Here is a 144,179-nt window from a genome sequence, read left to right on the forward strand (position 1 = left end):
GCCGTTTTCACACATCATGACACTGTTATTGTGCTGGAGATAATGAAAATGAGGTTGAAAAGTGGTGGAATTGCCCTTTAACTAGTGGCTGAGGAACAACTTTGTCTTGGATTATCATCCCTTCATTTCAGACAATTTAGAAAGGTAGTGGTAAATTTAAGCAATAAGGCCCAAGGGGGTGTGGTTTATGGCCAATATACGGCCAATATACGGCCAAAATACAACGGCTAAGGACTGTTCTTAGGCACGACGTAACACGGAGTGCTAGGACACAGCCCTTAACTGTGGTGTATTAGCCATATATCACAAACCCCTGAGGTGCCTTATTGCTATTATAAACTGGTTACCAATGTAATCAGTCAAAATAAATGTTATGTCATACCCATGGTATATGGTCTGATATACCACGGTTTTCAGCCAATCAGCATTCAGAGCTCGAACCACCCAGTTTATAAAAAGTAATACTACACAGAGGAAAACTTTGTATTGGATTCCTTTTTATGTTCATGTTTATGTGTTACATACAGCTACTTAAAGTCCACTTAGACATGCGAATGTTTAGTATGTCCTCATTTTAGTTATAAACTAGAATAAATATATGGTTTGATTAGATCATGAAAATATCACTGCTGTTTCGCTCACCCCTTTTTGAAGAGGATGGAAATCCCTTCCTCCTCACGCATGCCAAAGCACTAAGGGTTCAATTGTATGGGCAGGGGTCAGTGCACACCTTATCAGAGTAGGGTCAGTGCACACCTTTCCAGAGTATAGAAAAAGCCTGTGAGCAATGATTCTTTGCATTCCACTGAGTGCAGCATTTCAGGGTAACAACTAGAATTTCTCCCCCAACACAAGACAACTGCCTTTGGAGAGATGCAGTGATGCAGTATATGCTGCAGAGGTCCGACAGAAAGTAAAACCACTGTCATGTTGTGAATTACTACCAACCAATGATAGTAAATATTTGTTGACATGCCTATTTAAAAGTGTATAGTCTTCAATGAATAATGCATCACACATATTATATGTAATTCATCTTCTAAATGCCTTTTAAGTTACCTGTGGACATTACCTGTGGACATTTTAAGTTACCTGGGAGAGTCCCCAGAGGTAACTATCTTCTCCACTGCCTTATCGAGAGGACTATTCTGACCTCTCCACAACCAATAGCCTTTTCCCCTGAGCTGTGCTCTGCTGTCTGGTAACAGCCAGCCAGCCAGCCTGGCCTCCAGAGAAAAAGCCCCAGGGAAAGGGCCTGAAACAACCAACACACAGAACTCACTACAGACCCCTCTGGCTCCCAGGTCACTTTCTCTAATTGTTGAATAAATTGAGAGATGATTGTCTTTAGATAGGGGGGATTTTCAGTCCACTCTTTTGTCTGCAAACGAAGAGGCGCTCATTCAAGTGGAGGCTTGATTAGGCTTTCCTGGGGAGGCCAGGTAATTCTCTCTAATGATGCCCTAAGAGAGAGAGAGAAAGATTTGAAGAAGAATGCAGCTGAGAGAGAGAGCATTTTTTAGGTTAAAGTAATCTAAATTATCTGCCAATGATCTAAGATAACTTGTCTTGGTAAGATGTCTTATTAACCCTCATACTACCAACATATTTTACATGCATGGACTACCAGCTGGAGTCATTTTGACCCTAAGAAGAAACTATTGGAAAAAGCAACAATCACACCAAAATATAAACTTAATTCTTATCAAAATATTGTTAGACATGTAAATAATGTTATCTAATATAAAATAAAATACCAAAAGAGACTGTTATTTTAGCAAAATTACAGTTCATTTGCATATTCTGTGAAGTGAAAATATAAATGTTTTCCTTAGATAATGTTCAACTTTTTTCCAAAGGACAATCCACATTAGCACTAAAAACCTGATTTACCATCATTTGATTGTAGTATCATTTAGTTTTTAGAATTTTGAACTAAATATACATTTTGGCATTTATGTGGGAAAACCGTCATTTAAAGGGGTGGTACACCAAAATTTGAAATATACTTAATTTTATTGACAAAAGGTTATTCATCCATTGATCCTGAGAGACAATGACCAAAAATATGGTCTAGTTTTCTTTATTTACTTAACCCACAGCCAGCATTAGCATCACTGCTACTGAAACAAGGGGAGTGGTAGGGCCTATGGCGGGATGCTTCAAAAAGCATGCCCAAATCCTCAATGTCACTTCAAACCAAATGTTATATCAACCTAAATACCATAACAAGTTGCACATATAGAATATTGGAGGATATTATAGGAATTCTGGTATTAATATAACATTTCCTGTAGAATGACTATTTTAGGGAGAATAATCACCAATAGAGCAGTGCGTAGCAGTGCGTAGCAGAGGGTTGCTGGTATCTGCATTACAGTTCTACCAAGTATTCATATGACTGACAGATTTGTATGAGCATTTTTGACTGCAACTAAGCGTATACAGTATGCACTGTAATTAAGATTTTGTACAGTTATAACCATAGGTGAGTCCATAAGGTGCTCCATATCTGCAGGTAATCTGTCTATCTGGTCAAAATCACTGATACAGGTCCCCATCCACCCACTGAGGATATGTATAAATTACTATTATGTCTCCAGATTAACCTGGATTCAAATAATGTTTTTTTTATTTGCTGTAGAATAACTATACAGCTATGTGTAGATTCAGAGTGTATCTGAGGTAAAGGTTCTATCTATCAAATTACTATAGTCGGAATGAGGTGTTTTTGGCTGGGGTCAAAATGACCCCATATTACTTTATTGATACAGAAATACAAAACAATTATTTCGATTTATTAAGAACAAGTTGAATGACAAAGTCATGGAAAATTGAAAGAATTGAATAAACCACTTTTGGGCTAGGATTTTTTTTTAAATGACAAAATGAGCCCAGTTGGTAGTATGAGGGCTAAAATCAAATATCTTGAAATAAGGTAATTTATCTTACCCCCACTTGTATCAAGCATTTTTTTCTTAAAATAAGTAAGAATTTACCTTAGTAAGACGTCAAGTCAATGTATTCTAATGGTAAGAGATACACTATCTAGGTAAGATCAAAACATTTTGCAGTGTGGCTAACTGGCTGGGGTATGGTTCTGGAGGCTGTGGGGATTGTCCAAGTGGTTAAACAATTGAAACATCTACAGTACGTCTATAGCAGTAAATAAGCAAAAGTCAAACAATACTGGCCTAAAGTTGCTGCTGGCACTTTGATGGTGTCTTGAAGACAGCAATATACGTTCACATTTCACAATTTGCCGATTACCAAATTTACAGCATAATGAAGGAAACATATCAAAGATGCTGACCAAGCAAAAGTAAGGGTATAGCAGTGTCATGTCAACAATTTTTTAGGAAAGAACACAATTGCTTTAAAGGACTAGGTCAATTATAACACTAGATAAAATATAGTAAATATTCTGTCTTTATGATTTTCCCAGTATATCCCCCTCAATTGTTTAACCTACATAGCCTCATACTCCGCTGTGCAGCATGCACTTCAGTGATTTCAAGTATCTTCCAGTAGAGGGCATCATGGATAGTTTCTATTTATAGCAATTGACTATTATTTCAAAAGGGAATTAGAGGCTTCTTAAGGATGTCTTCGCCTGTTTTCATGAGAGAGGGCCCATTTTCCCCTTCCCTCCTCTAACAAGAGTCTGAGGCAATCATTCATCAATTTGGAATGTTTGCCAATCAACATACAAGCAATCAACAACATGCAAATAAGTGTATTGTACTATATATACAGTATGTAGCTACAATATATAACGTAAGTGTTTGGTTTGCTAGTTAGCTTAAAGCCAATGTGAAAACGTTACCGTGTAAAAGCTTGTATGAGTCTGTGAGGACCTTTGGTGTGGTATTGTTCAATCTAAACTATATTGCATGACTTTGACATTGTGTCTCACAGGCTTTTTACTTATTTCTTTATGTGGCTCATAAGGCACTTATGGGCCTTTGAATCATTTATGGGCATCTAAGTTTCATTGATTGACAAAATAATGACACATATGCACATATGCATCTAACATATCACACTGCCCCTTTTAAGACTTTTTCCCAAACCATTTTTGGCAGCACTGATATGCACTCAGTTGCTATGGACACAGATCATGTGTTTTCTTTCTCTTTTTTTCATTTTTTTTAAAACAGTGGCCATGACAACAAAGTGTCTGTTAAAGAAAACCTACAATGATATGCATTTTAAGAGGCCATGAGAAGATGAGGAAAAAAACATTATCAATTATGACAGTTTGATTCAATAGTGCTTTTATCCATTTTCCATCATGTGGCCTATATACTGTTCTAAGAAGTAGAATGCATGGCATTGATGAAAACAATCAATATGTTTAGTTACTGATAAAAGATCTGAATTTGAGACAGTTTGCTACAGCAGGAAAATAATCCTGCAGCAACAGGAAATGTTAATTATTATGTTTATTACAATGAATGGACATTTTTGCAGGGGTTGCTTTTTTTAAGGGAAAATGTAGTCTGAGATTTCAAAGTGTAAATTACACTATAAGTTTTACATTTCCTGCATTGCAGCAAAGTTCTCCTGCAAAAGGGTGATCAAATTAATATCCTACATCTGTATAATGGCCCAATCAAAGAAAAGGGACATGGAAATAATGGCGCTCATTACCACTCTTTACTATAACTGTACTGTGTCTGTCAATCCCATGCAAATAATTTCTATTAGGATTACATTCATTAATTATCGGTTCCATTTTGCCAGTGAATTATACTGTATTACCCACAATGCAACATTAGTGCCCCTGCATGTATGGTGTGTAACACGTGCACTGTGTTTTATTGCTTAAGAGAGTGAGTAGAATGTGGTTTGGGTGTGAAGGTAAAATAAAGAGGCTTTAATGATGTATGGAGTACATTTCAGTAGCTATTATCCTCCATTCAGTGACAGAGTAAACACTATTTGGCACACTGGATGAATCCAGTGAAGAATGCTCTGTTTATTACTATCCATTAGTTCTTCTCTCATTGCATATGTGTCATTATTTTGTCAATCAATGAAAGTTAGATGTCTGATTCAAAGGCCCATAAATGTATCACCAACACTGTATTCAAGACCCCAAATTACCCAAATATCAAGAAAAGGGGAGTATGTGCCCCATGGCCCCACGTGTATTAGATGAAAAGGAGAATGTCACAGGCACACAGACAGAGCGGACAGAGAATGCCAGCATCCAGTAGTTCCTTATATTCTTGGTCACAAACCATCAACCTCAAATGACTCATGATGACACAAGCCTCAGGGGGGTGTCCACTGATAACTGTGTTTGGGTGGAGGGGAGAGGAGGGGGGCCACTGATCCTTAGGGCTCTCCCAGGTTAATATCATCGTTACCACATATACACAGTGTGGCTCTTTGACCCCTTCTGGACAAGGTAGTACAGTGGCGCTGATATACTAGAGGTTATAATGAGTCACAATTGCTGCCAGCAGTTATAAGTGGTGTCCATTGAATTCACAGTGAAGTAGTCTGTAGAGCATCACGGGGGGTTGTCTCTCCATAATGTGTAGGACATGTATTTCCCCCTCCTACACCATTCATGTTACTGAATGGACACATTTGCATGATGATGACGTGCACAGTTGAGTAGTGACATTGACACCAGAGGAGGCTGTTGGGAGGAGCTATAGGAGGATGGGATCACTGTAATGGCTGGAATGGAAGAAATGGAACGTATCAAACACATGATACATATGGAAACCACGTTTGACTCCGTTCCATTTATTCCATTCCAGCCATTACAATGAGCCCGCCCTCCTATAGCTCTGCCAACCAGCCTCCTCTGATTGACACGTGTGATTCTAAACACTACATGATTTCACAGCTGGAAAAATTAGGATTTTTTTTCATTTAAGTGTTTTTCCTGTGACTGTGAATATGAATTTCAACCATCTTTACTTTTGGAAAGCTTTGCTCCTCTTCTGTATCCACTAGATGGCAACCTGATGTAAACCATGGCTGAGACTTCTGGCTATGTGGTCATCAGGCTCATTATTAACGCATATGATGAGGCTGCACTTCCTATAAAATGCAGCTGACTTGGCCAGCAACATGACAGACTGCCACAAATGGAGGTTTCCTGGAGGGGTTTTCATACGGTGTGATCTGAGACCCATTGCTGGAGCTAAGACCACATCAGGCTCTGATTGCATGGATTTTAAAACATCCTACTGTATGTGGACTTCATAAACATTATTTGAAGGACATGTTTGCATGTCTTACTATAGCTTTCATTTAGTATTCTTTTGTTGGCTGCTTTGCTGTTCTTTATACTCAGTTCAAGAAAAAAGGTTTGCTCAATCACCTTGGATTGCAGGTGCTTAGAGAAGATTCACAGCAACCTATAGCCCAAGAAATCATTCTACAAAGGCTTACTCGTATTTGTTCAGTTATGAACAGCTTGCCTTCTCAAAGCCTTACATTATCTACTTTCCTAGTGGTATTGTTACTCTCACACAAGGACAGGAAAGCTGGAAAAAAGGCATTGCATTTCCAAGTAACTCTGCAGTAAAAAGGAGAGAAAGAGGGTGTTAAAGATCACAACCTCAAATATCATCTCTGCACAATGTTGCCAAGTCTTGTTGCTATGGAGATTGCATCCTACTGCAGGTGTGAGTAATGACAGAGGAAATCAACTGTGCTTCCCCACTCTGTTTGTCTCTCTTATCATTCTCTTAACTCTCTCTCTCTGTTATCCAAAAAACAAGTCTTAAATTAGGGCTTATCAAAAGCTGCAAAAGACAGGATATTCAAATTAGCACCACAAGCCCTAACTTCACCTATGCACTGAAAAGATTTTCCAGCACACAGGTTTGTGTTTCTCTTACCCAAGCAGCCCAAGAAAAAGACTGTCCTAGTGAAGAGCCATGCAGCTGAGCTAGGCTGACGGCACCACTGTTGTGGGATGAAGATGACGGAGGTTTGAGCATTATCATTGTGTGACATGATGATGGTAATGTCCATTTCTAACTATTCACTACACATGTTATTTTACATACAAGTATGGCAATCATGTCTGAGATGAAGATCAAGATGAAGAGGAGGCTGCTTCCAGATGTCTACCATCCTCAACCTCTAAGCTCAACAAGCTGATTCCGCTCAACCATTGGACAGAGACAGCTTCTCCAAAGGCTACAATAACAGACTCCTGGACAGTGCAAATGTAACACAAACTGAAATAAATAGATGCAAGCTCCCAAATACCGCCCAGATAAGTCCAGTGAACCGGGATGGCTTTTCTTTGCATCACTGCTGTTTGAAGATACCCTAGCTGAAAAGCCAAAGATCTGACCCGGCAATGACTGCAGCCATGAACTGCATTCATCAAATGAACTAACACTGAGCCCTCTATTTACTGTAAGTGTTTTTGAAATGTGAAAACCAGGTTGAAACCTGCAGTAAGGGATGTAAATACTAGGTTTATTTACACGATGAAAAGAATTGTAGCCAGGGATCGTATTGGAAATGGGATTGATGGGCCTTTCTCTCTCTCTCTCTCTCTCTCTCTCTCTCTCTCTCTCTCAATTAGATGTATGCAAAACAATTGCATAGCTAACATCCCAACCACTGTCTGCAATCTTCTCTGGTACATGGCGGCATGTCTGTCTAATTTTGGCCTGCAGTGAGTCACTTTGCATTAAGGAATATTGGCTTCAGCCACTTGTGTCACTCATTCTGGAAGCATGCAGAGTCCCAGGGGTTGCTATTCCTTTTCCATCCTCTATTTTCTTCAGATGCTTTTGCAGTAAAAGCATCCCCTTTAGAAAGCGTTGGTTCTGACTGTACCCTAACACCAGTGGAGGCTGCTGAGGGGAGGACGGCTCATAATAATGGCTGGAACGGCACAAATGGAATGGCATTAAACACATGGAAACCATGTGTTTGATGTATTTGATACTATTCCACTCCAGCCATAGCTCCTGAGTGGCGCAGTGGTCTGAGACACTGCACCTCATTGCAAGAGGCATCACTGCAGTACCTGATTCGAATCCAGGCTGTATCACAACCGGCCATGATTGGGAGTCCCATAGGGTGGCGCACAATTGGCCCAGCGTTGCCTGGGTTTGGCCGGGGTAGGCCATCATTGTAAATAAGAATTTGTTCTTAACTGACTTGCCTAGTTAAATAAAGGTAAAAAAATGTAACATCTTTCAGAGTTGTATGCTCATATTTACAAATGTACAAGATGTTATGAATTCAGCATTTATATAGGAAGGGGGGAGCCATTTTTGAATGCATGCAGAGAAATGTTTGGGACTAGGAAAATGTTGATAGTTTTATGCTGTGTTAATAATCAAGTGGGAAGGTAGTAATTACCAGTTGTGAAGTCGTACATTACATTTTTTATTGAACCTTCATTTAACTAAGCAAGTGAGTTAAGAACAAATTCTTATTTACAATGACAGCCTACACCGACCCAACTCAGATGACGCTGGGCCAATCGTGCCTCGCCCTATGGGACTCCCAATCACGGCCGGTTGCGATACAGTCTGGATTTGAACCAGGTTGTGTGTAGGGATGCCTCTAGCACTGAGATGCAATGTCTTAGACCACCGCGCCACTTGGTTGCCCCAAATACCAGTTGGATGCATTCACGTGCTTTGAACTTGTTGAGAAACACGGATTGGGTAATGCCAACATATAAGGGCACAAGGCGAGACACAAATGCAGTCACAGGAGGCAGATGGTTGAGCTTCGATATTTATCATACCAAAAGGAGTAGGCAAAAGGCAGGTCTAGGACAGGCGAGAGTTCATAAACCAGGTCAGAGTCCAAACAGTACCAGGCGATTGGCAGGCGAGAGGTCAGGACAGGCAGGGGTTCAGTGAACAGGTCCGACTCCAAACAGTACAAGGGGATAGGCAGGCTCGAGGTCAGAACAGGCAGAGTGGTCAGGCGGGCAAGGGTCAAAACCAGGAGGGCTAGGGAAAAACAGAGACTGGGAAAAATAGGCACTAGGAAACCGCTGGTTGACTTGGCAAAACAAGAGAAACTGGTGCAGAAAGACAGGACACAGGGATAAATACACCGGGGACTAATGTGGAAAACAGGAGACACCTGGAGGTGGGTGGTGTCAATCACAAAGACAGGTGAAAAAGATCAGGGTGTGACACAACAAGCTGTGCCAACCATAAACTAAAAGTACAGCTATCATGCTTGTAAACAAACTATAGGTTTGAAAAACAATTGTCGTGGAAATTCTTACACAGGGACACTCGAAGTCAATGTTAAATTAATCATCCTTTATTTGTCAGCGCGCTGGAGAGGTTTCAACCAACTCAATGCACCATAGTACATCTGTCAATCAGGAGCTCTACCTGGGCAGACCCAGCAGTTGTCTTATATACGGCTATACACAGACAAGTTATATTTGCATGATTTAGCATAATTCATTAATCATTACCATTTTGTTTCATTCATGTGACCGACCAATACTGTTTCATAACATGTGACAGACCAACACCTCATGAGGCTTCTTCTCTCTAAGCTGAGACCTTGACACGGAGATATCTTTTGTTCGTTCTCAAAACAAGTACTGAGCGTACTGCCAAATTACAGCTACTGATATTGAGGATTTGTACAGTCAGCCATTTACATGAACACATAAATTGATTTATTGGTTTATAGAACAGCACATGAATACAACACAGAAATTAGTTATAAGAAAAGCACACACATTCAAATTCCATTACAGCATATTAATATATTGCTTTTTATAAATAATGTTTTGTTGTTGCATTTAACGGTCGAAAATTGTGTTATTGAGGTAATTTCCTTAGTAGGTGACATCAGAGGTCAGCATTTGGGAGAAGTTGGAGCTCAGGGATGATAGATGAGTGTCCCTCTAGTAATCACCAGTTGGAGGGGCATTCAAATGGATTTTTCCCAGTTTGGAAGGCTATTTCTAAGACCTACTTACATATTTTAAGGGTTTTGCTCTGTGGACTAATTTCCTTTGGAATATTATACTGAACTGTGCAACTGATCCTTTAAGATCAATCCTATTTTGGAACTGAACTGAATTGAACATTTACTTTCATTGAAGAACAAATATATAGTTGCTTAACTAAAACAGAGACTTGATTTTGCATTTTGCATTTGTGTTTCAGATACTGAGCCCATACATTTGAGCAGATTTTGGTGAATGTTGGTTTATTTCTGTATACCATATGATTTATTTGTGAATGAACATTATTCTTTATATGCCATTTGTGCCCTCAGTTGTATTTCTATTAGGTTTAGTGCTAACTGATCGTTATACTCTGCAAATTGTTTGGAATTGTTCTTTGCACTTAGTTTCACATCTACAGGTGTGTCTGCCTCTACTAATCTTTGCATGATCAGAATCACAGCCCACTGGGTACAAACTGGTAGAATTAGCATTGTTTCAACCTAATTGGTCAAAGTATCGTGACGTGAAATCTACGTGAAAAATACATTAGATATGAAAAAAAAAGTAATCAATGTAAACTGTTTTTCAGAGGGGTGAAATTTCAACTACAGTATTATGTCATCATGGTAACCAAATTTCAACAGACAAACCTTGTATAAAATATGTTGAATTTGTACCTTTAAAACAACATCAGGTCTTCAACATTATATACAATATCAGAAAACAGGCTGGGCAGCACCTCATAATGGAGAATAAATCTATCCACTACAGTGACCCTTTGGTCTCCCATCCAGGGTTTTAACCAAGCCCAGCCCTGCTGAGCTATGATATTGGTTACTCCCATGTCCTCTGTGGACATGGTAAAAACTTCCAGAAGGGCAACCATCTCTGCAGCACTCCACCAATCAGGCCTTTATGGTAGAGTGGCCAGATGGAAGCCACTCCTCAATAAAAGGCACATGACAGCATGCTTTTTCAGCGGCAGGGACTGGGAGACTAGTCAGGATCGAGGGAAAGATTAACTGAGCAAAGTATAGAGAGATCCTTGATGAAAACTTGCACCAGAGCTCTCAGGACCTCAGACTGGGGCGAAGGTTCACCTTCCAACAGGACAACAACCATAAGCACACAGCAAAGACAACGCAGGAGTAGCTTCGGGACAAGTCTCTGAATGTCCTTGAGTGGCTCAACCAGAGCCCAGACTGGAACCCTGGAGAGACCTGAAAATAGCTGTACAGCGACGCTCCCCATCCAACCTGACAGAGCTTGAGAGGATCTGCAGAGAAGAATGGGAGAAACTCCCCAAATAAAGGTGTGCCAAGCTTGTAGTGTCATACCGAAGAAGACTCAATGCTGCAATCGCTGCCAAATGTGCTTCAACAACGTACTAAGTAAAAGGTCTGAATACTTATGTAAATGTTTTTTTTTAGATATATATATATATATATATACACATTTGAAGTCGGAAGTTTACATACACCTTAGCCAAATACATTTAAACTCAGTTTTTCACAATTCCTGACATTTAATCCAAGGACAAATTCCCTGTCTTAGGTCAGTTAGGATCACCACTTTATTTTAAGAATGTGAAATGTCAGTATAATAGTAGAGAGAATGATTTATGTCAGTTTTTATTTCTTTCATCACATTCCCAGTGGGTCAGAAGTTTACATACACTCAATTAGTATTTGGTAACATTGCCTTTAAATTCTTTAACTTGGGTCAAACGTTTCGGATAATCTTCCACAAGCTTCCCACAATAAGTTGGGTGAATTATGGCCCATTCCTCCTGACAGAGCTGGTGTAACTAATTCCTGGTGTAACTAAGTCAGGGTTGTAGGCCTCCTTGCTCGCACACGCTTTTTCAGTTCTGCCCACACATTTTTTATAGGATTGAGGTCAGGGCTTTGTGATGGCCACTCCAATACCTTGATTTGTTGTCCTTAAGCCATTTTGCCACAACTTTGGAAGTATGCTTGGGGTCATTGTCCATTTGGAAGACCCATTTGCGACCAAGCTTTAACTTCCTGACTGATGTCTTGAGATGTTGCTTCAATATATCCACATAATTTTTATTTCTCATGATGCCATCTATTTTGTGAAGTGCACCAGGCCCTCCTGCAGCAAAGCACCCCCACAACATGATGCTGCCACCCCCGTGCTTCACGGTTGGGATGGCGTTTTTTGGCTTGCAAGCCTCCCCCTTTTTCCACCAAATATAACGATGGTCATTATGGCCAAACAGTTCTATTTTTGTCTCATCATACCAGAGGACATTTCTCCAAAAAGTACAATCTTTGTCCCCATGTGCAGTTGCAAAGCGTAGTCTGGCTTTTTTATGGCGGTTTTGGAGCAGTGGCTTCTTCCTTACTGAGCGGCCTTTCAGGTTATGTCGATGTAGGACTCGTTTTACTGTGGATATAGATACTTTTGTACCTGTTTCCTCCAGCATCTTCACAAGGTCTTTTGCTGTTGTTCTGGGATTGATTTGCACTGTTTGCACCAAAGTACGTTAATCTCTAGGAGACAGAACATGTCTCCTTCTTGAGCGGTATGACGGCTGCGTGGTCCCATGGTGTTTATACTTGCGTACTATTGTTTGTACAGATGAAGGTGGTACTTTCAGGCGTTTGGAAATTGCTCCAATGTCACGGTCGTCGTCGGTGAAGGAGGACCAAAACGCAGCAGGTACGTGTATGCTCATCTTGAGAATTTATTAACTTCAAAAAATGAACGTCCAAAATAACAAAACAAAAAAAGAACGAACGAACAACTACAAACAGTCTGGCTAGCATAGGCTCAACACAGAACAATCACCCACAAATACCAAACACAAACACACCCTACTATATGGGACTCTCAATCAAAGGCAGATAGACAACACCTGCCTTCAACTGAGAGTCCCAACCCCAATTAACCAAACATAGACATACACTTACTAGACTCCACATAGAAATACTTAAACATAAACCAAAACCCGGAATTACTAAATCAACCACCCTTTTAACAAAAACACACCACCCTGAACCACATAAAACAAATACCCTCTGCCACGCCCTGACCTAACTACAAAAACAATTAACCTTATACTGGCCAGGACGTGACAGTACCCCCCCCTTAAAGGTGCTACCCCGGAAGCACCTTAACAAAAAATAACCCCAAGCAACACCAAAAGAAAAATTCCCCTTTTCTAAAGGGAGGGAAGGGAGGGTGGCTGCCGTCAACGACGGCACTGTGCTACACCCCCCCTCCCCAACCCACCTATTTCTGGAGGTGGCTCCGGCTCAGGCCGTTCCAGGCTGTCTGGGCAGTCTGGCAGCTCGGGACAGTCTGGGCAGTCTGGCAGCTCGGGACAGTCTGGGAAGTCTGGCAACTCGGGACAGTCTGGGCAGTCTGGCAACTCGGGACAGTCTGGGAAGTCTGGCAACTCGGGACAGTCTGGGCAGTCTGGCAGTTCAGCGCAGTCTGGCCACTCCGGCAGTTCAGCGCAGTCTGGCCACTCCGGCAGTTCAGCGCAGTCTGGCCACTCCGGCAGTTCAGCGCAGTCTGGCCACTCCGGCAGTTCAGCGCAGTCTGACCACTCCGGCAGTTCAGCGCAGTCTGACCACTCCGGCGACTGTTGACTGGCGGGCAGCTCCGACGACTGTTGACTGGCGGGCAGCTCCGACGACTGTTGACTGGCGGGCAGCTCCGACGACTGTTGACTGGCGGGCAGCTCCGACGACTGTTGACTGGCGAGGCTGGGTTTACGCACTTGCAGGCTAGTGCGGGGAGCGGGAACAGGACGAGTCGGACTGGGTTGACGCACTTCCGGGTCCGCACGAGAGACAGGAGCTGGAAACCCAGGGCTATGGAGGCACACAGCCGGTCTAGATCTTACCTCCTGCACAACCCGCCTTGGCTGGATGGAACTAGTAGCCCTGTACGAGCGGGGTGCTCGTACAGGGCAGACTGGGCTGTGCAGGGGCCTAATGGTAGCCGTGCGTAGAGCGGGAGTTGGGTAGCCTGGTCCTCGGAGGCGTACCGGCGACCAGATGCGCTGCGCAGGCATCCTCCTACCAGGCTGGATGCCCGCTCTAGCACGGCACCTGCGAGGGGCTGGAATAACTTGCACCGAACTGTGTGTGCGTATGGGTGAGATAGTGCGCTCCTCAGCGAAACATGGCGCTCCCCACCTCATACGCTCCTCCATATAACCACGGGTAGCTGGCCTCCGGCTCTTCCTAGGCCTAGCCAAACTACCCGTGTGCCCCCCCCAAAAAATGTCTTGGGGGTGCCTCTCGTGCTTCAACGCCAGTCTTGTCCCTCGGAAACGTTCCCGGTCCATACCAGCCTTACTCCTTTCCTCTCTCTCGCGTACCACCTGTTTCCAAGGAAGGCGATCTTTTCCTCCAAGATATCCTCCCAAGTCCATCTCTCTCGTTTGTCCACTTCGAATTTCCTCCGCTCCTTCCTCTGCTGCTTGGTCCTTGAGTGGTGGGTGATTCTGTCACGGTTGTCGTCGGTGAAGGAGGACCAAAACGCAGCAGGTACGTGTATGCTCATCTTGAGAATTTATTAACTTCAAAAAATGAACGTCCAAAATAACAAAACAAAAAAAGAACGAACGAACAACTACAAACAGTCTGGCTAGCATAGGCTCAACACAGAACAATCACCCACAAATACCAAACACAAACACACCCTACTATATGGGACTCTCAATCAAAGGCAGATAGACAACACCTGCCTTCAACTGAGAGTCCCAACCCCAATTAACCAAACATAGACATACACTTACTAGACTCCACATAGAAATACTTAAACATAAACCAAAACCCGGAATTACTAAATCAACTACCCTTTTAACAAAAACACACCACCCTGAACCACATAAAACAAATACCCTCTGCCACGCCCTGACCTAACTACAAAAACAATTAACCTTATACTGGCCAGGACGTGACATCCAAAGGATGAACCAGACTTGTGGAGGTCTACAATTTATTTTCTGAGGTCTTGGCTGATTTCTTTTGATTTTCCCATGATGTCAAGCAAAGAGGCACTGATGCAAAGAGGCAAAGAGGCACCTCCAATTGACTCAAATTATGTAAATTAGCCTATCAGAAGCTTCTAAAGCCATGACATCATTCTCTGGAATTTTCCAAGCTGTTTAAAGGCACAGTCAACTTAGTGTATGTAAACCTCTCATCCACTGGAATTGTGATACAATGAATTGTAAGTGAAATAATCTGTCTGTAAACAATTGTTGGAAAAATGTCTTGTGTTATGCACAAAGTAGATGTCCTAACAGACTTCCAAAAACTATAGTTTATTAACAAGAAATTTGTGGAGTGGTTGAAAAATGAGTTTTAATGACACGAACCTAAGTGTATGTAAACTTCCGACTTCAACTGTATTAGCAATCATTTCTAAAAACCTGTTTTTGCTTTGTCATTATAGGGTATTGTGTGTAGATTCATGAGGGAAAAAAACTAGTTAACACATATTAGAATAAAGTTCTAACATAGCTAAATGTGATAAAAGTCATGGGGTCTGAATATTTTCCGAAGTCACTGTATGTTAGATTCACGTCTCCAACTCAACCAAAAATAAAAGTTGAAGAATGGGATTAAACCAATGGCTCAGATGTAACTATCCAAGTAGCAGATACATCTCCTTTACAATTTCATATTTGGTTGTGTTGTCATCCAAACAATTCAATTTTACTTTGTAATACAGTAAATAGCCTAAAGTTAAGGCTATCTTACAAACTAATGTAACATTCAACCTTAAAATGTATAACACATCCATAGCCACATTTTTTGCAGTATTACTTTAGTGCCTTGTTGCAAACATGATTCATGTTTTGGAATATTTTTATTCCCTACCGGCATTCTTTTTTTCACTCCGTCCTTTAGGTTAGTATTGTGGAGTAACTATCATATTGTTGATCCATCCTCAGTTTTCTCCTATCACAGCCATTGAACTCCGTAACTATTTTAATGTTACCACGGGCCTCATCACTCTGGCACTCAACGAACTGGCCTCATGGTGAGATGAGTGGTTTCCTTCTTCTCCGGGAACTGAACAGGACACCTGTATTTTTTGTAGGTACACCATCCAAAGTGTAATTAATAACATCAGCATGCTCAAAGGGATATTCAATGTCTGCTTTAAAAAAAAAAGTACCTATAGGTGCCCTTCTTTGTGAGGTATTGGAAAACCTACCTGGTCTTTGTGGTTGAATCTGTGTTCGAAATTCACTGCTCGACTGAGGGACCTTACAGATAATTGTATGTGTAGGGTACAAAGATGAGGTAGTCATTCAAAAATCATGTTAAACACTATTATTGCACACAGAGTACGTCCATGCAATTTATGTGACTTGTTAAGCACATTTTTACTCCTGAACTTATTTAGGCTTACCATAACAAACTGGTTGAATACCTATTGACTTAAGACATTTCAGTAAAAAAAAAAAACATTAATTAGAAAAATGTCTAAAAACATAATTTCACTTTGACATTATGGGATAAATGTATTCCATTTTAAATTCAGGCTGTAACACAACATGTGGAAAAAGTAATGGGGTGTGAATACTTTCTGAAGGTACTGTATGTACTCATGGTTATGCAATATCAAGTGGCCTCTAATTTACTGGATATAAGTTAATAATTCCTCCATAATCATAATGCCTTGAATCGCACAAGGGGAAAGCATGGAAAAGTCAAGGACAATCTGGGATTCGAAAAGCAACAAAGCGGTTATCCTGCCACTTTTTGGTGAACAGGGGTGGGATGTGGCTAGACCAATGTAACCACTCACAAATTCATAGACAGAGAATCAATGGATATATACTGCTCAAAAACATAAAGGGAACACTTAAACAACACAATGTAACTCCAAGTCAATCACACTTCTGTGAAATCAAACTGTCCACTTAGGAAGCAACACTGATTGACAATACATTTCACATGCTGTTGTGCAAATGGAATAGACAACAGGTGGAAATTATAGGCAATAAGCAAGACACCCCCAATAAAGGAGTGGTTCTGCAGATGGAGACCACAGACCACTTCTCAGTTCCTATGCTTCCTGGCTGATGTTTTGGTCACTTTTGAATGCTGGCGGTGCTTTCACTCTAGTGGTAGCATGAGACGGAGTCTACAACCCACACAAGTGGCTCAGGTAGTGCAGCTCATCCAGGATGGCACATCAATGTGAGCTGTGGCAAGAAGGTTTGCTGTGTCTGTCAGCGTAGTGTCCAGAGCATGGAGGCGCTACCAGGAGACAGGCCAGTACATCAAGAGACGTGGAGGAAGCCGTAGGAGGGCAACAACCCAGCAGCAGGACCGCTACCTCCGCCTTTATGCAAGGAGGAGCACTGCCAGAGCCCTGCAAAATGACCTCCAGCAGGCCACAAATGTGCATGTGTCTGCTCAAACGGTCAGAAACAGACTCCATGAGGGTGGTATGAGGGCCCGACGTCCACAGGTGGGGGTTGTGCTTACAGCCCAACACCGTGCAGGACGTTTGGCATTTGCCAGAGAACACCAAGATTGGCAAATTCGCCACTGTGCTCTTCACAGATGAAAGCAGGTTCACACTGAGCACATGTGACAGACGTGACAGAGTCTGGAGACGCCGTGGAGAACGTTCTGCTGCCTGCAACATCCTCCAGCATGACCGGTTTGGCGGTGGGTCAGTCATGGTGTGGGGTGGCATTTTTTGGGGGTCCGCACAGCCCTCCATGTGCTCGCCAGAGGTAGCCTGACTGCCATTAGGTACCGAGATGAGATCCTCAGACACCTTGTGAGACCATATGCTGGTGCGGTTGGCCCTGGGTTCCTCCTAATGCAAGACAATGCTAGACCTCATGTGGCTGGAGTGTGTCAGCAGTTCCTGCAAGAGGAAGGCATTGATGCTATGGACTGGCCCGCCCGTTCCCCAGACCTGAATCCAATTGAGCACATCTGGGACATCATGTCTCGCTCTATCCACCAACACCACGTTGCACCACAGACTGTCCAGGAGTTGGCGGATGCTTTAGTCCAGGTCTGGGAGGAGATCCCTCGGGAGACCATCCGCCACCTCATCAGGAGCATGCCCAGGCGTTGTAGGGAGGTCATACAGGCACGTGGAGGCCACACACACTACTGAGCCTCATTTTGACTTGTTTTAAGGACATTACATCAAAGTTGGATCAGCCTGTAGTGTGGTTTTCCACTTTAATTTTGAGTGTGACTCCAAATCCAGACCTCCATGGGTTGATAAATTGGATTTCCATTGATTATTTTTGTGTGATTTTGTTGTCAGCACATTCAACTATGTAAAGAAAAAAGTAGTTAATAAGATTATTTCTTTCATTCAGATCTAGGATGTGTTGTTTAAGTGTTCCCTTTATTTTTTTGAGCAGTGTATATCATTCATTTAAAAGTTTTTTAAAAAATGAATAGATATACCAATCCCAGACTGCCCCTTTAAATGAAAAACAATTCATTTTTTCCGATGACTTGTCCAATTCCATCAGTTTTGGAGCAGTTGTTATGCACTGCAGGCGGCTGCTGTTTGGGTTTCCTGTGGCTTTGAGACTAACCAAGGCAGACTGAGAAAGGCTTATTAAAAATGCCTCCACGGCACCGCAGATCCATTCTCAAGGCCACGACCAGGGAAAATGCATCGAGCCACAAATAGAATCCTACATGTAGATTATCTAAATCAGGTATTCCCAAACTGGGGTGCAATGCCGTTGGCGGTACGCCAAATAAAAATGTGATTCACATTTTGAAAAAAAAAAATAATAATAATTGTTAAAAAAAATATTACAAATCTTCACATTTTCAAACAGTCCATTTATATTTTCCAACGGGGCGATTCATTTGGGTGAGGTTTTTTTCTCGCCTGAGTAGCCTCGTTTCACTGCCAAAGATAAAATGAAACCATCTAGCAGAGGTGTGGACTCGACTCACAAATATGATGACTTGCAACTCGACTTTGACTTCAACACCAATGGTACACGCGTCGTTGTAGATAGACCAAAATGCAGCGGGTACATTTATCATCTTCTTTTATTGAAGGAAAAACAAAACACTTACACAAAACAAACGACGAAAACAGTCCCGTAAGGTGCACAGACTAAACAGGAAACAACCACCCACAAACACAAGTGAAAACACACACAACTAAATATGGCCTCCAATCAGAGATAACAACAAACAGCTGCCTCTGATTGGAGGTCATTGACAAACCTAGCATAGACATAGAAAAACTAGAAAAACCACATAGAAATAGAAAACATACAACATAAACCAAAACCCCCGAAACACACTAAACACCCCCTGCCACGCCCTGACCAAACTACAATAACAAACAACCCCTTTTACTGGTCAGGACGTGACAGTACCCCCCAAAGGTGCAGACCCTGGATACACCGAAACACAAAACACCCCACAAAAATAACCCCAAACTTAAAGGGAGGGAAGGGAGGGTGGCCACCGTCACCGACGGCTCCAGTGCTACACCCCCCCCCCTCCCTAATCCTCCAACTACGGAGGTGGCTCAGGCTCCGGCCTTAGTCCCCATTCTAACCTGCCCACCCCCGCTGAAGGCTCATGGCTGTAGACCACTGCTGAAGGCTCTGGGCTAAGGTGCGTCGCTGGAGACCTCGGGCTGAGGCGCGTCGCTGGAGACCTCGGGCTGAGATGCGTCGCTGGAGACCTCGGGCTGAGGCGCGTCGCTGGAGACCTCGGGCTGAGGCGCGTCCTGGAGACCTTGGGCTGAGGCGCGTCGCTGGAGACCTCGGGCTGAGGCGCGTTGCTGGAGACCTTGGGCTGAGGTGCGTCACTGGACGGGGAACTGTCGCCGGAAGCTCTGGACGGGGAACTGTCGCCGGAAGCTCTGGACGGGGCACTGTCGCCGGAAGTTCTGGACGGGGCACTGTCGCCGGAAGCTCTTGACGGGGACTGCGCACTGAAGGCCTGATGCGTGGGACTGGCTTTGGAGGCGCCAGACTATTGACACGCACCTCAGGGCTAGTGCGAGGAGCAGGAACAGGACGTATTGGACTGGGCAGGCGCACTAAAGGCCTGATGCGTGGGGCTGGCTTTGGAGGCGCCAGACTATGGACACGCACCTCAAGGGTTAGTGCTAGGAGCAGGAACAGAACATACTGGACTGGGCAGGCGCACTAGAGGCCTGATGCGTGGGGCTGGTTTTGGAGGTGCCAGCCTAGTAACACGCACCTCAAGGCTAGTGCGAGGAGCAGGAACAGGATACACTGGACCATGAACCCTCACCGGCAGTCTGATGCTTGCAACTTGCATCACCGGTCCTGGCTCGATGCTGGCTCTAGCATGACACCTGTGAGGAGCTTTCATCAAGCCTGTGAGGAGCTTTCATCGAGACTTACTTGTGACATGTAAAACAATGACTTGGTCCCACCTCTACCATCTAGTGTTCAGCGAAATAACAACACAATGTCAAATACAGGTAGCCTAGTCAAATAATTAACATCCAATCACGTTAACTGTTACTCTCTAGCGGGAATTCCACTAACGGTCCGTTTGTAGCCAAACGTAGCTGCTGCTCATTCCGTTTGCTCGAAAATGTATAAATGGTTGAAAAAAGTAAGGCCGCGTCCATAGAGACACATACCAGCTCTACTGGTAGTATTACTACTACCAGCAGTACTACACCTGTACCTGTCAACGACACAAGTTGTTCTGCTTCCACGAGCACATCCAATGATAGCATCAGTAATTCTACATTTGTTGTTAGCCCAGCTAGCATGGACACTGACAGTTGTGAATCTGATGCAGCCGAAGAGCTACTGCCCCCTTACCCGGGAAAGCACCGAACAACAGACAGGGACGTTGGACCATCGAAGAGGCGCAAATATGATGAGATCTAAATTGATTTGGGGTTCACTTATATTGGGAGTAGTGCCTTTCCTCAGCTTGATGAAACCTTGATGAAACGTTCACTTGATGAAACCTTCACTCGTGCACAGACATTTAGAAACAAAACATGCCAATTTGAAAAATAAGCCACAGGAGTTTTTTGAACGAGAATTAAGACGACTTTCGAGTAGTAAGACATGTATAAAAGCTATACTGCCAATGCCTTCGTCAAACAACACTGTTTCACAATGCATCAGTGACATGGCAGGAGATGTTTTGAAACAATTACTGCTTCGCATACAAGCCAGTCAATTCTATGCACACAGCACCTGGTATACTGTATGTCCGTTATGTTTATTGGGGGTCAATTAAGGAAGACATCCTCTTCTGCAAACCGTTGGAAACCAGAACAACAGGAGAGGATATTTTTTAAGTACTGGACAGCTTTGTGACATCAAATGGACTTTGGTGGTCAAGATGTGTTGGTATCTGTATTGATGGCGCAAAAGCCATGACAGGGAGACATAGTGGAGTGGTAACGCATGTGCAAGCAGTTGGTCCCGACGCCACTTGGGTACACTGCAGCATCCACAAAGAGGCTCTTGCTGCCAAAGGAATGCCTGACAGCTTGAAAGATGTTTTGGAATATACAGTGAAAATGGTTAACTTTGTTTTCTGCACTATGCAATGATATGGGCAGCGACCATGTAACGCTTTTGGAAGTGCGCTGGTTATCAAGGGGCAAGGTATTGACACGTTTTTTTAAAAATTGAGAGACAAGCTTAAAGTTTTCTTTACTGACCATAATTTTCACTTGTCTGACCGCTTGCATGACGATGAGTTTCTCACACAACTGGCCTATCTGGGTGATATGTTTTCCCGCCTGAATGATCTGAATCTAGGATTACAAGGATTCTCCGCTACTATGTTCAATGTGCAAGACAAAACTGAGGCTATGATTAAGAAGTTGGAGCTCTTCTCTGTGTGCATTAACAAGGACAACACACAGGTCTTTCCATCATTGTATGATTTTTTTCGTGTGCAAATTAACTCAAGCTTACGGACAATGTCAAATGTGAAATAGCGAAGCACCTGAGTGAGTTAGGTGCGCAATGACGCAGGTACTTTCCCGAAACGGATGACACAAATAACTGGATTTGTTTTCCCTTTCATGCCCTGCCTCCAGTCCACTTACCGATATCTGAACAAGAGAGCCTCATCGAAATTGCAACAAGCAGTTCTGTGAAAATTTAATTGAATCAGAAGCCACTGCCAGATTTCTGGATTGGGCTGCGCTCAGAGTATCCTGTCTTGGCAAAATCAAAAGACACTGATGCCCTTTGCAACCATGTACCTATGTGAGAGTGGATTCTCGGCCCTCACTAGCATGAACACTAAATACAGGCACAGACTGTGTGTGGAAAATGATTTAAGACTGAGACTCTCCAATACACCCCAACATTGCAGAGTTATATGCATCCTTTCAAGCACACCCTTCTCATTAACCTGTGGTGAGTTATTCACAATTTTTGATGAACAAATAAAGTTTTATATTGTAAGATGGCTAAATAAAGAGCAAAATTATTGATTATTATGATATTATTATTTGTGCCCTGGTCCTATAAGAGCTCTTTGTCACGTCCTACGAGCCGGGTTGTGAAAAAAACTCACACAAATTTTTATGTTTAATAAATATATTGTAAAGTGTGTGTGTGGCAGGCTTACAATGATGGCAAAAAACAACATTTGAGAGTACGCTGACCATGGTGCTAGAGGGGGTACGCAGCTAGAGGTTGAATGTTTGAAGGGGTGCGGGACTATAAAAAGTTTGGGAACCACTGATCTAAATGTACAAAGTGCAGACATAAATATCCACTGCACTATGTTGTTTCCTGAAGGGAAAAGGAATTCAACATTAATGAGAGCTGACATTTTCATAGTTCATTGCTCCATTTCGATATAAGCATGAGAGCAGGCCTGATGTGTTTTTCTTGTGTAATGGACCCAAATTGTGAAGTGTCATACTTTAGACATCTTTGTGTACATCCTGATATAGGAATAATAAAACACAGGGGAAGGATAAGCAAAAACTAAATGTTATACAATGGTATGACAATCTGCTTCCTAGCTACCTCAGAAACAACCTGAATGTAAACGTGTTGAATTGAACATCCAATGGTCTGGAGCCCATTCCCAGTAGCAGGCTAAAATTACATGAACTTGATGAACAAATATGAATCAGTAGGGGAAAGGGAATGACTGAGGGAGAAGCAATTTCAACTTAGTGAATTTTAGTGGCACAAGGTCCTCAGTGTTGCAACTGGCCGCTAAATCACTAAGGCTGGCCGTAACCATGACTCGTCATTTAGGAACAATAGATCCAACATGAAAAATATCCCCAGGATTTATGGTGTAGCACACAAAAGCTGTAAAATGAACAGCATTTGCTCTACAGCCGATCTAAATGTCACACAGACAAGTAAGAAGAGCAATGACTTGGGGAGGCTCATGTTGGGGGGGATTGTTGATGTTCTGCATCAGCTGAGATAATAGCATTTTTATTGAGAGTGGTCGTCAACAGCGGCGTAACCTTGCCTGGGCCTGGCAGGCACTGAGCTGTAGTGTAAGTGATGGGTCTCTGCCAGGATCTGACCATTAAGACTCATTAGTCCCCATTGATAGCCCTGATGCACTGATAGGTACTCTGAAAAGAAGCGGCGCAGGAAAAGGTCAGGGTATGGATCTTGATTTGACCTCACTAACCCATCCCTGATTGGCAGCATCTGTCATCCATAGATTTAATTTAGCGGTGATTGAGTGCTGGAGAGGACAGATGGGTAAAAACCCCTGGAGGCTGTCTCATTGCCCTGCTGGCTCTTCCAGATGGAATCTGTGTCTGCCAACCTTAATGGCAAATTGTCCGCTGTTTTCACTTCATCTATGCTGCAAATACAGGGGGTGTGCAGTGTGGTGCCCAGACAACAACCTCTCCTTCAATGTGGGCAAGACAAAGGAGCTTATCGTGCATTACAGGAAACGGAGGGCCGAACACACCCCCATTCATATCGACGGGGCTGTAGTGGACCGGGTCGAGAGCTTAACGTTTCTCAGTGTCCATATTGAAAGGGCCTATCATGGTCCAAACATACCAACACAGGAGGCTGAAAAGATTTGTCATGGGCCCTCAAATCCTCAAAAAGTTCAACAGCTGCACCATTGAGAGCATTTTGAGCTGCATTATCGCTTGGTTTGGCAACTGCTCGGCATCCGACCACAAGGCGCTACAGAGGGTAGTGTGTACTGCCCAGTACATCACTCCCTGCCATCCAGGACCTCTATACCAGGCGGTGTCGGAGGAAGAAGCTAAAAATTGTCAAAGACTCCAGCCACCCAAGTCATAGACTGTTCTCACTGCTACTGCACGGAAAGCGGTAGCAGAGAGTCTAAGACCAAAAGGCTCCTAAAGAGCGTCTACCCCCAAGCCACAAGACTGCTAAATAGATAACCAAATAGCTATCTGCATTCACCAATTTTCCACTAACTCTTTTTGACTTTATGCACACACACACTGGACTCTGCCCACACACTCACCCATACTTACAACCCACACAATCACACAAACTTACACTGACACTCAAACCATTAGTGTTTTGGGATATCTGTACTTTACTTCACTAATTATATGTTTTACAACTTTTACTGCTAAAGAAAATAATTTACTTTTTACTCCGTACATTTTTCCTGACACCCAAAAGTACTCATGACATTTAGAATGCTTAGCAGGACAGAAAAAGTTGAAATTCACACACTTATCAATAGAACACCCCTGGTCATCCCTACTGCCTCTGATCTGGCAGATTCACTAAACACTAATGGTTTGTTTGTAAGTTATGTGTTAGAGTGCCCCTGGCTATCCGTATCCGTAAATAAAAAATATAAAATAAAATGTTTTCTATGAAGGTATCTTTACTTTTACTAAAGTACGACAATTGCGTACTTTTCCCACCACTGACTCCAACACATACACACACGCTCACTCACACACACATACCATGTACACACAGGCACACATTTGCCACACACACACTTTCACACTTCTGAGCTCATCATATACACTGCTGCTACTGTCTTTTTTCTATCCTGATGCCTAGTCACTTTACCCCTACCTAAAGTATATGTAAATATCTACAGTACCAGTCAAAAGTTTGGACACATCTACTCATTCAAGAGTTTTACATAATTTTTCCTATTTTCTACAATGTAGAATAATAGTGAAGACATCAAAACTATGAAATAACACAAATGGAATCATGTAGTAACACAAAAAGTGTTAAACAAATGAAAATATATTTTAGATTTTAGATTCTTCAAAGTAGCCACCCTTTGCCTTGATGACAGCTTTGCACACTCTTGGCATTCTCTCAACCATCTTCACCTGGATTGCTTTTCCAACAGTCTTGAAGGAGTTCCCACATATGCTGAGCACTTATTGGCTTCTTTTCCTTCACTCTGCAGTCCAACTCATCCCAAACCATCTCAATTGGGTTGAGGTCGGGTGATTGCAGAGACCAGGTCATCTGATGCAGCACTCCATCACTCTCCTTCTTGGTCAAATAGCCCTTACACAGCCTGGAGGTTTGTTGGGTCATTGTCCTGTTGAAAAACAAATGATAGTCCCACTAAGCGCAAACCAGATGGGTTGGCGTATCGCTGCAGTATGTTGTGGTAGCCATGCTGGTTAAGTGTGCCATGAATTCTAAAAAAATCACTGACAATGTTACCTGAAAGCACCCCACACCCTCACACCTCCTCCTCCATGCTTCACAGTGGGAACTACACATGAGAGATCATCCATTCACCTACTCTGCGTCTCACAAATACACGGTGGTTGGAACCAAAAATCTCTAATTTGGACTCATCAGACCAAAGGACAGATTTCCACCAGTCTAATGTCCATTGCTCGTGTTTCTTGCCCCAAGCAAGTCTCTTCTTCTTACTGATGTCCCAGTAGTGGTTTCTTTGCAGCAATTCGACCATGAAGGCCTGATATTCATGCAGTCTCCTCTGAACAGTTTATGTTGAGATGTGTCTGTCCCTTGAACTCTGTGAAGCATTTATTTGGCCTGCAATTTCTGAGGTTGGTAACGCTAATGAACTTATCCTCTGCAGCAGAAGTAACTCTGGGTCTTCCTTTCCTGTGGCGGTCCTCATGAGAACCAGTTTCATCATAGGCTTGATGGTTTTTGCGACAGCACTTGAAGAAACTTTCAAAGTTCTTTACGTTTTCCAGATTGACTGACTTTATGTCTTAAAGTAATTATGGACTGTCATTTCTCTTTGCTTATTTGAGCTGTTCTTGCCATAATATGGACTTGGTCTTTTACCAAATAGGGCTATCTTCTGTATACCACCCCTACCTTGTCACAACACAACTGATTGGCTCAAATACAATAAGAAGGAAAGAAATTTCACAAATGAACTTTTAACAAGGCACGCCTGTTAATTGAAATGCATTCCAGGTGACTACAGTACCTCATGAAGCTGGTTGAGAGAATGCCAAGAATGTGCAAAGCTGTCATCAAGGCAAAGGGTGGCTACTTTGAAGAATCTCAAATATAAAATATTGCTTACTACATGATTCTATATGTGTTATTTCATAGCGTTGATGTCTTCTCTATTATTCTACAATGTCGAAAATTGTAAAAATAAAGAAAAACTCTCGAATGAGTAGGTGTGTCCAAACATGTACAGTTGAAGTCGGAAGTTTACATACACTTAGGTTGCAGTCTGTTACATCTGGAGTATTTCTCTTGTCTTATCCGGTGTCCTGTGTGAATTTAAATATGCTCTCTCTAATTCTCTCTTTCTCTCTTTCTTTCTCTCGGAGGACCTGAGCCCTAGGACCATGCCTCAGGACTACCTGGCATGATGACTCCTTGCTGTCCCCAGTCCACCTGGCCATGCTGCTGCTCCAGTTTCAACTGTTCTGCCTGCGGCTATGGAACCCTGACCTGTTCACCGGACGTGCTTGTTGCACCCTCGACAACTACTATGATTATTATTATTTGACCATGCTGGTCATTTATGAACATTTTAACATCTTGACCATGTTCTGTTATAATATCCACCCGGCACAGCCAGAAGAGGACTGGCCACCCCTCATAGCCTGGTTCCTCTCTAGGTTTCTTCCTAGGTTTTTGGCCTTTCTAGGGAGTTTTTCCTAGGGAGTTTTTCCTAGCCACCGTGCTTCTTTCACATGCATTGCTTGCTGTTTGGGGTTTTAGGCTGGGTTTCTGTACAGCACTTTGAGATATCAGCTGATGTAACGAAGGGCTATATAAATAAATTTGATTTGATTTGATTAAAACTCGTTTTTCAACCACTCCACAAATTTCTTGTTAACAAATTATAGTTTTTGGAAGTCGGTTAGGACATCTACTTTGTGCATGACACAAGACATTTTTCCAACAATTGTTTACAGACAGATTATTTCACTTATCATTTACTGTATCCCAATTCCAGTGGGTGAGAAGTTTACATACACTAAGTTGACTGTGCCTTTAAACAGCTTGGAAAATTCCAAAAAATGATGTCATGGCTTTAGAAGCTTCTGATAGGCTAATTGACATAATTTGAGTCAATTGGAGGTGTACCTGTGGATGTATTTCAAGGCCTATCTTCAAACTCAGTGCCTCTTTGCTTGACATCATGGGAAAATCAAAAGAAATCAGCCAAGACTTCAGAAGAAAAAAGAATTGACCTCCACAAGTCTGGTTCATCCTTCAGAGCAATTTCCAAACACCTGAAAGTACCATGTTCATCTGTACAAACAATAGTACACAAATATAAACACCATGGGACCACGCAGCCGTCAAACCGCTCAGGAAGGAGTCGCGTTCTGTCTCCTAGAGATGAACGTACTTTGGTGAGAAAAGTTCAAATCATTCCCAGAACAACAGCAAAGGACCTTGAGACGATGCTGGAGGAAACTGGTACAAAAGTATCTATATCCACAGTTAAACGAGTCCTATATCGACATAACCTGAAAGGCCGTTCAACAAGGAAGAAGCCACTGCTCCAAAACCGCCATAAAAAAGCCAGACTACGGTTTGCAACTGCAGAGGGGGACAAAGATCATACTTTTTGGAGAAATGTCCTCTGGTCTGATGAAACAAAAATAGAACTGTTTGGCCATAATGACCATTGTTATGTTTGGAGGAAAAAGGGGGAGGCTTGCAAGCCGAAGAACACCATCCCAACCGTGAAGTACGGGGGTGGCAGCATCATGTTGTGGGGGTGCTTTGCTGCAGGAGGGACTGGTGCACTTCACAAAATAGATGGCATCATGAGGAAGGAAAATGATGTGTATATATTGAAGCAACATCTCAAGACATCAGTCAGGAAGTTAAAGCTTGGTCGCAAATGGGTCTTCCAAATGGACAATGACCCCAAGCATACTTCCAAAGTTGTGGCAAAATGGCTTAAGGACAACAAAGTCAAGGTATTGGAGTGGCCATCACAAAGCCCTGACCTCAATCCTATAGATAATTTGTGGGCAGAACTGAAAAAGACTGTGCGAGCAAGGAGGCCTACAAACCTGACTCAGTTGTCAGGAGGAATGGGCCAAAATTCACCCAACTTATTGTGGGAAGCTTGTGGAAGGCTACCCGAAACGTTTGACCCAAGTTAAACAATTTAAAGGCAATGTTACCAAATACTAATTGAGTGTATGTAAACTTCTGACCCTCTGGGAATGTGATGAAATAAATAAAAGCTGAAATAAACCATTCTCTCTACTATTATTCTGACATTTCACTTTAAAAAAATAAATAAAGTGGTGATCCTAACTGACCTAAGACAGGGAATTTTTACTAGGATTAAATGTCAGGAACTGTGAAAAACTGAGTTTAAATGTATTTGGCTAAGCTCTATGTAAACTTCCGACTTCAACTGTATATAGCAATATATCATTGCTCATTGTGTATTTATTCCTTGTGTTACTATTTTTTTCTATTATTTTTATTTATTTATTGTATTCTGCATTCTTGAGAAAAACCTGTAAGCATTTCACTGTTAGTCTACATCTGTTGTTTACGAAACATGTGACTAATTGATTTATGTTGCCAATACCCTATTCAAGACTGGTATTTCCAGTAGATTTTGCTCTCTTTTCCTATATCAATTTTTCCACTTATCATGATGACGATACACTTCCTTTCAGACACCAGATGTAAATAATACTGGAATGTCAAGGTGTGATATATTCCTAGCTATCGAACTTAAAACCAGCCAGCTGTTGTAGTTAAAATGAAGGAAAATGAATACCTAGCACACTTCAAATGTTTAGTTACAGTATAAGCACAGTGACAACCAACACCTGCCTTTAAAGAGCCCAACTCACAAATGTGGAACCCCATCAGCACATCACAACATTGTTTGTGTTCTTGATACTCTAGAATAGATAAAGGAAGACCAGGGACCATTTGTTCTTGAGGGATTGCATAGTTGTTCTTAAGTCGCTGATCAATATCTCATTTTACATTTATGAGATGTCTTGACACTTCAGTGAACAAATGTGCACGGTGGTAGACGGCTATTTTAATGTCCCTGGCCATTATACATTACATTATTCAGCTATGGGATGCACTGGACATATTTTTTGTTGAGCAAAGCAAGATCTGCTGGTGAATCCAATGCCAATTTTGTAGGGAATATGGGAGGAGAAGACTTCCATGTACAATGGAACATGTCCAACTATCACACATTACCAGGAGGGAGGAGAGCAAATGTGAGCCAACCGACATGAAGCATTCCATCTCCTCCCACTCCACTCCTCTCCAGCCATCCTCCAGAGCAGATAGAAGACATAAACAGGGATGTAGAGCATGCAGGGAGGAGGATGGACCTGGTTACATAATGGAGGGACGTGTTTGCATGTCCCCTCTGAGTTCACATTAGCTGATGGAGGAGGGAAGCTTGAAAACACCCTGCCTGTCCTTACTCGGGCTCTGCCACACTGCATTAATGTATCCATTCACAGTTACTGATAATTGGCTTACTTTGAGGTGTTTGTATCTATCTACTGTAGAATTGTGCATCATAAAACTACAGTGTGCAACATGTAGACTGCTTTCTCCAATCCTCAGCCTAGTAAAGGTACAGAAGCAGAGAGAGTGAGAATGCAGTGTAATCAAATTGAAAATGAACAAAATACAGTACATAGCTAAACTGCTACTGGAGGATAGATTATTTCATGCATCAGAAATTGTTCTACATTTGGTCCCCGAATCATGGTGCATATTCTCATTGATAAACCATTGCAGACAATGTTAAATATCTAGAATAAGAATAAAACATTTATACAGTATTCAGATTAAAATTGTTTGCATGGTTGCAATGTGTATTTTATCACTGGATAAGATACGTTTATGCTAAATTACTGTACAAAATAACTGTGGTGTTTCCTTGTGCACCATTGACAATTTAATGTGTTCGTTCTTAACTTTAGCGAACATGGAAGAGGATAAGTGTTCTGGATATCAGATCCTTAAAATTGAACTGTTTAGGCAAAATAAAAGATCAGCCAAAAGAGGCGATGACAATCCTTCCAAATAGCAAACATGTTTCCCTAGAAGCTTGCAGCACACACTGTACTGCATGTCTGGGACGTTGCTTTGAAGGTTTTCTTTCCCACTGTGTGTCGTGCCATCCCAAATAACACACTGTTTCAGCTGCGGGATGACAGAAATGAGACAAATAGTAGAGAATCAAAGGACCTTGACAGCTTGGAAGGAAGGAGCTTTTAATGTTGCATTTCTAGTTAAACTACTTTTGTCTACTTGAGGCTATACGTGTAAAATAAAGGTTGAAAGACTTTTGTAAGCACGTTAATGGATATACAGATATATGTGCTTATGATTCTATGATACAAAATGCCAGCACGATTATTAAACAAACAAACATATTACTATAATTTTGTAATACATCAAAAAGTTACAGTACATTTAGCATTTACCCATTGTAATAACTCATATCACTGAGGATTTTTGCAGTAGAAACCTTGCAGACTGAACAGTTAAGTGGACTGTGTGGCATGTGTGAAATTCAATTACAGACCCGCTGTGGAGGCACTCTGTGCAACACTGGCTGATTGGAGGAATCACCAGCCAGGTGGCGACCCTGCAGGCAGTATCTAGCACACAGCACAATGCCCTGTGCCACGGCCAAGAGCTGGGGCTCTGCCACCTCCCAGCCCACCAAGAAACTCACCACTCCACACTGAAACACTAGGACATGGACATGGTCACTAGTCACAGACATGCAGTCTCCACAGATGGCTCTAGCTGCCTTTCTGCACTCAGGTCACTGGGAAGGGAAAGTACATTGTTGGGCACTTTCCTCTATAATTCATGCCCTGCTCCTGAAATAGCACGTTCTGATAGCGCTCACGATTTCATCGCCACACACTTAAAAAGTATAACCACTTCATATACAGGATTTTAGAGGAAAAACAAGTGTAGGATTGTGTTCGTAGTTAGAAAAACACACAAGTACCGAACATTATGGTGACAAATAGTGTATCCTAAATATCCAGATGTAGGATCTTAATTTGATCACCCTGTTGCAGGATAACTGTTTTATTCCAAAGGGTAGGTTTAACAGAGCAAGTGAAATGTGACCATACTTTATCACTCATATATCATCAATGATGCTGTTTAGGCCTATACAGATGTAAGATCTTAATTTGATCATTCTTTTTTTTGCTGAGAATTTTCCTGTACAGCAGGTAACACAAACTTGTAGTATATTTGAGGTTTTAAAAGGCCTCTGAAGTCCCTTACAAAAATGCATCAACCGCTACAAAAATGTCCATCAATTAGAATCCACATAATAATTCACATTTCCTGTGGCTGCAGGGTTTTCATGCTGCAGCAAACTGACTCAAATTAAGATCCTACACCTGTAATGTAATCCTTTGGAGTTTGAGCTGGTAAAGTGTTTGTTTATGATATTGAATTCGTGGTCACCTCCAAATTAATAAAAAATGTAGATGAGCAAAAAAGACTGTATAAAATAAATAATAGAAATACTGAGATATATTGTATGCTCAAATTTTGTAAAATAATATTTCATACCATTACAATTGCTCAGAGTAATATATTTTGTTTAACAAGTAATACTTTTTTTCTCTAAAATTAGGCACCCTTAAAGCTTCTCATAAATAAAATCAAAATGTAATTCCCATTAACATTCCACTTTTTCAAATGAATCCTAATTTAAGGAACTGCATTGTGGCCTTCCATGGCTTCCTGTTTCACTGTGGTATAACAATGAGGTAACATGCATGTAAAATTCCTTTGTCATCCGTCACAATGTGAAAAGGCAAAGAACTCACAAATTAAATAGACAAATTGTTGTTAACCTTCATAAATCATACAATGGGTACAAAACAATAGCTGTGGTGGATTTGGCATTGAAAGAAGGATGCATATGCAGAAAATAACCTCATACCTACTGTAAAATATGGTGGTGGACCTTTGATGTGATGGGGCTGCTTTGCTTCCACTGGTCCTGGGGCCCTTGTTAAGGTCAACGGCATTATGAACATTTCCAAGTACCAGGACATTTTAGCCAAAAGCCTGGTTGCCTCCACTTGGAGGTGGATCTTCCAGTGGATCATCCAGCAAGAAAAGAAACCCAAGCACACATCAAAATCTTTTTACAAATGAATAAAAAATGTAAAACTGAAATGTCTTGAGTCAATAAGTATTCAACCCCTTTGTTATGGCAAACCTAAATAAGTTGAGGAGTAAAAAAATGTTTCTAAACAAGTCACATAGTAAATTGCATGGACTTACTCTGCGTGCAATAATTGTGTTTATCATGATTTTTGAATGACTACCTCATCTCTGTACCCCACACATATTGTACAAGTATCTGTAAGGTCCATCAGTCGAGCAGTGAATTTCAAATCAAATCAAATTTGATTTATCACATGCGTCGAATACAACTGGTGTAGACTTTACAGTGAACTGCTTGCTTACCAACCTTTCCCAATGATGCAGTTTAAAAACTACTAATACAAAATGTAATGGTAACTAGCACAAGGAATAAAATAAAATACACAAGAATGGAGCTACAGTATATACAGGGAGTACCAGTACTAGATCAATGTGCAGAGGTACAAGGTACTTGAGGCAGATATGTACTGTACATGAAGGCAGGGTATTATCAGATTATCAGTGTAAAAGTGTGTGTGAGTGTGCGCGCGTGTGTGTGTATGTTTGTTTGTGTTGTGTCGGTATGCATGTGTGTGTGTATGTATTGTTTGAATGTGTGAGGGATTTGTGTGTGAGTGAGCGTGTATATGGTGTGTATATAAAGTCTAGTGAGTGTGCATAGGGTCAGTGCAAGATAGTCATTAATTGACTATTTAGCAGTCTGGCTATGTTGGTCCGAGAGCTGATGCTCTGGTACCATTTGCTGGATGGTAGCAGGGTGAACAGTCTATGGCTTAGGTGGCTGGAATCTTTGGCAATTTTTCGGGCCTTCCTCTCACACTGCCTGATATAGAGGTCCTAGATGGCAGCAAGCTTGGCCCCAGTGATGTACTGGGCTGTCCGCACCACCTTTTATAGCGCTTTACAGTCAAGGGCGGTGCAATTGCCATACCAAGCTGTGATACAGCCAGTCAAGATGCTCTCGATGGTGCAGCTATAGAACTTTTTGAGGATCTGAGGGCCCATGCCAAATCTTTTCAAAACTTAAAGCTCTTGACCCACTCCACAACAGCCCTGTCGATGTGGATGGTGGCGTGCTCTCCCCTCTTTCTCCTATAGTCCACGATCAGCTCCTTGGTCTTACTGACATTGAAGGAGAGGTTGTTGTCCTAGCACCACACTGCTAAGTTTCTGACCTCCTCCCTGTAGGCTGACTCATCGCCATCGGTGATCAGGCCTACCACTGTCGTGTCTTCAGCAAACTTGATGATGGTGTTGGAGTCGTGCGAGGCCACGCAGTTGTGGGTGAAAAGGGAGTACGGGAGGGGACTAAGCACAGACCCCTGAGGGGCCACCGTGTTGAGGGTCAGGGGAGGTGTTGTTGCCTACCCTCACCACCGGGGGCTGACCTGTCAGGAAGTCCAGGATCCAGTTGCTGAGGGATGGGTTCAGTCCCAGGGTCCCTAGCTTGGTGATGAGCTTGGAGGGGACTATGCTGTTGAATGCTGAGATGTACTCTATGAATAGCATTCTCACGTAGTTATTTCCCCTCTTGTCCAGGTGGGAGAGGGCAGTCTGAAGTGCAACTTAAATTGCTTCATCTGTGGATCTGTTGGGGCGGTATGCAAATTGAATTGGGTCTAGGGTATCTGGGATGATGGTGTTGATGTGTGTCATGCCCAGCCTTTCAAAGCACTTCATTATTACAGATGTGAGTGCTACAGGGCGATAGTCATTTGGGCAGGTTACCTTGGAACACTTGGGAATAGGGACAATGGTGGTCAGCTTGAAACATGTTGGGATTACAGACTGGGTCAAGGAGAGATTGAAAATGTCTGTGAAGACATCTGCCAGCTGGTCTGTGCATACTTTTAGAACGCGCCGTGGTATTCAGTCTGACCTTGTGATTGTAGACATGTTTAAACGTTTTGCTCAAATCAGTCATAGAGAATGAGATCACACAGTCATTCGGAAAAGCAGGGGCTTTTACGAAAGGCACAGTGGTATATTCCTTGAAGTGACCATTAAAGGCATTTAGCTCGTTTGTGAGTTCTGCGTCGCTGGGCATCTCATGGCTACATTTCCCTTTGTAATTCGTTATCGTCTGCAAGCCCTGCCACATATGACGAGTGTCGTAGCCGGTGCAATATGATTCCACCTTCCTCCTATTGCATGTTTGATATCTTGTCGGAGGTAGTAGAGGGATTCAACCCAGCACGTATGCTGCCTGTAATGCAGGGTTTTTGATTTGGAAACGTTCTTATAGTCACTGTGGGGACAACATTGTCTATGCAGTTATTGATGAAGCCTGTGACTGTTGTGGTAAACTCCTCAATGTTATCTGATGAATCCCAGAAAATATCTCAGGCTGTACTAGCAAAACAGTCTTGTAGCCTTGTGTCTGCTTCATCCACTCACTTCCGTACTGAGCGCATCACTGGTACTTCCTGTTTGAGCTTTTGTTTGTAAACAGGAAGCAGGAGAATGCAGTCATGGTCAGATTTGTCGAAGGGAGGAAGAGAGAGGGCGTTTTTGTGGGTAGAATAAAAGTGGTCTAGAGTTTTAGCGCCCCTAGTGGCACAGGAAATGTGTTGGTAGAAGTGAGGTAGGAAGGTTTTAAGTCACCCTGCGTTAAAGTCTCCGCCCACCAGAAACGCTGCTTCTGGGTGAGCGGTTTCTTGTTTGTTTATGGCCCCATTCAGTTCATTGAGTGCCAGAGTGATGAGGCCCATGGTAACTTTAAAACAGTTACAGAGTTTAATGGCTGTGATAGGAGAAAACTGAGGATGGATCAACAACATTGTAGTTACTCCACAATACTAACCATTTTTTAAAAACCTTTATTTAACTAGGCAATTGCCAGAGTAATTGACAGAGTGAAAAGAAGGAACCCTGTACAGAATACAAATATGACAAAATATGTATCCTGTTTGCAACAAAATATGCATCCTGTTTGTAATACTGCAAAAAATGTGGCATAGCAATTGACCTTTTTACCTGAACACAAAGTGTTATGTCTGAGTACCACTCTCCATAATTTCAAGCATAGTGTTGGCTGCATCATGTTATGGGTATGCTTGTAATCGTTAAGGACTGGGGAGTTTTTCAGGACAAAAACGGAATGGCGCTAAGCACAGCCAAAATGCTAGAGGAAAACCGGTTTCAGTCTGGTTTCCACCAGACACTGCGATATGAATTCACCTTTAAGCAGGACAATAACCTAAAACATAAGGACAAATCTACGATGGAGTTTATTACCAAGAAGACAGTGATTGTTCTTGAGTAGCCAAGTTACAGTCTTGGCTTAAATCTACTTGAAAATCTATGACAAGACCTGAAAATAGTTGTCTAGCAATTATCAACAACCAATTTGACAGAGCTTGGAAATTGTTTAAACAATACTGGACAAATGTTGCACAATCCAGGTGTGGAAAGCTCTTAGAGACTTACCCAGAAAGACACACAGCTGTAATCGCTGCCAAAGGTGCTTCTACAAAGTATTGACTCAATGGTGTGAATACTTACTTGTATATTTAATCAATTTTGAATTCAGGCTGCAGCCTAGTGGGGCGGCAGGTAGCCTAGTGGTTAGAGCGTTGGGCCAGTAACCGAAAGGTTGCTAGAGCTGACAAGGTAAAAATATGTGGTTACGCCCCTGAACAAGGCAGTTAACCCACTGTTCCTAGGCCGTCATTGTAAATAAGAATTTGTTCTTAACTGACTTGCTTAGTTAAATAAAGGTAAAAACAACAACATGTGGAATAAATCAAGGGGTATGAGTACTTTCTGAAGGCACTGTAGCTCAGTAGCTTATTTGTTTAATACATTATTTTTTGCTTATCTTTATACAGGGTGCCAATAATTTTGAAGGTGACTGTATATATTATGTATTGGGTGAATTGAGCAACCTGGTGACTCTGCCTGTCTCTCCCATTGTCAGAGATGGCTAAGGGACAGTACTGTAAGTGCCAGTGGCTGGGCTGATGTGAGATTGAAGTGGAACTAAATCAGAGGTATTTTTGTTTGCAGAGGGCTCACCCAGGCAGATATGACTTCTGCATTTTGTTCCCAGAGCAAGACTCAGTCCCTTCAGGAAATACTGTACTACAGTGGATGTACAATAACTAGTGGTAACAGTAAAATAACATACAATTATTATGAAATCAAGACAGTTTTTTCTTATTGTGTCATGGTCATTGGTACAGTAACAGGCAAGAGTAACAACAAAATCCGGCCAGCATTTTCTGGGTCTCCACACTCCCCCACCCATCAACATCACCTCTGACTGGCAGGCCAACTAATGTGTCCTGACAGAAGAGAATCAGCCTCAGTTGAGAAGGAGCAGCCGTGGGAGCAATGCCTGCCTGCCACATTGTGTTTGGTTACCAGCAAGAACGACCAGACTTCAATCATACAAGATTCCAAATACCATCTCTTACTTTACTATACCATCACCCAACCGTTCCGCTTTTCTTAAGCTGATGATACACTAGCAATGTTTTGAGGCAATAGTGACGAGCAATGTTGCCAGCAATGGTTGCTGCCAGGGCCATAGCCAGGGTCTGAGTTTTAGTGTGGTCTGGGGGGGTGTTAAGAAAATGGAAGCTAATTTACTGCATTTCTATTCAATTTAAAACTCTAAAATGCTATTTGGAGAACAGCAACAAAAAAAGCAGCCATTATCACATTTGTTGCTGTAGCTTCCTATACCTCAGTCGATCTACAAAAACATAGACTATTAGCTATATCTATTAGCCGCTACAGCACATATAAACTCACATTAACTCAGCACCAGGATGAATAACTATAATTGAATACGTATGGAGGGAGAGATCTGTTAGCAGAAAAAATATTTTATTAACAAAAGGTAAATAAATACGTTTGCTTTACACAACTTTTTTGTTGTTGCAGTTTTACAGCTAATTTCCTGCAATTCTACACATTTTGCCATGACTTATACCATGTTAATATGATATCTGAGTGAGCTTGTCCTAACAAAATTAATGGGGGCCGCTGGGGGCCCCTGGGCATGTGCCCTGTGTGCCCGGTCATTAATTCGGCCATTATTACCACAAGTTTAGATATCTGGCTAGACTATCTAGACTAATTAACCAATCCAAAAAAAATAATCACTGACAGGCGAATTGAGTGATTGTCAGTGAGTGACATATAACAAGAGGAAAACTACTGACGCACAACAACGTTTCAAAATTGAACCTTGTGTATTCTACTATTGTTTCTAATTTTTGTATTAAAAACAAATCCTCAATCCGAGCACAGATATTGGTTATGTGAACAATTTGCCATTCAAATATTTTAGGGAAAAATTACGGACCTTTTTCGAGCTGAAGTAAGAGAAAATCAACTCCCGTTTTGGAGTGAAATGTTGGCCATTCACTTCTCAAATGTTTCTTCACTGCAATATTCGATCATGTTACATGAATAAATACACTGAACCAAAATATAAACGCAACATGTAAAGTGTTGGTCCCATGCTGAAATAAAAGATCCCAGAAATGATCCATATGCATAACAATGTCTCTAAAATGTTGTGCACAAATTTGTTTACATCCTTGTTAGTGACCATTTCTCTTTTGCCAAGATAATCTATACACCTGACAGGTGTGTTATATCAAGAAGCTGATTAAACAGCATGATCATTACACAGGTGCACCTTGTGCTGGGCACAAAAGTCCCCTCTAAAATGTGCAGTTTAGTGACAACACAATGCCACAGATGTCTCAAGTTTTGAGGGAGTGTGCAATTGTCATGCTGATTGTCGGAATGTCCACCAGAGCTGTTGCAAAATAATTGATTGTTCATTTGTCTGCTATAAGCCACCCCCAATGGTGTTTTAGAGAATTTGGCTGTATGTCCAGCCGGCCTCACAATCGCAGACCACATGTAACCACGCAAGCCCAGGACCTCCACATTCGGCTTCTTCACCTGTGGGATCGTCTGAGACCAGCCACTCAGAGAGCTGATGAAACTGTGAGTTTGCAAAACCAAAGAATTTCTGCATGTCAGAAACCATCTCAGGGAAGCTCATCTGCATGCACGTCGTCCTCACCAGGGTTTTGACCTGACTGCAGTTTGGCGTCGTAACCGACTTCAGAGGGCAAATTCCCACATTCGATGATCACTGGCATGCTGGAGAAATGTGCTCTTCACAGATTAATCCCGGTTTTAACTGTTCCGGGCAGATGGCAGACAGCGTGTATGGCGTCATGTGGGGGCAAGCGGTTTGCTGATGTCAACGTTGTGAAAAAAGTGCCCCATGGTGACGGTGGGGTTATGGTATGGGCAGGCATAATCTACAGACAATGAACACAATTGCATTTTATTGACGGCAATTTGAATGCACAGAGATACCTTGACGAGATTTTGAGGCCCATTGTCGTGCAATTCACCCACTGCCTTCACCTCATGTTATCAACATGATGATGCACGGGCCCATGTCGAATGGATTTGTACACAATTTCTGGAAGATGAAAATGTCCCAGTTGGCCTACATACTCACCAGACATGTCACCCATTGAGCATGTTTGGGATGCTCTGGATCAACATTTACGACAGTGTGTCCCAGTTCCCGCCTATATCCACTAACTTTGCACAGGGGCGAGGCTGGTTTGACGAGGTCATGGACTGACCCAACGTTCTGCGTCGAGGCTGATGTCCAGTGGGTCTGTTCGGGGAGGGGGACGATCATGGTGAAATGCCTGAATCATCTCTGGGTCGAGGATATCTTGATCGGGGACCCAGATGCCGGTGAGCGGTCTACGCCGAAACCAGTCATCGACAGCTGGGACAGTACCAGACTCCACCTCCCAGGGAAACATGGGGGGGTTGGTAACCAAGGACACACTGAAGCAGAGTAAGGCGGAGGGATGAATACATGAATGAGTTCTGAACGTATTCGGCCCAGGCCATATATCAACTCCAGTCGTGTGGAGAGGCAGAACATTGTTGGGGGAGGTACTTCCCTATTTCTTGGCTCAGGCATTCCGTCTGCCCATTGGTGGTACCCAGAGGAGAGGCTTAGGGCGACCCCCAGTTGGTCACAAAATGCTCGCCACACCCAGGAGACAAACTGGGGCCCGCAGTCAGAGACAATGTCCTCTGAAATCCCATACAGACGGAACACCTGCTGGAACATACACTCAGCCAAGTCCATGGCGTTAGGTAAATGGGGAAGAGGAAACAGATGACACATTTTTTTTAAACAGTCTACTATAACAAGGATGGTGGTGCTGCTAGAGGATTCAGGAAGGTCTGGGATGAAGTCAACAGCTATGTGGTACCAGGGTCTGTGAGGGATTGGCAAAGGTTGAAGCTTACCGGTAGGGAGATGACGAGGGCTTTTGGTTTGGGTGCAGACTGGACAGGAGAGTACGTAGTCCCTTACGTCAGATGTCATTGAGGACCACCTGACCTTACGGGCTAGAATTTCAGTGGTTTGTGTAATGCCCTGACCCCAAGGACGTGTGACACCATTACATCAGTTGAGGTCTAACAGCTGCTGGTACGTAACTCTTCCCAGCTGGTGTCTCAGGAGGAGCCAGGTCTGAGGTTAGGGCTTCCTGTATGGCATAGTGAGCCTCCCACTGTACCAGTCCATTAATGCAAAAGGAAGAATGGGTGTAGGGTCAGAGTTACTGGTCGGAAGGTCAAACTGGCGGGAGAGAGCATCAGCTTTTAAGTTTCTTTCCAGGGATGTAAGTAACATGAAAATGGAAGCGTGTGAACGAGAGCCCAGCGGGCTTGTCTGGAGTTTAACCTCTTGGCCCCTCTGATATATTCCAGATTACAATGATCTGTTAGGGTGAGAAAGGCATGCTGTGCACCCTCCAACCAGTGGCGCCACTCCGAGGGCCAGCTTATATGGCGAGGAGTTCTGTTCTCCACATCGTAATTCCTCTCAGCGGGGATAACTTCCTGGAAAAAAGCCACAGGGATGTGATTTGGGAGATGTTCCCACCCGCTGAGAGAGTATGGCCCCTACTTCGGAGGCATCCACCTCCAGGGTGAAAGGAAGGGTCGGGTCAGGTTGGCGAAGGACAGGAGCTCAGGTGAAGAGGCGTTTCAAGTTGTTGAAAGCAATCAGGGAGGTATCAGTCCATTGAAGGGTCCAGGTCTTTTGGCTGGTAAGGGCAGCGGCAGTAGAACTGAAGTTCCGAATGAACCAGCGATAGTAGTTGGAGAACCCAATGAAACGTTGGAGTTCCTTAACGGTGCTGGGTTTGGGCCATTTACTGACGGCAGTGACTTTATTCTCATCCATGCTGACTCCTCCAGGTGTCCGTACGAAACCGAGGAAGTTTACATGGAAGGTGCTCTTTTCAGTCTTCACAAAAAGGTTATGGTCAAGGAGCCGTTGAAGAACCTTTTGCACATGCTGTATGTGTTCCTTCAGGGAGTAGGAGTAAATCAGGATGTCATCAATGTAGACGATGAGAAAGCGGTTGATCATGTCCTGGAAAACCTCATTCATAAAGGATTGGAAGATGGCGGGGGCGTTCGTAAGGCATGACCAGGTATTCATAGTGCCCTCGTGTGGTGATAAAGGCCGTCTTCCGTTCGTCGTCTTCACGTATACGGACTAGGTTCTATGCACTTCACAGGACAAGTTTAGTATAGATGTTGGCACGGCCCACTTGTTCAAGGGTCACTGGGATCAGAGGAAGAGGGAAACAGTTCTTGACCGTGACGTCATTCATGGAACGATAATCAATACATGGATGGAGACCACCGTCCTTTTTCCCCAATGAAGAAGAAGCTGGACGCAGCCGGGGAAGGACGAATATAACTGTTTGAGTGATTAATCAATGTTGTTATCCATTGCCTCATTTTCCGGGATAGATAGGGGGTAAACACGGCCCGTCGGTGGGGACACTCCAGGGAGTAAGTCAATAGCACAGTCTCCTGGGCGATGTGGTGGCAGAGTGGAGGCCTTGGTTTTGCTGAAAACATTGCTGTACTGGGTGTATTCAGATGGTATGCTGGGTGGCACTGCTGAGGCAGAGTCCTCAATGGTGGTGGCTCTGCAGGGTAGGCTGAGACAACTGGAGAAGCAGGTAGAAGACCAGGACAGAATTTCACCTTGTCGTCACGAGATGGCAGGGTCGTGATGACAAAGCCAGGGGTGTCTGAAGATGAGTGGCTGTTTGGGGGATGAGCGTTAAAAGCGTTATTTACCACTTTTGCGTATTCTGGCATCCGTCGCTGTGAGGGTTGTTTGGTTACAGCTGATTGGTCAGTCAACACCAGTTAAAACCAATCCAAATGACAACTGTGTGGATCGTTACTTTACATTGGTCTTACTGTACTGTCTAGCCTCCAGAAATCATGGGCTAATGTGCTGGCATCGTTGGACTCCCAGTGTGAGCTCTGACATAGACAGAAGACAAAATTCAGACAGATTATGATGCCACATTATCACTGCAATGCAGCTTCCTAAATACCATTTCGTCCTCTGCACCTTAACCAAGCTCTATACCTTCCATTCTCTCTTCCAGATTCTTCATAGGAAAATCCTGTTTCAGTGATTTTAATGTTAATTTGAATGTTTTGCTTACTCAGTTTCAATAAGAGCCTGGGAGTGCTGTCACCCCAGCCACCCTAAGTATGAATATGATGAAGCAGACAATGAGCATGAGGAGGGGCATGATAAAACCGAGCAGGCTGTTTCTAAAAAAAGAACGAGTAATTAGTGAATATCGTTGTAGAGGAGTATGGTGAATTAGAAGCCTGCTGGATCATGTAATTAAGAGTAGCCCTGTCTCATCCACAGCACTGAGAGGAGGGCTCTGTAGGGATCCTGCAAGAGCAGCATCCCTTGGATCACAGTGTGGGAAATGTAGGAACCACAATGGCCATGCCTTCATCTTGACTACTTTAACGCTTGTGGAAAACATGATAAATATATTTCACAAAAATATTAAGATTGTGTATGATCATGACAATAATATGTTTGCCTTTAAATCAATGTGTGCATTTACAGTTCTAAATTTTAATTGAGGGTTAAATCAGACTTCAAAAAGGCATGGCTAGCAAGCTGATCATCCGTTTATTAAATCGACAGACGAGCACATGTGCCATCTCCCCTCTGTAGGAAGTGTGTATGTGGGAGTAGGTTATAGACAGTGGGTTGGTGTATGGGGGAGGGGGGTCTCCAGCAGAGTTGCTGAGCCATTCTTCTGCCTGAGAGCAGCAGTTTAGTCGGCCCCGATTGGAGCTCCAGACATATAGTGGCTTTTCTCTGCTCTATGAATCTGTTGAAGGGAGCAGTCCGTTTAGCATCTCTAAACGGACAAGTGGTACACGTGCTGAGGGCTCAAAGCTCAATGATTCACTGTGTTGTGTATGTTTCATGGAGCCAGAATCCACCCACTGAGCTTGGTTTCACCTGGCCCTGAGCTTGTTTTCACCTGGCCCTGAGCTTGTTTTCACCTGGCCCTGAGCTTGTTTTCACCTGGCCCTGAGCTTGTTTTCACCTGGCCCTGAGCTTGTTTTCACCAGGCCCTGAGCTTGGTTTCACCTGGCCCTGAGCTTGGTTTCACCTGGCCCTGAGCTTGTTTTCACCTGGCCCTGAGCTTGTTTTCACCTGGCCCTGAGCTTGTTTGCACCTGGCCCTGAGCTTGGTTTCACCTGGCCCTGAGCTTGTTTTCACCTGGCCCTGAGCTTGTTTTAACCTGGCCCTGAGCTTGTTTTTTACCTGGCCCTGAGCTTGGTTTCACCTGGCCCTGAGCTTGGTTTCACCTGGCCCTGAGCTTGTTTTCACGTGGCCCTGAGCTTGTTTTCACCTGGCCCTGAACTTTTTTTTACCTGGCCCTGAGCTTGTTTTCACCTGGCCCTGAACTTGGTTTCACCTGGCCCTGAACTTGGCTCCAGGAGAGCATACTAACATTACACCCAAAGTTATCAGCTTCTCACATGTGCGTCTATGCAAATGTTTAAAAAATGGTCCGTAAAGATTGGTTGATGATCGGTGCCTTAAGCTTACGTTGGCTCAATTTATGGCAAAGGGTGTCATCTGCTCTTATTTCTTCAAATCTACTTTTTTTATTTTAAAATTTTACATTGTACGTTTTATATAGCCATTCGATGAATTTGACTTTGGATAAATACCAATCCCCATAAATAGCTAATTGAAAGAATAGAGGAAAAAGGTCTGCTTAAATAGCTACCTTAGAGAAGAGAGGGATTTATAATAGAATGGATCTGAGAGAAAGCAAATAACAACAGATATGAAGTCCTAAATAAAGTATTTAGATGACTTACAGCACCACATTAAAGGCTGGCCTTTTAAACAAATTGGGTGCTCAGAGAGGCATATTGCCTGTGTGCTACAACATGTTTTGTAGCTCAGCTATATAACCACTGTGACAAAGAACTAGCACAAGCCACAGGACATTATGCCAATGACTCCAACAAGCTCAGATAATGGGTTCCCTGATAATAATGAAAACTGTGAGCTATGTAATGCCATTATGTATTGTTGTAAACAGAGTAGTGTACATAAATGAATGAGCAATGCTCAGAATTTATCGTCATGCCAATCTATCTGATGCTGGACTGCAGTTTTTTTGTGCCTCCCTTTTTATGGAGCAATGAAAACAGGGTAAATTAGATCCAGTGTGCAATAATGACCTTTAAAGTACTCATCCAACACCTACCATGTTCTGCAAAAGGGAGCAGAGGGAAAAATATCTCCTGTTCACTGGTTTGAAACATACCCAAATATTTCTCATTCTATTACAGTATATCGCTGGTGTTGATTTCCAACACCTTAATGAACTGTAAATGTCCTATACTTGAGTAATGCCAATGGAATGAAGGTTAGGTCCCACAGTAAAGGATTTACATAGCTAAGGTAATCTAATAATTAAATAGAGTCCTTGTGATGTTGCTCTTTTTATCATCTGGTGCTGGCTTCGAATAATATCATCATTCAGCAACATATTACATTTTATTACATTTACATTAAGAGGCACTATCATATTTATTGTGTCTGAAAATGTTGTCATCAAGCCTCTTATGGAATGGCTGTGAAGAATCTGCTGCCCTGGGACTAATCAAAGCAAAGAATTATAATACAAGAGAAGACAGCTACCAAAGGGCAATGAAGGCTGTTTAAACTACAGTATAGGTTAAAGAGATGCAAGGACCTCCTCATGGCTGTGCCATGGTTGTGAACAGCCTATTATGTTTGCAATAAGTCAGTGGTGGTTCTTGAGCAGCAGAGCGCGAGAGAGAGAGCGAGAGAGAGAGGGGGGGGAGGAGAATGCAGCAGGAATGTGTATGACGCAGACAGAACAGGGCAAAGCAAACAGCCCTCAGTGGTAGTCTCTGCCACCCTGGTACGTGTGGACCTGGCTGGCTGGCTGGCTGGCTGGCTGAGGAGAGCCTTGTTAGGGAAAGATGGACGAGAGTCTATTAGCATAATCTTAATACAGATTCTGAGGGAGGCCCCGGTTTTAGCGTATAAGACAGGAACTCTGCTACCTCCAGCTCTTTGCATTATGTGTGTGAAGTGAAGAGAATGGATTTCCTTTTATTCTGCTAGAATAAATAGAATTTGTGCCTATGCTAACATTCTATACAGTAGGCTAAAGCCAGTTCCATTTACATGTAATAATCTAAATATAAAAGTTGTTGATTACCAATTGCCACTGTTATTGTGCTATGGTAAATTTGTTGAAACAATCAGTTGGGTGTTATTTAAAAAATTGTGCTGATTACTGTGGTGTTATGATAACCACTCTGTAAACATCTAACTCTAATCCCAGAGGGGCAATATGGGACAGTGCTCTCCAACCATATGCCTTCTGTCACTGAACCCTATTTTACTGCAACCAAACCTTTGTTAGGTAGGCTGAGAGTGCAATAGCACTGACAGCAACAAAACAGCACGTTTTTTGCAAGGAAATAAAAGGCACTGAGAATTGCTCAGGTGGGTCCACATGCTGGTTGCCAAGCATGGGTTAAAGAAATTCAAGATTTATGTCCAATCGACATTGTCATTAACCAAATTGATTACATTAATGTAATGGCAAGGCAAACCATGTATTGATGTATGTCAGTGAATAAGACTGACCTTTACAAGTGTGTATTCAAGACGGCCAACTGCTCTATGATTTTTTTATTAAAACAATTAAAATGGTCTATGGTAGGCATTTCTGTGAACCACATGGACTTAGAACCTACCCTTATATAGCCAACCACCTGTCTACTCTAGTCTATCCCATTGGTAATGAGCTTTCACTATCTGACTGCCTTGTGAAATGTATTGTAACGACCCTGGGTTTATAAGCGCATTCTCTGAGTAACAAGGAGTTACAATTCCATCTCATTAGATTCAAAAAGTAGTGTTAATTCACGAATAATACAACTTCCATGTTTGGTTAATGAGAGTAGTCAGGAGGACTAAGGTATCTCTTGAATGAAAACAACAGCTCACGCGACGGCTTCACTTTGACTTGTTTTGAATTCGCTGGCTAAGGTTCTGAAATGTGTTTTCCCGAAGATACGTCACGTGACTTCGCTGTCTCGCTCAGCTCACTGTTTTCGGGAGATTTCACGTGAGAATACGACAAACCACCTCGCGCACGCTATAATTATCTTCCTTTGCCAGTCTCCGTTTAAATTCATAGTCGGTCTGTTTTTTCTTTATTTTTGTGTAGAAATGTGGGAATTGAAGCCCTAAAATCTCCTCAACGAATTTAGGATGATACATCCGTCTTCTTTGTTTTGTTTCTCTCTTTTTGTACTTCATGCCAACATGGTAAATGCAGGGGCAGAGCGGGCTACTGCTTGTCCGCAATCAGAAAGTCCACGTCTGTCTGTGTACCGGGTTTAAGAGGATGTAAGGAACAAGTAGCTTTTTTCAACCAAAGTCTCCTTATAAAAATGCAGAAGGGAATACGACTGAATGATGGTCATGTCACCTACCTGGGTCTTTTGGCAAAGAAGGATGGTACTAGGCGAGGTTGCTTGAGCAAAAGGAGCTCAGACAACACAAAATGGCACACAAAGTGGTTCGCTTTATTACAAAATATGCTGTTTTATTTTGAGAGCGAGTCCAGCTCTCGACCTGCGGGATTATACCTGTTGGAGGGATGTGTGTGTGACAGAGCGCCGTCACCTAAACCCTCACAATCATCCAAAGAGTGTTTAGAAAAGCAGGTAGGAATAACATACAAGTTCACAACGTTGTTTCATTTGTCTTTTTTACGACTGTAAAGTTATAGGTTGTCATTGAATAAACATGAACGATGCACGAGTTACCGGCGTGCAGATATCCTCATGAGGTTGAAAGCAGGTTATCATGTGAATCAGACGGTTCCGTGTTATGAGTACATGTAGCATATATATTTTGGGGAAAAGTACCCCCCCCCCCCCCCCCCATTATTTATGCTATTTATCCTAACCCTCTTTATCCACAGCGAGTATTACATTACAGTCCAGTTAAATTATAACCTACAGTTGGCCTCTATCAGATTCAATAAAGAACTGTTTGCTCAGCGTGCGTGTGTTATGTAATCTGTGCATCGGATTAATGATTCCATTATAAACACCTAATTGAATACCGAGCTGCCTCGCGGTTTTCTTCATTGTTTTTATTGTATTTTATTAACAAGTATTTATTCGGTTTTGCTGCATTGTGCCTATATAGGGTTGATTATTTGAGACCAAAAAAAACAGGAAATGTATTGGCAATGATGTATTTCTACACGGTCTACAGGCCTACATGTTTAAACAAAACATGTGGTTGATATGGAACTATTATTGTCAAACCAACATAATGTTATCTCACAGTGAAGTTTGTTAACACTTTTATTTTTTCAAGAAAATTGCGCTAAAGCTATTGCGTACCACAGTCGCCATCTTGCGGATATTTGACGTAATATCACTGTTTGACGTATTGATATAACTCTCGCACTGTTTTTATTAATAGCATCCTACCTCGGCAACTGAGTCTGCAGCAAATATTGTTTAGTAACAAGACCGTACGCCAAAACAACGGGCATGGGGTCTTCGTCACTATTGTTTTTATGTTTTGGTACACTGTATTTTGCTCTTAGAGAAATGTGATGAGTTATTCCTTCACGTTGGGATCAGAGGATGAGGCTGTTCAAATCTGGAAGAAAAAATAAAACAATCGTTTGTCTTGATTGGCTTCTACTGTGGGCCTATGATGCTGCAACCTGGTCTCAGATCATTTCATATTATTTATGTAAATCCGAGACACTCCATTTAGTATGATATGTTACGTTTAATATAGTATGTATTAATTTGTGGATGTTCATCACCCATTTCCTATAGGCTGCAACCTGGTCTCAGAGCATTTTGTATTATTCTGTTAGTAAATCCGAGGCACTTTAAGGTTAGGGTTAAGTTTAGGAGTTAGGTTAAAGGGTTAAGGTTAGGGTTAAGTTTAGGCGTTAGGTTAAAGGGTTAAGGTTAAGATTAGGAGTTAGGTTAAAGAGTTATGGTTAGCTAACATGCTAAGTAGTTGCAAAGTAGCTAAAAAATATATTTCCTCTCCAGTACTTTTAACTAATGAAACATATGATTTACAATGCTGGAGAAGCCTAAACCTGTAGAAGTAGACACCATAAGATCCTACTTCCTTACTTCAATAAGATGGTTAACTGATACTTTTCATCTTCTTATATGGCTCATCTTGTTTAACGTTCCTTACAAAAAACAGTCATGAAAAACAGAATAATTGATGGTGCTGCAATCTTTGTGTTCTCTATTACTGAAAAGGAAAGTTCATATTGTGCTCATGAAGGATGATGTAATGATTGTGGAATGTTTTGTGTGTAGGATCATTGGATTGAGGCTCTATCTGCTAGTAGTTCTGTTTACTCTGTCTGCAGTCCCTATCCATGACTGCATAGGCTGCAGTCCAAAGTGAGTCCAGGCCTTTCCTGTGAACAGCTGTCCCTGTGCTGACAAAGCAATATGTGGCATATTGGCTAATATTTTGCTCTCCCAGTTCCCCTCATTAGAGAATGAAAACTCCTCATATCATGAACGTGCAAATTGTTTCAGAGGAATTTGTCAGGAATTTCCATCTTTTGATCCATCCTTTTCAACATGATTATTGGATGGCTTACTACAACAAAACACAAGGTTATAATGTTGTTTTGATAGTCTGTATTTGTGAAGGAATGATCCATTCTCATCTGTCTTACTCCATAGCTGCCAGAGTCAACAGGCTCTGTTCACAACTCAATACAATGTTACATAGCTCAGAATATATTTGTCACACCCCATTGCATCCTACTAACATATCCAAGCCAACATACATTACTTCTCATAGCAATTGTTTATTCAAAAACAAGAACACCACCGTATTCTCACATTAGTGAGTGTTCATTGGCCAGTCAATGTGAGCGATGAGCAATAAATAATAAACGATAGGTAATTTCTTTAATATAGAAGAATGAGCAGTATATGTATGCCTTATGAGTATGCATAACCATAGACCATGCACCTTGTTTGCACACCAATAGCAAGTTCATCCTGAATGATAAGATATAGGATGGCACAGAGACAGTCAACCGCCTAAATCTGTGACAACCCTAGGATTTGAGATGTAGACTTTTAAAGTTCAATCGAGTTTAAGGCTTAACTGAATGAACAACGGAGACAAAATACAATATGAAAGTTGATTAAAATAGGTTGGGGGAGTGGACTCGTCTCAGAGGGAAGATCTTTTGATGCCAAGTAGTTCTAAACTAAATATTATCTTCAATAGTCATGGTATGCTGGTTTGTATAAGTTGAGACCCTGATTGACTTCCTTAAAAAAAACATTGAAAGTGTGTGTGTTATGATTCAGCTGTAAACATAAAGCATGAAGCAGGCTGTGTGTTAAATAAGCCACTTTCTGCTTTTAGAGAGAGGATGAAGGAAAACTACAACAACAAGCATGCATCCCTGAAAAAAATAGATCCGATTATCTTTGAAGGAAGGATGAATACCATTCAGCCATGAATAGTGATGAGGTGCAGGTTGATGGGTTCCTGTTGGCCAAAGATTAGGCTGGGCATTCGTTCAACATGGCTGCTGCCAAAGTACACACTAGGAGTCACATTTTTAACCTTGAGTGTGATTCCAATGTGTGAGATGTGATAATGCAGGCTGTTCTTTTGCCAAGCAGCACTGATCTTTTCCTATCTTGCCATGCCAATCATTGTGTGTTTTGGTACATTTGGTGTATATTTTCAAAAGAAAAGTGCACTGAGATTCTTATTTGAGGAAAGAAAAGTTAGCGTATGTTAATGATGTAAATGTACAACAGTTAAGAAATTTACTATATGTACAAAACAGGGTCTGGCAAGGTCTGAAATTAACTTTTAATCCACCAGATAATGTGGATGGTCTATGATCGTTAAGTGACTGTGATGGTTCGTACACAGACCTAGTGGTGCTGGGGAATTCAGCGTAGAGAAGGCCAGCTTAGTTAAAATGGAGTGAGACAAGTAGCGCTAAGAGCCTATCCATTCGCACAGAGTGGAGTTGCTAGGTAACAGGTAGTGCACAGTTATGTAATTGGCAATGCCTCCAGCTTACATGTCTTATGGCTTTTCCTCCTGGGATCCGGAGCCATCCAGGCAGCCAGGCGATCAGACAGCCGGTCAGGCGGTAACGCGGTCAGGTGGCCAGGCGGTTAGGCGGCCAGGCAGCCAGACAGTCAGGAGAGGCTTTATACTAAAATCCCCATTGATCGAGCTGGTGGGTGAGGATGTGGGTTTCCTTTCACCACGCTCACCTGTGCAATGTACTCCCCTAATGTCAACAATGAGAAAGGGTACACACAAGCTTAGATTGTGAGAGGGTTCAAGGTTTCAATGATGTGTGTCTGCAGCACACAGATTTTTTTGGACAGAAATACTCTTCATAATCTTCTGTTAAAATATAATTTTTGTGTAACTATGTTTGTGTTGTAGCTGCTATACTGTGCATTGTCTGACCTTTTCGTTGCATTTTGTGGTTATAATATGATAGCTCATTTAGATTTCTATGGATTGAGAAAATACTTTTTCTCATACATTAAAAAACTAAGAATCCAAATGCCGCTTTACCCATGCAATGTAGTAATGTGTTTTAGAGCTAATTAAGCCTTTGTTTTTTTCTGTGTGTTTCAGTACTACTTCACTGTAAATTTCACCCATGAAAACCAGAAAGCCCTGGAGTTGCGTACAGAGGATGTAAAGGACGGTGATGAATGGGTGGCTGCAATAACACATGCCAGGTACCAGGCCTCTATTGCAACCTGTCTACCCAGTCAACACCTACATTAACACACACGTGCTATTATTGATGTCTACTGTATGGATGGGTGTAATCTCTTAGATAAGGCATGATGTATGATTTGAAATGTACAGCTTGACTCTGTTGAGATGTGATAGAACTGTCATGCAGCATTAAGGCAATGTTTTTGATGTACATTTCTGGGGACAAATGCTGTAGAAAACCTGATAGGGACCTTGAGAAGGATTTTTAAACATTCGTGTCACCTGAGGTAATAGTTTGTATGCAGCTCATGTTAAACCGTATTCCTGATATACTCTGGTTGCAGGTGTTGTTATTGAACTGTTAGTAGTAAATTGGTATTGTGTAATTTCAGTTGAATGAAACCGGGTGACTGGTGACGTAGCTTACTGTATAATAATCATTGTGAAATAAGAAGTGCCGTTGTGATGATTGGTGGTCTATTGTGACTGTGGATTTGGGCACAGCTCTGAGGATATTCTTAACAATATGGCCCTGCTGTATTTTGGTTGGTTATCTGCTGAGACATGTGCAGCAATGTACTGTAGCTACACTTCACTGAGCACAAAAGATATTAATATTTACGCCACTGCATTATGAGGCTGTTCATAGACCTGAGGTCTGTATGGCTGCACATGTGTCTGTAGGGCAGGGGTAGAGTGGTGGATGTATACAGTCTGCATTGGGGAGCATACAGTCTTGCGTGTGTCTATCTGGACCTCTGAAAGTATGGAAACACGTCTGTGGAGAGTTGCTGCAGTGTGTGTGAGTGTGTGTTTCCTGTCCACAGTTACAGGAACCTGGCCACGGAGCACGAGACGCTCATGCAGAAGTATCTCCATCTAATTCAGATCGTGGAGACAGAGAAAACGGTTGCTAAGCAACTTCGACAACAGATAGAGGATGGGGAAATAGAGATTGAACGGCTAAAATCAGAGGTAATATTCATTATGATTCCTTCTGCCTCAGTGGGGGATTGTTATGTTTATTTTTTACTTAACAGGAAAGCGTTTGGAGCTTGTGTGGGATCTAGCGCAACTACAGTACAGTGAAATATCTCTCAGGAGCACCGCTCAAGATTTCTAGGATTTTGTCATCTGAGTAAACAAAAATGGATAATGACTGTACTAGTTGTTTCTTTATGTCTATATTATTGAATAATACGAGAGAGAGAGAGAGATTGGGATAGATTGGGTGTGCCGCTCTGTCACAAAGAGATGTGTGCAGACCCACCACTTTACATCTCCACTCATAAGCAATCCCTCCAATAGAGCTATGCTCCCTGCTGTATTCTTCAGATCAAATAGTCATGTTACTTTAATGTGCAAATGTGGGGCTTGAAATGAAATGGTGTGCTGAATATGCATGAACAAGGCTTTATTATACAGAGTGCTACCCCCCCCCCCGCAAAAAAAGATAACAATAAACTCTTTCAGCCTATACAAAGTAAATGGGGACACTTACCTTCAGACAGTTCTGAGTAGCTCCCAGCTCTTTTGTGCAGCACATTTATGGCTTTTCTATGTACAGCAGCACAGTATCACACAGTGTGAGTCTGCATTTCTAACCAATGGAAATAAGTGCTGATGTAGAGATATCAGCCAAGTGAACAGAGTTGGTATTGCCACCACCACTACCACATGTCAGAGTTGGCAGCTTTGACAGCCTCTAATTTCATTTGACATAGTCACTTTGTTAATACGCTGTCAAGTGAAGAGGAAACATGGAGAGCAGGTTGTGAGTGATGATGACTGGTGGATCCTGTCTGTGGCTGTCCTCTCTGGCAGATTTCCGGGCTGCACAAAGACAACGGGAAGATCCAGTCGAGTCCAACAGCCGAACCCAGTGAAGATGATGACTCTGAACTCAAGAAAATAAAAAAAGTACATATTTACACAAAATATGTTCTACTCTATTTTCAGTGTTTTTGCCAATGATGCAGGAAAAAAACTCACCTTACATTCCCCATGATTCCCATGGTCTGCTAGGTGCAGAGTTTCCTACGAGGTTGGATGTGCAGGAGGAAGTGGAAGACCATCATCCAGGACTACATCCGGTCTCCCCACGCCGAGAGCATGAGGAAGAGGAACCAGGTGGTGTTCAGCATGCTGGACTCTGAGGCTGAGTATGTCCAGCAGCTCCACATCCTGGTCAACAATTTCCTCCGACCGCTCCGTATGGCTGCCAGCTCCAAGAAACCACCCATCACCCACGACGACGTCAGCAGCATCTTCCTCAACAGGTGTGCAGCTGTAGATGATCATGCTAAGCTAACCACTCACACTGCTGTCTCTCACCTCTCAGAGAGACAGTGATATGACTGTCTCAATGCTGTAGGATTTTATGTTCATGCATTACAACTATGGTCGATAATGAAAACATAATAACCCTGAGATGTGATGGCATTATGCTTCGTCAAAGCCTCATTCTAAGATGTTTCTTTTGTATTTTATTTAACCTTTATTTATATAGGTAAGTCAATTAAGAACAGATTCTTATTTGCAATGACGACCTGTCAAGAGGCAAGTGCAGCGGTATAAAATCTTAACACACTTGCACATACAGGCATATTCACTGTTGCATGTTTGAATCCTTTTCACCTAACTATGGCTAGTGTCTATTTTTCTCAGAATGGACACTTAACGTCTTGTTAATTTCCCCTTTACTTTAGTGAGACCATCATGTTTCTGCATCAAATATTCTACCAAGGGTTGAAAGCAAGAATAGCAAGCTGGCCAACATTAGTTTTGGGTAAGCTGACTAAAATGCTTTTTTCAGGGTCATTCAATGGATGGATGAATATGATAATACTATGATAAATGATGTATGAGGTCAATTGGGACAATCTCTCATTCACTTCTTGGTCCTCTCTCTTCACAGCTGACCTGTTTGACATCCTGCTGCCAATGTTGAACATCTACCAGGAGTTTGTGAGGAACCACCAGTACAGTCTGCAGATCCTGGCACACTGTAAACAGAACCGAGACTTTGACAAGCTGCTGAAACAGTATGAGGCCAAGCCAGACTGTGAGGAGAGGACTCTGGAGACCTTCCTCACCTACCCCATGTTCCAGGTAGGCATACAGTACTGTACACTCCACTGTCTTCTCATTGACTGTCCAGTCCCCGTCTCTCAGCTCAAACAGCTCTCTCTCTTCAGACAAAGGCTCCTCCATTGATCACCAACAACAGAGCAGACATTTGTCTCACATGAATATCCCTGTTGTTTTTTTCATAAACACATAAACTGGTTGTTTGTGAAGCTCAGGGTTTCATAATGGCTCTTTTCTGGCAAGGCATGCAATTTCAGTGCAGTCTGCTCCACTGGGGCCTACTTTGGACTCTGCTGTGTTGGTAATACATTTCTGCTGATGACTGTGGATGTGCATAGAGGTCCCTACTGATCTGCTGCAATGAGTTTGATTGTGTCTGTGTCTGTGTGTAGGTGTGTGTCTGTGTGTGTGTGTGTGTGTGTTTGCACGCAATCTTGTATGTAAGTGTGTGTGACTCACCTGCCCCTATTCATTCTCTGTCACTCCAGATTCCCCGCTACATTCTTACTCTCCATGAGCTCCTGGCCCACACACCACATGAGCATGTGGAGAGGACAAGTCTGGACTACGCCAAGTCAAAGCTGGAGGAGCTGTCCAGGTATACCTGCCCTACCACCTTATAGTGCCAAAGCAGCACACAGGACACCTCAGTTTATCATGCTTACTGTACAGAATGCATACACACTGACAAAGTGAATACAATGACATTCCAAATGTGAAAAGACCAACCTCTCTGCCCATAGAATCATGCATGACGAGGTGAGTGAGACAGAGAACATCAGGAAGAACCTGGCCATTGAGCGCATGATCGTAGAGGGCTGCGAGATCCTCCTTGACACCAGCCAGACGTTCGTCAGACAAGGTAAGCTCTGAGAGAAGATACACAAAGGAACCCAAGATCCCACATAAAGACAGAATCATAGAGGTGGATTTTCTACCTCGCAACTGTTTGACTACCAGTGCCTTTGTGTTCTCACAACTTCAAACCTCCATAGGCTTACCTGAGCCTCCATAAGGAAAGACTTAACCAGCGGCTTGGGCAATATAATCCTGTCTGCCTTTATAGCATGTACTGAAAGTGGGCCGACTCTTTCATTTCCAAGGGTAATCAGGCTGTTGGGAGGCAATCCGACAGTGAGTCAGGGACTATAAATGTCATACATCCCCAACGGACTTTGATGGACATATAAAGAAGAGGAAAATCATATAGAGATATGGTTTAACCTCTCTGGGCTATATGGGACACAGCCAGTGAAATAGCAGGGTGGCAAATTCAAAACAGCAAAAATCTCATAATTCAAATTTCTCAAACATACTACTATTTTACACCATTTTAAAGATACACTTCTCCTTAATCCAGCCACGTTGTCCAATTTCAAAAAGGCTTTACAGCGAAAGCAAAACATTAGATTATGTTAGGACAGTGCCTAAAAAATAAAAGCCACAGCCATTTTCAAAGCAAGGACAGGCGTCACAAAAAACAGAAATACAGCTAAAATTAAGCACTAACCTTTGATGATCTTCATCAGATGGCACTCATAGGACATCATATTACACAATACATGTATGTTTTGCTCGATAAAGTTCATATTTATATTCAAAAACCCCATTTTACATTGGCCCGTAATGTTCAGAAATGTTTTTCCTTCAAAAACTTCCGGTGAATGAGCACATCAATTTATAGAAATACTCATCATAAACGTTGATAAAATATTAAACTGTTATTCAAAGAATTATAGATAAACATCTCCTTAATGCAACCGCTGTGACAGATTTCAAAAAAGCTTCACGGGGAAAGCACACTTTGCAATAATCTGAGTACGGCGCTCAGAAAACAACGTCAGGCAATACAGATACCCGCCATTTTGGAGTCATTTAAAATCATAAATAGCATTATAAAGATTCACTTACCTTTGATGATCTTCATCAGAATGCACTCTCAGGAATCCCAGGTCCACAATAAATGTTTTTTTGTTCGATAAAGTCCATAATTTATGTCCAAATACCTCCTTGTTGTTAGCGCGTTCAGTAAGCTACTCCAAATTTAGGAAGCGCACCGAAAATTTCACGACGAAAAGTAAAAAAAGTTCTATTTACGTTTGTAGAAACATGTCAAACGATGTATAGCATCCATCTTTAGGGCCTTTTTAACATAAAACTTCAATAATATTCCAACCGGACGATTCCAATGTCTTGAAAAATGTAATGGAACACAGCTACCTCTCACGTGAACACGCGCCAATGAACTCATGTCCTTTCCTGAGTCAACAACTTCCAACTTCCTTTGTTCGCTCTCTGTTCACCATAGAAGCCTAAAACAACTTTCTAAAGACTGTTGACATCTAGTGGAAGCCTTAGGAAGTGCAAAATGAACTCTTAACCTCTCTAGGACCGGCGGGATGAATTCGTCCCACCTACGTAACAGCCAGTTGAATCCTGTGGCGCGATTTTCAAATACCTTTGAAATGCTATTACTTCAATTTCTCAAACATATGACTATTTTACAGCTATTTAAAGACAAGACTCTCGTTAATCTAACCACACTGTCCGATTTCAAAAAGGCTTTACAACGAAAGCAAAACATTAGATTATGTCAGTAGAGTACCCAGCCAGAAATAATCAGACACCCATTTTTCAAGCTAGCATATAATGTCACAAAAACCCAGAAGACAGCTAAATGCAGCACTAACCTTTGATGATCTTCATCAGATGACACACCTAGGACATTATGTTATACAATACATGCATGTTTTGTTCAATCAAGTTCATATTTATATCAAAAACCAGCTTTTTACATTAGCATGTGACGTTCAGAACTAGCATACCCCCCGCAAACTTCCGGCGAATTTACTAACAATTTACTAAATTACTCACGATAAACGTTCACAAAAAGCAGAACAATTATTTTAAGAATTATAGATACATTACTCCTCTATGCACTCGATATGTCCGATTTTAAAATAGCTTTTCGGTGAAAGCACATTTTGCAATATTCTAAGTAGATAGCCCGGCATCACAGGGCTAGCTATTTAGACACCCACCAAGTTTAGCCTTCACCAAAGTCAGATTTACTATTAGAAAAATTTGATTACCTTTCCTGTTCTTCGTCAGAATGCACTCCCAGGACTTCTACTTCAATAACAAATGTAGGTTTGGTCCAAAATAATCCATAGTTATGTTCCAACAGCGACGTTTTGTTCGTGCGTTCTAGACACTATCCCAATGGTAAATAACGGTCACGCGCACGGCACATTTCGTGACAAAAGATTTCTAAATATTTCATTACCGTACTTCGAAGCATGTCAACCGCTGTTTAAAATCAATTTTTATGCCATTTTTCTCGTAAAAAAGCAATAATATTCCGACCGGGAATCTGCAATTAGGTAAACAGCCGAAAGAAAATATATCACTGGGTCGACTCAGGCACGCGCCTAAGCCCTTTGTCCTCTGATCGGCCACTTGGCAAAGGCGATTATGTGTTTCAGACTGGGGCTGCCTCGACATCGTTCAGGTTTTTCCCGGGCTCTGAGAGCCTATTGGAGCCGTAGGAAGTGTCACGTTACAGCTAAGATCCTGACTCTTCAATAAACAGAAGCAAGAACAACAACACCTTGTCAGACAGGCCACTTCCTGCATGAAACCTTCTCAGGTTTTTGCCTGCCAAATGAGTTCTGTTATACTCACAGACACCATTCAAACAGTTTTAGAAACTTTAGGGTGTTTTCTATCCGAATCAAACAATTATATGCATATTCTAGTTACTGGGCAGGAGTAGTAACCAGATTAAATTGGGTACGTTTTTTATCCGGCTGTGCAAATACTGCCCCCTATCCCCAACAAGTTAATCACTGTATACTGAATAGGCCCAGTCTTGAAAAACTACAAACCACTTCCTGGTTGGATTCTTTCTCAGATTTTTGCCTGCCATATGAGTTCTGTTATACTTACAGACATCATTCAAACAGTTTTAGAAACTTCAGAGTGTTTTCTATCCACATCTACTAATAATATGCATATCCTACGTTCTGAGCACGAGTAGTAGGCAGTTTAATTTGGGCACGTCATTCATCCGAATTTCCGAATACTGCCCTGTCACTAAAAAGTTAACCCTACAGTATGTATATATGCCCCCAGTCTTGCAGTACAGTTGATCTGTGGGCCCTCATCACTAACTGGACTCCCTGCTGTATGTCTCTCCCCCTTCTGCCATACAGGCTCTCTCATCCAGGTGCCAATGAGTGAGAAGGGTAAGATCACCCGTGGGCGACTGGGCTCTCTGACTCTGAAGAAGGAAGGGGAGAGGCAGTGCTTCCTCTTCTCCAAGCATGTCATCATCTGCACCAGGGGCTCTGGAGGGAAGCTGCACCTCACCAAGGTGGGCCTACACTGGGCTGCTGAGCCTGCTATACAATCTCTTAAGATGCATCCTGGACCAAAACAAATTACAATACATAGATGAGGCTTTCGTTAATACCAATACATATAATCATGGTCCTATGATATTGAAGTCAACCCATCCTCTTAAGGAGTCCCTTATTACTTGGGTGCTGATTTACTCTGTTTATTGACCTGTAGGTCTATATGTGTTGCTACATAATAATGTAAGTCATATTGTTATTGATTATTCAGTAGTGGAGGGGATTCTTGGAATGTGGTTGTGAATGTGCTAATGCATATTGTATATTGTATGTTGTTCTCAGAATGGCGTGGTCTCTCTTATTGACTGCACTCTTCTGGAAGACCCCGAGGGGACAGATGATGAGTGTAAGCACCACACTGTTTCATTCCTATCTCACTGAAATATGGAGCACATATGCTTACTGTATGTAGAGTGTAACATATGATAAGTATTTAGTATTACACTTTTATGAAGTATACTAGCTATAGCCTCCCTGCAAGTTTCATCTGTTCACCATCATTTAGAAGTACAATAAACCTCTCATTTATGCCATGGTAATGACCCATTTCTCCTATTCACCTCTGTGTTTGTTTTGCCCAAAGCCAAACCAGACAAGGGTGTACAGGACATGGAGCACCTGGACTTTAAAATCGTGGTGGAGCCTAAAGAAGGCCAGTCGTTCACAGTGATCCTGGTGGCCTCTTCGCGGCAGGAGAAATCTGCCTGGACCAGTGACATCAGCCAGGCACGTCTGCTCTGCTCTCCTCTGCTTTACTCTGAATGCATCACGTCTGTCTGTCTCCAGCAGGGAGACATGGGGCCTGGATGTCTGTCTGCAGAGTGGCTGTACACACACCTTTCCTCTCCCTTAACCTTCCCTTCTTCTCCCTTACAGTGCATAGACAACATCCGCTGCAATGGGCTTATGATGAATGCATTTGAGGAGAACTCTAAAGTCACCGTGCCACAGATGATCAAGTAAGCCCCATTCACAACTACAGCCAAACAGTCAATGGGATTATCATGGTGTCTTTATTTGTGTGTTCTAGTGTTTTCATATGTGTTTGTGGTTTTTTTCTGTGAGCAGGTCTGACGCCAGCCTGTACTGCGATGACGTGGACATCCGTTTCAGTAAGATGATGAACTCATGTAAGGTGCTGCAGATCCGCTATGCCAGCGTGGAAAGACTTCTAGAGAGACTGACCGACCTGCGCTTCCTCTCGATCGACTTCCTCAACACCTTCTTGCATTCCTACCGCGTGTTCACCAGCGCCGATGTGGTGCTGGACAAACTCATCACTATCTACAAAAAGCCCATCAGTGCCATCCCAGCCCGGTAAGGCATAAAAGAGCTGCTAATGCTTTACCATTTAGCCTTGACTTTGACCAACACAGTCAGAAAAATCTCTAAATCTATCTCATGCCTAGTGCTGTTTAAAGATGATACATTGTCAGTGTTTTTGCATGGCCATGGCCCCTACACAGTAAAGAGGGCTGTAGTTAGGGCTGGTGATGATAACATCCCCTGACAGGCCCAGCAGCCTCTGGCCTCCTCTGGCTGGCTCTCTCTCCTCTAGCCCACCACTGATCTCCTCACAGCTCTTTTTCCACAGCCCACAGTATTACTTCTTTACCGTGTGTGTTTGTGCGTGTGTGTGTGGGTGGGTGCATGTGCGTGGGCGCGTGTTTGTGTGTCTGCGTGCCTGCACGTGTGTGTGATGGAAGGTGAGGTGAGGAGAGCTGGGTAGAGGTCATGTCTGTGTGTGTGATGTGAGGTGAGGAGAGCTGGGTAGAGGTCATGTCTGTGTGTGTGATGGAAGGTGAGGTGAGGAGAGCTGGGTAGAGGTCATGTCTGTGTGTGTGATGGAAGGTGAGGTGAGGAGAGCTGGGTAGAGGTCATGTCTGTGTGTGATAGTGTGGTTGGTGTGTGTTCTGTGTGAGAAGGCAGTAATTGGGCCCAGCCTCTTCTTCTGCCTGCCTAAGAGCGTCTCAGCAGGGCTTTGTTGCTGTCACCTTAGCAACTGGCCTCTCTGCTGCAGGACCCCACCCTCTCTGTTCTGCAGAGGATCTATAGTATGAAATATTTATGGTGCATGTTGTCGACCAGAGCAGACCCTCTCTCCTGCCCAGGAGAGTGAGCCTAGCTCCCAGGCTCAGATCAGGGGGAGCTCCCTCCCCATGCCCACACCATGCAGCATGTTTTCATGTGGAGCCTGTCATGTCTCTGTGAGCCACCGCCACTCTGATGCTTGTGTCAGCAGCATGGCTATTTGCTCTGTCACTCGCTGCGCTATTTATGGGAACCCGTGAGGTCGCAAGGAGGGTGGCAGTGAGTGGGAGAGGTTTTCAGCAACATTGTATCAGATTCAAAAAAGACAAACAGGACTGCAGAAGCACCATCTTGCCTTGTTGACAATGTATTGATTTATTTACATTTTAGTCATTTAGCAGACACTCTTATCCAGAGCGACTTAGTAGTGAGTGCATACATTTTTATTCATACTGGTCCCCCGTGGGAATCGAACCCACAAGCCTGGCGCTGCAAGTGCCACGCTCTATCAACTGAGCTACACAGGACTATCAATACAACACAAAAATACATGGATAATTCTGATCTCCTTGTTATTTGCAACACACTGACGTGCTAAAGTACATAGCTACAGTACATCCTTCTGACTACAATAAAATGTGTTGTTTTTTTACTGATGCAGATCCCTGGAGTTGTTCTTCGCCAGCAGTCAGAACAATAAACTCCTATATGGGGAGCCTCCCAAATCCCCCAGGGCCAGCCGTAAGTTCTCCTCCCCCCCTCCCCTGGCCATCACCAAGACATCGTCCCCCAACCGCCGCCGTAAACTCTCCCTCAACATCCCCATCATCACTGGGGGCAAGGCTCTGGACCTGGCCGCCCTCAGCTGCTCCTCCAACGGCTATGCAAGCATGTACTCCTCCATGTCCCCCTTCAGCAAGACCACCCTGGACATCAATAAGCTTTATGTCACCAGCCCCATCACCAGTAAGATCCCTGACGAGGGAGAGGGCAAGACAGACAAGGCAGAGGAGACCATTGTGTCTAAACAAGGTAATCCAGCTAAGGGGCGGGGGGGTTGTTATGTCCTTATTGGTCCTTCTTAAAAGGAATATTGGGCTATTTATTTGAATATAGCGCACAATTTGAATCATGACATGTGTTTAGAATGTGTTATGTACTGACCTGTTTTGCGCTTGGTGTACTGTAGATATTTCAGAGGAAAGTGACATTGACCAAAACCAGAGCGATGACGCAGACCCAGAAACGTCTCCTATCAAGTCGCCAACCACCCCCAAAAACATGAAATGCAAAAACTCTTCAGGTACATTGTGTCCCAGACTGCACAGTGGTGTCATTATCACTCAGTGCCATGATACCAGAGCACCTGGATCACATGCTGGCATGCCACCTGCGTCCTCCCCTCAGCCAAAATGCCATATTTATCAAGAACTCAAATATGCTCTCCTGTTTGACAAGGGAAACAGAGTCAGAATTAAGAAATCAAAGCACCCATTTTCATTGTTACTTTTATATGCATTTTCCCTATTTATGTTATATCCTCTATCTCTGTCTTTATTAGAAATAGTCAAACATGATAGAGAAAAAGTATTTTCTACGCCTGTTCAATTGTCAATGTGCATACACTCAAAGAATGCTAAAACTTTGTGTTCAATGAACTCCGCCACACAAGATAAAATTCATGCAGACTGTAATTTCGTGGAGAGAATAAGAACATGCTGGGAAAGCCAGCGCTAGGAATGAGTAGGTGTTGGGGATACTTGTGTCATAGCAACTACAGTATGAGTGTGTTTCCCAGCCTGCCGCCCCCGGTAACGAGGTTGTTTTAGTACAAAACAGTCAGTGAAGAAAGCTTTTGTTGTCTGTCCCAGCTCCAGGCACGTACACAGATCAAATCAAATAAAATGTTTTATTTGTCACATGCGCCGAATACAACAAGTGTAGACCTTATGGTGAAATGCTTACTTACAAGCCCATAACTAACAATGCAGACCAGGAAAATATTTGCTAAATAAACTAAAGTAAAAAAATAACACAATAAAATAACAACAACGAGGCTATATATGGGGGGGGTACCGGTACCGAGTCAATGCGCCGGGATATGGGTTAGTCAAAGTAATTGAGGTCATATGTACGTGTAGGTAGGGGTAAAGGGACTATGCATAGATAATAAACAGCGAATAGCAGCAGCGTAAAAAAGGTGGTCAATGCAAATATTCCGGGTAGCCATTTGATGAACTGTTCAGCAGTCTTATGGCTTGGAAGTAGAAGCTTTTAAGGAGCATTTTGGTCCAAGACTTGGCGCTCCGGTACCGTTTGCCATGCGGTAGCAGAGAGAACAGTCTATGACTTGGGTGGATGGAGTCTTGGACAATTTTTAGCGCCTTCCTCTGACAACACCTGGTATAGAGGTCTTGGATGGCAGAAAGCTTAGCCCCAGTGATGTACTGGGCCATACGCACTACCCTCTGTAACGCCTTGCGGTCGGATGCCGAGCAGTTGCCATACCAGGCAGTGATGCAAACAATAAGGATGTTCTCGATGGTGCAGCTTTAGAACGTTTTGAGGATCTGAGGACCCATGGCAAATATTTTTATTCTCCTGAAGGGGATTTAGGTGTTGTCGTGCCCACTTCACGACTGTCTTGATATGTTTGGACCATGATAGTTTGTTGGTGATGTGGACACCAAGGAACTTGAAGCCCTCAACCTGCTCGATGCCCTCAATTTGAGGGAGAGGTTGTTGTCCTGGCACCACACTGACAGGTCTCTGACCTCCTCCTTATAGGCTGTCTCATCGTTGTTGGTGATCAGGCCTACCATTGTTGTGTCGTCGGCAAACTTAATGATGGTGTTGGAGTCATGCTTGGCCATGCAGTCGTGGGTAAACAGGGAGTACATGAGGGGACTAAGCATGCACCCCTGAGGGGCCCCCGTGTTGAGGATCAGCGTGGCAGATGTATTGTTGCCTACCCTTACCACCTGGGGGCAGCCTGTCAGGAAGTCCAGGATCCAGTTGCAGAGGGAGGTGTTTAGTCCCAGGGTCCTTAGCTTAGTGATGAGCTTTGAGGGCACTATGTTGATGAACGTATTATAGTCAATGAACAGCATTCTCACGTAGGTGTTCCTTTTGTTCAGGTGGGAAAGGGCAGTGTGGAGTGCAATACAGATTGCGTCATCTGTGGATCTGTTGGGGCAGTATGCGAATTGGAGTGGGTTAGGCTTTCTGGGATGATGGTGTTGATGTGAGACATGACCAGCCTTTCAGTGCTATGGTTTGGTAGTCATTTAGGCAGGTTACCTTGGCGTTCTTGGGCACAGGGACTATGGTGGTCTGCTTGGAAAATATAGGTATTATAGACTCGGTCAGGGAGAGGTTGAAAATGTCAGTGAAGACACTTTCCAGTTGGTCAGCACATGCTCTGAGTACACATCCTGGTAATCCGTCAGGTCCTGCGGCCTGTGAATGTTGACCTGTTTTAAAAGGTCTTACTCACATTGGAGACAGAGAGCTTGATCACGCAGTCGTCCGGAACAACTTGTGCTCTCATGCACGCTTCAGTGTTGCTTGCCTCGAACCACGCATAGAAGTAATTTAGCTTGTCTGGTAGGCTTGTGTCACTGGGCAGCTCGCAGCTGGGCTTCCCTTTGTAATCCGTAAGAGTTTGCAAGCCCTGCCATATCCGACAAGCGTCAGAGCCGGTGTAGTAAGATTCAATCTTCATCCTGTATTAACGCTTTGCCTGTTAGATGGTTCATCAGAGGGCATAGTGAGATTTCTTATAAACGTCCAGATTAGTGTCCCGCTGCTTGAAAGAGGCAGCTCTAGCCTTTAGCTCAGTGCAGATGTTGCCTGTAATCCATGACTTCTGGTACGTATGAACACTGTGGGGACGATGTCATCGATGTATTTATTGATGAAGCCGATTACTCATGTGGAATACTCCTCAATGCCATCGGATGAATCCCGGAACATATTCCAGTCTGTGCTAGCAAAATGGTCCTGTAGCTTAGTATCTGCGTCATCTGACCAATTCCATATTGAGCGAGTCACTGGTACTTCCTGCTCTAGTTTTTGCTTGTAAGCAGGAATCAGGAGGATAGAGTTATGGTCAGATTTGCCAAATGGAGGGCGAGGGAGAGCTTTATACAGATCTCTGTGTGTAGAGTAATGGTGGTCTAGAGTTTTTTTTCCTCTGGTTGCGCATGTGACATGCTGATAGATATTAGGTCAAACGGATTAAAATTTTACTGCATTAAAGTCCCCCGGCCACTAGGAGCGCCACTTCAGGATGAGCATTTTCTTGTTTGCTTATGGCCTTATACAGCTCGTTGAGTGCGGTCTTAGTGCCAGCATTGGTTTGTAGTGGGAAATAGACAGATGCAAAAAAAGATGAAAACTCTCTTGTTAAAAAGTGACGTCTACAGCTTATCATGAGGTACTCTACCTCAGGCGAGGAAAAACTTGAGGCTTCCTTAATATTAGAGATCGCGCACCAGCTGTTATTGACAAATAGACACAAACCACCACACCTCGTCTTACCGGAGGTAGCTTTTCTGTCTTGCCGATGCATGGAAAACCCAGCCAACTGTATATTATCCATGTCGTCGTTCAGCCACGACTCGGTGAAACATTAGATATTCGTTTTTAATGTCCCGTTGGTAGGATAGACTCGAACGGAGCTCATCTAGTTTATTTTTCCAATGATTGCACGTTGGCCAATAGGATGGATGGTAGAGGCAGGTTACCCACTCGCTGACGAATTCTCAAGGCACCCAGATCTGCGGCCCCTGTATCAGGGTCTCCTCTTCATGTGAATGACGGGGATTTGGGCCTGTTCTGGGAGCATCTGACTCAAAGAAATGTGTCCTCTTCAAGGTGAATAATCACTGTTCTGATATCCAGAAGCTCTTTTCAGTCATAAGATAATGGCAGAAACATTATGTACAAAATAAGTTACAAACATGAAAAAACTAAAATAGCACAATTGGTATGGAGCCCATAAATCTTCAGCCATCCCCTCCGGTCTAAGGCTCTACCTGTGCAGAGCACATGCCCCTTCCATTTGCCAAAGTGCTTATTTTGGGTTGTGGTATAATTCCCCCACAAAAGTTTTTTTGTATACCTTTGTTGTTCAGAACCTACTGCCCTCAAGTTCACCGCCACCCACCCCGTCCGTTGGTTGAGTCTTGAACCAGAATCTGTCTTTTCAGGAGATGTTGAATATGACAATTCTCTTTCAAGCCCAGGAAGCCATTCACCAACTTTTCCAGCTTAATGTCAAAATACAGTCGGTACTTACCAAATTATGTAGTTTCTGTAACTAGCTTGCTTACAATTTGTGATGAATGAGCGTGTCGTTGCAGAAATAAATAGGCCTATACCCTATGCTCAATATTTTTTTAATGTTCGCTATAGAGCACCTGCCTCTTGCAGGTCTGTGCACGGCCAGAATTCTTAGGACAGAATGTGTACCAAGTCAAAGGTGAACAGAAACCTGACATCATTTACATTAACAGTACTCAGATCAGGTTTATGTTACTCACCATAAAGCTCAACTGATTTGATTTGTTTGTTAATCACACAGTAATGTCTGTATATTGTCAGTCAGTGTGCAGACAGTGTGATGAGAAACCAGTCAATTTCTCCATTATGCTGATATTGGTGGCTATATTTAGCTACACCCATCTTGAATATCAAAGCCTCATGTAAGGTCTCTACGCTCTACTGGGATAGAATGTGGTGTTCTTGGGTTGCTGCCCTCTACTGGAGACAAAAGAAATGAACAAATCTGTCCTGTTACACAATATGAATTACACAGCCAAAATAGATAATGCGTTTTGGGGTAAGATCCATTAAGTTGCTAAGCATTGTCAACAACCTCTTAAATCTCAGTGAGCAGGTTAAAGTTTCATCTATTTCCCTCCGGTTTCTATTGAAGTAGTAGTGAGAGACCAATTAAGAGCATTTGATGCAGCTGACACTTTCATGGATCATTTTTGTGGCTGTCCTAGTGCAGTCATAATGTCAGCAATTCTGTTTTATGGTCTCCATTTTTATACCTACATTACTTTATTGAAAAGGTATCGCACTGCATCAATCAAGTTCACTAAAATGAATCTCATGGAATTTTACAGCCAGTATAACTGTCTCCATATTGTATCTCCCTGTAGAATTCTCCCTGTTTTCCTACAATAATGGCACGGTGATGTCATCGTGCCGCCCTGAGATGGACAACAACAATCGCAGTGCCCTCTCTGCAGCCTCCGCCTTCGCCATCGCCACGGCAGGAGCCAATGAGGGCACACCCACCAAGGAGAAGTACCGCCGCATGTCCCTGGCTAGCACAGGTACACAGCGTATTAAACATCAGTTTTGTCCACAATGGAACAATTTGCGTACACCACATTTTCAAACGCATGAGATCTTCAATGTCGTTTTTGTTCTCCTCAGGAGAATAAAAATCTATATGTCATTAAAAATGTAGGTGTGATATTTACATGGCATATTTGATCCATTTTCCCCAGGGTTCCCAACAGACCAGAGGAATGGGGACAAAGAGTTTGTAATCCGAAGGGCTGCAACCAACAGAGTCCTGAATGTTCTGAGGCACTGGGTGTCAAAACACTCTCAGGTAAGTCTTCCAGATACATAGTCATTACTTCTAAGGTCAAATAGTGTCAAGGTTTCCAAACAGTTAACTCTTGTGTGTGTGTGTGTGTGTGTGTGTGTGTGTGTGTGTGTGTGTGTGTGTGTGTGTGTGTGTGTGTGTTTGTGTTGACCTCCAGGACTTTGAGAGTACCACTGAGCTGAAGCTGAAGGTGATAGCCTTCCTGGAGGAAGTGATGCATGACCCAGAGCTGCTGACCCAGGAGAGGAAAGCAGCCGCCAACATCATCAGGTACCTACCGGCACTACAGCCACCTCAGCTTATGAGGCGAAATCTGGACCCTTCAAATCAGCCGGGCTAGACAGTCTGGACCCTCTCTTTCTAAAATTATCTGCCGAAATTGTTGCAACCCCTATTACTAGCCTGTTCAACCTCTTTCGTATCGTCTGAGATTCCCATAGATTGGAAAGCGGCTGCGTTCATCCCCCTCTTCAAAGGGGGAGACACTCTAGACCCAAACTGCTACAGACCTATATCTATTCTACCCTGCCTTTCTAAGGTCTTTGAAAGCCAAGTTAACAAACAGATTACCGACCATTTCGAATCTCACCGTACCTTCTCCGCTATGCAATCTGGTTTGAGAGCTGGTCATGGGTGCACCTCAGCCACGCTCAAGGTCCTAAACGATATCATAACCGCCATCGATAAGAGACATTACTGTGCAGCCGTATTCATCGACCTGGCAAAGGCTTTCGACTCTGTCAATCACAACATTCTTATTGGCAGACTCAACAGCCTGGGTTTCTCAATTGATTGCTTCACTTGGTTCACCAACTACTTCTCCAATAGAGTTCAGTATGTCAAATCGGAGGGCCTGTTGTCCGGACCTCTGGCAGTCTCTATGGGGGTACCACAGGGTTCAATTCTCGGGCCGACTCTCTTCTCTGTATACATCAATGATGTCGCTCTTGCTGCTGGTGATTCTTTGATCCACCTCTACGCAGACGACACCATTCTGTATACTTCTGGCCCTTCGTTGGACACTGTGTTAACAAACCTCCAGACGAGCTTCAATGCCATAAAACTCTTTCTGTGGCCTCCAACTGCTCTTAAATGCAAGTAAAACTAAATGCATGCTCTTCAACCAATCGCTGCCCGCACCTGCCTGCCCGTCCAGCATCACTACTCTGGACACTTCTGACTTAGAATATGTGGACAACTACAAATACCTAGGTGTCTGGTTAGACTGTAAACTCTCCTTCCAGACTCACATTAAGCATCTCCAATCCAAAATTAAATCTAGAATCGGCTTCCTATTTCGCAACAAAGCATCCTTCACTCATGCTGCCAAACATACCCTCGTAAAACTGACCATCCTACCGATCCTCGACTTTGGCGATGTCATTTACAAAATAGCCTCCAACACTCTACTCAACAAATTGGATGCAGTCTATCACAGTGCCATCCGTTTTGTCACCAAAGCCCCATATACTACCAACCACTGCGACCTGTATGCTCTCGTTGGCTGGCCCTCGCTTCATACTCGTCGCCAAACCCACTGGCTCCAGGTCATCTACAAGTCTCTGCTAGGTAAAGCCCCGCCTTATCTCAGCTCACTGGTCACCATAGCAGCACCCACCCGTAGCATGCGCTCCAGCAGGTATATCTCACTGGTCACCCCCAAAGCCAATTCTTCCTTTGGCCGCCTCTCCTTCCAGTTCTCTGCTGCCAATGACTGGAACGAACTGCAAAAATCTCTTAAGCTGGAGACTCTTACCTCCCACACTAGCTTTAAGCACCAACTGTCAGAGCAGCTCATAGATCACTGCACCTGTACATAGCTCATCTGTAAGTAGCCATCTGTAAGTACCTCATCCCCATACTGTATTTATTTATTTATCTTGCTCCTTTGCACCCCAGTATCTCTACTCGCACATTCATCTTCTGCATATCCTACCATTCCAGTGTTTAGTTGCTATATTGTAATTACTTTGCCACCATGGCCTATTTATTGCCTTACCTCTCTTATCCTACCTCATTTGCACATGCTGTATATAGATTTTTCTACTGCATTATTGATTGTATGTTTGTTTATTCCATGTGTAACTCTGTGTTGTTGTATGTGTCGAACTGCTTTGCTTTATCTTGGCCAGGTCACAGTTGCAAATGAGAACTTGTTCTCAACTAGCCTACTTGGTTAAATAAAGGTGAAATAAAAAATAAAATAAATTATGGACACATGTATTATTGAATACATGGGCTATCGCTTCTATAGGGCTTCTATGTACAGAGTAAAGAGAAACACACACACACATTATAAATACATACTTGACTCTGTTGTATGGTCTATTAGGACCCTGACACAGGAGGACCCAGGTGACAATCAGATCAGCCTGGAGGAGGTGATACAGCTGGTGAGTGGGATGACTGCACGTGTAAATGGCAATTGAGTCAAAGGAGAACAATCTCTCCTTGACATACATTATGTATGTTAAGTATGTGTCTCAGGAATGTTTGAATATAGTGAAGTAGTTGTCATACCTGGCGTCTTGGGAATGGTTACCGGTGATGCTCTGTGTGTGTGCTAGGCGTCAGTAGGGAAGGCGGAAGCGTTTGAGAGCCATTCTGCCCTGGAGATAGCAGAGCAGCTCACCCTACTGGACCACCTGGTCTTTAAGGTCATCCCATATGAGTGAGTGACACTGAGTGACACAGCTGATGATACATACACACACACAGTGCATTCGGAAAGTATTCAGACCCCTTGACTTTTTCCACATTTTGTTATGTTACAGCCTTATTCTAAAATTGATTAAATTGTTTTTTTGTCTTCAGTCTACAGATAATACCCCATAATGACAAAGCAAAAACAGGTTTTTAGAAAATTTAGCAAATTATTGAAATATTACATTTACATAAATATTCAGAGCCTTTACTCAGTACTTTGTTGAAGCACCTTTGGTAGTGATTACAGCCTCAAGTCTTCTTGGGTATGACGCTACAAGCTTGGCACACCTGTATTTGGGGAGTTTCTCCCATTCTTCTCTGCAGATCCACTCAAGCTCTGTCAGGTTGGATGGGGAGCATCGCTGCACAGCTGTTTTCAGGTCTCTCCAGAGATGTTCGATCAGGTTCAAGTCCGGGCTCTGGCTGTGCCAATTAAGGACATTCAGAGACTTTTCCTGAAGCCACTCCAGCGTTGTCTTGGCTGTGTGTGCTTAGGGTCATTGTCCTGTTCTAAGGTGACCATTGCCCCAGCCTGAAGTCCTGAGCGCTCTGGAGCAGGTTTTCATCAAGGATCTCTCTGTACTTTGCTCTGTTCATCTTTCCCTTGATCCTGACCAGTCTCCCAGTCCCTGCCGCTGAAAAACATCCCCACAGCATGATGCTGCCACCACCATGCTTTACCATAGGGATGGTGCCAGGTTTCCTCTAGATGTGACGCTTGACATTCAGGCCAATCGTGGTGGCTTCCCGAGTGGCGCAGTGGTCTAAGGCACTGCATCACAGTGCTAGCTGTGCCACTAGAGATTCTGGGTTCGAGTCCAGGCTCTGTCGCAGCCGAGAGACCCATGGGGCAGCGCACAATTGGCCCAGCGTCGTCCGAGTTAGGGGAGAGTTTGGCCGGCAGGGATGTCCTTGTCCAATCGTGCACTAGTGACTCCTGTGGCGGGCCGGGCGCAGTGCACGCTGACACGGTCGCTAGGTGTACGGTGTTTCCTCTGACACATTGGTGCGGCTGGCTTCCGGGTTAAGTGAGTGTTGTGTCAAGAAGCAGTGCGGCTTGGTTGGGTTGTGTTTTAGAGGACGCACGGCTCTCGACCTTCGCCTCTCCCGAGTCCGTACGGGAGTTGCAGCGATGAGACAAGACTGTAACTACCAATTGGATACCACAAAATTGGGGAGGAAAAAGGGGTAAAAAAATAAATAAATAAAAAATCTTATTTCTCATGGTCTGAGAGTCTTTAGGTGCTTTTTTGGCAACACTCGTGCCTTTTACTGGCTTCCATCTGGCCATTCTACCATAAAGGCCTGATTTGTGGAGTGCTGCAGAGATTGGATGTCCTTCTGGAAGGTTCTCCCATCTCCATAGAGGAACTCTGGAGCTATATCAGTGTGACCATCGGGTTCTTGATCACCTCCCTGACCAAGGCCCTTCTCCCCCGGTTGCTCCTTTTTGGCCTGGCGGACAGCTCTAGGAAGAGTCTTGGTGGTACCAAACTTCTTCCATTTAAGAATGATAGAGGCCACTGTGTTCTTGGGGACCTTCAATGCTGCAGAATATTTTTGGTACCATTCCCCAGATCTGTGCCTCAGCACAATCCTGTCTCGGAGCTCTACGGGCAGTTCCTTTGAACTCATGGCTTAGTTTTTGCTCTGACATGCACTGTCAACTGTGGGACCTTATATAGACAGATGCGTGCCTTTCCAAATAATGTCCAATCAATTGAATTTACAATTTACATCTCAAAAAATGGAACAGGATGCACCGGATCTCAATTTTGAGTCTCATAGCAAAGGGTCTGAATACTTTTGTAAATAAAGTATTTGTTTTTGTTATTTGTAATACATTTGCAAAACATTCTTAACCTGGTTTGCTTTGTCATTATGAGGTATTGTGTGTCGATTGATGAGGAACATGTTTTATTTAATTAAATGTAGAATAAGGCTGTAACGTAACAAAAAGTCAAGGGGTCTGCATACTTTCCGAATGCACTGTACAATATGGGAGACATAGTGATTTTTAAACAACAACTATGCTGTATTAATGAGAATAAATTATGTTTTTCTACTTGATCTTCCAATATTGTTTTACAGAGAGTTCTTTGGTCAAGGCTGGATGAAGAATGACAAGAATGAAAGGACACCATATATCATGAAAACAACAAAGCATTTCAATGATGTATGCAGCCGACAACACCCATCTCCCAACATATTACCACTACATTTTCACTTATTACAGTGTGTGGCTTTGGTTGTTATGCATTAGGAACATGGCTATTCCTTGTCTGTCTTGCCTCTTTTAGATCAGTAACCTGATTGCCACTGAGATCCTGCGTTGTGACGACGTGACCACACGGGTGGCGGTGATGGAGAAGTGGGTGGCTGTGGCGGACATCTGCCGCTGTCTCCATAACTACAACGCTGTGCTGGAGATCACCTCCTCCCTCAACCGCAGCTCTGTGTTCCGTCTCAAGAAGACCTGGCTCAAAGTGTCCAAGCAGGTGGCCACATTTCCCACTACACACACCCAGCTCACTGAGGGCTCGTAGCGTGGTCCTAGTAATATTACTACACGTTTTATCATTGCACTAGGACCTCAATACACTATTATAAACAGCTTGTTATGACACCTCAGACCTCTATGAATTGTTATTGCTTATTACAGATTACACATCACTTTAACTATGTTGATTATACTGTACCTGGGTGTTTTCCAAAATAATATTCTTTTAAACAATATTTTATTTTATCCCTCAGACTAAAACCGTAATTGACAAGCTGCAGAAGTTGGTTTCGTCAGAGGGGAGGTTCAAAAACCTAAGAGAGGCTTTAAAGAAGTGAGTGTTTCTTCTAATAACTACAAAAGCCAATGTGTATCAGACAATGATGCTGGCCATTCAGGCAGTGGATCGATCAAAATATTGTCAAATTGGTGACATCCTACTCTTCTGTTTTTCCTTCTAGCTGTGACCCTCCCTGTGTACCATACCTCGGGATGTACCTCACTGATCTGGCTTTCATTGAGGAGGGGACACCCAATTACACTGAGGACAAATTAGTCAACTTCTCAAAGATGAGGATGGTCAGCGGTCTCTGCTATGTGTAATGTTACAGGGATATTAAAATGTATTCTATGGCTTTGTATTGTATACATTGCTTCTGTTCTCTCTCTACAGATTTCTCATATCATCAGAGAAATTAGACAATTCCAGCAAACAGCATACAAGATTGATCATCAGCCAATGGTAAACTTTTAAAGCTTTTTCATGCTAACTTGTTTTATATTGTACATATAGAGAAACAAAAGAAAATGGCAATGGCCATGAGGGAAATCCTGAGTGTCCGTATTTGTCACATCGTATAGATTATCGTAGTAGTAGCCAACCTGCTGAAACTGTATATTTGTCCTGGTCTAGGCAGCACAGTATTTGCTGGACAACAGCTCTGTTCTGGATGAAGAAAGCCTGTATGAAGCCTCTCTCAGAATTGAGCCAAAAGTCAACAACTGAAGAGGATGACAGTTTCCCAAAGTGTACTCTCTGTTAAAGAACTATGTCATACACAGTAGACATAAATAATAACTGATGTTAAGTCATGTTTAACATGTTTGTTCTGATACGTGTATTGTTTTTAGAAGTCTTATGTACAAATGTTAATTTAATTGTCACGTTGTTGAAATATTTCATTTTCCTCTGCAACAAGGACCATTTCACTGGGCTTATTAGGGTGATAACTAAAGTCACAATGATCTTGTATAATGGTATGTTCTTTGTAACCAATTAAATTGATTGACATCTTTTCATACTGTGGACTTTGCACTTCCTGTAAGCACACATGCTGCCAGGATCATATTGTACATAGGAAAGATTGTTCTCTTTACTCAAATAGAAATGTGTTTATCTGCAACTGATGTAGCATTGTAAAAATCAAACCAGGTAAAACATTGACATTTTCTTACCCAAAATTGATGTGGCTAAACCAATGAGTGTTCCTTGAATTGTTCTATCAATACCGCCTCAGCTCTGCTTTGTTTATTTGCTTCCGCTTGTTGTATCTATCAACATTTGAGTCATCCTGTCACAGTTGTGACCAAGATGTGAAAGCCACTAGCACCACAGAGCTTTGTATTGTCATCATGAATGATTCTTACATAACAAGATAATACACTTGCCTGATACAAGAAACACATGCTCTTAGAAGTTACTGATTTGCAGCACAGTACTGGATCTGCTCTGAAAATAAATAACTCATAAGGGCATGTTCACACCACAAGCTTTAATCTAAGAACCAGCAAAGTCTGGTTTGTTTTGAAAACAATTTTAAGTCCTGTGTGAATACAACCTACTGTAACCTAGAAGATGATTAACAATATTTGTAGCTTTATTTCATTACTGTTGCATGTTTCATTGTAACAGGCAGTTAAAATCAAACTTCATGCTATATATTTTCAAAAGTAATTCAAGTCAAGGAGCCATGAATTCAATTTTGTTTTGCAGAATAAGCTCTATTAATCCATGTAATTTGAAGGGACAGTAATAAGCCAGTGTGCGTTATATCTCCAATACAAGTGTACTTCCATTTTGACAATGATTAGTTGGTGGTGACATCTTGTTTCACTATGACTCACTGGGCACAGTCGTCAATTCAATGTCTATTCCACACTGGTTCAACAGAATTTCATTGAAATTAAATGGAAACAACGTGGATTCAAGCAGTATGTGCCCAGTGGGGAGTTTGGGGAGGAATATGTTAACCATTTTGCTGCTATTCTTGGAGCATGCCATTGTATAATGATATGTAGCCGTTTCCCTTTTTTAAACCACATGTTCGTTTGCTTTCAATTTAATCTAAACGGAGCACACATTTTAAAGAAAAATAAAACAAAACCCTTGAAATTGTGGTATTTTTAGGCTTTGTGATATTTGTGTACAGTGCAAGGTTGTTCCGCTATTATACTGTATAATTCAAAGACAATCTATGTCCTTTTGCTGTTCCAGTGAATGTGGAACGTGACCGTATATCACTCTGTTAAATGCATTGTTAAGAGTATGATAAAAGTAAGTGAATGAGTTACTCCGCCTGCAGCATTCAAAAGGTATTTTTGTAGTATTAGTATAAGGGAAGGGGATACATAAACACAGGGAAGTATTTTGTACTTTGTTGTTAATTCACCTTGCTGAAATGTATTCTGTACAGTTTGTATATGCAGCCCTGCATATTATATTGTATCCCAAGCTTTAACACAAAATGCTACAACAATTGTGATTTTAAAACCATGACTTAGAGGTAGAAGACAACTTCAAAGTGTTTTGCATATACTGTAATCCTGTCTATAATCATTCTCTTAGCAGGAATATAGTAATGTAGTGCTTATTCTGTGAATATTTGTATGTATTTTTACCATGTACAGTCTAGAAACATTTAAAGCTCATGTGGCAGGCATGCAACACTGTATCAGACAACATTAAAACAATATATATACTTATATATACTGTATACACTTATACGTGCACATACTCTTATAAATGAAATATTAACAAACGTTTTGCTGTTAGCAATACCCAGTGGTATGAGAATTATATTTCAACCCTTATGTTTATTTCCACGGCTTGAGAAATATTTCCAGTTTTATAAAAATATAAAAAATATGTATGTTTCCTGATTACCTCTTGCTAATAAATCTATTCTATCTCAGGGGCATTGTTGTCTCAAGTGTGTTTGTGGAGAAAACAATGATATTTCTCTCTCTGCTACCTCTATCACACACAAACACACACACACTGCAGCAACTTTACTTGAATTTATATATAATAAAAGTTCAGCGTCTACTTCGTCACCTTTTGCAGTGTCACGGGGATGTCCGGAAGTGATCAAACCTCGTGACTTTCGGTTAGTTCATTCACTGCTCTCACTGTTTGTTGCAGGAAGACAACAGCTTTACAAAACTTTGAAGTATGAAGATCTTAGTTTTGTTGATATTTGCCGTATACTCTGTTACTTCTTTATATCCGTTTTCCGAGGAGGGTAAGTTGCAATTGAATCTGTTTTAGGCTATGTTGAATCGAAATTATACCTAATTTGCGCTTTCAAATGAATAATGTCGATTGATTTATCAACATCACATTTGTGATAAGAAAGACTGACAGAAGAATGTCTTTTAGCCTATTGATCTTTACAATCTCAAATCAAATGTCCCTTGTCTGTTTTCTTTACAGGCGAATATCACTTTAAGTTATGGATGTCACAGGTAAGTTCGATTTGGCACGAAACCAGGTACTTTCCTACAATACAAGGAAGTTGTTTTCTGTTTTTTCTTCATATCTGTGTGCAAAAAGTATTATTTGAAAATAATAAATATTGTAGAATATTCTCATCATACTAAGCCCTATAGATAGAATACATTTTATTTTAAACTGCAATAGTGTGTATGGAATTACTGATAAACTAGGCAACTAGACAGATAGAAGAGTGTCTTATCATTGTAAATAAGAATTTGTTCTTAACTGAGTTGCCTAGTTAAATAAAGGTTAAATACAAAATATCTAATGCATATTGAAATGCACTGTATCTACATTAAAAAAAAAAGTTAAATCACAATGACCTGAATTTTGAGATGTTACTGTGTCATCCATGCAGTACAACAAGGTGTATGACATGGAGGAGTACTACCACAGACTTCAGATCTTCATTGAGAACAAGAGGAGGATTGACTATCACAATGAAGGAAATCACAAGTTCACAAGTATGAATAACTGCATGATGCTTGGTTTTTTTCAGATGTTAGAAGTGTCCACATCCTTTGAGTATGATCAGTGGAAGCTGCTGAGGGTAGGACAGCTCATAATAATAGCTAGAACGGAATGGTATAAAACACATGGACGCCGTTACCACGAGCCCATTCTCCCCAATTAAGGTGCCACCAACCTCCTGTGTGGCATATTAATTCTGTCTTCTGACATTTTACCTTTTTACCTAGTGGGACTGAATCAGTTCTCTGACCTGACATTTGCTGAATTCAGAAAATCTTTCCTCTTGACTGAGCCCCAGGTATTTATGTTCCTGTTATGTATACTTCTCTTGATTTTTTTTTACTTGAAAAACACATTTTAATCTTTCTTTCTGTCATTCTTAGAACTGTTCTGCCACTAAAGGGAGTCATGTGAGCAGCAATGGACCATATCCAGAGTCGGTCGACTGGAGAAAGAAGGGGAACTATGTCACAGCCGTGAAGAATCAGGTATCCTAACACATACAGTATAGGATGCACTTTCTAATGATATAAATCATGCATTATCTGGCAAGGTAAAGATGCTTATGTGGAAGACTGTATGTGCTGAAGATAGATGTTGATTTGTGGTGTTGAGGGGTCCTGTGGTAGCTGCTGGACCTTTTCCACTACAGGCTGTTTGGAGTCAGTCACAGCAATCGCAACAGGGAAACTCCTACAACTGGTGAGAGACTTATCTACTTCTCTATTCTAAAAAATGACGTGGGAAGGAAAGTTGGCCTCCTTTTGCTGAGGCAATACCATTTTTACAATTGTGTTTAAGGCTAGTAGTCGCAATACATTTTGGAATTAATTGAAATTCTTGTACTATTTCTGATCTTGAATAATGAAAAGTATATTTTATCCAACTGCTCCTGCCTTTATATTGTTCAGTCAGAGCAGCAACTAGTGGACTGTGCTCAGGCCTTCAACAACCACGGCTGTAATGGGTGAGTGTCACCACTGGAAAACACATTTCTTTGTAATATATATATATTCACACAATTTCTTGGTCTTACTGGACACTTAGATTCTTACTGAGGCTAAAATTCTTTTAGCGGGCTCCCCAGTCAAGCATTTGAGTACATCAAGTATAACAAGGGAATCATGACAGAGGATGACTATCCATACACTGCACATGTATGTAAACAGCAATTCCATCTTTATAACTACAGTACTAGCACTTCAAATGGTGACAATATATTAACATCATTCATGTTGGAATCATTTTGAAGGATGACACTTGCAAGTTCAAGACTGATTTGGCTGCTGCTTTTGTTAAGGATGTGGTCAACATAACAAAGGTAAGTAAATGCAAATTACTCTGGATTATTTGGTGCATTGACTACCCAGGCAGTCAGCTAATTGTGTATTTATTACATTGCAGTATGATGAAATGGGTATGGTGGATGCAGTGGCCAGATTCAACCCTGTCAGCCTTGCCTATGAGGTGACCTCTGACTTCATGCATTATGATGGTGGTGTGTACACCAGGTGAGAATGAGTCTCTGCTATTTTGTTAAACCTAGAATAAGGATCATATCTGTGCCTTAAGAGCTATGTTGCATATTTTCCAATAAGCACAGTCAAAAACAGGACTCACAGCTGTAGCCTACCTACCATACTGCCAGCATCAGAAAGCAATACAAATAGATATGTAGATTTTGCATGACTTCTTCTTTCTATAAAATAGGAATCATGGCCTTGCATTCTGCATATTCACTTCTCTTATTGTAGCATGGAGTGTCACAACACCACAGACACAGTGAATCATGCAGTGCTGGCTGTGGGGTATGGTGAGGAGAAGGGCACACCCTACTGGATAGTGAAGAACTCCTGGGGAAGCAGCTGGGGAATGAAAGGGTAAGACTTCAATGACAAAAGTAGAATAACATTGTGAACAGTATGGGCCCAATGTTATGTAACAGAACAGTGTTATGATACAGTATGTTGTGCTGTTTTCACAGCTATTTCTTCATTGAGCGTGGGAAAAACATGTGTGGACTGGCTGCCTGCTCATCTTATCCCCTTCCTGTGCTGTGAACGTTGAATTCTGCACGCCATGGGGACAAGAGTACTGAAAAAAGGGACACGGAGACAAAGATTTCATTATCAGTTCAAATTTTAAATCAATGATATGGTTTGATTTTTATGTTTGCTCACCACCTCAGGGAGTCTGATTATATACTGGGAGAAACACTCCCCACTGCACATCTGTTTTTAATCAGGATTTGATTGATTCGATTATTGTGCTGACATGAAGATTATGATTTTAATAATGTGAAATTGTTTTTTAAAACTGATTTTATGTTTGTGAATAAAGTTTCTTGATTTCTCTGTCACAATTTGATGAGCGACACATTTTGAATTCAGATAAGACTGCGATGATGCCGTTTATATAGTCCAGAGTTTTTTTTTAATGAACCGGGTAGTTTGGCTTCTGGATGCTGATTGGCTAATAGCCGTGGTATATCAGACCATATACTACTGGTATGCCAAAACATTTATTTGTACGTTGCTAACCAGTTTGTAATAGCAATAAGGCACCTCTGGGGTTTGTGGTATATGGCCAATATACCACAGCTGAGGGCTGTATGCAGGCACTCCGCATTGTGTCGTGCAGAAGAACAGCCCTTAGCTGTGGTATATTGGCAATATACCACACCCCCTAAGGCCTTATTGCCAGTGCTTGAACTGAAATAAGTGCTGATGCTGATTTTGGGTAATGGTAATGTTTACATTTAGGTGCAGGAGCCCCACAATACATGAGCTAACATTCTATAAGAGGATCAGGAGTTGAAGCATTAGAAAATGCAAGGTGCCGGTACTCAGCTTCGGTGACCTGCCCAAGTCAAGCACTGCTTAAATATATGGGTATGATGCAAAACTACTTGTTTACTGTTCTAATTACGCCGTTAATTAGGTTATAATAGCAGTAAGGCACTTTGGGGGTTTGTGGTATAAGGCCAAAATACTATGGCTAAGGGGCTGTAACCAGGGACTCCGCATTGCGTCATGCATAAGAACAATAAATCAAATGTATTTATAAAGCCCTTTTTACATCAGCCGATGTCACAATGTGCTATACAGAGACTCAGCCTAAAACCACAAACTACAAGCAATGCAGATTAGAAGCACGGTGGCTAGTAAACACTCCCTAGAAAGGCCAGAACCTAGGAAGAAACCAAGAGAGGAACCAGGGTCTGAGGGGTGGCCAGTCCTCTTCTGTCTGTATTGGCCATATACCACACACCCTCGGGCCTTATTGCTTAAATACTGTATGTTCCTTTCTGCATGTAGCTTTTCTATGTTTGACTACATTTCCCATGATGACCAGACCCGTAATAGGAAATTAGTTTCTGAGCCAATGGAAAGCATTTAGTCAAAACGGCGCTAAAACACGTTAACAGACAGCCTCTTTGCCTTTGGTTGCTGAATTTATTTATTTTTGTAAATTAGCTATAGCTAGGTAAACAACGTGTTATTTTATAGACCACGACAATAATACAGCCACAGACTGCACAAGTGGTGTCTCGCGAAATAACAAGACTAGCCAGTTATTATGAATGCTAATGTTGAGATGCTAGCCTAGCTGATGATGTCCAGTCTTCCTCAAAATAATTTGAAGGAACAACTCGAGAGACATAGCAATGCTGCTCAGAGAAAACTGTCGTTGTCTAAGCCTAAACCAGGGTAAGTATCTTGATTGTCCAGCTGGAGTTGTATGACGTTAGCTAGCTAGCTAGCTGTTAGTTCTGGTCCTGGGAGAACCGGGCGGCCTTCTTCAAGGCTCTGTTGGACCGATTTGGTTCTGTGACCGGCTTCATACGTTACTCACCAAAAAATATGTATGTATGTTATAATGCTGATGGACTATCCTATTTATGCGCAAGCTGTCGTTATATGCCGAGTTCACGTGCTCGTCGCAACCAGGAAACTCGTACATTTTCGAGAAACTACAGTAAAGTTAACTAGTTGTATATGAGGACATTAACGAGTTTCCTAGTTTCGACCAGTACGTGAAAGCGGAAATAGTTCCAAAATACTATAACTATTTTGTACGGTCAAATGAACTCTGGTCCATGCGCATGCGTCGGTTCTAACGTTAGACTGCCTAAATATTTCTAACTAAGAGCATTTTATTTGGAACAAGTCATTTACCTAAACCTCAACTAAATCTTGTAATGAATCATGTGGAAATGGAGCAAGTTGAGGAGACTAAACTGCTTGGTGTAACCCTGGATGGTAAGCTGTCGTGGTCAAACCCTATTGATGCAACGGTAGCTAAGACAGGGAGAGGTCTATCTATAATAAGGCGCTGCTTTCTTGAAATTTCTATCAACAAAACAAGTACTACAAGCCCTAGTTTTGTCTCACCTAGACTACTGTCATATTTGAATATGTTTTAGTTTGCCACAAAGAGGGACATGGGCAAATTACAGTTGGCCAATAACAGCAGCACGGCTGGCCCATAAATGTACAAGGAGAGCCAACATTTAATAAAATGCATGTAGAGGGAAGATTGACTGCATCACTTTGTGCGAGGTATTGATTGACATGTTGAAATCACAGAGCTGTCTGTTTTAAGGGTCTAGCGCACAGCTCAGACACCCATACATACCCCAAAAGACATACCACCAGAAGCCACTTCACACCCCTCAAGTACAGAACAGACTATGTGAAACGCACAGTACTACATAGAGCCATGACTGCATAGAACTCTATTCTACATTTTAGTCATTTATCCACTCTTATCCAGAGTGACTTACAGCAGTGAATGCATAATTTTTTTTTCTTCTGTACTGGTCCCCCATGGGAATCGAACCCACAACCCTGGCGTTGCAAACACCATGCTCTACCAACTGAGCCACACGGGACCACCATGCAATGCACCCTGGACTAAAGAGGCAGACAAATAGGAAAAATGTGCTAGACCCTATGTTAAATTAAATTAAATTCTACATCATGTAACTCAGTCAAGGAGTAAAATCAGATTAAAAAAACCCCAGATAAGACTGTAAAGGCACACACACATGATAACACGCACTCTAAACACACACATACATTTTAAAGGGACGGTTCACTCATTTTGAATGTTATATTGTTTGTGTGCATCTAAGTGATGTTCTATCGATTCCCTTGGTCATTTCATGTTCATCTCAGTTATTGGCGTTAAAGCAGGCAGAAATCCAGCCAGTGTGACATAGCGCTGTGATAGTCGCTCTCACTACACTGGAAGTTAATAGGAATACAACTTTTAGATTGCGAAAACATTGTCAGATTTCAATACTGGCCGATGTCATAACTCGGAAGGATGTCTTCTTTCAAATGAGCCATTGATCATATTTTTGCGATATTTCTACCTCAATAAATTTAATTTTAACATAAGGTCTAGCACATTTTTCCTATTTGTCTGCCTCTTTAGTCCAGGGTGCATTGCATGGTGCCGTTTCCAGAGATATTATAGAAAGGAGAATCCAATGAATGAAGGAACAACTCTCCACCCAGCAGACTGTCAACCAATCGCATTCAGGTTGTCATGCTGCGTCACGCGGTTGCTTAGCTAATCGTCAGGCAATGCAAATAGTCTGGGTAGCCATTTGATTAGCTATTCAGGAGTCTTATGGCTTGGGGGTAGAAGCTGTTAGGAAGCCTTTTGGACCTAGACTTGGCCCTCCGGTATCGCTTGCCGTGCAGTAGCAGAGAGAACAGTCTGTGACTAGGGTGGCTGGAGTTTTTGACAATCTTTAGGGCCTTCATCTAACACCACCTGGTATAGAGGTCCTGGGTGGTAGGAAGCTTGGCTCCAGTGATGTACTGGGCCCTATGCACTACCCTCTGGAGTGCCTTGCGATCGGAGGCCGAGCATTTGCCATACCAGGCAGTGATGCAATCAGTCAGAATGCTCTCGATGGTGCAGTTGTAGATCTTTTTGAGGATCTGAGGACACATGCCAAAAATATTTTCATTATCCTGAGAGGGAATAGGCTTTGTCATGGCCTCTTCACGACTGTCGGGTGTGTTTGGACAATGATAATTTGTTGATGATGTAGACTCCAAGGAACTTGAAGCCCTCAACCTGCTCTACTACAGCCCCGTCGATGAGAATGGGGGTGTGCTCGGTCCTCCTTTTCCTGTAGTCCACAGTCATATCCTTTGTCTTGATCACGTTGAGGGAGAGGTTGTTGTCCTGGCACCACACGGCCAGGTCTCTGACCACCTCCCTATAGGCTGTCTCAACGTTGTCGGTGATCAGGCCTACCACTGTTGTGTCATCGGCAAACTTAATGATGGTGTTGGAGTCGTGCCTGGCCATGCAGTCATGAGTGAACAGGGAGTACAGAAGGGGACTGAGCACGCACCCCTGAGGGGCCCCTGTGTTGAGGATCAGCGTGGCGGATGTGTTACCTACCCTCACCACCTGGGGGTGGCTTGTCAGGAAGTCCAGGATGCAGTTGCAGAGGGAGGTGTTTAGTCCCAGGGTCCTTAGCTTAGTGATGAGCTTTGAGGGCACTATGGTGTTGAACGCTGAGCTGTAGTCAATGAATAGCATTCTCACACAGGTGTTCCTTTTGTCCAAGTGGGAAAGAGCAGTGTGGAGTGCAATAGAGATTGCATTATCTGTGGATTTGTTGGTCAGCGCATGTAGGAATACACGTCCTGGTAATCCGTCTGGCCCTGCGACCTTGTGACTGTTGACCTGTTTAAAGGTCTTACTCACATCGGCTACGGAGAGCGTGATCACACAGTCGTCTGGAACAGCTGATGCTCTCATGCACGTTTCAGTGTTACTTGCCTCGAAAAAAATTCTGTGTATATGTCGAAAAGTGCCTATTTTTCTCGAAAGTACATAATCTCACGATTCCAAAGCTATACTATATTACAGATAGCAAGTTATCTCACATCTCTGAAAAGATTTGTAATTTTGTACTTGTTGACAAAATTGGTGCTACTGTTGGATTTTTGAGGTGGCGCCCAATAGACCCCCGTTTACTCCTTGAAGGAGAGCGCTCCTTGTCCCAGAATTGCCCAGAATGCACCGCGTGGCCTTTGACGTGGCATCTCCTCAAAGTATATCTGCCGTTGAGAATGTCAGACTCCACTCTGTGAGGCACATTGATCTGCAGGTTGAACATGGTGAGATTGTAGACTCCTAAATTGATAGTGCAGTTTGTTTATGTGATTTTTACAGCTAACTTTACATGCTGATATTGTCTTTGGTATTATTTTGTGTAGCTACTTTTGCTTGCTAGCTTGCCAGCCAGCGCATTGCATTGTGGATTTTGTAGTCGACTTGCGCTGCAACAGATTTCCACAACGATTTTCAATGTTGCTACCCACCTACCAAAATTAAACATTTGTTCACAATAAATATTGTTCTCACATATTAATGTTATTTAACACTGTAAATTAAAGGAAAGGTTTGGTGTGGATTTTTCCTTTAATATTGTTGTATTGATTTTGTATAGTTGATATGTTATGGTAGATTAGTGTGTAATAATGTGTTATGTACTGTTTTATTTTATGTATCTGCGTAATTGTGATTGGACCCCAGGAAGAGTAGCTGCTGCCTTAAATATACACAATAAAAATTCTAATACGTATCCAACGCATGCACATGGACCAGAGCTAGCTAGAAGTCAGTGGCCAGCAGAGATCTATGCACAATATACTGACTAAAGTAGGTAGCTTTCCAGATAAGAATTTTCTGGATAAAAGCGTCTGTTAAATTACTAAAATGTAAGAATTTTGAGGACATTGGAGCTACAAGTTTTCCGTGTAAAAGGTTAGCTATAAAGACTTTTCTTTGCAGGACATTTTGTTTCAAAAAGAAGTCCACATCAGGTGTCACCAAGGTGGAAGTTCCCACTAAGGTAAACAGCTCAAATGGTTTAACAAACAGGAGTGTCAATGTTCCTCATGATAATGCAGTAATTAAACCTCCTTTGACGTTTTCAACCAAGCCCGAAAGACCTCTCGCCAAAATCAACTTCTCCTCAGTCAATCCCAAAAGCAAGTATGAAGCCATCAGTCCTTTATTAAACCCCTTTTCAGTGAGGAAACCGATCCCAGCTGTGTCTGCTTTAAAGATCTCCCCTGCTTTGACCAAATCTGATAGCTTGATCACAGGTAGCAATGGCAGCAAACCCACAGGACTTGATAGCTCTTTTGGTATTTCCCTGGATGGATGGGATGATTTTGATGACTTTGAAACCCCTGTCAAGGGCAAAAGTACTTTACCAAGCCCAGGGATCTCAGGTAGGAGTGCCAAGGTGACACCTGTTTCCAGTGTTGAACAATTGGATACTAACACACACAGATCAGACAAAGATGTCCCTCTACAAGCGCTGAACACAAAGACCAACAGCCGTCATAGAAATAAGTGTAGTCTTGATGGGACAGAACAATGTACTCTCACAATGGAGGACTCACAAGATGCTTCAGAGTCTGCCAGTTCTGCTCCAAGAAACAATCCCATCCAGGATCCAGCAGAGTGGAAGCACTGGGAGGTGGAGGATTCTCCCATTAAAATGGTTAGAAGACGACCTTCTGCTTCTCAAGCCAAGTCTGTGCTGAGTGACAGTGAAGATGAGAGCATCGCTGCACCCGGTCCAGTTGAAAAGACAGGTGAGTAATACTCTTAAAATATAGCCTTGCTCAGGTCCAATTATCAGTGTCTCAGGTCCAAGTATTTTCCCTTTTCACATGTATTGTAAGCTGGAGGTCACCTACTTAAAGGAAAACTCCAGCCCAAAACTGTTTCATGAGTGAATTGTTGATTTAGTCCCACAATGTTTTGCATATCAGCAATCACGTTTTCAAGATGTATAGCTTTCAACATACAGAAATACAGCTGGTATGCTGCATTTTGCATCATATGGTGCTGTGTTTTGCGTCATATCGGCTGTATCTTGAAAACTTGATTGCTGACATGCAAAACATTTTGGGACCATATTAACAATGGACGAATGAAACAGATACCAAAAGATAGTTTTGGGGTGGAGTTTAACTTTAAGGATGAACATCTTGGCAGGGTGTTGATAAATAATTATATCAGCATTGAAAAGACATCAACTCATCTCCCAAAATGTTTCCGCAGATCATCAAAGTAAATGGAATGAGACAGATGTCATAGACCTTGATGACAAGTCCGAGCTAGATGGAGACCTAGATTTCATCTCCCCTTCCCCAAGTCCAGAGGATTTCAGTCATTCTACTTCTACAAAGGAAGCAAGGTAAGTTTCTGCTGTACATGTGTACATTCATCTGTTGCATTTTAGTCTATTATTATGTTTTACATTTCTTTCTAATGGATGTATGACTTGAGGACTGATGGTGTGAATGCAATTGTCTTTATGTTGTTCAGCAAGCTATATAGTGCCTTCAGAAAGTATTCATACCCCTTGACTTATTCCACATTTTATTGTTACAGCCTGAATTCAAAATGGATGAAATAGATTTTTCTTCTCATCGATCTACACACAATACCCCATAATGGTAATCAGGGAGGCAAACTAGTCACCTTTCAGGGGAAATTCGCAGTTTTGAATCCAAAATAGGTGACCGACATGATTTGTGTAGATCCGATTAGAAAAGTTTGGGGGAGGGGCTTTGGATGACTACTGGTTGTATGCGAATGAGTGATGCGCATTTGGAGCAATACTGGCTGTATCCAAGGCTCTGCCAATCGTTCACTTAACAACAGAATGCAGCACGTGGCTGAAGAGAGAAGAGACAACCAATGTGCTACTTACAGCATCAGCACCCGTGCGTGCTGGAAAGACAGCGGGAGAGTGGAAAGGCAGTTTGTATCCATACGTTTGCCAGTTAACTTACAGCAGCGCGTCCCCTAAACGATAGTGAAGAGGTAGGTGAGAAGCCTGACCATGGAGACGGGGGTGAGAAGGTGATGAAGCATACTTCATGAGCTGTAACCGAAAAACAACTGGCATTTGAAAAGTTTGAGGTGAGGGAGAAAGTGTGGTTGAACAAGTATTGTTAGCATTGTTAATTCGATCTAGCTAGCAAGATACCTATCTGTTAGCTAGCCAGAGAAATGTTGACTAACATTAGCCAACTTAACTGAACAAATAATTGAGGCTATGGTGTGAAAATTAGCTGGCTAATAAAGTCAGACAGCTACAACATCAGATGAGCTAATGTTAGTAACCGAACCAATTTGCTATAGTATTAACTGGTAACGTTATACGACTCCTTGCCGTTCCTCAAGATATATTATCTGTTAGTTGCTTAAAGGACCCTGGCAATCTGAAATGTTAACTAGCTAACGAACTAACTACTATCTGTGAACTCATGTTTTCCCTCTACAGTATGTGGTTAATCAGAATGAGAGAATTAGGTGAAAATGAGTCGCTGCTTGTTAAACAAGTGTACAGTCGTGGCCAAAAGTTTTGAGAATGACACAAATATTAATTTCCACAAAGTTTGCTGCATCAGTGTCTTTAGATATTTTTGTCAGATGTTACTATGGAATACTGAAGTGTAATTACAAGCATTTCATAACGCTTCGAACACACCGACTGCGTTATTGCGTTTCGATACACCAGAAGTACATTCATTTCCAATGGAACGCTGCGTTTGCCTTGCAGCATTGCGTTGCAGAGGCAGTTGCAGTGCGTTCTGTGTGGTGCATACGTTCGATTTATTGAACATATGCATCAAATTTTAAGTGTGGACTTGACAGAAAGTAGCAAAATGTGAATGTTGAATTTTTGTTGCACACATATCCAGTAAAAAAAATGTGGGATTACATAATAAAAACAGTTTGACTGGAGAATTTCTTTAAAAATTTTATTCATTTATTTGCCAAGTGTATTATTTATTCGATGACATCCACAAATTAATTGTGAGAGCCTATAATATAATTTCCCTCAAATGCAGTTTTGGAGCGAAATGCAATAATAAATAGTCAAGATAGCAGCGTGTAGGCTCTTTCAACAATGAGACCAACATTGGTCCTGATCGCGCTATTAGGCCGGGATCAGCCCCGCCGAAAGCGCAGGTCTGTGTGGGTGTAGAGATGGTTAAAGTCCCGAAAGCAGAAAGGGGAGTTCCACTGTCTCATTCAAGAGCTTTGAATGTTTGGAGAGGAATTCCGAAGTTACTTTCGTCTGGACCGAAGCCAGTTCGATCACCTGCTCCAGATGGTTGGAGCCAGGATCGCCCGGATGGATCTCAACTACCGGGAGTCCATCAGCCCAGTTGAACGCCTGGCGATTTGTCTCCGGTAAGCTACATTCTAGTACATTTTTAAAGCCTTTAATACCATAATTGATTGATACATTGTTTTTATGTGCAAACATTGTCTTTATGTGCAACCTAGCTAGCTAAAGGGCTCTCTAGTTAATAGTCCTTATTTGATATCAGATGTACTTTTACAGAATGTTCATTAGGACTATAACTTTTCCCAAAGTTGGTTTATAATCCTTTTTCAATTATGCAATGTTACCAAATGAAAAGAAAGTTGAGGTGCCTTCTGCCCTGATGAAGGTAGGCTAGTCTTCTCCAGGACCCATTGTTGTTCAAGACAGTTAGTCATTCATTACGTTCTTATTGGACTCGCATACACTCTTAGAGAAAAAGGTTCCAAAAGTGTCCTGCTTTCCCCATAGGATAACCATTTTTGGTTCCAGGTATAACCCTTTGGGGAAAATGTTATACATGGAACCCAATAGGGTTCTACTTGGAACCAAAAGGGGTACTACCTGGAACCAAAAAGGGATCTCCTATGGGGACAGCCGGAGAACCCTTTTAAGTAGATAGAAAGAATGGTACTAAGAGAAGAGTTAGCCTGGGCTTCAGTTTAATGATATAGATATAGTCAAGGCATTGTTAATGATGGTTGATGAATATTACAATATAATTAGTAGAGCATAATAAACAGTAATGAGGTAGCTATATGAGTAGATGGAATTCAAGTTACACACAATATTGATAATTATTTGGAATTATATTATAGATTCTTGGCGACAGGGGACTCCTACAGGACCATTGGATTCAGCTTCCGAGTTGGACAGTCCACAGTGGCATTGTCCCCTCAGTGGCACAAGCCATTTGGGACTGTCTGGTTGGTGAATACATGCCTGTCCCCAAGGAGGACGACTGGAGGGCCATCGCTGCTGAGTTCCTGGAGAGGTGGAATTTCCCCAACTGTCTTGGCTCCATTGACAGGAAACATGTAGTAATCCAGGCTCCACCGTGCTCAGGTTCGCAATTCAACAACAAGGTTACATATTAAGTTGTACTCTTGGCTGTTGTAGATGCCATCTACTATTTCTTTGTTGTCAATGTTGGTGCTTATGGCAAGAGAAGTGATGGCGGGACCCTCCGGGACTCTGCCTTCGGCCAGGCACTTCAGGATGGCACCCTGGAGATTCCACCACCTGCATCACTCCCTGGAGCTGAAGACCTGGGACCTGTTCCCCACGTCTTTGTCGGTGACGAGGCCTTCCCTTTAAGACCCAACCTCATGAGGCCCTACGCTGGACGCCAGCTGCCATTGCTAAAGCCTGTAAGGATCTTTAACAAACGATTGTCCAGGGCAAGGTTAGTTGTTGAATGCGCCTTTGGGATTCTGGCAGCCCGGTGGAGAATGTATTGGAGAGTGCTTGGTCTCAGCCCCTCAAATGTTGATGCCTGCATGAAGGCCATGTGTTCTCTATAACTACCTGCGGCGGTCATTCCAGGAGCCGCTCCGGATGGAGATGGGCACGCCAAATGGTCACCTACCTGATAACACCAGGGCAGGTGCCAACAACGCCCCCAGACAGGCACTCCAGGTGAGGGAGAAGCTGACCACCTACTTCTCATCGCCAGCAGGTGAAGTTCCGTGGCAATATGCCGTGGAGTGAAACTGCTCTTTTAAAAGCCCCCAACACAAAGTTTATTTTAAGAACCATCCACCGTTGTCCATAAAGTTGCATTTTTTCCCCAGATTACTTTATGTATCATTGTCTCTCTTCATTTGGAAGTTACATTTAAGTGAAATTTGGGAGTAAAGACCACACCTTAACCCCTTCCCTCTCCCATTAACGTCAGTATTATACACACCTGGCATGGCACATCAGGTGAGCAGGAGCACTAATTAAGGTTATACGACATACAGTTAGTATGATAACAAAGGGAAAGGGTAACCTAGGGTCCATACAAATAGTAAAGTTTACCACCATGTTCACTGGCCTGACAAAATACAGGTGGGAAAAAAACGAATTAGGAAGAGAATGTGTTTTTACTTTCATCTTGTCTTAGATCTGCAAAGGTGTAGGGAAGAAACAAGCAGATTAAGTCTAAATGAGATATTAATAAACAACTGAAACAACTGACTATGAAAACATAATTTAATAAGTATTCAAGTACAGGAAAGAACATGACAGGTATGTGTGTTGTAAAAATGTTTAAAAAAATAAAACAACTGAAAGAGGTGTGTGCGTATAAAAAAAATATTTAAAAAAATGAATGTGTAGCCTGTAATCTGTAAGAGAACAACAAGAGCATGTTAATTTGGCACAACTGCAGACCGATACAGGGACTACTCAAAGCCTAGACGTAGTAGGGGAACTTCAGACATGGCCATAAAGAGAGAGAGGGCAGGGCACTGGAGATCTGAGGGACAGAGAGGAGTGGAGAAGAGGTGTGTGTGTGTGTGTCTGTCTCTGAAAAAAATAAAAATAATGTGTAGCCATAACACAGCTAAACAAACAAATGGCCCCTGGACGTCATGGACCAGTCAATGGAACATAACTTCACAAACAGTTTCAACACCCTGTTTTTCAAGTGGTTTTAAATGAAAGAAATATAATGACCTTTATTCTTGTAAGAGACCAACAAGAGCATCTGAATTCTCTGGTGTATGAGTTTCAATTCTGTCAATTCAGAAATCTATGTAACACTAATAATGAATGCTATCCTAAGACTTTATAAACAAATTACTTTGTGAATTGACTGAATTTAAACGGAACTGATGTGTGTGAAAAGAAAGGTACAATGAGGGAGGTCAAAATAACAACCAGACATCTCTCCTCTTCCTGTCCTTCCTGTGAGCTGATCGGCTAAATTGATTCCATTTCTGAAAGGGAAGAGAAAAACAACATACACAAGCTTAACGTGATATGACACCATAAAAGGTGAGATTTATGTTAACTAAATACTGCTTGTGTAGTTAGAGGCATAAATATAGGAACAGTGTGGTAAAGTTGGTAATACTTGCTGTTTACTCACTTATGACACTACCTGTGATGTGGAGAAGAAAAAAACGTACCCTTGAACTCGGCTTCGAAAAGCAGCTGATACATTTTAACCTTGACTGCTGCTTTTCTTTGCTGAGGCAGCCTCTTCAGTTTTGGCACCAGGCTCATGGCAAAGAGGGTCTCTTCATCCTCCTTCCTGTGAGCATCCCTCTCGACGGCTTGGAGGAGCCTCTGCTGAAATGAGTTGAGTGGATCTGGGGGCTGGTACCTCCGATGACGCCTGGTGTGACGTGGTTCCTCTTCGTTTCTCTCTCTGTTTGTCTCCACGGCCACATCCTGTTCAACGAGGTCCTCAGTGGTCACTTCTGTGAGGTTCATAATAATCTCAGGTGGCCCTAGATCCAGAGGTGCTTCCTCCATTTCATCGTCTTCCATGGCTGCACCGGTGGTGGTCATACTCGTGGATAATGTAGACATTGTAGAGGGTCTCGCTGCACCGGTGGAGGCGATGGTCGCACTTGTAGGTGACATTGAGGGTATTGATGCACCGGTGGCGACAACACTTGTGGATGACGTAGTAGAGGGTCTGGCTGTAAAATTGCCACTTTTTGCCCTAGGCACAATAAATGGATCCAGAAAAGAAAGGATGTGGCAGAAGTGCCAAGGCTGCTGGCCTGAAGCTGCTAACCCAGCCTCTTGTCTTTCTCTGCCCTTTTCTCTCTCTGAAACCTGTCCCTGAGTCCTCTCCACTTCCTCCTACAGTCTTCTTCTACATAGACATGAACATGATAAGCCAAACCATCACCTAGCATACCTATAGTTATTAGATAGCTATCATGGACATGTCACCTACTGTACACAGACACACACACACACACGGTTATCTGACCAAATTATCAGGGGTACAGTAGTATACCATTTCTACTACTATTTATGACATACACACTCACACTCTTTCAAACATGATTATTTGGTAAAGTTATCAGGGGTAGTAACTAGCATAATTTATTTGACTTTCTTTCACACACACACACACACCTCATTGGCTAGGTTAGCAAGCAAGGTTAGCTAACTAGCCACATCTAGCACATGCTCACTACTAAACTGACCTGGCAATCCTACTATTGTGGACACTTGTCTCCAAGCAGCATTTTTTTGTGTTTATGTCCCTGTAGCTGTCAGCAGTTGTGTCAAAAAGACACGGTTTTGAGGATACTGCGAAAATGATTCTCTCCTCCATGTGTCCAACCGCATGCGACCATCTGCAAAAGGTACCTGCATCAGTATAGTTGCTTTGCTGCGCAAAATGTTATGTAGCAGTGATGCAATGACGCAGTCGGTGTGTTCGAAGCGTAAGTGTCAAAGGCTTTTATTGACAATTACATGAAGTTGATGCAAAGAGTCATTATTTGCAGTGTTGACCATTCTTTTTCAAGAACACTGCAATCTGCCCTGGCATGCTGTCGATTAACTTCTGGGCCACATCCTGACTGATGGCAGCCCATTCTTGCATAATCAATGCTTGGAGTTTGTCAGAATTTGTGGGTTTTTGTTTGTCCACCCGCCTCTTGAGGATTAACCACAAGTTCCCAATGGGATTAAGGTCTGGGGAGTTTCCTGGCCATGGACCCAAAATATTGATGTTTTGTTCCCCGAGCCACTTAGTTATCACTTTTGCCTTATGTCATGGTGCTCCATCATGCTGGAAAAGGCATTGTTCGTCACCAAACTGTTCCAGGATGGTTGGGAGAAGTGTTGGTACCATTCTTTATTCATGGCTGTGTTCTTAGGCAAAATTGTGAGTGAGCCCACTCCCTTGGCTGAGAAGCAACCCCACACATGAATGGTCTCAGGATGCTTTACTGTTGGCATGACACAGGACTGATGGTAGCGCTCACCTTGTCTTCTCCGGACAAGCTTGTTTCCGGATGCCCCAAACAATCGGAAAGGGGATTCATCAGAGAAAATGACTTTACCCCAGTCCTCAGCAGTCCAATCCCTGTACCTTTTGTAGAATATCAGTCTGTCCCTAATGTTTTTCCTGGAGAGAAGTGGCTTCTTTGCTGCCCTTCTTGACACCAGGCCATCCTCAAAGTCTTCGCCTCACTGTGCGTGCAGATGATCTCGCCTGCTGCCATTCCTGAGCAAGCTCTGTACTGGTGGTGCCCCGATTCCACAGCTCAATCAACTTTAGGAGACGGTTATGGTGCTTACTGGACTTTCTTGGGCGCCCTGAAGCCTTCTTCACAACAATTGAACCGCTCTTCTTGATGATCCGATAAATGGTTGATTTAGGTGCAATCTTACTGGCAGCAATATCCTTGCCTGTGAAGCCCTTTTTGTGCAAAGCAATGATGACGGCACGTGTTTCCTTGCAGGAAACCATGGTTGACAGGGGAAGAACAATGATTCCAAGCATCACCCTCCTTTTGAAGCTTCCAGTCTGTTATTCGAACTCAATCAGCATGACAGAGTGATCTCCAGCCTTGTCCTCGTCAACACTCACCTGTGTTAATGAGAGAATCACTGACATGATGTCAGCTGGTCCTTAGGTGGCAGGGCTGAAATGCAGTGGAAATGTTTTTGGCGATTCAGTTCATTTGCATGGCAAAGAGGGACTTTGAAATTAATCTGCTCACTCTTCATAACATTATGGAGTATATGCAAATTGCCATCATACAAACTGAGGCAGCAGACTTTGTGAAAATTAATATTTGTGTCATTCTCAACTTTTGGCCACGACTGTAGCTGGAGCTGGCTTAAGCCTGATGCCACTAGAGGTGAAAGGAACACCACACACTTTCTCTCTTTATCACTTTTTCAGTACAGTGGATAAAAAGGGGTATGCGAGGTGTACTCTCTGCCTGAATGAGATCAATTATGCCAACAAAAGGTATCATGCTCTGCTGGCACATTGTAGAACAGATGTCCACAGGCAGAAAGTGTACAATGTTATAATGTGGAGTGTAGCCCAAAGATGTTGCTTTTCTTGTGTTGAACTTGACAGTAACACTTGTGTGTGAGTGAGGGGGGGGTTATAGAATGTTTTTACTTGGTGAATGTTGTTTTTGCACACATGTAGCCTTGTGCACTTGATCGATGTCTTATAGTGGCCTCTATTATAGCGCAAACAGAATGCCTGTTTCATTTGATTTCTACTTTAGACAATTTTTTCCCCCAAGTGCAATATTTAGATTTGTGGGGGGTGGGGGGGGGGGCTCACAAGCATTCTATTATAAAGGCTGTCATGGCTAACTGCAATATTAGTGTGTTGTTTTTTCTCAAGACTTGTGTCATTTGCAGTAAAGTCTAGGCAACCAATAACATTGGATTGCTTTCTTTAAATTTTTTAGCTGTGAGTTAGGTTCACATTAGCCACTTTTTTTTTTATTTTACACACAGACTGATCATGTTCTTTGTTGTTTAATTAGTTAACCCTTGTGTAGTCTTAACATTCTGTATACTCCCCTTGTCCAAAGGGTAAAAAATGACCCGCCTTCGCTAAACCCCTAAAATAAAGCAGCTTAATTGAATTTTAAATCTGAAATCTATTTTGCATGAAGAAGCAACCTGTCATTCCTCACAAACTTTGAATATCAGGATTTTCCCTCTTCACAATGCAGAAAGACTGCATTTAATCAGTGGACACCACTAATGTTTATTACAACACAGCTGTCATAATTGTTTTCTTTACTAAAGTAGAGGTTTATTATTGTTTAAGGTACTGCATAGGTCCAAACATATATATATATATTTTTTAGGAAGAGCTAGCACTTGTGTAGCAGAAATGTGCAGAAAGTAGTTTTGAATGCATTTTATTGAAGGGAAACAATAAGTCTTGAACGTTTTTGGCAACATAGTGATATTTTCTTATACTGTATAATGAGGAATTCAACTACAAAATACTAGGCTTCTCACATTTTTTTTAACCATTGCTCCCACCCACAAGGTGTATAAACAACAACAATAAATAAGAATAAAATAAGATAATAGATACAAAACAAGAACAACATAACTCAATCAACTCTAATTAGCACATGTAGGACAGTATGCAAGTGTGTGTGCATGGACTTTACAGATGTATTTCTCACGTGCAGGAAATAGTATTCATTTTACAGTCCTTCTTTGGGGGGCAGAATTTGCATCTCCTCCTCTTGCCTGCCCCAGCTGCAGCAGCCTCAGGTGGATCAGGACAAGATTCAGCCCCCTGAACAGCTTTCACAAGCGCTGCAGAGGCTGCTGTGTGGGGGAGGTGCTCCCTTCTTTGAATGTGTGGGGTTACAAGTGCCTTTCCTAGCTGCTCCAGGAACACCCACCTCTTGTTCCGCTTATCAGACATCCAGGTAAGGTTGATCTTGTTCCATATCACGAAGGCATTGTATGATGTCACATCAATGGTGTTTGGAAGATGACCAGGGGCCAGCGGGCAGTCATCCTCCTGCAGCTGTAAGTTCCAATCATCTTGTCCAGGTTGTCCACGCCTCCTTTGTTGTTGTTGTAATCCAGGATGATGGCTGGCTTCCTCTCCTCACAATCACTGATCTCAGCCGTTTTGTGCAGTGTGCTCAGGAGAACCACATATTTGTTCCTCTTTGGGAGGTAAGAAACTAGAGTGGTGGTGGGGAGTGAAGGCAAACTTTGATGAGAAAGCCTCTCTCCCCCTTGTTGCGAGGAGTGCAGGGGGGAGCTCAGGTTTGTTCTTTCTAACTGTGCCAACCATGGTGATCTTTTACTTCAGCACCTGCTGGCTGAGTTAACTCAGTAGCATAATCTCAATTTCTTATTGTGTGTGTTTTTGTGGTGTGTAAATGATTTTAGAACTACTGGGTCAAAAATGACCCTAGACAATCTTTGTACCGTGGTGGTGTACAGCTTTCATGGAAATATGAACAAAGGCGATGTTTTACTTTTTCTAATGTTGGGGTCACTCTAAGAAACGTCATCAAATTTCAAGTTGAAAAAAAAAGATCACTTAGGGGGTTTTCTCTGCTGTTAAACATAGTGGCGGGTCATTTTTGACACTTAAAACAAGAGGTCGACCGCTTATGATTTTTCAACGCCGATACCGATTATTGGAGGACCAAAAAAGCCGATACCGATTAATCGGCCAATTTTTAAAATGTATTTATTTGTAATAATGACAATTACAACAATAGTGAATGAACACTTATTTTAACTTAATATATCAATAAAATCAATTTAGCCTCAAATAAATAATGAAACATGTTCAATTTGGTTTAAATAATGCAAAAACAAAGTGTTGGAGAAGAAAGTAAAAGTGCAATATGTGCCATGTAAGAAAGCTAACGTTTAAGTTCCTTGCTCAGAACATGAGAACATATAAAAGCTGGTGGTTCCTTTTAACATGAGTCTTCAATATTCCCAGGTAAGAAGTTTTAGGTTGTAGTTATTATAGAACTGTTTCTCTCTATACGATTTGTATTTCATATACCTTTGACTATTGGATGTTCTTATAGGTACTTTAGTATTGCCAGTGTAACAGTATAACTTCCATCCCTCTCCTCGCTCCTACCTGGGCTCGAACCAGGAACACATCGACAACAGCCACCCTCAAAGCAGCGTTACCCATGTAGAGCAAGGGGAACAACCACTCCCAAGTCTCAGAGCGAGTGACGTTTGAAACGCTATTAGCGCTCACCCGGCTAACTAGCTAGCCATTTCACATCAGTTACACCAGCCTAATCTTGGGAGTTGACAGGCTTGAAGTCATAAACAGCGCAATGCATTGCGAAGGGCTGCTGGCAAACGCACGAAAGTGCTGTTTGTTTGAACGCTTACGAGCCTGCTGCTGCCTACCATCGCTCAGTCAAGACTGCTCTATCAAATCATAGACTTAATTATAATAACACACATAAATACGAGCCTTAGGTCATTAATATGGTCGAATCTGGAAACTATCATCTCGAAAACAAAACGTTTTTCCTGTCAGTGAAATACGGAACCATTCCGTAGTTTATCTAACGGATGGCATCCCTAAGTCTAAATATTCCTGTTACATTGCACAACCTTCAATGTTATGTCATAATTATGTAAAATTCTGGCAAATTAGTTCGCAACGAGCCAGGCGGCCCAAACTGTTGCATATACCCTGACTCTGCGTGCAATGAATGCAAAATGACACAATTTCACCTGGTTAATATTGCCTGCTAACCTGGATTTCTTTTAGCTAAATATGCAGGTTTAAAAATATACACTTCTGTGTATTGATTTTAAGAAAGGCATTGATGTTTATGGTTGGGTACAGTCGTGCAACGATATTGCTTTTTTCGCAAATGCGCTTTTGTTAAATCATCCCCCGTTTGGCGAAGTCGGCTGTCTTTGTTAGGAAGAAATAGTCTTCACAGTTCGCAACGAGCCAGGCGGCCCAAACTGCTGCATATACCCTGACTCTGTTGCAAGAGAAGTGACACATTTTCCCTAGTTAAAAGAAATTCATGTTAGCAGGCAATATTAACTAAATATGCAGGTTTAAAAATATATACTTGTGTATTGATTTTAATGAAGGCATTGATATTTATGGTTGGAGCAACGTGTACCTAAGCGTTTATATGCAACGCAGGACAGGCTAGATAAACTAGTAATATCATCAACCATGTGTAGTTAACTAGTGATTATGATTGATTGATTGATTGATTGTTTTTTATAAGATACGTTTTTTATGCTAGCTAGCAACTTACCATGGCTTCTTACTGCATTCGTGTAACAGGCAGGCTCCTCGTGGAGTGCAATGTAAAGCAGGTGGTTAGAGCGTTGGACTAGTTAACCATAAGTTTGCAAGATTGAATCCCCGAGCTGACAAGGTAAAAATCTGTCGTTCTGCCCCTGAACAAGGCAGTTAACCCACCGTTCCTAGGCCGTCATTGAGAATAAGAATGTGTTCTTAACTGACTTGCCTAGTTAAATAAAGGTTTAAAAAATACAGATTTCCGATTGTTATGAAAACTTGAAATCGTCCCTAACTAATCGGCCATTCCGATTAATCGGTCGACCTCTACTTAAAACAACACAAGGGTTAACCTGCAATTCCCCCTAGCAGGGATTTTTTTTGCATGTTTTAGTGGTCAAAAAAAGTGTCACCTTTTTGAGCCCTCACCATTGTGCATCCCTGGGCAATGTGAAAACAACATGTTTTATACATTTTTGTAAATGTATTGAACATGAAATACAGATATCTCATTTATATAAGTATTCACACCCCTGAGTCAATACTTTGTAGAAGGAGTCATCTTGGATATGTCTATCAGCTTTGCACATCTGGATTTGGAGATCTTCTCCCATTCTTCCTTGCATATTTTCTCAAGCGCTGTTAAGTTAGATGGGGAGTGGCGGTGAACAGCAATCTTCAAGTCTTTCCACAGATTTTCAGTGAGATTCAAGTCTTGGCTTTGGCTGTGCCACTCAAGAACTTTCATATCCTTGTTCTGAAGCCATTCCAGCATTGGTTTGGATGTATGCTTGGGGTCATTGTCCTGTTTGAATGTAAATCTTCACCCCAGTCTGAGGTGGCTTGTACTCTGAAGCAGGTTCTCATCAAGGATTTGCCTGTATTTGGCTCCATTCATTGCTCTATCCTTACAAGTCTCCCAGTTCCTGCCGCTGAAAAGCATCCACAACTCCAGGTGTGCTGTCATTTGCTTTTTTCTCAGGAGTGGCTTCCGTCTGGTCACTCTCCCATAAAGCCCAGATTGGTTAAGTGCTGTAGAGACTGTTGTGCTTCTGGCAGATTCTCCCATCTCAGCCAAGTAACTCTGACAGAATTACAGTGTGGTCATTGGGTTCTTGGTCACCTCCCTGACTAAGGTCCTTCTTGCCCAGTTGCTCATTTTGGTCAGACAGCCAGCTCTAGGCAGAGTCTGGGTACTTCCATATTAAATTTCCCAATGATGGAGACCACTGTGCTCTTGGAAACTTTCACACTTTAGAAATAGTTTTATACCCTTCCTCAGGTATATGCCTCATCACAATTCTATCTTGGAGAGCTACGGACAGTTCCTTGGACTTCATGGTATAGTTTCTGCTCTGAGATACTGTGGGACCTTATATAGACAGGTGTGTTTCTTTCTAAATAATGTCCAAACAATTGAATTGGCCACAGGTGGACCCAATCAAGTTGTAGTGACATCAAGGATGATCAAAGGTAATTGGATGCAACTGAGCTCAATTTGTAGTCATAGTAAAGGGGTGTGAATACTTATGTAAATTATTTTCTGTATTTCATTTTTATATTAATTAGCAAACATTTCTAAAAACATGTTTTCACTTTGTCATGGGGTATTGTGTGTAGATGATGGGTGAGAAAATAAAATCTATTTAATCCATTTTGAATTCAGGCTGTAACGCAGCAAAATGTGCAGTAAGTCGAGGGGTATGAATACTTTCTGAAGGCACTGTATCTACTTAGCAAGCGTTGTTTATGATCACAACAGATTGAAGTCAGCTGGCTCTGCAATCCGTAAAGACATCAGCCCTGTATCAACAAGAGGGTCGGTGTCAAGCCTGCAAAGAGTGTCTGATGGTCCTCTTAAAGAAAGAAAAGGTGAATAACATGGGTTATGTTTAAGCCAGATGTTTTGGTCTGTTTTTATAATTCCAGTGAACATTGCATATAATTCTCTTGTATTGACTCCTCATTTTATTTGTCCCTTTAGTCACCAATCCAACGTCTGAAGATCAGCTCTTGAGTATCATGGAGTCCATCTGTGCTCTGGTGGATTCCATCCCTGATCATGAACTATTAGGCCTGTCCTGTGGGACAGAGCTCTTACTGCAGCGGGCTCATAGGTAATTCATTTAATCTGAACTATTTTATATGGGACAACTGCTGTAGATTAAGTTTCAGCTGTAGTTTTACTGTGACATCTATTAATCTGTTAGTCATATCACCCTTTTTACCACCAGGAAAAGGATAATTGCTACTGGCAGCAGTGACACATATTTCAGGACACAACAGCCAGACAGCACTGTCTTGGAATCCAGATTCAGTGAAAAGACTACTTTTTCCTTTGCTACTCCAAGTGTCATGTCTTCCACCACTTGCCTGCCCAAGGGTAAAGGAGATTCTTCCATGAAAGCCCTTCCCTTCAGGAGGTCCTCAGTCATATCTGTGGACTACGACAGTAGTGTTTTTGAGGACTCTGACTGTATGATTAATGTTCAGACTCCAGGCATCTCTTGGAGACCCAGCACTCAGGAAAATCCTATTTTCACCGGAGACAAGAAGAATGCATCCACTACAGGCCGAAGTAATTGTGACTCTCCATCGAATTACGGTATCTTCAAAAAACAAATTGGTAATGTGGCTCAGTCAAATCTCTTCTTCTCACCGAAGAGCCCGGCAGCTGCTGTACAAATGACTGGGGAGAGCAGTACCCAAGCCTCTGTGGCACAAGCCCCGGCAGTCACGGAGCCAGACGATTTCTTCATTGATGACTTTGACATAGATGACTTCAATGATTCAGATATCCCTGATTACTTTGAACCCCCAAGCTCCTCAGTGTCAAGGCAGGACTCCAGTTCTGTCTCTAAAGCGGTGCGTGAGGGAGGACCAAGTACATCAACATGGCAGAAGAAACCAGCTACACCAGCTCCTGTGGCCACGCCTCCTAAAATCACCTCTCCTGGCAAGTACATTCATTATAGGGCAGCCTTGAGATTGGATTATTCCTTCTACTAAACAAATGTTTTTTAGTTTTTCTTACATGGATTACTTGGTCTGTAGCTCAGACAGACTCATGTTTATCTCATAATTTGCAGAGCCCACATACAGAAACCCTGCCCACGATCGCTTCAGAGGCTTCAACTTCCCCCACTGTCCAGAGATGATGAAGATTTTCTACAAGCGCTTTGGTCTCCATCAGTTCCGATTCAATCAGTTGGAAGCCATTAATGCTACGTTGTTAGGTGAAGACACATTTGTCCTGATGCCAACAGGTGAGTGTGGAATCAATGCCGATTGTAGTATACAACAAATGCCTTTTAATGCATTGATTCAAATAACTCAAACTGACTTTGCAGATTTGTAATATTTAGTAGGTATGAACAGAAAATGTTGATTAAATAATGTAATGTGCTCGATGTGTTTTGTTGTTATTTCCTGTTTTTCAGGAGGGGGTAAAAGTCTTTGCTACCAGCTGCCGGCCTGTGTGTGTACAGGAGTCACTGTGGTCATCTCACCACTGAAATCACTCATTGTAGACCAGGTCCAGAAACTCACTACTCTGGATGTAAGTTTTCTACATACTGCTCACAGTGCAAAGTATGAAATGTACACATTCTTGCCACCCTATGCTTGGAATGTGTTTTAAATGTCCTTGCATGTTTTTAGATTCCCGCCACAAGTTTGTCTGGTGAGAAGACTGACAGTGAAGCAGCCAGGATCTACTTGCAGCTGTCCAAGAAGGACCCCATAATTAAATTGCTCTATGCAACTCCTGAAAAGGTGAGAACTAAATCATTTAACCAGTAATGCTGTTATCAACTTCTTCTAATGGGAAATGCTATATTCAGACCTGTGTTTTTCAATCTGTTTTCCTCCAGGTGTGTGCGAGTGGCAGGATGATCAGTGCCCTTCAGAACCTGTATGAGAGAGGTCTTTTAGCACGCTTTGTCATTGATGAGGCTCACTGTGTCAGTCAGGTAGGTTCCTATATGTGATGCCTTATCTGGTCTAATGTTAGGTGTTAGAGGGAGACTATGAACCTCATGCCCTGTTGTTTCTCTCAGTGGGGCCATGACTTCCGGCCAGACTACAAGCGGATGTACGAGCTGCGGCAGAAGTTCCCCAAAGTGCCGATCATGGCCCTGACCGCCACTGCCACCCCCCGCGTCCAGAAGGACATCCTCAACCAGCTGCAGATGACCCAGCCTCAGGTGTATGTGCTCTAAGACGTGCCTTACCTGGTGAAAAAACACCAGGTAAGGCACGTAGTATTGTCGTATGCAAACATACAGCAGCTGTTTGTATGAATATTCATCATGGTGTCATTTCTCTCTCAGGTTTACCATGAGCTTCAACAGAAACAACCTCAAATACGCTGTGTTACCCAAGAAACCCAAGAAGGTAGATGAGGACTGCATTGACTGGATCAAGAAGAATTATCCACGTTAGTAGTGTTCTCCCTCACTTGGTCAGAGGTTTTTAATGCTAGTGGAATTAAGTGTTTTGAGGACTGGGACCATGACTGGTTTTTACTCCTTGTGTGTAGGTGATTCTGGCATTGTGTACTGCCTGTCCCGTAATGACTGTGACAACATGGCTGACAGTCTTCAGAGAGCTGGTATACTAGCGCTAGCCTACCATGCAGGCATCAATGACAAAGACAGAGAATATGTGCAGACCAAATGGATCAATCAGGATGGCTGCCAGGTGAGGTGATCTTAACAGATGTTTACACGTTAACGTCACTAACCACCTTCATACTACTTGAGCTATCATTAACCCAGGGTTAATGTTGTATCCCTGTTCTCCAGGTCATGTGTGCCACCATAGCCTTCGGCATGGGCATCGACAAGCCTGATGTGCGCTATGTGATCCACGCCAGTCTCCCCAAGTCAGTAGAGGGCTACTACCAGGAGTCAGGCAGAGCAGGCAGGGACGGAGAGATCTCTCACTGCATCCTCTTCTACTCCTACTCTGACGTCATCCGCATCAAGAGGATCCTCACCAGTACAGATCTGAATTTTGACTATATAGACTTACAAATAATAGTCTTCAATTTTGTATGTGTTATATATCACGTATTGGAACATTTCCATGGAGGTATGGAAAGCTCCGTAGACGATGTCTAAAATCCTCTATGTCAAAGTGTGAAAGTGATATTGAGAACATGTCCACTCTGTTTTGATCACAGTGGACAAAGATGGAAACCACCATACCAAAGCCACTCACTTGAACAATCTGCACAGTATGGTACATTTCTGTGAGAACGTGATGGACTGCCGAAGGATACAGCTGCTGGCTTACTTTGGAGAGCACAAGTTCAACCCAGGCTTCTGCAAGGAACACCCTGATGTCATCTGTGACAACTGTGCCAGACCCAATGTAAGAGTTAACCCTTGATAATAAACCCATTATTACTATAAACCTTTTCCTGACTCAGTTAGCACTTGTTCTATTTCACTGAGTATTTTTACAGCTATGTGGTTATAATGTTTCATGTTTGAATTTGAAATGTTTCTATTTAATCAAACTGGTGATGTTGTTTTTCGCTTTCAGCAATATAAAGCAAGAAACGTGACTGAAGATGTGAAGAAGATTGTGAGATTTGTCCAGGAGAATTGTGAAAAAGTTGGCTCCAGATACAACAAATCTGCGAACCAAAACCGATTGACTCTGAACATGCTGGTGGACATTTTCTTGGGTAACCAGTAAATTAGAGAACCACTTAATTGAATGATTAAAAATGACTGTATGTTTAGTGTTTCTGAGAGAAACTCAACAATGCTTTCTGACAGGTGCTAAAACCGCCCGTGTCCAGTCAGGGATGTTTGCGATAGGAAAGGCTTACTCCAAACACAATGCTGACCGTCTGTTCAAGAAGCTGGTGCTGGATCACCTCCTGGTAGAGGACCTGTACATCACAGTCAACAGCCAGGCAGTGGCCTACATCTCTGCTGGACCCAAAGCCATCAATGTCCTCGGGGGACACATGCAGGTGAGCTTACACACATCATACTGGTCCATAAACTTAGTTCTCATTCGATACGTCAACAACTGTTGTGAACGTGTTCTGTCATTCGTTATTAGTATCACATATTTAGTTATGTTTGAGATCCCTGCAGTAGAAATGGGAACATAGTTATTGTTCCTTGTCCTAGGTGGAGTTCTATGAGACCGAGAGTGCCTCCAGCATCAGGAAGCACAAAACTGCTGTTGCCAAGGATGTCTCCAAGAGCGAGGAGATGGTCCAGAAGTGTCTGCAGGAGCTCACTGATCTGTGCAAGAGGCTGGGCAAGGTCTTTGGCATTCACTATTACAACATCTTCTCCACTGCCACCCTGAAGATGATAGCCGGTGAGTGCTGAGCGCATACACTACTATTTAGACTTATTGTATTTCATTCCTGTTCATATTCCTTTTCTAGACCAAGCAAGTGTTTACCTAGCATTTTACTGGTAGACTTCCAATAACCAGGCGTTGTTGTAAAACTGTTTCCTTCTCCCAGAGACTCTGTCGGCCGACCCAGATGTGCTGCTGACGATTGATGGTGTGACGGAGGACAAACTGGAGAAGTATGGAGCAGATGTCATCGCGCTTCTGCAGAAATACTCTGAGTGGAAGCTACCTGGTGAGTGACCATACTGGGGAAAGCATGTCCTACACAACTCGATAAAACTGGATTTCATATGTTCATGTTCCTACTCAGTGATATCTGTGCCCTGCTGTGTTGGACCTGTAGTGTGGTTGGTTTGCATTAACATGTGTGTCTGTCTGACTTAACCCCTCTGCAGTGGAGGAGCAGTCTGACACCACTGAACGAAGCTCCACTATGGCATGGATAGACCCAAGGCGAGGCCGCGGAGACGACGAGGAGGACTGTTATGACGACGCTGGATCATCCAGTTATTTCAACAATAGCAACGGCAGAGGAGCGAAGAGGAAAAAGGCCCCCGCCTTCAAGAAATCCAAAAAGAGAAAAGGATATACAAACTCCAACTCTAAAGGGTTAGTGTTATGTCTCAAATGTCAAATCTTATATGCAGTCATAAACAGTGTCGAGTGAAAGTCTACACACCTGCTATGAGCACAGTCTTCACATTTTGCTGCCTTAAAATTACATCTAAAAAGGATTACATTTTATATATACAGTATCAGTCAAAAGTTTGGACACACCTACTCAATTCAAGGGTTTTTCTTTATTTTACTATTTTCTTTATTTTACTATTTTCTGTAGAATAATATAGATGACGTCAAAACTATGAAATAACACACATGAAATCATCTAGTAACCAAAAAAGTTTTAAACAAATCAAAATAGATTTTAGATTCTTCAAAGTAGCCACCCTTTGCCTTGATGATAGCTTTGCGCACTCTCAGCAGAATGCTGTGCTAGCCATGCTGGTTAAGTGTGCCTTGAATTCTAAATAAATCAGACAGCGTCACCAGCAAAGCACAATCACACCTCCTCCTCCATGCTTCATGGTGGGAACCACACATGCGTAGATCATCCATTCACCTACTGGTGTTAACTTAAAATGACACAACAACTAGGTTCCAGTTTAACAATGTTTACTAAACCGTATTTCCACAATACATGGCATACTAATAAGAGTGATGGCGCCGTGATAGGGATACTTAATACATGTACTTAACAGTTGTAACCAAAAATCTCACATTTGGACTCATCAGACCAAAGGACAGTATTCCACCAGTCTAATGTCCATTGCTCGTGTTTCTTGGCCCAAGCAAGTCTCTTCTTTTATTGGTGTCCTTTTGTAGGGGCTTCTTTGCAGCAAAGACCATGAAGGCCTGATTTAACGCAGCCTCCTCCGAACAGTTGATGTTGAGATGTGTCTTTTACTTCAACTCTGTGAAGCATTTATTTGGCCTGCAATTTCTGAGGCTGGTAACTCTAATGAACTTATCCTCTGCAGCAGAAGTAACTCTTGGTCTTCCTTTCCCGTGGCGGTCCTCATGAGAATGCCAAGAGTGTGCAAAGCTGTCATCAAGGCAAAGGGTGGCTACTAAAATATATGTTGATTTGTTTAACACGTTTTTTGGTTACTACATGATTCCATGTGTTATTTCATAGTTTTGATGTCTTCACTATTATTCTACAATGTAGAAAATAGTAAAAATAAAGAAAACCCTTGAATGAGTAGGTGTGTCCAAACGAAATTTACATACACTTAGGTTGGAGTCATTAAAACTGGTTTTTGAACCACTCCACAAATTTCTTGTTAACAAACTATAGTTTTGGCAAGTCGGTTAGGACATCTACTTTGTGCAAGTCATTTTTCCAACAATTGTTTTCAGACAGATTATTTAACTTATAATTCACTGTATCACAATTCCAGTGGGTCAGAAGTTTACATACATTAAGTTGACTGTGCCTTTAAACAGCTTGGAAAATTCCAGAAAATGATGTCATGGCTTTAGAAGCTTCTGACAGGCTAATTGGCATAATTTGAGTCAATTGGAGATGTACCTGTGGATGTATTTCAAGGCCTACCTTCAAACTCCGTGCCTCTTTGCTTGACATCATGGGAAAATCAAAAGAAATCAGCCATGATCTCAAAAGAAATTGTAGACCTCCACAAGTCTGGTTCATCCTTGGGAGCAATTTCCAAACGCCTGAAGGTACCACGTTCATCTGTACAAACAATAGTACGCAAGTATAAACACCATGGGACCACGCAGCCGTCATACCGCTCAGGAAGGAGACGCGTTCTGTCTCCTAGAGATTAACATACTTTGGTGCGAAAAGTGCAAATCATTCCCAGAACAGCAGCAAAGGACCTAGTGACAATGCTGGAGGAAACAGGTACAAAAGTATCTATATCCACAGTAAAACGATTCCTATATCGACATAACCTGAAAGGCCAGTCAGCAAGGAAGAAGCCACTGCTCCAAAACCACCATAAAAAAGCCAGACTATAGTTTGCAACTGCACATGGGGAACAAAGATAGTACTTTTTGGAGAAATGTCCTCTTGTCTGATGAAACAAAAATAGAACTGTTTGGCCATAATGACCAGTGTTATGTTTGGAGGAAAAGGGGGGAGGCTTGCAAGCCGAAGAACACCATCCCAAACGTGATGCACGGGGGTGGCAGAATCATGTTGTGGGGTGTGCTTTCCTGCAGGAGGGACTGGTGCACTTCACAAAATAGATGGCGTCATGAGGAAGAAAATGTATGTGGATATATTGAAGCAACATCTCAAGACATCAGTCAGGAAGTTAAAGCTTGGTCGCAAATGGGTCTTCCAAATGTACAATGACCCCAAGCATACTTCCAAAGTTGTGGCAAAATGGCTTAAGGACAACAAAGTCAAGGTATTGGAGTATCCATCACAAAACCTTGACCTCAATCCTATAGAACATTTTTGGGCAGAACTGAAAAGGCGTGTGTGAGCAAGGAGGCCTACAAACCTGACTCAGTTACACCAGCTCTGTCAGGAGGAATGGGCCAAAATTCACCCAACTTGTTGTGGGAAGCTTGTGGAAGACTACTTGAAACATTTGACCCAAGTTAAACAATTTAAAGGCAATGCTAACAAATACTAATTGAGTGTATGTAAACTTCTGACCCTCTGGGAATGTGATGAAATAAATCACTCTCTCTATTATTCTGACATTTCACATTCTTAAAATAAAGTGGTGATCCTAACTGACCTAAAACAGGGAATTTTTACTTGGATTAAATGTCAGGAATTGTTAAACTGAATTTAAATGTATTTGGCTAAGGTTTATGTAAACTGCCGACTTCAACTATGTGTGTGTGTGTGTGTGTGTGTGTGTGTGTATGTATGTATGTGTATATATATGTATGTATATGTGTGTATATATATATATATATATATATATATATATATATATATATATATATATATATATATATATATATATATATATATATTATATGTGTGTTTTTTGTATTTTTTCCCAAATGAATACTAGCTATATACTTGCAATTGTATATTTGAGTTATTTCATGTCAGACTTTGATTCAGAATACTATCTGGCATCTACATTTACCCGTTTTATTCTCTTCACTCCTGTCTCTTGGTGTAGGGGGTACAGCAACAATGGGTCATGGACAGGGTCCAACTCCAGAGGTGGATCTAAAGGGCGGGGGTCAGCAGCAGGACGTGGGTCAGCAGCAGGGCGTGGGTCAGCAGCAGGGCGGGGCTCAAGGCCTTCAGCAGCAGGCCCAGTGGGGAGGAGGCCCGGCTTTATGGCCCTCCCCACACCACAAACAAACAGCCGGCCATTCCTCAAACCAGCCTTCTCTGTACTGTAGGAGTATAACTCCTGGCCATACCTGGAGTCTAACAGAGGGACTTTGGAGTAGCAAGGAAACTCCTAGTTAGTAGAGGATTTGAGAACTTTGGTTCAATTTGATTACAATTTACTTTTCATTTTAACCGTTGCACCAATGTGTGTTTCTGTACAGTGTCTTCAATAGTCTTAGTTTTTTTTACTGGATTGTCACTGTTTGTTTGCTTCTTTAGCAGTATTTCTTATCCATTCTGACGTGAAGTTTTCCACTTTTAATAAAGGCTCATAAATGATTCTTAAGTGATACTGTTTTCATCTGGAAAAGGTAAATATGGGAGATTGTGTCAATTTGTTTTGAACCACGTACTTAATACTGTACTTCCATTTCCCCCAAAAGCATGGAATGTGTAGATGTTCCCTGTAGATGGCACTATATAATGAGCTTTCAAAAAAATTGTGTGAATTTGCATTGAAGAGCCATAAACCACAAGAAGCCCATTTTTAAATGTTTATTCAATGTTTATTTCAAATTTGAATAGTTTAATGGCACCAGTTACAAGGGACTATCAGAGAGAAACAATATTGTATACTGTTTTGTACAGAAGGTTTTCTACAGTATAAACATGGGATTCGGAATGGATCTGAACAAGAACTGGATTTGGCACATATTTGTATATTACGTAAATAAACAGCAACCTTTATTCGAGAGAGAAGGATACATAAGACACATCTACAGACACTTATGCATATACACTTATTTACATGTATATGCACAGCTGTGTGAGTGTTTGCTTGAGAGCTGGCGAAGGGGCGGAAGCATATTACGTGGTGACATTAAAATGACTGGTTCTATTAACTCCCTCAGCTCTATAGCAGTAGCTCTGTCTGCCCTGTACTTGTTAAGTAGTATTACTGTGGGAGTAAAGGGGACCTTCAGGAAAAGACAGCTCAATGCCATTTACATTTTGCATTCAAACTAGCTCATCTGCTGGCATGCTATTTTCAAGCTGTACTTTTCACTTTTCTATTTAATCTTCATGTCATTGGCAAACTGTCATATGTAGAATATCTAGTACCTCCTTTAATCAGAGTAATGGCCAATAAATGTTATTTATTAGTCTGTGGTTTCCATAATGATTGCCAACATACTATATGTAAACCAGGGCAGTTGTCCAAAGATAACAGAAATCCCCTGCTGTTTTACACACTACCAGCAAGAGTCTGAAACATCTACCAGACAAACAAGTACATAAGCCAGTTCCCAGGAGAGATCAAAGAAACGAATGTAAACATGACATCACCAGACCAAATGTACTGTACAGATTCAAGGTTTTTCAGAGGCAACGTACCTGTACAGATAGATTCAGACGGATACAGAACTACATAACTTTCCCTCAGATACACAAAGTGCCGACCATACAGCATCACATGGGATCAGTAACCACCACCCTACATTAACAGCTACATAGCAAACAGTGTTTCCCTTTAAGCCTGTGAGATTAAAGGGTAGTCCATACATTATTAGGAGGGTACTCTGCATCTGTCTTTGTCCATTCACTCATTTGCCCCTTTGTTAAAAATGCAGAGCTGTTAGGGACTAAAGATTCCAGGCACGGGAAAGACCCTTCAGTCACAATGAAGTACTGTTGAACAAAATGCTGAAGACCAACATCCCAATAAGAGCTTTAACAATGTAAGGAAAAAAACATTGATAAAATATGGTACATACTAAGAATAATGATAACTTCATTTTACATTATTACTGTTTTTTATCAAAAAAGGAAAAGGTGCGTACCATGAGCTCTAATTTGTTGGTAATGTAAATACACTACATGGCAAAAGTATGTGAACATCTCATTCCAAAATCATGAGGATTAATATGGAGTTGGTCCCCTCTTTGCTGCTATAACAGCCTACAGTCTTCTGGGAATGCTTTCCACTAGATGTTGGAACATTGCTGCAGGGACTTGCTTCCATTCAGCCACAAGAGCATTAGTGAAGTCGGGCACTGATGTTGGGCGATTAGGCATGGCTCGCAGTCGCCGTTCCAATTCATCCCAAAGGTGTTCGATGGGGTTGAGGTTAGGACTCTGTACAGGCCAGTCAAGTTGTTCCACACAGATCTCGACTAACCGTTTCTGTATGGACCTCGCTTTGTGCACGGGGGCATTGTCATGCTGAAACAGGAAAGGACCTTCCCCAATCTGTTGCCACAAAGTTGAAAGCACAGAATCGTCTAGAACATCATTGTATGCCATAGCGTTAAGATTTCCCTTCACTGGAACTAAGGGGCCTACCCCGAACCATGAAAAACAGCCCCAGACCATTATTTCTCCTCCACCAAACTTTACAGTTGGCATTATGCATTGGGGCAGGTAGCGTTCTCCTGGCATCTGCTAAATCCAGATTAGTCCATCGGACTGCCAGATGGTGAAGTGTGATTCATCACTCCAGAGAATGCATTTCCACTGCTCCAGAGTCCAATGGCGCCGAACTCGGTAGTGAGTGTTGCAACCGAGGACAAACGATTTTAAGGTGCTACACGCTTCAGCACTCGGCTGTCCTGTTCTGTGAGCTTGCCTTCCACTTCGCGGCTGAGCCGTTGTTGCTCCTAGACGTTTCCACTTCACAGTAAATTGCATGGCTGTGTGCTCAATGTTATACACCTGTCAGCAACGGGTGTGGCTGAAATAGCCAAATCCACTAATTTGAAGAGATGTCCACATACTTTTGACCATGTAGTATACAATGACAGTCAACTGATTTTTGACACTGCAAAAAACAGCACAATGTCCAGTGTAAGACTTCTGTTTACATTTCTATGTCCATTTGCTCTTACAATTTGACTGATTATTGCTTATTGAATGATGCTGCCTTAATTGTTGCATGCTTGGAAAGAACATTAAAGCTGCATAATGCTGATAATGAGTACGAACATAAACCATCAATTGACCTTTTTGCTCTTCCAGTTCCCTGACCTTTAAGAAGTAACACTAACAGACTGTCTGGAACTGTCTTGTTGACCTTTACAGTATTTAGCATTAGGCAAGTTATAAATAGGAAATATGAATGTATAAAATAACAAAGAAGTACAGTTATCTTGCATACTGGATCAACACTCCCCATCTAGGTACAGACAAATTCAACCTTTCAAGTCATCCTCTATCTTTGTGTGCTGTTCATTGGAAGTGCATGCATAATACACTAGCATAAGGAGCATGCATATTTGACTCGGGAATTTCTGCCTTTCTATGGTATGTAACTGTTACTGCACCAGATTTGCTACTAAGGGCTGCTTTTAGCACACCTCTGCCATAAACATGGGTATTTCACACCGCAGATGTCTGGGCTCCACACTGTTGATGGAGGGTTAAGAACTGAAATGTCTAGGACCACAGTAGACACCCAGCCGTAGCACTGACTGGTATAATTTCAATAAGCCTTTCTCTACGGCTGGCCATGCTTTCCACCTGGCTACCCCTACCCCGGTCAACTGCCCGGCACCCTCCACAGCAACCCGCCAAAGCCCCCACCATTTCTCCTTCGCCCAAATCCAGATAGCTGATATTCTGAAAGAGCTGCAAAATCTGGACCCATACAAATTAGCCGGGCTAGACAATCTGGACCCTCTCTTTTTAAAATGATCTGCCGAAATTGTTGCAACCCCTATTACTAGCCTGTTCAACCTCTCTTTTGTATCGTCTGAGATTCCCAAAGATTGGAAAGCGGCCGCGGTCATCCCCCTCTTCAAAGGGGGTGACACTCTAGACCCAAACTGCTACAGACCCATATCTATCCTACCCTGTCTTTCTAAGGTCTTCGAAAGCCAAGTTAACAAACAGATTACTGACCATTTCGAATCCCACCGTACCTTCTCCGCTATGCAATCTGGTTTCAAAGCTGGTCATGGGTGCACCTCAGCCACGCTCAAGGTCCTAAACGACATCATAACCGCCATCGATAAGAGACATTACTGTGCAGCCGTATTCATCGACCTGGCCAAGGCTTTCGACTCTGTCTATCACCACATTCTTATTGGCAGACTCGACAGCCTTGGTTTCTCAAATGATTGCCTTGCCTGGTTTCTCTGATAGAGTTTAGTGTGTCAAATCGGAGGGCCTGTTGTCCGGACCTCTGGCAGTCTCTATGGGTGTGCCACAGGGTTCAATTCTCGGACCGACTCTCTTCTCTGTATACATCAATGATGTTGCTCTTGCTGCTGGTGATTCTCTGATCCACCTCTACGCAGACGACACCATTCTGTATACTTCTGGCCCCTCTTTGGACACTGTGTTAACTAACCTCTAGACAAGCTTCAATGCCATACAACTCTCCTTCCGTGGCCTCCAACTGCTCTTAAACGCAGGTAAAACTAAATGCATGCTATTCAATCTATCACTGCCCGCACCTGCTCGCCGTCCAGCATCACTACTCTGGACGGCTCTGACTTAGAATACGTGGACAACCACAAATACCTGGGTGTCTGGTTAGACTGTAAACTCTCCTTCCAGACTCACATTAAGCATCTCCAATCCAAAATTAAATCTAGAATCGGCTTCCTATATCGCAACAAAGCATCCTTCACTCATGCTGCCAAACACACCCTCGTAAAACTACCCATCCTACCGATCCTCGACTTCGGTGATGTCATCTATAAAATAGCCTCCCACAACACTCTACTCAACAAACTGGATGCAGTCTATCCCAGTGCCATTCGTTTTGTCACCAAAGCCCCATACATTACCCACCATTGCGACCTGTACGCTCTCGTTGGTTGGCCCTTGCTTCAAACTCGTCACCAAACCCACTGGCTACAGGTTATCTACAAGTCTCTGCTAGGTAAAGCCCCGCCTTATCTCAGCTCATTGGTCACCATAGCAGCACCCACTCGTAGCATGAACTCCAGCAGGTATATCTCACTGGTCACCCCCAAAGCCAACTCCTGCTTTGGCCGCCTTTCCTTCCAGTTCTCTGCTGCTAATGACGGGAACGAACTGCAAAAATCTCTTAAGCTGGAGACTCATATCTCCCTCACTAGCTTTAAGCACCAGCTGTCAGAGCAGCTCACAGATCACTGCACCTGTACATAGCCCATCTCTAAACAGCCCATCTATCTACCTACCTCATCCCCATACTGTATTTATTTATTTATCTTGCTCCTTTGCACCCCAGTATCTCTACTTGCACATTCATCTTCTGCACATCTACCATTCCAGTGTTTAATTGCTGTATTGTAATTACTTCGCCACCATGGCCTATTAATTGCCTTAACTTACCTCATTTGCACTCACTGTATATAGACTTTTTGTTTTCTTTTGTTCTACTGTATTATTGACTGTATGTTTTGTTTATTCCATGTGTAACTCTGTGTTGTTTTATGTGTCGAATTGCTACGCTTTATCTTGGCCAGGTCGCAGTTGCAAATGAGAACTTGTTCTCAACTAGCCTACCTGGTTAAATAAAGGTGAAATAAAAATTAAAAATATGCTGCAGTGTCTTCCTTGCTGGGGACAGACTACACTCAGGGCCAGGGGATGCAGTGCTCTGGTTACATGGGCCCAGGCTGGGCTCAACAGGGCAGAGCAGGCAACAGCACCGCTGGGGGATCAGAGCATGGAGCAGCTGTGTGGAGGACATGGTGTTTAATAACAGGCCAAAACAAGAATGGCTGCAGCCAATAGTCACGAGCACCAAGTGGTCACATATGCATTCCCCTTTGATTATACTCGTACCGGCCTCTTGCATGTGAGGCTGGTCGACTCATCAGTGCTCATTTATTTTGACGTCCATTGAACCTCTACCTCTTTCTCATTCAATCTCTTTCTTTCAATCTCTCTTATCTTATTGTTATCTCCCTCTTTTTCTCTCACTTTTAAAAAATAAGACCATATTTTTTATCTGTCAACACTTCACATTATCAGCTTGAAGTGTGTTACATTCCTACATACAGACACACAACACACACTCATACCTGGACCAGGTACAGCAGAGGAGGTAGAGACGAAACCCCACAAAAACAGATTTGACCCAATATCAGCCATGACAGCAGAATTACTGCTCCCTTGAGCTATGAGACAGAATAGTCTGCACAGTCACCTCTCAAACTGTGGAAAACGACTAACCAATCTGCATTTATTGTGATTTTTACAGGCATGAAAACATGTCTTTGGAGTACTATGTTTTCTGTTGGTATTGTAGTCCAGTCTACCTTTGACAATATGTGTTGTTCCTCCACCATCTGTTGTGCCTTCCTGGCCCACAGTGGGCATTTGAAATAGTTGTCTTGACAACTAAAAAGTGTGCATGCTGGTGGAGTGAGAGAGGTGTGATCTATACGGAGAGGAGGATCTGGATAAAAGCCCTGTTTTTGAGTCAACCCCCTCTCATATATGTCCATAAATGCCAGACCTCACTTGAAACACAGCTAAAAAAAAATTATAATTTCATCTTCAATAACAAAATATCATTTCAGTTCTGTTAAAAATATACATGGAAAAACTGTCAATATAATAGGAAACAAACTACTTTGTACAAAAAGTACATCATTGTTATTCTTATACTAACAATTAATTATAGTATAATATACGCAAACTTAAGAGCAAGGTTGATATGGAACTGAAAGAAATCATACATTTCAACAGATCTTCAATTTCATCAGATCTTAACATAATCAAGAAATGTACATAAAACAAAATTAAGAAATATGACAAAACAAATGCACACATTCAAAAGTACTGAAGTATTTAACCTAAAGAGTATTGCAAATCTACCTAGACTGGTCCTATTGTTGCTAGTGAGTGTTTCCAAGAAGTTGATCATCAGCACTTCTAACAGTTACTGACACTATGGGGTCACATAACACCATGGTCACTGGTTTATTTAACTGTATCCTTTAGAAAAACTTCAAACGGATTTCAACTTCACAGCTTCTACTTTATACACCTATTGTATTTCCACTAAAGTATAACTTTAAAACAATCCGACAAATTCAAAACGTTCTTCATATCATCTACTTTTTTCTTCATAAAAGGCATTTGGTAATCATCTCGACTTACTCAATTTCAATCACTTGCACTTTGACAGACTCAATGCACATCGCTCTAGCTTCCCTCATTTAAGGTGTTCTGATCAATGAAAACCATTATAGATGTATGGCTTGGGATGGATGTTACTTCATCTTAAAAGGCATGACTGTCTACTTCACTGAACACTTTTCAAAGCTGTATTTATCTCACTTCATTCTCAACCATTTCGATGACTTGGTGGCTTCCCTGATATCCTTGCATCACATTCTTCCCCTATGCAAATGCAATTTATTTTCCAAACAATACATAGTAAATGTAGGCAACTTTCATTCGTTGCAACAAAATGTCTCGTTCCTGTTAAAAAATACTTCAGTTCTTTAATTTCAGTTTCTTATTTTTTCGTTTATATTTTTTGAAAAAATAAAATACCTGAAATGACCTGAAATTAAAAAAAAAAAAATCTTCTGGGTTTGTAAAATACAAACGAACGGTAAAGGGGAAAAAAGGGGGAGTAACTCAAAATGGAGGGAGAGAGAGAAACTCCTGGCACAGTGATTCCAGGAGTGGTCCGACATGTATGTCAGCGGGAGTATCATGAGAGAAGCTGGGTTCATGGTTGGAACGGGGCTGCCCTCCATCTCTCCGGAGCTTTAATCGTCTTCTCTAACCCCGAATGGGCTTACGCACTCTACGGCCTCATGCTCTCTCTCATTTGTTAATGAGCAAACTGCCCGCCCAGCGGAGCTTGCAGGCAAACCACCGCCTGAGGGGACAAAAGTATTCGTAATGGAACTGCTCAAATTCGGGGGTCTGGCGGATATCACGTAAAAATGCAACGTCAAGGTCAGATTCAGTGAGGACGATGAGGAGGAAGAGCAAGACAAAGAGGAGTCCAATGGTCACAAGAAGCAAACGGAGGACACTTAAAACAAACGTATTCACCTGTTCCACTTCACTGAGCGGCGAGGCTCCCTCTGCACCCTCTACCGTCGCTCTACTGTCTGACAAGTCGCCTGCATCCCCCACCGAGGGGGTGCCTGCCTCCGACTCCTTCTCCTCCTTGATGCTGCAGGGGGCTCCGTTGACCTGGCGTGCCACGGCCAACTCCAGGCTGTGCTCTGCCACAGGGGTGGGCAGCACGCTGTCAGAGGGGCTGTAGGCCTCATCAGAGATCACCGCCGAGCCCTCGCTGGCGTCCGTGGCCAGGCTGCGGGAACGTGGCATGAAGGAGTCCCCATGGGACACAGAGCGCACAGGTGTAGAGTGGGCACTGTCACGCAACGACTCCAGACCTGTCCAGGGCAGTGGAGAAAGAGAGAGAAACAGACTCAGAGGGGGTTTCCAGTACACAACACTACAGTGCTAACACCTATTAAGAGATTAAGTTTCAACCATGTGAGTGGATATCAACGTGTTTATACAGTAACATAATGCCATCCATTTGCTTAATGATGGATCATATGAACATCACTCTGGACTGGACCATTGATCTATTATAGATGAAGGTCTGATGAGTGGGGATTGTCCAGCTTGTTCATTAGTCCCACAGCACGCTGAGCCCTCCCAGGTATAAACCTTGAAGATCACCGTGGGTAGATTTAACTTTCAGACAATAATAACACTCACTAAGTATTGCTAATTTCAACCTACATGCAGGGAGTTATAATTCCCACAAAATGTGAGGTCCATACAATAGCAGGGGGAGAATATCATAATCCACAACATAGAAATAAATATAAATAAGATACGTGTAATTATAAATAAACACCCCACATAAAGCATTTGGTCATTCTCAAGAGTTTTTAAAAATGTTTTCCTAATAATTATTGACACTGTATTGGTCTCTGGGGTAGCCTAGAGTTAGTTTTAGGATGCATTTAAGGTTGCTAGCTATCAGGTGTGCTCCCTCTTCGGCCTCTAGTTCACCAGGCTGCTCGTTATGGCGCACACCTGTCACCATCGTTACGCGCACCTGTGTGTCATCAGACTCACCTGGACTCCATCACTTCCCTGATTACCTTCCCTATATATGTCACTCCCTTTTTGTTCCTTCCCCAGGTGTTAGTATTTATGTTTCAGTTTCATGTCTGTGTGCTGTTAGTGTTTCTTGTTTTGTATTATGTTCTGTTTATTTATTAAAACACTCCCTGAACGTGCTTCCCGCCTCTCAGCACACATCGTTACACTAGCTCATCAGTGACCGCATGCTTACTCTACAAAAAGCAAATGCAGCATTTTTCATTATACCTAAAGGATATGCAAATGTATCTATACTGAACAAATTATATAAATGCAACAATTTAAAAGATTCTACTGAGTTCCAGTTCTTAGAAGGAAATCAGTCAATTGAAATAAATTCACAAGGCCCTAATCTATGGATTTCACATGACTGGGCAGGGGTGCAGCCATGGATTGGTCTTGGATGGCATAGGCCCACCCACACACCCACACCCAACTGGCTTTATTACAGACAAAAATACTCCTCATTTGAGAGAAATAAGGTTTTTGTGCATATGGAACATTTCTGGGATTTTTTGTTTCAGCTCATGAAACATGGGACCAACACTTTACATGTTGAGTTTATATTTTTGTTCAGTGTATATATTCTCTTTTTACGAGCTACAGGACAGACGTCACTGCGGATGAGAAAGAGCTTGCGCTGACTGTTCCATTCCTCAGACAGCCACCGCAGAAATATTACACCTTCATAGAGGCAGAGGGATATCATCTCCTGATGATGAGGCATATTTTAAATGAAAGAATCTCCCATTCTGAGTGATGTTCTATCGATTGGCATAGGAGTTTCAAACATTCCAGCTGTATTTCTGCCTTCTTGAATGGCCAATAGCTCAGATAGACATGAAAACATGAAATGACCCCGGGAATCGATAGAACATCACTCAGAGATGCGCAAAAACCATATAACATTCAAAATTAGGCCAGCTCTGTTAAGCCATGCTGACTGCTGAGATCCTGTCCAAAGCAAAAGCAGGATGCCTCTGTAGTAGGTGGCAGTGAGAGGCCATCTTTACTCATTGGTAATCTCCTTCAGTACATCCTAGGATATGCTTGGTTGCAGGGCAGATTGCAAAATGCAACCTATAGACATTTCATTACACAATATATCTTCCAGAGGACATTGCGTAAAGCTAGTCAAAATCCTCCAAAGGTCAAAATATCGTAAAAAATATAAACCTGAATATTTACCTGAAATAAAAATCAAATCATATTCACAAATCAACAACAAAGCAGTATCACCTCACTAGTCTGTGCCTCAACCATTACAACCAGAATAAGAAGACCCATAAACTCAGACTTCTTCTAAACCAGCAGAAGGATAAATGAACCGATGAAACTCAAAGAGGTCAAGAAATAGATCCAAAGACTCCATTCACAAAGGGCCTCCAAGGAACATATGATTTAGAGGATCAGACATCAACAGCATCAAAGGCATGGCATCATTTCCATTCTGTTAACGTTGATGAGGTGGGAGTGAATTAACACACAGGGAGCTGGTCACTGTGTAACACACTACAGGAGGGCGATGATGATGAGGTTACCTGTCGGGGTGCTGGACTGGGGCCAGCCGTCGGGCAGAGGGGTGCCAGGCAAGATGGGGGGAGGCAGGGGGGAGAGGCTGCCAGGCTCCTGCCCAGTCAGGGCAGGGTAGAGGGGCAGGACGCCCAGGGCCTTGCCAAGCATCCGGGGTCCCAGGCTCAGCACGCGTACCTTCACATCTCGGTAGCAGTGGTTGATCATCCGCAGGTGGACGTTCACCCGTGTGGTGATGCGGATCAGACACTTCACCATGGTGGTGTCTTCTAGAGCTCAAAGCATGCACGTCTGTGTACTGTCCTGGTGGACCCTGTCCCAGAGCCCCAGCGGTACGCTGGTCTCTCTTTATGTGTTAGGCCAATGGCTGCAGTCTTGGCTGGCAGTATGAGGGCTATCGAGAGCGACTGTCCTGCTGTAGCAGTGTTCAGACGACCAGCACTGGCCATGTCCAGGCCCCACCCAGGGCAGTGACATACATGGAGAGGAAGGCCTTGGCTATTTTCAGCAGGGGTATTAATACTACTGTAAGACAGCCAGTCAGCACAGGCAGGGGGTAACGGTTGACAGGTGAGAGCTTGTCATAACTCTCTGATACATACAGCACCAGACCCTTTCACTCACACTCTCCACTATACTGCAGCAGTCTAGAGTGTATAGCCAGGTGTACATACTGTACTGTGTATTTAGGAGACAGGCAGGGACTCAGCTGTGACAAGGACAGGTCTTCAGTCCTGCTGCTCCTGTTCACCTGAGCCCATGCTGCAGTGTCAGCCTGCAAGGTTAGCCTCAGAGATAGAGGACAGAGGCAGGTCAGAACAAGTATGAGAGAGGAGGAGCAGAGCAGGCCCACCTGCAGGCCCCAGGCCCCTGGATTCAGGGCAAGTGGACTGACTGATGGCTGCACCAGCTGCCCTTGTACTGGCACTGTACCCCTCACTCTCACACACACCCCTAGTGCTGATAGCTCACACTGAAATAGACCAGCCTGAGTGACACACACACCTGTGACTTAGCCCTCCACTCCCACAAGCAGGGGCATGGCTAAGCTCAGGTTACAGTGTGTATATATGTGTGTGCTGTGGGGGGAGGGGCATTAAATACTTCCAAATAGGAGCAAGGACCTGATCCGTTTAAAAACGGTTGGATTTAACACCCTCCATTGAAATATCCACAGATTACCTTTAAAACCTCAGACCCAAACTAAAGCATGGCGACCCATTTCCACAACTATCCAGATTACCGTACATGTGTTCATTTGGATACAGACAACAATATAGAGCTGTGTCACTCCTGTCCACATTCCTGAAGGCTCTTATGGGACAATAATTCACCTTTGCCCATAACATGACCGGGGGGATTGCTATGGAGTGCCAGTGTTGACTGAGGAGAGTAGTGGGTCAGGGGTCAGGTCAAACACTTACCCTCCATGATGGAAATGTGGACGGCTCTCCGGCGTGTGCGTGGAACACTGGTGAGGCGCGGCCCGTGAGTGATGGACGGACAGCTTCTACTGGGAACCAGGCCAGCCCTGTGGAGACACACACATGTACACACACACACAAACATCCCATATTTGTCATCTGAGATGGATGATACACTGCCCACATTGACATGTAGTGAATAGCATTGATCTTACCTGTGTATTTCTGGAGGCTCTCGTTTGATTTTGGCACTCTGCTCCATCACTTCTTTCGCCACTCGTCCACTACAATAAAGCAAAATAATAGAGCTCAGGCTCACACCAGACCACAGACTCCCTGGTGCCACACACTACTCAGAGCAGTTCAGTGAGAAGCACTGCACAGTACAGTACACAAGAACTGAGATTAGATTAACCTGGTGAACCCAACTCTCTCTAACCCAATCACCGTCTCCAGACAACACTGCAATATCATTTCTTTTTACAAAAGATTGAAACACAAACTCAACCTTTCATCATAACATACTGGACTCAACTGTAGCTATTTTAAACCATTAGAAAGTTCAGATTTACAGTAACTAAAACCAGTAATTTTAAAGGTTTCACAGACCAAGTTATTTCCCTGCTCCTAGCACTTCAGCATTCACAGATGTGAAAGGAAGGAAATGAAATGAATGCTGGAACATTGTTCTGAATGCAACACTGTCCCCCTCCCTGTCCCCTCTGTGTCCTCTAGTCTAGTGTGTGAGGTGTATGGCTCAGGTAAAGTAGACTGACGTTACAGCAGGGTCCTGAGGTCCCCTACTTAGGGAGAAGCTCTCCAGCTGTGGGCTATCCGCAGTACCCTCTACTTACTGTCATCATTTACAGTACCTGTAGCGGAAACGACTCCCCTTGAAGAACAGGTTGCTGCTCGACACTGTCCGCACCTGACTCGACTTCTCCAGCCTGATGGAAGGAAGAGAGGCGGAGAAGAAGAATGGAAAGAAAAGAGAAGAGGGGTGAACTCTGGGAGCTGTTTTGGGGTGACATCATACTTTTTACGTTATAGCCTGTTGCTGCAGTCAAATGACTAGTGGCCTCACGGGTGGAATGTTTTTCATATTTTTCAGAATTTCAGAATTAATCATCTTTGGTGTTTCTATGTCAAACGGTTTTGTTATATTTCAGTCTTCTGTGTATAGATGTATATAAAGTGTAATATTGGGATGCAAATGCAAAATTGAATACATTTAAACTCTCTATATATTTGTTGAAGCCCATAACAATGTGTGTGAGCTGTAGTTTGGTTTCACAGTAGATGTGTTTAAGACTACCAAGAATCACTCTGTGTGACCCTGATTTAGCCCACTGCAGTAAAAGGTTAAGGGAGTCTGCTGACTGGACCTCTTCTCCCTCCTACAGCATCACAACCAGTTCTCACTTTGCTGTTCTCACTTTCAGTACATACAGGCTACTTTATTCAAGCCTCTTATATGGTATCCACAGTGTATGGTTCTCTAAGCCCAGCTCGGTCTGAAAACCAACCACCTACCTCTCAATTATGTATTACTTAGTGCCTAGATCCTTGGAGAGGTGTGCATGCATTATGTAAGTAAGTAGCCTTGCACGAGCAGTAGCCTATCTCCTGTTTCTGTAGCGGGCGAGGCAGCTTGATGTACAAGTTCACCGTATGCAGTATGTACTGTCTGTAAAGACATAATAGCTTACTTCTTATTACGGGATAATGCAAAAGATGGTGCTAAATTATATATTATATAACATTAAAATCAAATGTGTGTGGTGTTTGTTTGGTGTTTATTTATCCATCAGTCGGTTTCTGTGGGATTTAGCACACACAGACAGATGTCTTTCATTAAAGCAGTATGAAGCTCGGTGCCAACCAGCCAGGCCTCCCTGAAGATCTACCAGTCCCCACTAAGATCTACAGCCCTATAGCCGGATATCTCATCATACTAATTCCATCTTCCCTGTGTTTGCCCCCCCCCCTCCCTCTATCTCCTATCACCTGAGCACTCGCTCAACCCACATGCTCCTCAGCAACCTTCCCTGTCACCCTCATCCATTACTAGACTTTCTCTGGTCATTGTGTTGATGTGTTGCAGGGGGAGGTGACCTCCCAGAGGTGGGGGGAGAGGACACACAATCAGTCATGGCTGAGACGGAAGGAGCACTCATTTCTCTGGAGGAGCCGTGGAGGGTTCACTGGCATGTCCCAGTGCACACTAACTCACAAAAGCTCCCCGTTGCCTCACGTCTCGTTCCCTATCTCATAAACAGCCTGACAATGCTGCTCTCAGGACACTTCAAGGTCAGAGGAGAGGAGAGCCCTCTTTAGATAGCTCTCACAGATGCTCTGGAGTAAAGTGTATAGCTATGACTCAGAGGAAGAACAACACTTACTTGTAGAAGGCTTGGTTCTCCACTCCACATTTCCACAGGTGCTTGCAGGCCTCAGGTGTTGGTGCAAAGTACGTCAAGATGATCTTTTTGTCCTGCACATTAGAAATAAATGTGCAGGAAAATAAAACAACCTGACAGTTTCTCAGTTTCAATAGTCATTACTATTACTACTGCTGTTTGTTGAACACATGGTATGTGGTATGTGGTATGACTAGAACATGCTATCTCCAGGACCTGTTTTCAGAGAGTATTGGCCATAGAACAGTCACAGTCGCTGCGCTGCTCTCTATACTTGACTCCCCCAACACATCAATAATTCATGCTCTCACCTCCTTCTGATTTGCATATATATGGAATATCTTTCCCTCGAACTTCAGTTTGGTCACCTCGTTCCTGCCCACAAGGAAGGGGATAGTTACACACACAACCAACTGCACTGAGAGCCACAAGCTCTTAAACAATGTATCACAACCACTAGCAGACCACACAAACAGCAATGGAGCTCCATGTTTGGCTAACAGAACACATATCTAATAATACCCCAGGTAAACTGGAGATATGGGATGGAAGAATGTGCAGAAGGTAAAAAAATCTAACAAAGCAGCTGTAAATGCTGTAACATATTGTAACATTAACATTGTCTACTTGGCCAGAATTTGTAAGTATTACAGACATATTGTACTGAATTAGGTGGTGGGATTTCTATATCAGCGGTGAATATCTAACTCAAATTTAACTATTACAGACCCAATATAGTGGGCTACTGGCTTAATGAGAGGGGCTGTATGGAATAGTATGTTACAGCAGCACTGATCCATGTATGTCTTTAAGGATTCTTACAGTCACTGCTGCATGCATGATCAATTCTTTGTTGTGGTTGAGAACATGTATTTTTCTTGTGCATTTATAAACAAGTTCATTTCTACCAGACAGGCCTGTGAAATCATATGCCCAAATTAGTAGCGACTAACTAAGATAATGGGACACCTGTATGCATGCTGGCCCTCTGGTCAGGAGAGAAGCAGCTGGACACACTCCACTGATTGTGAATGTAGAACCAGCAGTGGTATGTGATTTAGGATTATTTATTTTATTTAACTAGACAAGCCAGTTAAGAACTAATTCTTATTTACAATGGAACAGTGGATTAACTGCCTTGTTCAGGGGCAGAACAACAGATTTGCACCTTGTCAGCTCGGGGATTCAATCTAGCAACCTTTCGGTTACTGGCCCAACGCTCAAACCACTAAGCTACCTGCCACGCCAGAACTCAGCATTAGAGCAGAAATCATTCTACTCACCACTTGAGAAAATGAACCCTCTTGTTTCCCTGAAGCACAACAAATCCAAATGGGGTGAAGGCAAGAAAGGCTGGATTTCCAGACACATCCTGTCATACACAAAAAACAGTGTCTCACATTGTTATGGCACAACACAGTACCTGTGTCAAATACACACATACATACTGTATGACTGTATAGATGCATGTGTGCTGCCATTTTCTTTAGTAATGCATTATACATTCTACCAAGAGAGACCTCAAAGCTCAAGTAGAGGAAACAGGGTGTTTTAATACAAATGTCTTAAACTGAAGCAGCAGTGTGAGAGAATTGGCCACCCAACCTTGCATGGATGAGGATCCACACCATATGTCTCCAGCATCTGGGCTTTCTGGAGAAAGTTCAGCTCTGATGTTTCAGGTGTCTGGCCACTGAGAGAGAGCATCAATGTCTGATTAAGAAACTTAACATCAATACAGGTCTACGAAAAGAAAGAAGCAAAGGTAAAATGCATAAATGATATTAACTATGACAGAACTACAGCGCCTTGCAAAAGTATTCATCCCCCTGGCGTTTTTCCTATTTTGTTGCATTACAACCTGATTTTTAATTGGATTTTTATTTGGATTTCATGTAATGGACATACACAAAATAGTCCAAATTGGTGAAGTGAAATGAAAAAAATTACTTGTTGTTTTGAAACATCTTGGAATGGCCTAGTCAAAGCCCAGACCTCAATCCAATTGAGAATCTGTGGTATGACTTAAAGATTGTTGTACACCAGCGGAACCCATCCAACTTAAGCAGTTTTGGAGCAGGAGCAGTTGTGCCTTGCAGAATGGGAAAAATCCCAGTGGCTAGATGTGCCAAGCTTATAGAGACATACCCCAAGAGACTTGCAGCTGTAATTGCTGCAAAAGATGGCTCTACATAGTATTGACTTTGGGGGGTGAATAGTTATGCACACTCATGTTTTCAGTTTCTTTTGTAATATTTCTTGTTTGTTTCACAATAAAAAATATTTGTAATCTTCAAAGTGGTAGGCATGTTGTGTAAATCAAATGATACAAACCCCCCCCCAAAAATTCATTTTAATTCCAGGTTGTAAAGCAACAAAATAGGAAAAATGCCAAGGGGGTGAATACTTCCGCAGCCACTGTATTTCCCTTACACAAAGGCGTGATCACCAGAGTGAGCTGGCAGGATGCTGAATAGACCCGAGAGCTCTGAATAGATGGCCAGACAGACAGATAGTGTATCAACCATCCTAGATGCAGTACCTCTACCAATTAACATTTAATCAAGCACCAACCATTCAACAGCAATGGAGTAACGCGAGCATCAGCCTGACCTTCATCACAATCAATGGAAAAAACATGAAGTGATGCCAGTGACCCTATAGGCTTGAATTACTGGTGCATTCAAAAGATCCAAATAGGCACCTGTCCCAGCATTCCAAGGATATTTTCTATGATCACAGAGTCAGGCATGTTGACAGGTGTTTTGTTGGTGGTGAGACATGAATAACCCACTAGAGAGCAGCAGAGGATCTTATCCATAATTATAATTTTAAAGATCCTTTATCTATGAACCTCTGACTACACTCCTTTGGTCAGTCACATCCTCCATGCTGTCCACAGTATGTCCCATGGCCATGAACAGTTCACTGAGCTGGGTCACTAGACAAAGCACTCAGTAATGGGAACCAACATTAAAGAACCTTCAAATCGACTCTGAGCTAGTGTGAAAATGGCTGATCCATGTTTCAATGTCTTTCATTTCTGTAGAGCACATTATCTCACACTAATTATGGTTTAAATAAAGGAGAAGTGCCTTGTGGGAGAATAAATAGCTCAGACATTATGGCTAAACCATTATCCATGTGGCCTCAATCACATGAACTTTAGAAGCCTGAGGGTGAGTGTAAAGGATCAATGTTGGGAAATGTCTGTCGCAGCCTGTCCCACTGGGAACACCATGTCCTTACAATGTGGAGAATTGGGTAATATTTGGTAGATACGTTGATCAATGAGATTCCAACCTATTTGTTCCCACGAAAAAATAGTCAAAGGTCTGTTGAATTCTGTTATCACTGCAATTTCAACCATTTAAAAGCACACCAATGTTCAAATGGGAATGCAATGTCAGATATTTTATTTATACAACAACTTAATGTGCTATCACTGTGCGAACCTAAGCACACAGCCAAGACAATGCAAGACTGGCTTCGGGACAAGACTCTGAATGTCTTTGAGTGGCCCAGCCAGAGACCAGACTTGAACCCGATCGAAGAGATCGGGTTCTGGAGAGATCTGAAAATAGCTGTGCTGCATCGTTCCCCATCCAACCTGACAGAACTTGAGAGGATCTGCAGAGAAAAATTGGAGAAACTCCTCAAATACAGGTGTGCCAAGCTTGTAGCGTCATAACCAAGAAGACTCAAGTCTATAATCGCTGCCAAAGGTGCTTCAACAAAGTACTGAGTAAAGGGTCTGAATACTTATGTAAAATGTGACATTTCAGTTTACTAAATTAGCAGAAATGTTTAAAAACCTGTTTTTGCTTTGTTGTGTAAATTGTTCAAGAAACATTTGTTTAATCAATTTTAGAATAAGGCTGTAACCTAACTAAATGTGGAAAAAGTCAAGGGGTCTGAATACTTTCCGAAGGCACCCTTTGTATTAGCCCTAGGACTACCTGGCATGATGACTCCTTGCTGTCCCCAGTCCACCTGGCCATGCTGCTGCTCCAGTTTCAACTGTTCTGCCTGCGGCTACGGAACCCTGACCTGTTCACCGGACGTGCTTGTTGCACCCTCGACAATTACTATGATTATTATTATTTGACCATGCTGGTCATTTACGAACATTTTAACATCTTGACCATGTTCTGTTATAATATCCACCCGGCACAGCCAGAAGAGGACTGGCCACCCCTCATAGCCTGGTTCCTCTCTAGGTTTCTTCCTAGGTTTTTGGCCTTTCTCAGGAGTTTTTCCTAGGGAGTTTTTCCCAGCCACCGTGCTTCTTTCACATGCATTGCTTGCTGTTTGGGGTTTTAGGCTGGGTTTCTGTACAGCACTTTGAGATTTCAGCTGATGTACGAAGGGCTATATAAATAAATTTGATTTGATTTGATTTGATTTGATATTATCTATTTTTAGTTGAATCCTGGGCTGAACTTAAACAATAGCTGTTGATGACTTCCCAAATGCTATATACTGTAGGCTTAAATAGCATCATTGATGATATACTGTATGATTGATAAAGTATGGTTACATTTCATTTGCTCTATTGAACATACCCTTTGGAATGACTTTGATAGCAATAGTTCATCTATTAAGTCGAGATTTCTCAACAATCATTCTCATGATAGCACATTGGCAGTAGTCAGTGACGAATATCAAAGCTAAGCAAGGGCTGGGCTAAAACCCTGGATGAGCCCAAAGGGATAGCTGTAGATAGATCAACTCTCCAGTAGGAGGTGCTGCCCAGCCTTTTATTTTATTCTGTTAATGGATCTTATATTGATCTGACGTTTCAAAAGCAAAAATTCTAATTCAATATATTTTCCACATAGATTCCATGTCACAATATGTTGACAAATTATGTTGAAACAACAATTGATTTAACCAGTTTGTGTCCAGTGGAGTGTATCATCATAAAGAAACCCTCAGTGATGCTTCATCAGCTAACCTGCTGGTAGAGAAAGTAGTGTGTGTGTGTGCGTGTATGCCTTTGTGTGTTTGTATGTGCACAAACTACCCTATCTCACTTCATTAGGTGTATTGCACTGCACTCCCTGACAGGTCTTGGGCCACGACCCTCATAATAATGACTGTATTAATGAAAGGTCGTTTTTGTGCTCAAGAAAATCCCACCATCTTGTCTCTGCAACACCCTGAAATGACAGCGGGCCATTAGCCAGCCTACCTGGCTGTTTCTGCTAGTTGCAGGTATTGGAAGGTTTTCCAATTGATTAAACAAATGTTTGAGAAGAGGGTGAAGGAACTAGTTTCCAAGACAATAAGCATTCCCACAATGGTAGTCAGTGCTTTCTCCGTCAAATGGATTCATCTTATAGGTGCAGTGTGTGTGTGAACGTGCATGCACGTGTGAGAGAGGTTAAAGAGAAACAGTAGATTGGTCCTTACATCAGTTCTGTCTTGTGTATGTCTGAGATTCGTCGCTCCAGCTTCTCTGAATGTTTTGGGAAGAACTGGAATTTAGAACTGTATCCTTCAGGATGCTTCCCAGGGTCATAGTCTCCAATCTCAGCTGGAACACAGTTAATAAAAATGATCTACCATTTCACAGTACCACAGTCTAACCGTACATGGTTACATACAGTACATACAGTAGTATAACTAACATCCACAGCATCATTCCATTCAATAAATCATTTAAAAAAAGTGAATACAGAATATGTCTTCAGTAATAACTTCAGATGAAGTGTGAACTCTTAAACAAGAATTATTAGGGCTAAGGTGAGTATTTACACAGTTCTACACACACATTACTGGCACCCTTGCCGAGGTGTTGTTAGTTCACAGGCAGCCTGAGCTGGATGTCAGCAGAGCTCTTAATGACAACAAGTTAAACTGGCCCAGGGTTGCTGTTGTTTATTTGTGACACTGAGCTCCCTCAGGCGGCTCTGACAATTCTTTCCTCCAGCGAGCGAGGACGAGGAGGTGACCAGGCAGCACCTCCTCATGAACAGAGCCAGTGTGCCTGCCAAAGGACCTGCCTTCTCTTTCTCCTAACACTGCACTTTCTGCGGCCTTCGGCTTGCTCGCTGTGCCCGTCAAACATACAGCCTGCCTGCCTCTCGAGGGTCTACTGCATGTGAGATCCATGCTTATACAGCTAACGATACTGCTGAGAGCAAGATGCCTGATAATCATGCAGAGGGCTTACAATCTAGCATGAAATTCACATGTTTAGCATTCAAAGCATTGATCTTACTTATCAGCTGTCCCATCTTTCTTTGTCAGCTATGGTTTTACAGTGTAAATTAGTATGGAGGGGCACGTGTTGTCTGCATTAGCATTTTAATTTGATGCTTTTTAGTATACAGTAGAGATCAGTCAATACAGAGGTAAGAATCCCTCAGGGCATATCATTTACAAAGTGATAACTACATCCTTATGAGAAATCCAGGTGTTTTTTCCCCGGCTGGTATTCATCTCTATGGTGGAGTGACTGGCAGAGAAGTCATGTGAAAGTGCAGTGCAGAGAGTGGGGCAGACAAATCCAGCCTGTCAGGTCCTGTCACTGTACCTTGCAGGATGAAGGCAGCCAGCATGGCAGCATCCGTCGTCTTACACAGGAGGCGGCCATGATACAGATCTCTCTTGATCTGCAGGAAGACTAAATATCTGGGACCAGAACAGAGTGGGCGAAGAAGGTCAGAGGTCATGGATCTCAGTCCCCCGTCTACTTTAATGAGATTCATCAACATTACAGACTACACTTATTTTTAGATCTATTGCAACAACAAGACATCACCACAGATAAATCTCAAAAGGATGTAAAAAAAAATTGTGTGTTGGGGACAGGGTTTGGTAGGGGATGCCCTGAGGCAAACTGCTGCTATTGTCGACTGACTGTGTTTCTGTTCAAGCCTCCAGATTAGAATCCAGACAAGACCAGAGCATCTCAGAACACAGCAGCACTGTCCTGACAGATACAGCACCTACACTGGCTGCAGACTGAGACTAACACCTGGAACAATGCAGGTGTTACCAATGGTTACAGTACAGGATTGCCCATTTATTGATTCTGAAGTGAATGTAACACGTGATAGAAACCGTGGGAGAAACGACCCAACGGACCCCAGATTCCCCTGATACCAACTTCCCACGACCAACACCAAAATGAGCCCTGGAGAACCCATGCATGTGAATGCGAAGAATATACACTACCGTTCAAAAGTTTGGGGTCAAATGTCCTTGTTTTTGAAAGAAAAGTCCTTTAAAATAACATCAAATTGATCAGAAATACAGTGTAGACATTGTTAATGTTGTAAATGACTATTGTAGCTGGAAATGGCAGATTTTTTATGGAATATAGAAAGAGGAGTGGGAGGACCCGGTGCATAACTGAGCAAGAGGACAAGTACATTAGAGTGTCTAGTTTGAGAAACAGATGCCTCACAAGTCCTCAACTGTCAGCTTCATTAAATAGTACCCGCAAAACACCAGTCTCAACGTCAACAGTGAAGAGGCGACTCCGGGATGCTGGCCTTCTAGGCAGAGTTGCAAAGAAAAAGCCATATCTCAGACTGGCCAATAAAAAGAAAAGATTAGGATGGGCAAAAGAACACAGACACAGGACAGAGGAACTCTGCCTAGAAGGCCAGTATCCTGGAGTCGCCGACGTTGAGATTGAGACTGGTGTTTTGTGGGTACTATTTAATGAAGCCTCCCACTCCTCTTTCTATTCTGGTTAGACCCAGTTTGCGCGGTTCTGTGAAGGGAGTAGTACACAGCGTTGTACGAGATCTTCAGTTTCTTGGCAATTTCTCACATGGAATAGCCTTCATTTCTCAGAACAAGAATAGACTGACAAGTTTCAGAAGAAAGTTCTTTGTTTCTGGACATTTTCAGCCTGTAATTGAACCCACAAATGCTGATGCTCCAGATACTCAACTAGTCTAAAGAAGGCCAGTTTTATTGCTTTTTTAATCAGAACAACATTTTTCAGCTGTGCTAACATAATTGCAAAATAGTTTTCTAATGATCCATTTGCCTTTCACATCTCTGCTGTCGGTAGATTTGGTGAAGGACAGCTGTGAATTTAAATGAATATTTGACCCATCTCTATCCTCTTCCCTCATTGTGTGGTCTAACCTTTGTGCCATATATTGTCCAGTATCCCTTCAGTATTTGATTAATGAGGAAACTATATTGAAGAAAACTTCAGTGTCATTGATTATTTCCTCTCTTTTCACCCTTCCTCTCTCTAGTATGAGGTGGTCTATCCTGCCCTACCACTCTCATCATATCTCTTCCTCTCTCTAGTATGAGGTGGTCTATCCTGCCCTACCACTCTCATCATATCTCTTCCTCTCTCTAGTATGAGGTGGTCTATCCTGCCCTACCACTCTCATCATATCTCTTCCTCTCTCTGGTATGAGGTGGTTTATCCTGCCCTACCACTCTCATCATATCTATTGCTCTCTCTGGTATGAGGTGGTCTATCTTGCCCTACCACTCTCATCATATCTCTTCCTCTCTCTGGTATGAGGTGGTCTATCCTGCCCTACCACTCTCATCATATCTCTTCCTCTCTCTGGTATGAGGTGGTCTATCCTGCCCTACCACTCTCATCATATCTCTTCCTCTCTCTGGTATGAGGTGGTCTATCCTGCCCTACCACTCTCATCATATCTCTTCCTCTCTCTGGTATGAGGTGGTCTATCCTGCCCTACCACTCTCATCATATCCCTTCCTCTCTCTGGTATGAGGTGGTCTATCCTGCCCTACCACTCTCATCATATCTCTTCCTCTCTCTGGTATGAGGTGGTCTATCCTGCCCTACCACTCTCATCATATCTCTTCCTCTCTCTGGTATGAGGTGGTCTATCCTGCCCTACCACTCTCATCATATCTCTTCCTCTCTCTGGTATGAGGTGGTCTATCCTGCCCTACCACTCTCATCATATCTCTTCCTCTCTCTGGTATGAGGTGGTCTATCCTGCCCTACCACTCTCATCATATCCCTTCCTCTCTCTGGTATGAGGTGGTCTATCCTGCCCTACCACTCTCATCATATCCCTTCCTCTCTCTGGTATGAGGTGGTCTATCCTGCCCTACCACTCTCATCATATCTCTTCCTCTCTCTGGTATGAGGTGGTCTATCCTGCCCTACCACTCTCATCATATCTCTTCCTCTCTCTGGTATGAGGTGGTCTATCCTGCCCTACCACTCTCATCATATCTCTTCCTCTCTCTGGTATGAGGTGGTCTATCCTGCCCTACCACTCTCATCATATCTCTTCCTCTCTCTGGTATGAGGTGGTCTATCCTGCCCTACCACTCTCATCATATCTCTTCCTCTCTCTGGTATGAGGTGGTCTATCCTGCCCTACCACTCTCATCATATCTCTTCCTCTCTCTGGTATGAGGTGGTCTATCCTGCCCTACCACTCTCATCATATCTGTCGCTAACTATATTTCTCTTTTCCTCAGCCTTCACTCTCCTTCTCCCCTCCTCCCCTCTCTCCATCCATTCATAATTCACATAATTCATTATCTGCACTCTGCATTCTGTGTTCATTTCATCACACCTAAGTGTAGACTCCCTGGACGGTAATGAATATGAGATCGGTAACCACCTGATACAAACAGGCTAGGTTGGTGTGCCTCCTTTCAACACATACACACATTGTAATAGACATTAGCAAACACACATGTACTAATGCACAGACACAAGAAACACACTCATACTCAATTGCACACGTACTTGCTTCTTTAATGTCATCATCAAGTGGTTGAAATCAGAAAGTATCAGAGGGCGTTTAAAGGCCCTATTGAGGGCACAGAGAGCCTTTTCTGGGTGACCTCATTGCAGACTGCACAGGGGAGGAGAGTCAGGAAAAGAAATGCATAAGTGATTCTAATCTGAGCTAGCTGGGAGCTAATCATGTATCATTTAGAGGAGTCTGCTAGCCGTAATTGACCCTCAGTCTTCCTCCTTCCCTCAGCAGTCAGCCAGCCAGAGAGACCAACGCAGAGCACAGCTACACAACCTCGCAATTTAGCAGCCATTCTACTTCAGAGAGCAGGCTCACTCACAAGCTTACTTAGGAAGGCTTTTTACATACATCTCAACTTCAAACAGCACTGTCTTTTTTTAATATTTATCGAACTGTTTTTAGACGAAGTGCTCTTTTATTATAGAGGCCCTTCAATAATGTCTGGGAAAAAATACTGTCTGTGCATTCAGAACACAAACATTGCTGGGGAAAATGAAAAGTGTGAGAGAAGGTGATAAACAACAGACGCTGCTTTGAAACTGCTTTAGAAAAGGCAAAAGTTATTGAAGATTTTTATACACAAAGCTTTCATGTCTGCTTTCCCTGACTTTCTCTTCATACTAGAGGCTGGGGGAGTGGTTGTTGGCATTTCTCTACTTTGCTGAGATTCACACAAAGTCCTACCTGGTGATTTCCTCTTTGAGAGCAGCGGGGTCAGGGGGGTAAAACTTGACTCTGAGACACATGGTGAACGGAGGCTGGGCTGGGGAACAAGGAAATGGAGACCCAAATAGTCAGGAACATTTCATGATCACAGTTCAAATGAAAATTAGCTTGGATCTTTACTTCATATCATCACAAGGTAAACAGTAGAATAGGCTAAGGGAATCTCACTTAAAGGGAAAATAATTCTGCATCATCATAATGATGTGGCCGGTGACAATTTGCTTCTTGAAAGTCCAATATCTTGAAAACTTGACTGCTGACATGAAAAACATTTTGGGACTGTATCAACAGTGGACTAATGACAAAAAATACCAAAAGATAGATGTTGACTGGATTTTCCCTTTAAAGCTCTGTATCCACAATTAGGGAGACACAGTTCATGATGATTTGCAAGAGAGTGGGTGAGAGACCTTTTGTGTGGATTATCTTCTGCTAGGATTTATGTGAGTTCTCATAAGGGACAATTCATACAGTTCTGTCATTCCAGTCAAATGGAGAATCTTGAAATCCTAATACAGTAACTTCCTACCATTTGAATTCAAATGCACATTCATTAGTCAAATTAGATGATGCGTCATTAAAGATGCCATGGTGATGATAACTATAATTGCTCAATTAGCAGAATGATCATAGCGTGAAGAGGAAGACACTAAAGACTTACATTTCATCTGCTTGGCAATACACTTTGTGACCTCCAACCAATGCTGCATCAACAACAAAAAGACATATGATCAAAGTGTGACAAAAGTGAAACATGTCTAAAAATCCTGCAATGACACTGACACCACGCTCATATCACTCTGCATCGCTCTATGAAGCAGGTTAAATGCAATAGACAGGAATGACAGTTCGTCAAAAGACGTGTGAAAACCTGTGTTATGTCATGTCAGCTTCATGCCTAAAACACACTGACGTATGTCTCTGTTCATATCCAACATCCATCTCTAATCTGACAAGAATCATATAATTAATGCTATCAGTTCCTGATTTGTATAATTAAATCATCATCATACTGAAGCAAATTGAACAGTAAGGGCGTACAGAGATAACAGCTCTCTCTATAAATGACAGTAATGGATGGTCTTTCAAATGATAATACTATACCATCAGCATGCCTGGGCCTGCCTAGACAGACAGACAGGCAGGCAGACACTGTGCAGTGGCAGTGCTCTCTAGGGTCAGTTCAGAAGGTAACTCTGGTTTTGCCAGTATATCAGGCACTGATTCATCCCCCATCCTTCTGGCAACATTCACTCCATCAATTCCCTCTCTCCGCCAACCCCTCACCCCAACAATAACCATTGAATTAGCCCTGAGTGGCAGCATAGGAAATGCAGGATGGGCAGGACCGGTCTTGTCTCTGATGCTAAAACACATAATGTGAGCACATGTTAATTCTTCATGAATCAAGCAGTGCAGCTACAAGCCATCTCTGAGTAATAACCCTCTGTACTCTGTTGCTGCTGCTGATGATGATGATGATTGTATGAGTGTCTCTCTAAACGCGTGTATTATGAAAGTGTCACTCCCTGATCTGTTTCACCTGTTCCTGTGATCGTCTCCACTCCCTCCAGGTGTCGCTTATTTTCCCCAGTGTATTTATCCCTGTGTTTCCTGTCTCTTTGTGCCAGTTCGTCTTGTATGTTTAGTCAAGTCAAACAGCGTGTTTTTCCCCGTACTCCTTTTCTATTCTCTTTTCATAGTCCTCCGGGTTCTGAGCCCTGCCTGACTCTGGGCTACTTTCCTGCCTACCTGATCATCCTGCCTGCCCTGACCTTGATTCTGCCTGCCCTTCGGTACCTATTGGACTCTGATATGGTTTTGACCTTTTTGCCTGTCCACGACCATTCTCTTGCCTACCCCTTTGGATTAATAAACATTGTAAGACTCCAACCAACTGCCTCCTGTGTCTACATCTGGGTCTCGCCTTGTGCCTTGATAGAAATAAATAAAATAACGTATTTTCAATCTGGCCCTGTATCTCTTTGAACGGTCACCTCTACTGCAGTATGCTTCATCCAACACAGACACAGACACAGACACACACACACACACACACACACACAGACACAGACACACACACACACACACACACACAGACACTCACCCGCTGCTTGTCTGGGTCTACATATCTGATGCCGAAGTAGTCCTTCTCCAGCAGATTCAGGTGGTGGCAGATGAGGTCGAACAGATACTGTCCTTTAGCATCCCGCTGCAAGAGAAGGGAAAAACAATAGCATGAGAAACTCACAGCGAACACAAGAAAAGACCACAACTAACAACTTAAAAGGACATTTTGAAGAAATATCCCCACTTATAGGGAACAAGTGGTCCGGCCCAGCCCAGGAACTCAACAACTTCATGAGGACATGAGGGAGAATGTGAGATTGAGGGAAAGAGGGAGGTAATTACTGATAGCAGAATGTGCTTCATATTTTCCAGACCCTGTGGAGATATCCAGGATTCATCCAATATTAATGACAGCCACTACAGCCATCTGCAGAGTCTAGGCCAGAAACCCTTCATAGCTAAAGCACAATGAGAGAACGGATTAAGTGCGCTGACAACTGGCTGGGTTAGACTGACATTTGTTCAGGGACAGGAATGGGAGATGACGGGGAGGGTGATATGATGGGGGATGATACTGGGTCTTGAAGACTTTATGATAACCAAACAATGCCCATGAAGTATCACACAGTATGAAGATTTAAAGGCATTAATGATGTATGAATGGAATTAAAGGCATTAATAGGAGATCAAAGAGAAGTCAACTCACTTGGCACAAATTGGTGAATCAACATTGTTTCCACATCATTGCGATCCCCCAAATTCTATGTGATGACGTTGAATCAATGTGAAAAACGGAGTTGATTTGAAAAAAGTCCATGACATGGTGACATTTTTGGCTGATTTCACTTTGAATTCACGTTAGTTGACAACTCAACCATATGGAAATCAAAACTAGACATTGAACTGATGTCTGTGCCCAGTGGGAAGACATTGAAGGAGAGGATAGAAGAGGACAGCAGACTGCCCACCTTCACAAGCCTTTCCCCTCCCTCTCTGATACATCGCTGAAAGACTTATCCAGCTCCCAGCACTGATTACCATTTAAAATGGCACTCAGACCAACATGTAATAGCCACACTCTCTGAATTATTCCAGAAAGATAAGTTATTTGAGTTTCCAACAAACATTGCACACCACCATTACAAGTTGTTTTCCCTCAGGCATTTGTGAGGGCTGCTGGTATTAGCAAAAGGACACACCTGGGATGATTACAGCTCATTGGAACAGGGTGGTGATCAATTCAGTGGGCAGGCAACTAATACATCTCTCTACCTAGCCTACAACCTAGGAGTTTTACACTGCAGGCTCAGCCAGGCTGTCAGCTTAACACTGTGTCAGTCATCTAACTATAGTCTAGAGGAATGGCACTGGTCCTGTGATGAGCATGTGTACTGGGACTGGGTGGACTAGAATTCTGACACACTGGCACTGTGTTTCAATACCCTGTTCTTATACAGTAACAAATCACATTTTATTTGTCACTTGCGCTGAATACAACAGGTGTAGACCATACAGTGAAATGCTTACTTACAAGCACTTTACCAACAATGCAGTTTTAAGAAAATACATGAAAAAAGTAGAGATAAGAATAACAAATAATTAAAGAGCAGCAGTAAATAACAATAGCGGGGTTATATACAGGGGGTACCGGTACAGAGTCAATGTGCGGGGGCACCACTGTTGAGGTAATTGAGGTAATATGTATATGTAGGTAGTTATTAAAGTGACTATAAATAGATAATAACAGAAAGTAGTAGCAGCGTAGAAGGGGGGGGTGCAAATAGTCTGGGTAGCCATTTGATTAGATGTTCAGGAGTCTTATGGCTTGAGAGGAGAAGCTGTTTAGAAGCAGAGAGAACAGTCTATGACTAGGGTGGCTGGAGTCTTTGACAATTTTTAAGGCCTTCCTCTGACAACGCCTGGTATAGAGGTCCTGGATGGCAGGTAGCTTGGCCCCGGTGATGTACTGGGCCATACGCACTACCCTCTGTAGTGCCTTGCAGTCGGGGGTGGGGCACATGGGGGTGGGGCACATGGGGAGTGTGGCTAGGTCAGGCAATAGACCTGAGCAAACTCCCCGTGCTTATTATGGGGAGAGTTTGGCGGGGAGAAGAGCGCCGGTCTATGCGGAAGTGCGCACGATCTCGCCCATGCGCACGCACAGTCCGGTGCGAGCGATACCAGCCCCCCGTAAGTGCCGTGCTAGAGTGGGCATCCAGCCTGGGAGAAGTGTGCCGGCACAATACATCTGGCCACCAGTGCGTCTCCTAGGCCCAGGCTACCCTACGCCTGCTCTACGCACGGCAGCCATCAGGCCTCTGCACAGCCCAGTTCGCCCTGTGCCAGCACTCCGCTCGTGCAGGGCTACTGTTACCACCCAGCCAGGACGGGTTGTGCAGGCTGTGCGCTCCAGACCTCCAGTGCTTGTTCATGGCCCGGTGTATCCAGTTCCTGCTCCTCGCACTAGCCTTGAGGTGCGTGTCTCCAGTCTGGTGCCTCCAAAGCCAGCACCACGCACTAGGCTTCCAGTGCGTCAGCCCAGTCCAGTACGTCCTGTTCCCGCTCCTCGCACTAGCCTTGGGGTGCGTGTCTCCAGTCGGGTACCTCCAGTACCAGCCCCACGCACCAGGCCTCCAGTGCGTCAGCCCAGTCCAGTACGTCCTGCTCCTGCTCCTCGCACTGGCCTTGAGGTGCATGTTACCAGTCTGGCGCCTCCAAAGCCAGCCCCACGCACCAGGCCTGTAGTGCGCCTGTCCAGTCCAGAGCTTCCGGCAACAGTTCCCCGTCCAGAGCTTCCGACGACAGTTCCCCGTCCAGAGCTTCCGGTGATAGTTCCCCGTCTAGAGCTTCCGACGACAGTTCCCCATCTAGAGCTTCCGGCGACAGTTCCCCGTCTAGAGCTTCCGGCGACAGTTCCCCGTCTAGAGCTTCCGGCAACAGTTCCCCATCCAGTGCTTCCGGCGACCTCCTACAGTCCGGAGCCTGCAAAGACGGCCCACAGTCCGGAACCGACAGAGACGGCCCACAGTCCGGAGCCTGCAGAGACGGCTCACAGTCCGGAGCCTGCAGAGACGGCCCATAGTCCGGAGCCTGCAGAGACGGCCCACAGTCCGGAGCCTGCAGAGACGGCCCACAGTCCGGAGCTCCCAGAGTCGCCCTCCAGTCCGAAGCTCCCAGAGTCGCCCTCCAGTCCAGAGCTCCCAGAGTTGCCCTCCAGTCCGAGGTCTCCAGCGACGCGCATCAGCCCAAGGTCTCCGGCGACGCGCCTCAGCCCGAGGTCTCCAGCGACGCGCTTTAGCCCTGAGCCTTCAGCGGGGGTGGACAGGTTAGGTTGGGGACTAAGGCCAGAGCCTGAGCCACCTCCATAGTAGGAGGATTGGGGAGGGGGGTGTAGCACAAGAACCGTCAGTGACGGTGGCCACCCTCCCTTTAGTTTGGGATTATTTTTGTTTTGGGGTTGGGGGGGGGTACTGTCACGTCCTGACCAGTAAAAGGGGTTGTTTGTTATTGTAGTTTGGTCAGGGCGGGGCAGGGGGTGTTTGTTCTATGTGTTTCGGGGTTTTTTGGTTAATGTTCTATGTTGGTAATTTTCTATGTTCATTCTAGTCTTTCTATTTCTATGTTTAGGTTATTGGGTTGACCTTCAATTGGAGGCAGCTGTTCCTCGTTGACTCTAATTGAAGGTCCTATTGGGGACGACGTCATCGATGCACTTACTGATGAAGCCAGTGACTGATGTGGTGTACTCCTCAATACCATCAGAAGAATCCCGGAACATATTCCAGTCTGTGCTAGCAAAACAATCCTGTAGTTTAGCATTCTACTTCAAATGACCACTTTTTCATAGACCGGGTCACTGTGCTTCCTGCTTTAATTTTTGCTTGTAAGCAGGAATCAGGAGGATAGAATTATGGTCAGATTTGCCAAATGAAAGGTGAGGGAGAGCATTGTTCGCGTCTCTGTGTGTGGAGTAAAGGTGGTCTATAGTTTTTTTCCCCTCAAGTTGCACATTTAACATTCTGATAGAAATTAGGTAAAACTAATTTAAGTTTCTCTGCATTAAAGTCCCCGGCCACTAGGATGGCCGCCTCTGGATGAGTGTTTTCCTGTTTGCTTATGGCGGTATACACCTCATTGGGTGCGGTCTTAGTGCCAGTGTCGGTCTGTGGTGATATGTAGACAGCTATGAAAAATACAGATGAAAACTCTCTAGGTAGATAGTGTGGTGTACAGCTTATCATGATATACTCAACCTCAGGCGAGCAAAAACCTTGAGACTTCCTTAGATATCGTGCACCAGCTGTTGTTTACAAATATACATAGGCTCCCGCCCCGTGTCTTACCAGAGGCTGCTGTTCAATCCTGCCGACAGAGTGTATAACCCGCCAGCTGTATGTTATTAATGTCGTCGTTCAGCCACGACTCGGTGAAAGATAAGATATTACAGTTTTTATTGTCCCGTTGGTAGGATATACAGTTGAAGTCGGAAGTTAACATACACTTAGCTTGGAGTCATTTAAACTCGTTTTTAAACTACTCCACAAATTTCTTGTTAACAACTATAGTTTCGGCAAGTCAGTTAGGATATCTACTTTGTGCATGACGCAAGTAATTTCCCAAAAAATTGTTTAGACAGATTATTTCACACATAATTCACTGTATCATAATTCCAGTATATTGACTGTGCCTTTAAACAGCTTGGAAAATTCCAGAAAATGTCATGGCTTTAGAAGCTTCTGATAGGCTAATTGACATAATTTAAGTCAATTGGAGGTGTACCCGTGGATGTATTTCAAGGCCTATCTTCAAACTCAGTGCCTCTTTGCTTGACATCATGGAAAATCTAAAGAAATCAGCCAAGACCTCAGAAAAAACAATATAGACCTCCACATGTCTGGTTCATCCCTGGGAGCAATTTCCAAATGCCTGAAGGTACCACGTTCATCTGTACAAACAATAGTATGCAAGTTAACACCATGGGACCATGCAGCCGTCATACCACTCAGGAAGGAGACGCGTTCTGTCTCCTAGAGATGAACGTACTTTGGTGCGAACAATGCAAATAAATCCCAGAACAACAGCAAAGGACCTTGTGAAGATGCTGGAGGAAACAGGTACAAAAATATATATATCCACAGTAAAACGAGTCCTATATCGACATAACCTGAAAGGCCACTCAGCAAGGAAGAAGCCACTGCTCCAAAACCGCCATAAAAATGCCAGACTACGGTTTGCAACTGCACATGGGGAACAAAGATCGTACTTTTTGGAGAAATGTCCTCTGGTCTGATGAAACAAAAATAGAACAGTTTGGCCATAATGACCATCGTTATATTTGGAGGAAAAATGGGGAGGCTTGCAAGCCGAAGAACACCATCCCAATCGTGAAGCACGGGGGTGGCAGCATCATGTTGTGGGGGTGCTTTGCTGCAGGAGGGACTGGTGCACTTCACAAAATAGATGGCATCATGATGAAGGGAAATTATGTGGATATATTGAAGCAACATCTCAAGACATCAGTCAGGAAGTTTAAGCTTGGTCGCAAATGGGTCTTCCAAATGGACAATGACCCCAAGCATATTTCCAAAGATGTGGCAAAATGGCTTAAGGACAAAAAAGTCAAGATATTGGAGTGGCCATCACAAAGCCCTGACCTCAATCTGTCACTCAATCTGTCACATTTTATTTCTCTATTTTGTTAGGTCAGGGTGTGGGGTGGGCATTCTATGTGTTATATTTCTATGTTATTTTTTTCCTTTGATTGGCTTAGTATGGTTTCCAATCAGAGGCAGCTGTCTATTGTTGTTTCTGATTGGGAATCATACTTAGGCAGCCCTTTTTCTCTCCTTCAGTGTGGGATCTTGTTTTTGTCAAGGTATTGGAAAGGCCATCACAAAGCCCTGACCTCAATCTGTCACTCAATCTGTCACGTTTTATTTCTCTATTTTGTTAGGTCAGGGTGTGGGGTGGGCATTCTATGTGTTATATTTCTTTGTTATTTTTTTACTTTGATTGGCCTAGTATGGTTTCCAATCAGAGGCAGCTGTCTATTGTTGTTTCTGATTGGGAATCATACTTAGGCAGCCCTTTTTCTCTCCTTCAGTGTGGGATCTTGTTTTTGTACAGCTCAGTAAACCTGCAGAACGTGACGTTTGTTTTTCGTTGTTTATTATTTTGATTTAGTGTTCTGAGTGAAATAAAATAGAAATATGAACACTTACCACGCTGCACCTTGATCTTCTCCTTACGACGATTGTCACACAATCCTATAGAAAATTTGTGGGCAGAACAGATAAAGTGTGTGCGAGCAAGGAGGCCTACAAACCTGACTCAGTTACACCAGCTCTGTCAGGAGGAATGGGCCAAAATTCACCCAACTTATTGTGGGAAGCTTGTGGAAGGCTACCCGACACGTTTGACCCAAGTTAAACAATTTAAAGGCAATGCTACCAAATACTAATTGAGTGTATGTAAACTTCTGACCCTCTGGGAATGTGATGAAAGAAATAAAAGCTGAAATAAATCATTCTCTCTACTATTATTCTGACATTTCACATTCTTAAAATAAAGTGGTGATCCTAACTGACCTAAGACAGGGAATTGTTACTTCGATTAAATGTCAGGAATTGTGAAAAACTGAGTTTAAATGTATTTGGCTTAGGTGTATGTGAACTTCCGACTTCAACTGTACGTGCTTTCATCTCATCCCATTTATTTTCCAGCGATTGAAAGTTAGCTAGCAGTACGGATGGCAAAGGCAGATTAGCCACTCGTCGCCTGATCCTCACAAGGCACTCCGATCTCTTTCTGCGAAATCTCTGTTTCTTTCTCCAGCGAATGACGGGGATGAGGGCCTGTTCGGGTGTTTGGAGTATATCCTTCCCATCCGACTCATTAAAGAAAAATTATTTGCCCAATTCGAGGTGAGTAATTGCTGTTCTGATGTCCAGAAACTCTTTTCGGTCATAAGAGACGGTAGCAGTAACATTATGTACAAAATAAGTTACAAACAATGCGGGGAAAAAAAATAGCACGGTTGGTTAAGAGCCAATAAAACAGCAGCCATTCTCTCCTGCGCCATCTTCACTACTGTCACAGCTTTCTGTGATCGACCAAAACACAGCTTGTTCGTAGTTCCACATCTTTTTATTAATCGTGAAACTAAACGCAATACACCAACCACTTTAAATAACAAAACAACAAAAGCCGTAACACAGAGCAGGCAAACACTACTCAAAAATTAACAACCAACAAAATACAAAAGGAAAACCCCCTACATAAATATGATCTCCAATTAGACACAACTAGAACCGGCTGCCTCTAATTGGAGATCATCCCAATAATCCCCAACATAGAAATAGAAATCTAGAAAACCCACATAGAAACAGAAAGCAAGAAAACCACCCCAAACCCCCCCTGTCACACCCTGACCACTCTACTATAGAAAATGACCCCTTACCAGGGTCAGGACGTGACAACTACATCTTTTTAGTGTAGTTGTAACCTCACAGATTACTATACAAAATCAGACAAACTACAGTCTAAATCATTAGAATATCATGAATAACTAACAATGTAATAAAATTAATCTCCAAATCAATCTTCTGTATACCACCCCTACTTTGTCACAGCACAACTATTTGGCTCAAACCCATTAAGGAAAGAAATTCCACAAATTAATTTTTAACAAGCCACACCTGTTAATTGAAATGCATTCCAGGTGACTACCTCATGAAGCTGGTTGAGAGAATGCCAAGAGTGTGCAAAGCTGTCATCAAGGCAAAAGGTGGCTACTTTGAAGAATCTCTAATATAAAATATATTTTGATTTGTTTAACCTCCCTAGGGTAGGGGGCAGTATTTTCACATCCGGATAAAAAACGTACCCGATTTAATCTGGTTATTACTACTGCCCAGAAACTAGAATATGCATATAATTGTTTGATTTGGATAGAAAACACCCTAAAGTTTCTAAAACTGTTTGAATGGTGTCTGTGAGTATAACAGAACTCATATGGCAGGCAAAAACCTGAGAAGATTCTGTACAGGAAGTGCCCTCTCTGACCATTTCTTGGCCTTCTACACTCTCTTTATTGAAAACTGAGGATCTCTGCTGTAATGTGACACTTCCTACGGCTCCCATAGGCTCTCAGAGGGCGCCAGAACGTTGAATGATGACTTTGCAGCCCATGGCTGAAAAACAGTAGCGCATTTGGTAAGTGGTCGACCTGAGAACAATGAGACGGGTGCGTGCACGTAAAGAGGCCATTTTCAACTTTGAGTCTTTGAACGAAAACAGGGTTTCCCGGTCGGAATATTATCGCTTTTTTACAAGAAAAATCGCATAAAAATTGATTTTAAACAGCGTTTGACATGCTTCGAAGTACGGTAATGGAATATTTCGATTTTTTTTGTCACGATACGCGTCCGCGCGTCACCCTTCGTCACCCTTCGGATAGTGTCTTGAACGCAAGAACAAAACAGAGGATATTTGAACATAACTATGGATAATTTTGAACCAAAACAACATTTGTGGATGAAGTAGAAGTCCTGGGAGTGCATTCTGACGAAGAACAGCAAAGGTAATCCAATTTTTCTTATAGTAAATCTGAGTTTGGTGAGTGCCAAACTTGGTGGGTGTCAAAATAGCTAGCCCGTGATGGCGAGCTATCTACTCAGAATATTGCAAAATGTGCTTTTGCCGAAAAGCTATTTTAAAATCGGACACCGCGATTGCATAAAGGAGTTCTGTATCTATAATTCTTAAAATAATTGTTATGTTTTTTGTGAACGTTTATCGTGAGTAATTTAGTAAATTCACCGGAAGTTTGCGGTGGGTATGCTAGTTCTGAACGTCACATGCTAATGTAAAAAGCTGGTTTTTGATATAAATATGAACTTGATTGAACAAAACATGCATGTATTGTATAACATAATGTCCTAGGAGTGTCATCTGATGAAGATCATCAAAGGTTAGTTCTGCATTTAGCTGTGGTTTTGGTTTTTGTGACATTATATGCTAGCTTGAAAAATGGGTGTCTGATTATTTCTGGCTGGGTACTCTGCTGACATAATCTAATGTTTTGCTTTCGTTGTAAAGCCTTTTGAAATCGGACGGTGTGGTTAGATTAACGAGAGTCTTGTCTTTAAAATGGTGTAAAATAGTCATATGTTTGAGAAATTGAAGTAATAGCATTTCTAAGGTATTTGAATATCGCGCCACGGGATTCCACTGGCTGTTGAGTAGGTGGGACGATTTCGTCCCACATACCCTAGAGAGGTTAACACTTTTTGGGTTACTACATGATTCCATATGTGTTATTTCATAGTTTTGATGTCTTCACTATTATTCTACAATGTACAAAATAGTAAAAATAAAGAAAAACCCTTGAATGAGTAGGTGTGTCCAAACATTTGACTAAATATATATATATGTGTGTGTATTATTGTGTACATTACATTTTAATAGCTGAAGTGGATGTACACATGCAGGTGCTAATGTAGTGTCTTCTACGCATGACGTGTGTGACATATTAAGAGGATTGCAACTCCCAGTCTAACTAATAACTGTGATGTGGATGAGGAGGTGATAAATCAGTGCCAGGGAGTGAACAGAGACTAATGTTGGCGCTGA

The 144,179-nt window shown here is 42.7% G+C and overlaps 4 protein-coding genes and 1 long non-coding RNA gene across 7 annotated transcripts in view; 4 read left to right on the forward strand and 1 right to left on the reverse strand.

Annotated features, from left to right (window-relative positions):
- The first annotated feature begins 45,849 nt into the window (after positions 1-45,849).
- Positions 45,850-75,352, forward strand: rasgrf1 (Ras protein specific guanine nucleotide releasing factor 1). Its single transcript, XM_029757605.1, has 27 exons — positions 45,850-46,718; positions 50,695-50,801; positions 51,612-51,759; positions 52,609-52,704; positions 52,810-53,063; positions 53,493-53,572; positions 53,702-53,895; positions 54,363-54,472; positions 54,618-54,736; positions 58,089-58,249; positions 58,575-58,638; positions 58,876-59,018; positions 59,169-59,251; positions 59,361-59,609; positions 60,985-61,355; positions 61,513-61,626; positions 66,497-66,673; positions 66,851-66,957; positions 67,112-67,224; positions 69,287-69,347; positions 69,522-69,625; positions 71,752-71,836; positions 71,961-72,158; positions 72,415-72,494; positions 72,622-72,739; positions 72,834-72,902; positions 73,074-75,352. The coding sequence occupies exons 1-27, from the start codon at positions 46,443-46,445 to the stop codon at positions 73,164-73,166; spliced, it is 3,774 nt and encodes a 1,257-aa protein (XP_029613465.1). The 5' UTR covers positions 45,850-46,442; the 3' UTR covers positions 73,167-75,352.
- A 171-nt stretch (positions 75,353-75,523) lies between these two features.
- Positions 75,524-78,768, forward strand: ctsh (cathepsin H). The gene is made up of 12 exons (XM_029757606.1): positions 75,524-75,681; positions 75,873-75,904; positions 76,294-76,399; positions 76,634-76,704; positions 76,790-76,894; positions 77,022-77,108; positions 77,318-77,373; positions 77,482-77,563; positions 77,659-77,727; positions 77,811-77,917; positions 78,161-78,286; positions 78,391-78,768. Exons 1-12 carry the CDS (start codon positions 75,612-75,614, stop codon positions 78,464-78,466), a joined length of 987 nt encoding a protein of 328 aa, XP_029613466.1. The 5' UTR covers positions 75,524-75,611; the 3' UTR covers positions 78,467-78,768.
- Positions 78,769-79,786: 1,018 nt separating this feature from the next.
- Positions 79,787-107,889, forward strand: blm (BLM RecQ like helicase). 2 transcript variants are annotated; one of them, XM_029757608.1, is made up of 22 exons: positions 79,787-80,116; positions 84,237-84,297; positions 84,388-85,051; positions 85,524-85,659; positions 99,078-99,187; positions 99,300-99,432; positions 99,550-100,271; positions 100,405-100,581; positions 100,756-100,874; positions 100,976-101,089; positions 101,188-101,286; positions 101,374-101,522; positions 101,647-101,753; positions 101,856-102,016; positions 102,121-102,316; positions 102,501-102,691; positions 102,866-103,010; positions 103,105-103,304; positions 103,468-103,663; positions 103,815-103,937; positions 104,101-104,314; positions 107,383-107,889. In XM_029757608.1, the coding sequence occupies exons 1-22, from the start codon at positions 80,019-80,021 to the stop codon at positions 107,609-107,611; spliced, it is 4,344 nt and encodes a 1,447-aa protein (XP_029613468.1). In that variant the 5' UTR covers positions 79,787-80,018; the 3' UTR covers positions 107,612-107,889. The 2 variants fall into 2 exon arrangements, with proteins under 2 accessions (XP_029613468.1, XP_029613467.1); XM_029757607.1 differs by having other exon boundaries at positions 84,237-85,051.
- LOC115196736 (uncharacterized) lies at positions 87,039-90,688 on the forward strand. Its single transcript, XR_003878899.1, has 2 exons — positions 87,039-87,671; positions 89,192-90,688. It is a non-coding gene; the product is annotated as an uncharacterized LOC115196736 (long non-coding RNA).
- A 5,528-nt stretch (positions 107,890-113,417) lies between the features above and the next one.
- Positions 113,418-144,179, reverse strand: part of frmd5a (FERM domain containing 5a) — a 111,893-nt gene continuing 81,131 nt past the window's right edge. Inside the window, exons 2-14 of one of the 2 annotated variants that reach the window (XM_029757610.1) lie at positions 134,584-134,688; positions 133,138-133,180; positions 132,435-132,513; positions 128,552-128,649; positions 127,426-127,549; positions 123,616-123,703; positions 123,294-123,382; positions 122,322-122,385; positions 121,993-122,075; positions 120,463-120,537; positions 119,806-119,874; positions 119,591-119,697; positions 113,418-115,906 (exon numbers count right to left, since the gene is read on the reverse strand). In XM_029757610.1, coding sequence (XP_029613470.1) covers positions 115,323-115,906; positions 119,591-119,697; positions 119,806-119,874; positions 120,463-120,537; positions 121,993-122,075; positions 122,322-122,385; positions 123,294-123,382; positions 123,616-123,703; positions 127,426-127,549; positions 128,552-128,649; positions 132,435-132,513; positions 133,138-133,180; positions 134,584-134,688 — 1,608 coding nt within the window. In that variant the 3' untranslated portion in view covers positions 113,418-115,322. Of the gene's footprint in view, positions 115,907-119,590; positions 119,698-119,805; positions 119,875-120,462; positions 120,538-121,992; positions 122,085-122,321; positions 122,386-123,293; positions 123,383-123,615; positions 123,704-127,425; positions 127,550-128,551; positions 128,650-132,434; positions 132,514-133,137; positions 133,181-134,583; positions 134,689-144,179 lie in introns of both variants that reach the window. The other variant, XM_029757609.1, reaches the window with a different exon arrangement.

Source organism: Salmo trutta, chromosome 7, assembly GCF_901001165.1.
Source record: "Salmo trutta chromosome 7, fSalTru1.1, whole genome shotgun sequence".
Classification (NCBI taxonomy): Eukaryota; Metazoa; Chordata; class Actinopteri; order Salmoniformes; family Salmonidae; genus Salmo; species Salmo trutta.

What these genes read in the sequence shown, in the direction of transcription:
- rasgrf1 (XM_029757605.1), top strand. Translation starts at nt 46,443, where the DNA reads ATGCAGAAGGGAATACGACTGAATGATGGTCATGTCACCTACCTGGGT. An exon ending in GGACCAGTGACATCAGCCAG is followed by an intron (nt 59,019 to 59,168) that starts GCACGTCTGCTC and finishes TCTCCCTTACAG; the next exon opens with TGCATAGACAACATCCGCTG. An exon ending in GACCATTGTGTCTAAACAAG is followed by an intron (nt 61,356 to 61,512) that starts GTAATCCAGCTA and finishes GGTGTACTGTAG; the next exon opens with ATATTTCAGAGGAAAGTGAC.
- ctsh (XM_029757606.1), top strand. Translation starts at nt 75,612, where the DNA reads ATGAAGATCTTAGTTTTGTTGATATTTGCCGTATACTCTGTTACTTCT. An exon ending in TCACAGCCGTGAAGAATCAG is followed by an intron (nt 76,895 to 77,021) that starts GTATCCTAACAC and finishes TGTGGTGTTGAG; the next exon opens with GGGTCCTGTGGTAGCTGCTG. An exon ending in GATGGTGGTGTGTACACCAG is followed by an intron (nt 77,918 to 78,160) that starts GTGAGAATGAGT and finishes CTCTTATTGTAG; the next exon opens with CATGGAGTGTCACAACACCA.
- blm (XM_029757607.1), top strand. Translation starts at nt 80,019, where the DNA reads ATGATGTCCAGTCTTCCTCAAAATAATTTGAAGGAACAACTCGAGAGA. An exon ending in AGGCTCACTGTGTCAGTCAG is followed by an intron (nt 101,287 to 101,373) that starts GTAGGTTCCTAT and finishes TGTTTCTCTCAG; the next exon opens with TGGGGCCATGACTTCCGGCC. An exon ending in GATCAAGAAGAATTATCCAC is followed by an intron (nt 101,754 to 101,855) that starts GTTAGTAGTGTT and finishes CCTTGTGTGTAG; the next exon opens with GTGATTCTGGCATTGTGTAC.